Genomic DNA, 144,179 nt, shown 5'->3' with positions numbered 1-144,179 from the left:
TGAAATGTGAAAGAGTTGTCGTATTGTTTTTTGTACAATGGTAAAAAAATTTAGATGCAGTTGTCGTAAATTTGGCTTCTTCATAAGAAAAGGGGCTCAAAATCATTGTATATGGAAGCGGAGGAATAGGGAAATTATACCTACACTTTTTTTTCAAAGCTTTCTTGCATTGTCTAGTGTGGTGATGTTTGTGTAGATTACCCATATTTGATTTTAAGTGCTTAGTACTGCATGTTATGTGCATGTTGACAAACTTTACAATTTCCTTATTACTTTCTTTACCATATATTGTTGCGTTTTCAGCCCAAATTAGTAAGTGATCATGTTTGTTTCCCCTATTTTGAAATTCTATAACTGAGAAGTAATCTATTACATGTCCAAAAAATGAATTTTCAACAAATATTAGTTTTCTCGTGGCATTAATCCTATGTTGATAATATCGTGCACATGTAATAGGATCTTTCCTGATGAGTAATGATATCTCAATGTCATTGTATTCAAATGTTTCTTCTTTATGCATTCTTTGTTGCCCCAATTTATGAAAATATTGAAGAGTTGACATGAGAGCATCCCAGTTCTCTTCTACACTTGTAAAAGTGAGGAAAAATGTAGGTGGGCCAAGTTATCATATCATAGCAAATACATTTTTTTAATTGATTCATATAATCAGGAGATATTCGAATTCTTTTGGAATCTATGTATCCAATATGAGATTTTAATATTTTTTTCCAGATTTGGCTTATGCTTGACATCTCTTGCAAGTAACTTTCTTCCTTTTAATTGTCCTTTTCTTATGCATACCCACATTGTCTATAGTACTTGTTGTATAAGTATTTTTATTTTTTTGAACAACAAATTTGTTGTATGTAGTGCAAAATTTTGATGAAAATGAAGTAGTTCCCATTGTGCCAATTTCTGATAAGTGAAATTTTCCATAATGTCAATATTTTGTTTCTCTCCAAAGAAAAGTGTTGGAAAGTTCATCTCTTCTGCATATTTGTTGTTGAAAATTCTAATAGAGTAACAGTGCTCAACAGGAGCAATTTCTATGATTTTGTCCTCCATATTATAGATACACCTTGAGTCTGTGTATCTATGAATTAGAGAATCCTTTTCAGTCTCCAATTCTACATCATTTTCAAAATCTAAATCTAAAGAGTTGTTCTCTCCAAAATTGTCATCATTGTCCTTCATTTCTAATGTATGTATCTAATTTTCATGAATTTTAACATTATTCATTTTATAAAGAGTTGTGTTGTTGAGTTCAAGTAAAGCTTGCATTATAATGTTTGGACACACCATTCTTTTTTGGAAAGCATTTTTATATTGCAATCATCTTTTTGGAGACATGACAATTGTTGCAGTGCTTGATAGTGAAAGTGGTAAGGCATTTTGAATATTGTTTATGTTTACTAGAACACATATGATGGAACTAGTTAGGCCAAGCTGAGATTTCTTGTAACCCAATTCCCAAATTTTTCCAAAGGTGATTCTTAAAGACACTAAACGTTCCTCAAGTTGTGTGAGTATTTCTACTATGCTTATTGGTTTATTTTTACGTATATTTTGAGGAACAACATATTTTGATAGTTTTTTTTATTTCAGATAACCTTCACATATTTTACATATATTAACATCACATAATGAAAAGGAAGATTTTGTCAAATTGTAGTATGCAACTTTGTGTCTTTCTTTAATTTGTTTTATATCTTTCTTGAAATTGAGAAGTTGACAAATTGAGCAAGGATATTTGGGTGTATCCTCTATTGCAATTAAGTATTTCTCAATTGATGTGATAGTTTTTTTTCTTGACTTCTTGTTATGAATAATTGATTGAGTTTGTTGTGTTTGTACTTGTATGTTATTTAATTCCATATTTTCAAAATTTTGACTAGATTGATTTGTAATTGTTTTGTAGTCCCTATTTTTATGTTGCATCCTAATAATTTGCTTCATTATGTGCAATTTTACATTGTGTTGACTATCAGCAATATTGGTTGCTACATTTGTACATAAAGTATTGCTTGTTGGATCATTTCTCCCTTTTTTTTTGGTCAAATGTGTAGTGGTGTTGTCTCTAAGAATCCTCTTCAAAGTGTGCAAGGGCATGTTTGGTTTTTTTTGTGTACTCATCGCAATTGTAACCAATGGCTCAAAATGTCCACACAAAGGGTTTGCATCATGAAATAGGATATGGGATCAAATCATTTGTCTGGTTGAAGTCTAGATATTGGTTCCCTGAAGTTTTAGACCAAATGTGAACAAAAAATTTTATGCCACTTTGATAGCCAATGAATGCAAAATATATCTCCCCATAATCTTTTTTCTTCATCTTTGTTAGTTGGTTGTGCAGGTAGGCACATTCTTCGTAAGTAAGTTGCAGTGTCTTCTAGATCATGGAGCTCTTTCAAAGTTTTGGGATGCAATTCATGGTTGTAGGAAATGATCACTTCCTCTTCTCTATTTTGTAGGTTGTTGACAAAGAAATCTATTATTCCTTCACAAATGTCAATAGAGGTATACTGGAATTTGAATAAATATTCAAATGTATCAAACAAACAATCATCAACATTGTACTTGAATTCATGATCCCTATATAATCCATGTTCTTCAAGAGTTTTGTCAATGTTAGATGTCTGTGAACTAGATTTGTGTTTTCGATCATTGATTTCCATTGCTTGTAGAGATCTAGACTAGTAATTTTTAGATGTAGATTATATTATTGATTGCGATTTATGGAGTTGGTGGTTTGGTGGATTGCAATTTGTATTTCTTCCTTTGATAAAGTTTGACTTTGTAGATAGTTGTGTCTGAGGATTTAATTAGAAAATTAAAGTTATACCTTATGCAATAGTAAGATATGCAATCTAATTACTCAGCAACCTACATTGATAAGAAAATAATGTCTTGTTAATTGTTCATTTGTGTCAATGCAATCTATATTAAACAAGTTATAGTTTTTATACATCAAATTTGTCCTTCAAAAGAATTGAGATGGTCAACTTGTCAAATGAATATGCAAACCTATTATAGCTGTAGAATATTGTCTAATGTGTCAGATACTATTGCATTGACACAATTTCATTTATACCTGAACTATTATACAGTTCCAATTAGTTCAAGTTAGAAAGAGTTTACACACATGAAAGACAATATTCTAAGTAACTGATATAGAGGAAGACTTTAATTACTTTGAGAGTCATATGATTTACTATGCACCTTATTTGAATTCGATATAGATGATACTTTATCATACTATAAATCCTGTTGAATATGTGCAGTTGAACAATTTTCATAGATTATGTAGCAATTTTTTTTTGTAAATTATCATAGATAGCACATTTTTTCTTATTTAGATTATACATCTTTTGATCAAACTCTAGTACCTTCTATGGTAGATATGAAGCTATAAAGATAGCTTCCACTAAATCTACCATTTCATGTCATGCAATAAAATATATAAATGAAAATAAATGATTCATAGGTGATGCATAGATCTCAGTACATCATTCAATAGTGTGTTTTCAATATTAGTCACCACCTCCTCAATTTCAGAAAGCTTGTACTTTAAAATACCAATTTCAAAAATTATCTTCTCATGGAACGATAAGTGTTTATTATCAAAATTATTTGTAGATAGGGAATTTCCATACTTTGATGACCTTGTATTTTTTTCGGAAGTATTGGTATAATTTATTTTATAGTTGTTTGTTTGTTTCAGGTTGCACAAAGTAACATCATAATTGCTTGGATGAGATTGTTTATGTGGACTTTTTAGTTTCCATGGAAAGAGTTTTTTTCTATTCAACTTGTTGATGTTGTCATTTCCTACATTGCAATATGAAATGATATAATTAGATATTTTTCAAATTTAAAATTTTATTCTAACATTACATTTGTGTATAGTGGTGTAATTACTTGACTACAACATGCTTACTTATCCATTCACTACAATTAGAAAAGCTAATACAAATGGTAAATAGAGATACCATTGTCTCCATCTGCTTCTGTAGAGTGCAAGTTTTTAGATTTTAGTATTCCCAAAGTAGTTTTGTGAACATTTGAATCTTCAACATTGCACGTGTATGTTGAGGGCATCTTTGTTTGGAAGCTTGAATGAATACCTGAAGTATTGTATAAGTCATAGATAGGTTCTTTGGTATAATTTGCATATGGGTACTGGGTAACTATATTGTCTAGTAATCATGATGGTGATTGACTGTATGATGGAACAAAATTGGTTTCATATTGGTTTGGTAATATTGCACGGAGGATTCAGAATGTTTGTTGTACTAGGCTACAAATTGGTTCCCCATTGTAGACATCATTACACATTGTACGTATGGTACCAATATGTTATTGAATGGGATATCATCTAGGGATGAAGTTTCTGAAAGTATACCATTAGGGAATTTTGGCAAAAATTCCACAATGAGGGCTTATGTTGTTCTCCTCATCCACAAGTGTCTGATTGATGGAATTTGTCATGTGAAGTGATTTGGCACATTGACAAATGTTTCATTGTTTCCTCCCAAAATTTTAGTGTAATAGTCCATGCACTATGTTATTCCTTCCATGGAGAGTGTTGCTTTTTTGTATGCATGTGTAGCTTACTCTGGAGTTTCAAATGTTTCAAGCCATTGCCAATTTTTTGTTTCTAGGTTCCTTATCTCTGCAGCATAGTGGCCCCATGGTCACTTCCTAACACCCTTGTATTTTCTATGCTTGGAACATTTAGCTCATTTGGTCAAGGGCACCTTCATTTTCTTATAAGTGGACATATCTTCATTCTCCAAATCAATAATTATTCTCTATGCGAAACTAGTCATGGTTATAATTGTCCCTGTAAAGAGAGTTAACAATTTAGATACAAAATATGAAATGAGCAAGGTAAATATTTTTTATTTTGTCTACCAAAATTATATGTTGAAGAATTCAAAACATGGATTATGATATGGCTAATTTTTATTTAATAATAATTGCTATGGTATAAAAGTATGCTTAAAATTTTGTTACATATCAACAACAAAATAGAACATGGCTCATCATAAAGTAGCATTCAAATTAGTAGCAAGATGCACATTTGAAAATACTCTACAAGAGTATTTTTGCCTTGGTATTTCTCATAACAATGTCAAAGTGTAATAAATTTAAGAATTGAAATGTATAGGGCTCTTTCCTGTGTATCTATTTAACCTCTTCCAAACTACACATATTTCTCCACCATGTACAAAATCACAGAGAAGACTACTACATTAAATGTCAATAGGAGAATGAACAAGGATGTTTCCTTCTCAGTGAAGAACAATAGCAGGAGAATGGAAAACTCCGCCAACATAACTAATTCAGGTAAATACATCATGGTTCTCTCACAAATGACCAAAAAGATTTGTGGTGATGAAATTTTGTGTATGTGTAAGCATCAGCTTTATGTAGAATGATTACATCTTTAAAGTGTGTCCACCCTGTCACATGAATATTTAAATCAACATGATCATAAGATATCCTAATAAGTGACTAATTAAAAGGATTTCCAGATCACATTGAATTACCAATTGTTGCATTTGTCAACTTTGTTGCAAATTGAAATATGTCTACATGCAAGGTTGCCATAGTTATAATAAATATCTATGATATATGTTGTCGCAAATATGGCCAATTGAAGGACAATTCAAATATGCTTTACTTGTGTAACCGTTAAAAATGACCATTTCAAAGCATACACATCTTATATATAGTCCCAAAAAATGGAAGCTTCATGGACAGCATGATGTTTACAAATATTCACGTCTTGCAAACTTTTAATATTGCAATTGCTCTTTGCTCCAACATAATGGAACAATGAGCAACAAAACATAGTCTATTGGAGACCTTTACTAAGAGGTGATCATTATTTCCATTAGATAAGGAATAAGATAGTCTAGTTCACAAGATTAAATATTGGATCATATATTCATATATAAAAATTGTATAGAGAAATGGGAAACAAATTGTTATTTGAAACCATTGTAGATGAGGCCATAGATACAGTAGAGAAAACCATTTTAAAGTCGATTGCAACTTTTATAGTCTACAATGTTTTCCCTATTGTAAGGGTTATAGAGGTCAATTTTATTAATTGATATTTGAGAATTATTATTATTAGTACTATTACCATATTGAAATGGTCACCTTCTCTCAAATGTTTGAAGCAAAGGTCATGGTATTGAAGGATACAGTAGTATGGTTGTTAATTTTTTAGGGAAATTTATTTTCTTCTGATTGACTACTATGTTTATCATATCATGTAAATTTTTCATTTTCCTTTGTAATAATTTGCATGGTCCATAGCAGGTTTCTACTTACTACTTTAAGAAATTTGTAGGGAGTAGTAAACACAAGTAGTAACATTACATGAACTTAGATATTGAAGGCATAATAAGTGACCTAGAAGACCACTACTCATCTCTATCATATATGCATTAATGTAAGCATCATAGTCTTTGGCAGGTTTGAAGCAACGTTTCACATACGCATTTTCCAATTGCTTTACAATTTCTAAATTTTCTAAAAGAACCATGCAATTTGCGAGGAATTTACAAACAATTTCTAGCTAAACAATTTACCAAGATTTATTTTCAAAGATTTTTCACCCAAGTATAATGTGCAATGTTCTCTCAATATTTTGGCATTTAATTACAAATACATGCTCCAAAATCACACTTTCAACTGAGCCAAATATTGGAGGAATTTGAAAAAGTTGTGTAAATAAAATTATTGATTCATATAAGTTGAAAGAACTAATTGAGAATTTATGTATAGTAATATGCAAGAGTAGGTGTTATTCTTAATTGAGATTTTGGTAAGCATCATTGAATTCTAAGATATATCACTACTAATTGAGATTTTGGTACGCATCATTGAATTCTAAGATATATCACTACTTCGATGTTATTCCTTTTTGTGGAAATATTCTTGGTAGAAAAGTAATATGTATCTAATTTATGTGTATGGACATATACATAAATCACACAAATATTTAAAAATATAGAATACAGACTGAGATGATGCAGCAGGAGGTTGTGAATTGTTACTATTTACGTACATTTACTAATAGAATGCCTTGCACTCTAGAATGTGATGCGTACATATTATGAAACTATAGTGGCAAACGTATGCATTTGGAGGAATGTCAATGCATTGCAAACATTTGAGAATCCACAAGGTATAATTGCATTTGATTTGTATCACAATGTTATGAAATAGAAAGACTACTTTATTTTAAATTAACCATAAAGGAATAAGAATATTGTCTACAACATTATAATTACTAATTTACAAGGACTATAATAATACATAGTACTTGGATAATATTGCCTACATCAAAATCTAACTATAACAGTTGACCTTTTCAATGCATTCATAATTTCCATATGGTCGTCACAACTACATAATGCAATAGACAATGCATTATTCATAAACTATCACATTTTTATAGAATAAATTTATGTATTGAAAAAAGATAATAGTATGGTCTCATATCATTGGATTAAAATATGAGACATGATATATTCTACATTACTAGTTGTTGTGTACCATTTCTGACAACATACAGTAGACATGGACAATATGAACATGTCTACTAAGAGTTTGAACAACTATTTGTTCATGATTTTTGCTAGTCACCTAAAATGGAATCTATTCAACAATGTTGACATCATATTTCTTATGACAGTCTTCATAATGTATAACATTGATTCTTTTGAATTTCTTTATAACTTAATTATTTTCTAATGTCTAATGACATCGATCAGTTACCTCAAAAAGATTTTATATATTGTCCATGTGAGAATAATCATTTTCAAATAGATTTACCGTAAATAAACAACATAGTAGTATGACCTAAATTTGTATCTAAGGTGATATTATTTATAACATTGTAAAATAATCAAGCCATAATGTGCTTTGTCAATGTAATATTGTTTGTCATCGCTGACAAGTACAATAGTTTGGATACCTAAACTTTTATTTTTATCTAGAAAACTAGAGTTTTTGTTTCTAATTTCTTTAGCCACTATATTTGGTGGGGTCTAAACAATGAAAAATATAATCCTAAAATTAATTATATCTCTCATAAATGATATAAACATCCATGAACATAAATTTAGAAGACAAGATAAAAGACTAGAAACATAAATGTGGGAAAAATCCATAACAGTAAAATTGAAACACAAGTTTCCTTTTAAGATGTAGTACTCACTACTTTATCAGTACAATTGGAGAAAATATTTTGAATTTGCATTTGGTAAAATTGGTATGGATGTATACCTGATTGTTGCAATTGATGTTGTTATATCTATTGGAAAACTTGAAGTACTCCTCACGCACTGCAATAGGCCCTAAAATTCAAAACATAGAATATGATGATCCATGTAAGATTTCTACAGTTTCAATAAATGATTTATTTAATTTGTTTCTTAATATTGATTAAGTAATTGTTTAAAAAATTCAATACAAGATACGATGATAAATAGAAATCATTGAAGTATGACATTATAAGCACAAAAATGTAAATATCAAGGTAATTAGACATCATCTATTAAAAAATAGAACCATTAATTAATGTCTTCCTTTCTTATTTCCAAGTTTTAAAATGGTTTGTACATATTATTGTCAAATAATATGTCTTACAAGGAATAAGCCTATGTTTAAATTCAGATGTAACATTCTGTATTGCCATTTACTATAATTATGTATGAAGACATATTGAAGTAAACAATACTAAATTAAAACGTTAACATCATTAGAAAAATATGACAATACGTAGTTTTAATATCATTACATTTGTTTACAAGTTTTTATTCACTACATAACTCATTCGCTATGTAGATTTATTTGTGAAACATTTGTCGATAATAAGAAACTTTCCCATATCATTTAAAATCTCGAAACCCCTATGTAGTACATATTAATGCATGGAACTAAAGGCTACCTAATCAAATCAATCAACAAGAGGAGACATATGCATTTGTAGGAATACCATTGCGTTACAAACATTTACAATCCTCAATGCATCTTGCTCAGAAAATAGGGAATGATGAGAATGCAAGGCATGATCAACAACAAATTTGCACTTAGTTTTGATAGCAATTTTCAGGGAATTTTACACATAGGTCATAAAAGCATAGGAGCTTAATGTTTCAAGGGAGAACAAGCCACCCATAGGTGCATTACTCATCTCTATTACATATGCATTAATATATTCATTGTAGTTTTTAGTAGGTCTAAAGTAGTTCTTCACATATTCATTTGCTAGTTGATTTATAATTTCCTCATTTTCAAAAAGGTCCATGCAATTGGTAAGGAATTTTGAAACAATCTCTAAATAATGTATTGTTCCATATTTATTTTCCAAAAAATCTTCGCCAAGAATAATGCACAATGATTTGTCAACATTTGGGCATTCTATAACAAATACATTTTCCAAATGTGTTGATTCAATTGCACCAATTAGGGGACAGTCCCAATCACCACCTGGACTTAGAATATATATGCGATCACACATTGTCGGTACCCAAAATCTGCCATAGTTGACTTCAAAATTAGATAGGGAATTCTAGTATCCAATCTTTTTTAGATAGTTAAATATTTCAAAATGGGCATTGATGTTACCGTTCCCCAATCAAATATCAAATGACATCAACACATGTACAATTTCCAATCACTATTTCATGTTGTGGACAAGCTAGGTGTAGATGGAATGTTCAATTCGCACATTTGGGACTCGTCATCATACATGTTTTGCAAAAATTTAATTAGATGTTTTTAATATTTAAGATAAACAACAAAAACACTAATGTAGAATAATATAAGGCACCTAAAAAAGTTCAACTGATATGTGTGTGTGTGTGTGTGTGTGTGTGTGTGTGTGTGTGTGTGTATGTATGTATATATATATATATATATATGTATGTATGTATGTATGTATGTATGTATGTATGTATGTATGTATGTATGTATGTATGTATGTATGTATGTATGTATGTATATATATGTATGTATGTATATATGTATGTATATATATATGTATGTATGTATGTATGTATGTATGTATGCATATGTATGTATGTATATGTATGTATGTATGTATGTATGTATGCATATGTATGTATGTATATGTATGTATGTATGTATGTATGTATGTATGTATATGTATGTATGTATGTATGTATGTATGTATGTATGTATGTATATGTATATATGTATGTATCTATATGTATGTATATATACGTATGTATGTATAGATATATATACATACATACATATAGATATACATACATGTAGATATATACATACATATATATGTATGTATATATATCTATATGTATGTATATATGTATGTATGTATGTATGTATGTATGTATGTATGTATATGTATGTATATATATACATACATATATATACATACATACATACATACATATATATGTTACAAATAGTGCAGTACTATGATGTTTGATATTCTTATTGGTCTACGATTTCATGACATTTGAATATTTAAAAAAATCCACTAATCAAAAACTATTTTCCACTTACAGTTTCAATAATTCTTCCATAATTATACTATATTTAAATTAGTAGTAAAACTCACAATTTTTCACTAATAATTGAGCTAGATTGTTGTACTATTAGTTTTTTGTAGTATGACATTGAAAAAATAGACATTGTCGAAAATGGAATAATGATTTTGTACAATAACAAAGGTTTACAATAATTGGAAATGAAAACTAATTTTATTTCAGAGTTATAAATCAATAAGCAACAAGAACACTAATAATAGTAAACATGCATTAGTTATTAATAACAGTTGTTAGTGTTGGCATATGCAATTCTAGAAATTTTCACTCTATATGTCCTAGTGATGGATCAAAGTGCAATGCTAAACATTGATAGAAAGGTTTAGCCAATCAATCCACAAACATTCAAATCAAGCAATTTTTAGTTTTACATTTTTTTCATAGTAATCTAACAAACAACAACAATTAATATATTTTCAACTAGTTTCTGCTCAAAGCATTATTTTAGAGAAAGAAATTTCTATAGATGTTGATGAAATATTAAATTAAAATAGACACCAATAAAAAAGTAGAAATAACAATAACAATTAAAAGGTCTTATAAAAAAATAAAGATGTAAAAGTTGAAACATTTAAAAAAAGATTATATAAGACCTACACTTCAAATATGGTATTTGTACTATTGTAATATAAATCTCATATCACACACAATTGACATGGGCGCATAACCATTGCACCTCATTATTACTCCTAATTCTCTATTAACTTGAGAGAGTGATTCATAATTCTCTAATAACTTTACAAATGACTCTCTTTGTTGTCCTCATAAACAATGAGGAATCAAAAAATAAATTTGGCAAAATAAACTCTTCGTAGTTAGAAAAGGGAAACTAGGGAATACACGTGTCAAAAGAAATGCATTTTGTCCTATATGTCACATCAATTTCTACTTTGCTAAAGAAAGACTAATTAACTTGCATCCATTTTGTACTTATATATGATTTTATCCCACTCAAAATCATCATCTCGCATCCAAATGTGTGATGACTGTCATCATTAAATAATGTTGCTTATTTAGATGAAATATCCACTACCCCAGTAATAGATTTTTATACATTGTGATTTTTGAAGTTCTAAAATCAGCACAATATTCTACACATCAATAAAATATATTTATTAATGTTCCATGTGAAGACATTATACTATTTAGAAACATAATTATATTATTGTTTAAATAAAAATAATAATTAATCAACCTATATAATTATTAAATTTAATCTATTGAGTTCATTCACCTTGTCAAGAAAGAGATCTTTTATTGAAATGCAATGTTCTACTTTGCAGTTTGTATAACATTTAAAGTAAACCTACTCAGGTACAACAATTCATATAATATCCCAGGGCTTTACGACCATAAATTAATTAATTAATGACCTACATTGCAAAGTATTGTATTGTATGGAAGATGTACAAAATATTTGATGCAAAGCAACACTTCCAATTTTGCAAAATAAAAAATACTTCTTTTAGTTTTTAGAATGCTACCAAATTCAGCCTTGGTTTTTAAATAATTTTCTTGAATTTTAGTTGTCGTTGTTGTCCTGTAGGGGCTCAGATATTTGGACAGATGTGTAATGGTGATGAAAATTGGGATGAGGACCCAAGCTTACTATCCTCTACACATATAAAAAAACATGAAGTTAGCAGTTCAACTTTTTAATATTCTATAAGCTTTTTAATTTCTAAATGATGACATCAAGGGAATTTGTAAGCTAGCAACGAGAACCACTCACATATGGACTAAAAGGCTTTGTATTCATAATTTGCACTTTCAATTAACATGAGGATTGATGCATGCCATGATACCAATATCATGTGCAAATCCATAGCTTTCACGGTTTTTATTATACATGTTTGAAGAATAAAGGCCAAAAGAAATATATGTAAGAGCTCGGGCTTCTCTTTGAAGGCAAGGTAGGAACAAAAGGTTTAGAAGGAGAACTCTTTAAAAAGGGAGAATTTGGTATTGCAAGCAAAAATATCAATATGTATATTGAAGTAAATCTTTTAAAGTTCACATGCGTTTGTTAAGGTATTGTTTAGATTACCAAAAAATCACTTTGATCATGATGAGAATGTGAGAGCTCACCCTGACCTATGATAGCATAGATATTTTTACTTGCATTTTGATATTCGAGACTTTGATATTTTGACAGTTATTTGAGACTTAGATGGATAGTGGATTGTTTTATCTATTGATTTTGATATTTCAGTAGTGTGTTACATTTATGATATGAACTAAGAACCTAATATTGTGTATGAAATGATCGAACACATATGGATGCAGTTTTATGACATGATAGTGTTAGATTATAATGTGATGCAAAATGTTAATTGGATTATGATGATTTATGATATGCAAATAAATGTTAAATTGATTATGATGATTTATGATATGCAAATAAATGTTAAATTGATTATGATGATTTATGATATGTAGATAAATGTTAAATTTATTATGATGGTTTATGATATGTAGATTTGAGATTCTATCTTGAATTATTAAATTGAAATGATTAGGAAAGGGAATTTAATTTGAATTATGTTAATATGGATTTCATAAAATTTGAAATTATGCATTTATGATATACATTTTATATGACCTCCTTGGACTACTGATGCTCAAGTTTAATGTGCAGGACGTGGAACCATGGAAATTCTTGGGGGAACAAGTTCCAAACCTTTGTGAACATAGTTTAACCAAGGTGAATATTTGGAAGATTCAAAGGCCTCATTATGAAAGTATTTTTCTTCATAAATGTGAGTTTGCTTGCATGTAGAAATGTTTAATCATAAAGATGCATTAGGGACATGTCATGGTGATGTGGAATGTGCTTTTATATGTCACTTGACACTTGTGGACTTTGTGTGTAATTGATATGTCGTTTAGGGTTTTGATCATGGTGGCAATTTACCCTAAAACCAATTACCTTGTTAATGAGTAAGAAAACCCACTTGACAAGGGGTAGGATGGGTCACAATCAAAGGAAATTCAAATTTAGACTTGGCTAGGGTTTTGAGGGGTCATTAATTGGTCCCAAAGTGTCTTTTAGGTGAAAATAAGTTACCCATATGATAGTATATCATGTTAGGGACTTGATTTTTACCATGTGAGTGCCTAGAAAGCCTAGGGGGGCCCTTTACCCATGCATTCTTCCATCAATTCGAAACTAGAGTTGTCACATGTGTTTTCTCCCATGTTCCCACTAAGTCAAATATAGAAAATTTAGAGAAGACAAGTTTGTAAGAGGAAGTGGCTAGGTCTCTTTGCTAAAATAGTTAGTGAGAAGGCCTTATTAGAGAGTCTTGGTCAAATTAATGGGTTGTTCACCCACTCTCTAAATTTATAGATAGTTAGGTTTTGGAGAGAGATTAAGGGAGTTCTACAACAACTATCATTACCTTTAGCTTAGATTAAGTTTGGTGTTTAAAACCATGTTCATTTTCTTTCTTTTAATATTGCAAAGTAAGTCTGCAAGCATGGAGTAATTGTCAAGAAGGCATGCATTGTATTGTGAATCTTCTATTGTAGAATTTGGCATTGTTTTGTGAAGTGAATGCATATTGTGTTATTGTAAATTTCTTGGTTTCTTTCTTGAATTTTCTTGTTTGATTTGGATGTTGAATGTGATCATGGGTGTGAAGGCTTTACTCACCCTTAGGAGGGAAGAGAAGCCTTGGGTGAAAGGATTAGTTGGGCTCAACATTGTAGTTGAGAAAACTTACCTCATGATGAGGAGTTGTTCTTTCTTTCATGGACTATGGGCTCCATTGAAGCCATATACCTTTGTTGTTTTGGGAGGTACAAGGGGTTTTGTGTGTAAGAAGGAGGAGATTTTTTATGATGGCCTTGAGAGGCAAAATGCAATTGCAATATGATGTTTATGTTTGGATATGGCATCTCCTCTATGAAGAGTCCACCTTCACCCAATGTGATAGTGATTCCAATGGTGAATCAATGTGTGAACCTTGGGAGAGGGAGTGTTATGTGTTGTCTTGTATGTTTCTCATGTGTTATCAAATGTGGTGTGTGTGTATCCTGTTTGGATCTTGTTTCCCCTACTTGGTGGGTGGCTTCATAGAAGCCTAGGATGGGAGGTGAGCCTCCATGGTTCCTAGTTTGTGTGTGTATGTAGGTTTTTTGAAGATGGATTTCTTGAAGATATTAGGGTTTCATCCTTGACAAAGTTAAAAAATCAAGTGTATAAAGGGAGACCAATGTCCATGTCATCTCATATGTGTTGTGATATCAAGTCTCCATGTTGGTTTTTTTCTAATGTGATGTAAAATGAAATTTTCATATTATTGTATATTGTTGAAATGGTGTAAAGATAGATTAAGAAATTTTATATAGATACTTGTAAGGAAACATTCATTGTAAGTTTTACATTATGTGGTTTGATGTAATATGGAGAATCATGTAAATGAGACACTTCTTCTCATAAATAAATTGGTCGAAATGTTTCATAATGGTTATGTTCCCTGATATAGGTTGATTTAAATCAACACATAGATGATTGCATTATAAGTATATATGTTATGTATTCAATATAATGGAGAAAGTTGTCATATTTCATCTTATGTGTTACAAAATTCAAAACTATTGTTGTATGTACATATGAAGGATATGACTCATAAAGTTTAAATTTCAATAAGACAATAGACTTCCATGGAACCCACAAGAAGATGCATTAATTCGTATGTTAAGATCAACATTAAACTATTCACCTAAAACAATCTCATGTCACAAAACATTTTAGCAAGGAAAGTAATGGGTAGAAATCATAGTATAAGACTTCATAAAACAAATAGGCCTGTATGTGCATAAATTACTCTCTAAATTTTGTATGGTAGAGAAAATAAGTCTCCTCCCTATTATAGTCTAATATTTTAGTCTAAGGAATATTCATTGGAATCTCCTATATATATATATATATATATATATATATATATATATATATATATATATATATATATATACACACACACACACACACACACAAATATATCATAGGTCCATGATGGGATAGTAGAATAGGAAAAAGAAAAGAAAAAAATAAAACCTAACACTTGAACCAAGACAAATAAAGAACGTTATCTATATAATCTCAAACCAAACAAAAAAATTGATCAACCCATATACCTAGGTGTCACCTTAAAAAAAAGTCAATATGGGAAAAGGGGAGGAGGGGGGAGTGGGGGTGGGGGTGGGAACAGTGGTCCCCACTAGGCGGCCATGATCTTGTCCCCCCCTTGGACTTAGGAAAAACAATGAGTTCGGCCTCCTATGTTCTCACATATGTCAGCAAGCTTCCCTAGGTGCCTACCTCTTTGGGGAATGTGAATGGCATAAAACCTACACTCTACTTCCACCAACCCATGCCTAAGAATGAGTAGATGAAGCTTGGGAAGTGGTCCAAGGCTGGTTAGATGGCTTAATTTGAATCACTTTGGGATCCTTGCTACCCACTAACATGTGGTCTTGTAGGAGGATGTGACTCCTTGAAAATCCACCTTGAAAGGAGTGGAAAGGGGTATGTGGGCTTAGGATTCTAGAAAAATTCACTTGGGAAAGGAAATGCAAGGACTAACTCATGAATAATTTGGGATGGTGGGGTTATGTGTAGTTTAGGATTAGAGATAGATGTTAGGATATAGAAATTTGTTGATATTGAACTTATGAAATTTAAATTATGATTTGGGGTTAATCAAAATAATAATGCATGTTATCAAATGGAATAATTTGGATAGTTCGGGAAGAACTTTATTGAATAGTATTATTAGGATATCTAGGGAAAGTTCTTATTAAAGGAATTGTGGAATTGTTTTGAGGGTATAATATTCTATGTTAGTATTTGGCATAAATAATCAAGTCGGTAGTTGAGTGTATTTAAACATAACCTAGGTTATTATATTGTAGTGAATAGACATGGAATTGTAGGGTGCAATTAGTAAATCGAAAGAATAATCATAATAATAATAAATAAATAAATCAAATCAAATCAAATAAATTAATGAAAATTATAAAATAAAATAAAATGATAAAAATAATAATAGGAAAATGAAATAGGAATATTAATTTTGGATAAACGAGTTGCTAGAAGGTATCATTATATAGAATATAGAGGATGAATAATTAAGGATCGCTTTACAATACCTAGGTGGTAAATAGTAATTTAATCGAACACTAATAAATGATAAAATGAAAGCACTTAATTAAAATAGCATTAGCTATACCCTGATAGTATTAACAAAGGATATAATGATCAAGGTTACACGACGCAAAGTCGAAATGTCTAGGACCATTGAAAACTTAGTCATAATTGCAAGCGATAGAATTATTGTAGCCCCATGGATATACTACTAGTACTTCACATGTAAACACGAAATGTCCTATTACAAGGATTGGACATGGAATTAAAATGATAACCTAACCTACCTCTTAGATCTTAAATAAATGTTAGGAGATAATTTGGCACCGCCGTGGAAAAACTAAGGTACATGGTTTCAATAAAAACAAACTTCATTACATCAACTAACTTTGTCACCTCCAAACTCAATGATCGAATTTGTAAATTTCCTACACCTTCAAGGAGATATAAATTGTTATCTAGACAACTTATAGTTTAATAAAATGTTCATAACAAGTATAGATCTTTACACCTATAGTGCACCTCTCAAAAAAAATGTTGGTTGTGTTTTGTCTTGATAAATTTAGGGCATGACAGAGAATGACTCATCTAGAGCGTACTATAACTAATGATTAGGTATGTCTATCTAAAATATTTGCTAATTACATAATGGAATTAGAATTATAGGAAGTCAAAGATGAAAGAATGGGTAATGCAAGGTGTCTCCCAATGATAGAAGAAAATGTTAGTTTTGGTAGCTTGGACAATTGTTCGTCCATATGTAGTTAATTAGCAAATAATTGTTTTGCTAACTAATTTGTTAGAGTTAGGACAAATATTTGTTAATTAATTGACCACTTTTGGAAACAACTAGAAATCAACTTGGTTAGGGTTGTTAAGTTATTTTTAATCTCAATCATTGATTGAGAATCAATCTCGACAGTTGGTTTTCCAACAGGAGTAGTATAAAAGGGGGTCAGGGAGGCATTTGGAGAACATGAAGTTTGTAGAAGCATTTGCAATGTTAGAAAATGAGTTTGTAGTGATAAATAATAGTCTTGCAGTGTTAGTAAGGGCGCAGTGATAGTGTTGGAGATAACATCATAGGAATATCAGTAGGAGAAATTAGGAGGTTGTTTGAGTTCTACGAGTAAGAGGCAAGGAATTTTGTATCTCTTGATTTGTTGAAGTTAATATAATTTCCTCATCTGTAGAATTGGTTTTCTCTTAGGGCTTTTTCTAGGGATGATTTTTACAAAAACATTGGGTTCTCTGTGTTGTAAATTTATTTTCGTATTTTATAAGTGAAGTTGCAATTGTGTTATTTTTTGATATTAGCTAGGAATTTATTTTTGGCAGTTTACTAATCATTTATGATAGGAGATTAATAATTAGTGACTCCAATAGGAATTTTTCACATGGTATCAGAGCGATGTTGAGGTAGAAGAGTTTTCCCTAGGAAAGAAATTGAGGGTTTATAAAACCTAGATTGATCTCTTTAGATTTATTATTGCTTTAATCCCTTGAGATGGCTTTAGCTGGTTTGAGAGATCAGGATAGATTGGATGATGCTTCAAATTTTGGTGTCTGGGAGGCCTGAATTTCTTTATTGTTGGAAGAGAATGGTATCAAAGATTATGCTACCACTAGTATAGATGTATCTATAGATGCTACACAAATTACAACATACAAGAAGGAAGATGCCAAGTTGAGGAGGATAATCCTTGATGGTGTCAAGGATCATATTGTTCCACATATCTCAAAGCTAGATATAGTGAAGAAGATGTGGGATGTCATTTGAATCTATTACCAGAATGCTACCACCAATAAGAAGATGATTCTCAGAGAGAAGTTGAAGAATACCCGGATGAACAAGGGTATCAAAGATTATGCTACCACTAGTATAGATGTACCTATAGATGCTACACAAATTGCAACATACAAGAAGGAAGATGCTAAGGTGAGGAGGATAATCCTTGATACCATCAAGGATCATATTGTTCCACATATCTCAGAGCTAGATACAATGAAGAAGATGTGGGATGTCATTTGAATCTATTACCAGAATGCTACCACCAATAGGAAGATGATTCTTAGAGAGAAGTTGAAGAATACCCGGATGAACAAGGGTATCAAAGATTATGCTACCACTAGTATAGATGTACCTATAGATGCTACACAAATTGCAACATACAAGAAGGAAGATGCCAAGGCGAGGAGGATAATCCTTGATGGTGTCAAGGATCATATTGTTCCACATATCTCAGAGCTAGATACAATGAAGAAGATGTAGGATGTCATTTGAATCTATTACCAGAATGCTACTACCAATAGGAAGATGATTCTTAGAGAGAAGTTGAAGAATACCCGAATGAACAAGGGAGAATGAGTTACCTCACCAGGCTCAGACTTGTCAAGGATGGGTTAGTAGCTATTGGAGATAGCCCTAGTGATGACAAGCTAGTGAGAATATCCCTAAATAGGTATGCTAAATAATGGAGTGTCTTTGTTCAAGTTGTTAGTAGATGAGATACCTTATCAAGTTGGGATCGACTGTGGACTGATTTCAATCAAGAGAAATTTAGACTGTCTTTTCAATGGGGCCAACAAGAGTCAGAAAAGTGAGGTGGAATAGGAAAACATTGCCCTAGCAGGGAAAGGGAAAGCAAAGGAGGGGTTTAGCAAAGGATCAAATTCACAAAGTGAAAAGAAGAAGAAGGAGCTTTCCAAGGTCAAGTGCTTTGGATGTCATGAGTATGGTCACTATGTTAGTGATTTCCTAGAAAGGAAGAAGGCAAAGAAGAAGGTGACAGCTTCAGTAAGTGCAGAAGAACTCTCCAGTAGAATGGAAGATGAGTTTTCACTTGTAGCTTGTATAGGAAGCTCAACCTCATAAACTATCTAGTATATAGATAGCGGGGCATCATTTCATATGACCAAAGTTAGAGAGTACTTCTCTAGTTATAAGGAGGAGAACACCAATATGCAAATTTCTATGGGAAACTTGTCCAAACTCAACCCAATTGGAAAAAGGAGTGTTCAGTTTTAAAGGGAGAATGGAAAGATAAATTCTAGTTCATGATGTATTGCATGTGCTAGGCTTAGGTATGAATTTGATTTCTATATATGTTCTTCAAGATAGGAGTTATAATGTACTCTTTAGAGGGAAACATGTATTGATTAAGCACAAAGATTAGAAATCACCCATAACTGTTGGAATTAGGAGTGGTTGCCTTTATAAGTTGTAGTTTGATACTCCTAAGGCACTCATGAGTAGTAGTAATCCTAGAGATCTTAGAGATCTATGGCATAGGAGGATGGCCCATATTCTTCATGGAGCACTCAAATTTCTTTTTGAGATGGTACTAGATGATCAGAGTGAGTGGCCAACAAAAGCTCCAAGGCTTAGTCAAGGCAGCAAAGCACATGTACATTTACCAATACAAGTGTAGGCTTAGGTGGTGAAGTTTTACAGAGTATGGGGCAACAGGTGCAATAGGAAATGCATCTAGAAAACTTAGAGGTTGATATTTCATCCTCTAGAGTTTGTAGCAAGAATTGTGAGGTTTAAGAGACACAAAGGGATACCCAGGAGTTTGTGGGAGCTCATAAAAGGAGTACTAGAGAGTGGAGACAACCAATAAAGGTCAATGACTATGTGGCATTAGTTAGTCAATTGGTAGATAGTAAACCTTCCAGCTATCAAAAGGTTGTAGAGCATAAGGTATGGTAGGATGCTATGGTTAAGGAGTATAACTCACTTATGCAGAATGATGTGTGGGAGGTAGTTCCTAGACCAACACATAAAGTAGTAGTTGGATCATGCTAGATCTATGAGATAAAGTAGTGTAGATGGTAGCATCAAGAAATACAAGGCAAGGTTCATGGCCAAGGGGTTCTCTCAAAAGGAGGGAATAGACTATGAGGAGACATTTGCTTTAGTGGCCAAGTATACTTCTATACGAGTTGTGATCTCATTTGCAGCATAGATGGGATGATAGATCCATCAGATGAATGTCAAGACAGCATTCCTTAATGGTGAGTTAAAGAAGAATGTATACGTAGAGCAACTAGAAGGCTTTTTAGCACATAGCAAAGAGACCCACGTATGCAAATTGAAGAAAGCCTTGTATGGACTCGAGCAATCTCTCAGAGCATGGTATGAGTACATTGATACATACTTGTAGGAAATGGGCTTTGTGAAGAGTGAAGTGGATGCTAACCTCTACTACTTAATGATTAGGGGTGAAGTTCTCATTCTTGTTCTTTATGTGGACAACTTGTTTCTTATAGGTGCACTAGGGCTCATAGATGATTGCAAGAGGAACCTTGTAGAAGAGTTTAAGATGAAGGATTTAGGACTTATGCACTACTTTCTAGGCATGGAGGTGTGGCGACAGATGGAGAGATTTTCCTTGGTCAAGGGAAATATTGCATTGAAATTTTGAAGAGATTCAGAATGGAGGATTGCTAAGCCATGCCTACACCCATGATCATGAATTGGAGGAAGATAGATACATATAAGGAAAAGGATGTAGATCCCACTTTATAAAGCAGTTGATTGGTTCGCTTATTATAAATGTGAAATGTGGGCCTCAGATCCTCACCCACACTTCAACATGGTCATTATCTGAAAGATCATCCCAAAATGAATATGAGATTATTCATCCAAGTAATCCAACAGTTTGACCTATTGCCTTCTAACTAGAAGGATTTTATCTTTGCTCTTAGAACAAGAAGCAGGCAACTAGACCTCTAGAACAAAGGATTTTAAGCTATATGAGATATGCAAGATTAAAATAAATGTATGCAAGATTATTCTAAGAATAAGAAAGAACAATTAATCTAAAATAGATGCATTATTAATCTACATGAGATTGATATGCAAGAATATTAAGCTAAGAATGCAAGAGAAAATGAGTAAATATTCCAGCATAAATTCAATGCAAATTCAAATCAACCTCCATAATGAGGAATCGAAGGCTTCTTAAATAGAACCCCAAAATTGATCGATGGTCAAGATTGAATATGAGACTAGAAGATTCCTTATGAAAAGGAAGTTAATTGATTTCTTTTGAGTGGAAAAAGGAGTTAACTGATTTGGTTTTAAGTGGAATAAGAAGTTAACTGATTTAATTCCTTTTCTAATTTTTAGTTCACCTTGAGTTTCCATTTATGAATTGAAGAGAAGATTTGGAGAGAATATTTAATTTAATAAAATAGAATATGACCTCATAAATGGATAAAATTTAATTAATTGAATAATTAAATTCAATAATTAAAAAGAGGAGATTGTTGGAATTACAAGTAGGAAAGATAAACTACTAAGAGTGGGGAGGTGAATCATAAGTTTAAACTTAGACCCATAAAATTTTCACCATTCATACATCACATGCATTAACATGCTGAAATAACAAGTAAAGTAAATACATCTAAAACATGTAAGAAATTAAACACACACACTTGACACCAGATATGATTACCCAAAAACCCTCCAAATGAGAACATAAAACTAGGGTGGGGATGACACCCAAAAATCTTCACTACTGTATCAATAAAGTGTAGCCAATTAAGGCTATAATGGTTTGACCATGAAACATGATCTACCCTATGAAAGGCCTGCCCTGTTAAAGGCTTACAAATACTATTAAGTCCCACCTTGTTAGAAGATTTCAACACCTTGTTAGAAGTGTGCCTGGTTGAAAGACTTCTGATCACTCACTTGAAATGTCACCATGTTAAAGGATTTGATAAGGCCTGTTAGGACCGCTCCACTTAGGAGATTTAACTGAACACACTTTTCAAAATGTCTCAGCATAGATCTTGTTGTTGGTACTTGCTTTCCTGATAACAGATCACCTCTATCCAATCTCTAATGAATCCTTCTACGATCTGATGTAACAATGTTATATCCTCTATCCTCTATTCTTCACTTAATTGATTCTGTAATTCATTCTCACTGCTAAGTGACCTTGAATGCTCTACAAACTATTTTTTTCGCACCTTCAATCATTCACCCCTTCATAATGCTCTCAACTCTCTTATCTCTCATTGAAAAGTTTAGGGCTTCGTCCTCCTTAAGAAGACTTAGGTGGCTTAGGGTTAGGTATGAATATACAACTGAGATTCATTCATTTTGCCACTTAAACCTTCCCTTTTTCTAATTGGTTGCATGTAATTACATAGGGATTATGCATGTAGATTTGTCCTTATCTTTAAAGAATTTAAATCTAACCTTATGTCGGCTAAAAAATGGTTTACATAGTTGTTTGTTCCATAAAAAGCAAATATGTTGAATATGTGTTACTCGGTATATGTAGTTACTGATGCTCAGCATACACTGTAATTCTGCTTTTGGCTCGGCACCTAAACTGCTTGGCATCTACTATTCACTTGGCACTTGAATCACTCAGCATCTACTATTCACTCGGCATGCATTACTAGTTCAGCATGAACTAAGTAAATGACTTAAGTGTGTTGACACTTAATTGTCAAAACCAATTTGAGATCAACAGAGACATCTTATTAAATTAAATACATTTCATTCCTTTATACATTAGCTAAAGGCATGATTTAATTTAATTAAAGTATGAACACTAATAATTAAATTAAATTAAAGCAATAGGTTTATCATAGCTAATTTGAATTGATATTTAGGAATTAAATAAATAGAGCGATTAATGCAAATTAGGGTTTTCTACATTTGACACTTAGATCAAGTAGCGATTATCAAAGTTAGAATTGCCTAGTAAAATTGGACTTAGGAACGATTGAATAGACCAGAATTGGTTAATATGTCAATGTGCCAATTTTGGGGTATTACATTTTGCCCCTCTTTGAATGAATGTGCAAGTAATACATTCTATTCAAAGAAATATGAAGTATGAAGCATAGATCAAGAAATGAGATTTGTTCTAAAATTGATGACACGAAGACCAAATGATAAGCTTTTAAAGGTTATCTCCAAAATGAAGCTTAACCTTAGGGGATCTAGATAGAACACCTAGATACCAAAGTTGATAAGTTTTTAAAGGTTATCTCTAGAACAAAGCTTAACCTTAGGGAATCTAGATAGAACACCTAGATACTGAAGTTGATAAGTTTTTAAAGGTTATCTCTAGAATGAAGCTTAACCTTAGGGGATCTAGATAGAACACCTAGATACCAAAGATCGATAAGCTTTTAAAGATTATCTCCAGAACATAGCTTAATCTTAAGGAATCCAGATAGAACACCTAGATACCTAGATTAATAAGCTTTTAAAATTTATCTCTAGAACAGAGTTTAATATTAAGGAATTCAGATAGAACACCTAGATACCTAGATTAATAAACTTTTAAAGATTATCTCCAAAATAGAGCTTAATCTTAAGGAATCTAGATAGAATACCTAGATACCTAGATTTATAAAAGAGATAAAAAGACCTATCATGAGTCATAGAATCATCCCCAGAATGAGGGTTGATCCTTAGGAGTCATGGTTTAGACTATCCTGATGCCTGTCCATCGAACTCTGAAAAGAACTATTATAAGATTGATCGACTGATCTACAAGATAAGATAGATGACAAATGATGCCAAATAGAGGGGACAAGATGCCCTGAGTGATGAGATGCCCCGAGTGATGAGAACATAAGATTCATATTGAGTTGAAATTCAGATTCAATGATCTAACCATCCTGCCCCCTCAGGAGTGAAATTGAAAGATGACACACCAGAAATATGATGTAGAGTAGTATATTAAGAGATACAGAAGAAATATGAGATTTTGAAGAATAGAGAAGAGATCAGAATGATCAGAAGAAAATCTAGAGTCAATCTGAAGCTCCAAAGGACCAAGTTTGACCAAAGTTGACTTTTTCATAAAGTTTGGAAATTTTGAAGAAATTGTTAGTTGAAAAGATTGATGCACAAAGTATCAAAAAAAATGGATTGCACAAGCGTTCGATCATGTCAGTCCCAAAAATTTAAAATGTGTTTTTAAGCCACTTAAGTGTGTCAAATTTTGAATTTGATCCCGAAAATGGATTCAAAGGGATCAAATTAGCCAAGGGGTGATTTTCACGCAAATCAAAGCACTTTGATAAATTAGGTGAAAACTTATATAAGGGCCCACAAGGTCATTTTCAAATCATTTTCATTTTTATCTTTTGTGAAGAAGAGAGCTCTGAGGTGAAAATGGTGGTCCCATTGTCTACACATCGATTTGAGCACTCTCGACAACACAGCCAGCCGGTGGACCATGGTCATCCAGTGAGTAGTTAATAACCTTTCTTCACATTTTATTTTTTATGCATTTTGAGGTATTTTAGGTCATTTTAAGGTGTTTTTAAATTGTTGTCTTGTCAATTCTCATGTGAGGATGTCTCTCCTCACGTGAAGCCAATAGGAGTTCGCGCAAAGAAGTACCATCCTAGTACTTCATCGCATGGCTTTGTGGGTTTTCTCATGTGGTGGATACCCATTTGTCGCATGAAAAACCCTAATGTTGGTTCATTTTTTGCTTAATACTTAAGCGCTTTTCACACGAGAAAGTGTATCCTCATGCGAAGATGTGCAATCTCGCATGAAAACATGAGATCTCACACAAAATACTAGTATTAAATACAAGTTTTAGCATGTGAAATTTGATTTTTCATTGCAAATTAATGCTTTCTTTCATCATGTTTGTTTAGCAAAAACTGATCGTTTGTCTATTGTTTTCGTGTTTGTGCAAGTTACCTTTTAGGATGTCAGATTTTGATCCCATTACCCATCATCCGAAGCTTTGTTGCGGAGACTTGATGACATCAATATGGCTCACATTGATAGATTGGGTTTATCATATCTTTGCCAAATTCCACCAATGTTGGTGAATCATGGCCTATTGACAACATTTGTGGAGAGTTTCCATTCAGAGACAAACACCTTTCATCTTCCACAAGGGGAAATGACTATTACACCGGAGGACATCTATCAAATACTAAGGATCCCATTCCATGGGCCAAGAGTGGTCTATGACATAGTGCCACAGACAGGTATAGAGGCACTGAGAGCCATCTTTGAGGAGGATTTGATCATGGGCAGAGCCATCACGTGGGAGGAGCTGGTCCACACCTATGGACACACATACAAATTGGCAGTGGTGTTAGGGATATATATTAGTTGTTTCTTGATGCCTAATAGAGGCCAGCACAGACTAGAGTGTAGATGGGGCAGGATGTTGTAGATGATATTAGGGACCCTAGAGAGATATGGGTGGGGACAGTGCATGCTCACGCACATGTTTCATGAGATGCATGAGATTATATATCATGAGCAGAAGAGTATGGCCATCAGGGTTTATGTTCTCCATATATGGGTGTGGGAGCACCTACCAGTCACTAGGCTCATTTTTGTCGATGAGCAATAGCCTATTGAGCCATATATTTGCAAATATAGAGACTAGCTTACCCAAATAGCTCTGTGGAAGACTGAGCAATGGAGGGGTTGACTTGACGACCTAGTGCCAGTAATATGGTGGCCCTAGCAAGAGACTAAGGATTGGGATGATGAGTTGGGGCACATGTTCACTTTGCGACCACTAATAGGTCGATCCGTGCAAATAGTGGAGAGATTCCCACTAACTCGTGTATGGTGATAGTATGGGAGGCCACAAGATATATCACAGAAGTATTGCTCCTACATGCAGCTAGCTACAGATTTGGACCGTGGGTGGTCTCTGAGGTTGGATCCTAGGAGATTGATGATAGAAATGTGCAACTTGGTTGTGACACAATGGGACTACCTGCCAGTGATAGCAAATGAGGGGATGACTCCTACAGATCAGGCTTACTTTGCGAGTCATCCTTTCCCCAGGTTTATAGATCCTGTGGGGATGGCCACACCTAGACAGTCAATACAGGCACCCCAGGGACCACTACAATAGCCCTAGCAAGAGGGAGTGAGGCATAGGACCAGACAGGTTTAGATTCCTGCCAGATAGATGAGATTAGACCCAGATACTAGTGGGAGTGGGATAGGTAAGAGGTGACAGCGAGGGAAGATGGGATCCTTAGGATCCATAGGAGGTGAGACACAAAGACCTTAGGTAGAGGCAAAGTAGCTAACAGAGTAGGGAGATGAGGAGATGCAGGACCAACCTATTGCAAGAACCCAAGATGGTTTGAGGAGAGCTAGAGAGTAGATTCACACTGCGCAACGGTAGCTAGGAGAGTTATAGATATAGGTAGTGGTGAGAGACTCCCAGATTTTTGACCAGGAGCATGAGATTCAAGAGCTGTGAGAGTAGTTAGAGCGAGTGAGGCGGAGATCAAAGCAGCAACAAGATGAAATCTGGCTACAATCAGCTAGAGCAGCTTACTAATTTGTAGCTTACATGGTGGTTGTGCCAAATAAGGCCGAGCAGGTGCCTCAATTTTTATAATATTCATGAGAGTCTACGGGTGCATGGCCAACTACGAGACCTAAGATGTCTCCTCCTCCTCTTCCTCCTCTACCACCAGCGAGAGGTGGGGGGGAAGGAGAGACTTAGATTCATATGATATTTTGAGTTGAGTACCATTTGCATGTGTCATCTTTCTTTCTTTATAGCTTGATGTACATGAGATGTTTATGCTTTGATTATGAATTTAAATATGATGTGATGTATGAATGCAGATTTGATTTTGATGTATGAATGTAGTGTATCATGAGATTATGTATGAAATGAAAAATGTGAATGAACTAACATCTCATGCAATGTTCTATTTTTGTTGATAATGACACGTATCCCATGAAGATTGATAAGATGAACCAAAGGACCAAACACATGTGCAGCCATGAAGAATCATGATACATTGAAGAAACCAACAATTCCTCATCACAAAAGATGCAAGTAAATCAATGATCAAACCATGTGCTTATGAAAATGCAACCCTAGACTAGATGTAACCCTAAGTCTAGTTACCAAGCTTCGACAATTGTCATCATTGAGCATATAGCAAAACCCTAGACATCATAGAATCCCTGGTGACATTGCAATCATAGGAATATGAATAAGACATTTGTTCTAGTTTTGTTAGGGTTAAATGTAAGCATTTGAGGCACAAACAACCAGAATGACCAAAACATTTATCCCTTTTAATGTAGCAAGCTAACATAAGCATCAAAGCATAAACACTAGGATGACCAGAATGTTTCTTGCATGCAGACACACTGGACACAATAGAGATCCATCTTATTCTAAGTAATCAGTAAGTATTCTATACACAATGACCCTTGCATTCATACCCTGAGATAGAAGTGTGCTAGGTATACCCGCAGTGACTCATAGGTTCACTTAGCAGGACAAGTATCAATATTTACTATAGAATAAAGAGTTCACTCCAACAAGCAAGGAGAAGAACCAACCTCACTGATTTATGCAATTAAAAGGAGTCAAGGTACACACGACCATCCAATATGAGATGGAGGTTCTTATAGTAGACACCCCTTTTATGTTGATGTTTCAGATCATTGGAACTAAACCACAAATAGAAAGCAAAGAAAAGATCATGCCCCTAGTCCTTGCTTCTTTAGTTGAAAGAGACATCATCGAGTTGCTCGAAAAGACATGATAAAGCAAAAGAAAAACAAACAAAGAAAAGCTCAACATATCTCAAGCAAATTTATCATTTTAAGTTCATTTTATATGTTATAGGATTGATGTCAAGTGTCAATGTTCAGAACATATGTCAAAGAAATCTCTTCATTAGGGTAACAACAATAGATAGACACAATTAGAACAACTGGTGATTGAAGTGAAAGAGGAATCTTCAGTTAGAAGAACCTCAGTAGGAAACTGAGCGAGAGTAGACAAACATAGTTAGAACAACTGGTGACTATCGCACGAGAGATCTTCCATGAGAGGAATCTCAATAGTGACACAAGCAAGAATAAGAAGATAGTTAGAACAACTGGTGACTAATGTGAGAGAGATCTTCCATGAGAGGAATCTCAATAGTGACATGAGCCATAGTAGAAAGACACAGTTAGAACAACTAGTGATTATCTCAAAAAGAGATCTTACGTAAGAGGAATCTCAATAGTGACATGAGCAATAGTAGGTAGCCATAGTTAGAAAAACTAGTGACTGTCACAAAAAGAGATCTTTTGTAAGAGGAATCTCTAAGTGGCACTAGTGACAATAAGCAAATGTAGTTAGAACAACAAGTGACTATCGTAAAAGAGATTCCTATGACACTGTGGGGTGTTGCCCTCGAGTTGTGACAAGATTCAATCCATGGATACATGAGTGAAAGTAGTTGTACAGGAGCCAGAAGATGCATTACGAGATATAGCAATTGAAGTAAGAGGCACCTAGTTACCAAGTTTTCACCTTCTTGGTAGAGATTCTTTTTTTTTTGGCTACCATGATGCCTGTTTACCAGGTTTTCATCAATGGCACTTTTCCCATTTTCAATTTTTTTGTATTTTTGTATTTTTCTCTTCTTCTTCTTTTTTGATTTTTTCAAATGTTTTTGCTATTACCAAGGTACCTATTTCTAGGTTTTCACCAAGATAATGATTTTTTTTTAGGACTTTTTGCAATTTTTAGACTTTTTTCAGGACATTTAAGTATATATAGAGAGCTTTGGAAACCAGATCAGCTATAGAACCACTTTAGGTGGAGAGTATTGATGGGCTCCTTGAGCACCTCTCCCTCGACTATAGAAAGTTGGTAAGCACCAGATCCAAATACTACATTGACTATGTAAGGACCAAGCCAATTGGGTTTGAACTTCCCTTTTTGTACCCTTTATTGCTGATTCTTAGGGTTTTCTCGTAGAATGAGATCACCTAGTTGGAAGTCATGTGGCTTAAATTTCTTATTGTAACTTTTGGACAAACACTGCTAATAAGATTGAAGATGATCATGCGCCACTTGTCAATGTTCATCTAATAGTATTAGCTCTTGAAATCGAGATATTTTGTAGTCATCGTCATTAATGAGGCCCTTCATGGAGATTCTCAAAGTAGGAATCTCAATGTCAATGAGAAGTACAACATCTGCTCCACATACTAAAGTAAAGGGTGTGGTACTCGTTGGAGTTCTAATACTTGTTCTGTAAGCCCATAAAGTTGGATTAACCTGAAGGTACCAGTCCCTTCTAGATTTGGTAACTATGAGATGCAAGATCTTAAGGATTGCCTTATTGGATGTCTATGCTTGACCATTACCCTGGGGATAATAGATAGAAGACCAATGTTGCATGATTCTAGACTTTCTGCATAACTCCTTAAGGTCTTTATTTTTAAACTATCCTCCATTGTTAGTAATAATGGAGGAAGGTACACCATACCTACATATGATGTAATTTGTGATGAACAAAACTACAATTTTGTCATTTTCTATAGAGAGAGGAACTGCCTCTACCCACTTAGTGAAGTAGTCTATAACTATAATGATGAACTTATGTTTGTTTGAAGATGACGGGTGAATCTAACCCACAAGATCAAAGGCCCATTGTTGAAATGGATACAGTATGATAGATGGAATTAGCTCCCTAGTTGGAGCATGAATCAGATTTCCATGGAGATGACATTGTTTACAGGACTTAGCATATTTGATTGCCTCTTGCTATATATTCGACCAATAGTAATAAGCTCTAATAAGCTTACGAGCTAGTGTCAACCCATTAGAGTGAGATCTACAAATGCCCTCATGGACATCAATTAACACATATTTGGACTCATCAATTTCTAGACACCTAAGGAGTGTTCCATTGAGACCTCTCCTAAACAAGTTGTCATCAATAATAACATACCATGAAGCATTGCAGATAAGGTGACATTTTTCATTATGGGTTAGACCATCTAGAATTTTTTGGTCATGAAAATAGGAGTATATATGGTGGTAGTGGGATGAATCATGTCCTACAATAGAATAGGTCATCCAAGATTTAGGGGAGTAATAGGCAGGGTAGAGTAACGTTTTCACCAAAAACTCATGTTGTAGATCATTCTCTGGCATCTGTAAGATGGAAGCAAGAGTAGCCATGACATCAACCGCTTTGTTGTCTGCCCGAGGAATTTGTTGAAAAGTGATATGAGTAAAGTATTTCTTCATGTCATCTGCCATGCATTTATATAGGATCAATTTCTCATCCTTTTTTCGATATATGTCATTGACCTGGTTGATTATGAGATGTGAATCACCAAAGATGTTCAATTGATCTACTCTCCATTTCACTGCCATCTTCATGCCATTAATGAGAGCTTCATATTCTGCGATGTTGTTCATACAAGGAAACAAAATCTTGTATGCCTTAGGCAGTGAATACTTCTAAGATGTTATGAACAATAGTTTAGCATTGAATCCCTATTGTGTGAAGGAATCATCAAAGAACATCACCCAAGTTTGGTGTGTAAGCATTAGAATTGATTCATTAGGAAAGTCAATATGTAGCAAAAGAAGACTCTGCATTGGTGCCTCTACTAAGTGATCAGAAATTGCATGCCCTTTGATAGCCTTCCTTTCAACATACTAAATATCAAACTTGCTTAAGATCATGACCCACTTAGCCAACCTCTTTGTTAGAGCTACCTTGTTGAGTAAGTATTTTAGTGGATCAATTTTAGCAACTAGTCACATAGTATGAGCAAGCATTTAGTGTCTCGGCTTTTGGGAAGTGAAGATGACTGCCAAGCAAGCTTTCTCGATAATATTGTAGTTCATTTCATAGGATATCAGTGTGAAACTCAAATATTAAATAGATTTTTCCTTATTATCATTGTCTTCTTGAGGTAGAAAGATATCCAGAGATGTTTCTATTGCTGAGATGTATAGAATAAGAGGCTTCCCATGAATAGGGGGTATCAAAATCGGTGGATGACCAAGGTACTTCTTTATCTATGTTAAGCTCTATTCACAATCTTGGCTCCAGTTATATTTCACACCTTTATGCAGAGTCTTAGTAAAAGGTTGTGACCTATCTGCCAGTTGTGAGATGAATCTGTGAATGGATTAAAGTCTTCATTGTAAGCCGCTCATTTGACTAATATTACAAGGTGGAGGCATATCCATGATCACTTGAACTTTCTCTGGATCAACCTCGACTCCTTTTGCAGATACAATGTAACCAAGCAATTTCCCAAATGTTATCCCAAGTGCACATTTCTTGGGATTAATTCTCAGATTGAATTTCTCCATGCAATCCAAGATAGGTCCCAAATCTTGAAGGTGAGTGTTGCATTTTGCACTCTTAACCAGAGTATCATCCACATATTCTTCCATTGTTTTGTGCATCATGTCATGAAAAAATGTAGTAATTGCTCTTTCATATGTGGCACCAACATTTTTCAAGCCAAATGACATCACGTTCCAACAAAAAGTTCCCCATGCACAAGTGAAAGCAGTCTTTTCTTGATCTTCTAGTGTAATTTTGATTTGATTATAACTAGAAAATCTGTCCATGAGTGAGTACATTTCATATCTTATCATCATGTCCACTATCATATCAATGTTAGGTAGTAAAAAATCATCCTTTGGACATGCTAAGTTCAAATCTCAAAAATTTGTACATATTCTAATAGATTTGTCATGCTTGGTGACCAAAATGATGTTTGATATCCATTCAGTCTAATCAATAGCTCAAATGAAACTAGCTTTTAGAAGCTTTTCCAGTTTAACTTTGACAAGCAATGTAACATGAGGATGCATTTCTCTAAGTTTTTGTTTGACTGGTTTAACTCCTAGTGTAATAGACAAGTGATGCATTATGAGATCAGGATCTAGTCCTAGCATATCTAAATATGTCCATGCAAAGTTTATCTTTTTCTCTTGGAAGAAGGCAATGAATTCCTCTTTCTCTTCTAGAGACAACGATTGTGCAAGATGTATAATGTGAGGATGTTCTTTTGTTCCCAAGTTGATTGGTTGTGTTGGCTCTATCAATACTAATGATATTTCTTGAAAATGACTAAGAAGTGCATCAAATATCTCATTTGGAGGTGCCTAAGAGAGGTTTGTACCCTTGGATATGTATTTTATTTTCACTTTTTTAGATTTTGGCATTGCCACAATGTGGTTTTCACCATCAGACCTTTTATTTCTTTTCTTTTTTATTGTATGACTAAGATATTTGATGTCAGCTTCAATTATGTTTACACTTTGTTTGTTGGTGGAAGACATTACTGGTTTGACAATGTTTAACATGCAAGAGCATAGTCATTCTGGAATATAGGGACTTCACTAGATGCATTGGAATTCCAATCTATGAGCTCAAGATAGGTGAGTGAAAGAGATGTGGCAAGTTTGATTGTGTTCATGGTATAATCATTAAATTCTTGGACAAGTAATTTGAGACCTAGAGCGGCCTTGTCGATAAGTGTGTTCAAATTCCTTTGAGCACTAAGATCATCAATCAAAGACTCAAGGACACTAGTTGGATAGGACTCATCTGACTTAACCCTAGATGATTCACCTACTTCGAGGAGGTTTTCATAAACATGAACTTGATCTATATCTTTTTCTATAGTTGCTTTTGAGAGAGATTTGAATTCATACTCTCAAGAATCTGTGCTACATGGAGACAAACTATAAGATTACCCAATAGTGATAGGGACAAAGTCTCCTTCATCCTCTAGATTTTTGCAAAGGTACTCAATGCGTAGAGCATGACTAGACTTTTCTTTTTCTTTTTGAATATAGAGAGAATCAGCAATGTCACTAGAAGAATCACTATCACCATCCATGGTATTGACAGGTGGTACAAAATCATCTGGTTCCGTGAAGAATTTAGCAAGATCATTAGGAATTGGATAAGGATATGGATCCTTGTCATTAGCGTTATCTTCATGGTCGTTGAGCTCAGCTTGTGACTCATGTTTAGATGAACTCTCATGTTTGGGTATGGATTTGTTAACCCCTAGATGGAAGGGAATCTTCTTGAAGCCTGGACCGGATGTGTCTTGATTCCTTCTAGCTATCGCTTTGACGGGGTCAACCAAACCATTTTTGTTGCATCTGATAGGACCAGTCCCCTTGTAACCAAAATGTTTCATCAATCTAAGACCAAGACCATACTTCTCAGGAGTAATTTCACAAGCCTGTTCTGTGATGTCAACAGGGGCTTCCTCTTTGTATATCCATGTAGCAATAGCTCTTTTTTTAGATTCCTCTTCGAGAGGAACAGTAGCTTTGACAAAAGTACCATCATACCTAGTTTGACATGTCAATACAAAAGGTTTCTTTGCTTTAGATGGTCTCCCATAATGATGGGGAGACTCAAGATGAGATGTCAAAGACAAAACTAGTTCTATGTGATATTCACCCATTCTAGTTTCCTTTAGCTTGAGTGATTGTTCAATTTGCTTTAGCTTGTTATCATGATGATCTATAGATTCCCTATTAGCAGGCAAAAAAATTTCAACAAATTTTAGCATGCTACAAGTATAGCTAGTACTTATGGGTATGGTGACTTCAGAGCCATGAAATGGGAATTTTACATATTGATGGTAAGTGGAAGGCACAACTCACATCTCATGTATCAATGGTCTTCGTAGCAAAATATTATAAGCTAAGGGAATGCCGAAGACCTGACAAGTGACATCCCTTTCTACAAAACCAACACAAAGAGGCAACACCACAAGGCCTAAAGATTTTCCTTCAACTTCATCATATGCTTTGATAGTTATCTTGCGATGGGGATCAATGGACTCTTTAGAATAGTCCAATTGTATGAGTAGAGCAGCAGAGACAATGTTTAAATTGGCTCCATTATCGATGAGCACATGATGGACATGTTTCTAGTGTATCATGACCTCAATATGTAGAGATTGATTATGCACATGACTTAGTGAATTATCATCTTCCTTAGAGGTGGTCATACAGTAAGGTGAGGTCATATGACCTACCATAGATTGGAACCTCTCAAAATCAAGATCTTGAGGGACATTTGCCTCAGTGAGGGCTTTGTCGAAAATCTGCCTATGGGTAGGCGAGATTTTGAGCAATTTAAAGGTTGTGATTTGAGCATTTGTTCATTGTAACTGATCAAGGATGTTGTAGTTAGTAGCCGCAGAAGTTGTTGCAAGTTTTGTTCCTTTTCTAGATGGACTGATAAGAGGTTTGTCTTTGTGTTGTTCCAACTTAGGAGCAAAAGGCGCAAGGCCTTTGAGTACTAACTTAGTGCAAGAACGCATAACAGCTTTGGCACAAGATTGTGATAGTTCATTGTTATATGAGTTGGAAGTAGGGCCCCTTAAATGATGTCTTGGGTTTAGTTTTGTCTTATTTTCCCTTGACGGTGATAACGTCATAGTACTCAGCATCCATGGGTTCAACCATGTGGACTATCTCATCCTCATCATTAAAGTACATATAGTTGATCTTGTTATGAGATTTTTGTTTTGAGTTTTCTCCTTTTCATAAGATGGGAATGGCTCCTTGAAAGCCTTGTGATCTACATTCTTGTTATGTCCGTCCACAACAATGTCACCATTGTCAATTAGGTCTTGGATTTTATGATGGAAGTTGATGCAAATATTGGTTTTGTGACCTTTGTTTTGGTGATATTCACAAAATGTAGTTTCATTCCACCATGGTGGTCATGGTTATGGACTGTAAGTATGAGAGTTATCCAATAGGGAAATGAGCTTGTTTTGCAGCAAGATCTTGTAGACCACATCCAAAGGTTCACCAAGAGGTGTAAATTCTCATTTCAGGCATGTAACCCAAGATGAGCTCTTTGGTTTGTTTCCAAATTTTTTGTTGTTAGAAGGAGGTTTCTCGTCATTCTTAGATGCTTTGAGATTGTTTGTAAGATTGAAAGCTACATTAGCAGGTTTAGGAGTAACATTATCAACAACTCCGTCATGCATGACCTCTCAGTTTTTGTTCACATACTTGAACTTGTCCTTATTAGAGGCGGATCCTTGTTTAGTGTCCTTTTGGAAGGTTAAATCACCCTTTTTGACCATGAATTCCTCTATCCAGATAGTTTGTGTGACCATATCTTCGAAAGTGCGTGGACCTTGAAGTTGAACTTTATACCCAAAATCAGGTAAAAGATTATCCATAAAGATATCAAGTTTTTCTGTTTCAAGGATTTTACATGAGTATTTGGTCTAAAGTTGTCTCCATCTCTAAAGGAATGTGAGGAAAGGTTCTCCAACTCTCTATTTAAGGTTACACAAGTCTCGAATGTTGATCAAGTGTTGTATGTTGTGAGAGTATTGTTGGACAAACAAGTTTGCAATCTCATCAAATGTTTTGATACCTGTAGGCAAGCATGAAAAACACTTCATAGCTTGACCACCTAGACTTCTTGGAAATAGATGCATGAGATATGTTTGATTATGCATAAATTCCATAGACAAGGCATTGAATTCCTATAAATGATCTTGGGGATCCATAGTTCCAAAGTATTTATCATACTAAGGTAACTCAACTCCTCTTGGAAAAGGAGGCATGTCTATACTCTTGTCAAAAGGAAATGGACAAGGAGTGTCTAGAGTATATGTTTTTGTAGGTTTGCCTTTATCACACATCATTTGGGCTAATTGGTCTTGCATGATCTTTAGTTGTTTTTGAAATTTAGACATTTTAGTTTCCTCTTCAGGTGTAATGATAGTTTCAACGTTAAAGTGATGAGGTAGCTTGGCTCCCTCTTGAGAAAGTTTGAGAAAGTATTTCATTTTTTCTTCGTTAAGAAAGATCTCCATGACTATATGGAAGCTTTTGTCTTTATGACATTTTTCAATATGCTCAAGCAATATTTCTACCTCTTCTTCATTCTCATCAGTAAAAGGTTCCCAATGTCTTTCAGTCCTGTGTTGGTCTTGGTCTCTACTATGTTCTCCATGTTCTGGTTCTTGTTCAGCCATTTTAGGGGTGTGATAAGTTTCAGTGTATGTTGGTTGAAAAGGTTGTTTGAATAAGAATTCAGCTATTTTATTTGGAGATGTATGACATTTGCTAGTTTCAGGATCCTCTTGATACAAGGGGTTCCTAGTTTGTTGTAAGTTTATAGAAAATGATTTTTGAACTTGAGGAGATCTGACAAGTGAAGGAGATCATGAAAATTCATCACTAGATGAATTGGACACAGACCATATATAAACTGAAGAGTGACCTCTTTCATAATTATAACCTCTAGCTCTACCTTGTCTGAATTTGGAAGGATAAAGCACATTTTTGCTTCTTGTTGCCATAATCATAGACAAGGACAAAAATCAAAAGCCTAGAGAAGGACCACACTAGAACATGGTCTCAAATAGTAGGATAAGAGTGTTGTATACTAGAGTATGATTTGTTTGAGTAATGGTTAGAACAACCAAAGATTATGACTCATGAGACAAAGTATGACAAGCATGAGAGGACAAAGAAAAGTTAACTAAGAGACAAGACTAGTTCACATATAGGTCACAAATGTTTAGCTAAGCAAGATGTCATTGTTTGACACTGATTGTAGACTAAAAAGAGGTAAACTATAATAGACCAGACATAGAGCACAGATAACTCTGATAGAATAGGTTGATAGTTTTAATGCAAAATCATGCACGAAGATTCTTAGGGAACCACATGAAAAGACATAGAGAACCAGGTGAAGATTCAATTTAACAAATTTTGACTAGGTTCCTCGTGCAAGGACTTGTACAGAGCCACGCAAGGATGTTCTACACTGATAAGAAAATAGGATTCTGACACAGAAGGATAGATTTGCAAGATCTCACATAGAGATTTGTACAAGACTGCACAAGGACTTGGATAGGGCCGCACAAAGAAGTGTGAGCTCAAAAGGTTCTTACGCAAAATTTCTCAAAATTGGGCACAAAAATAGGGACTAGACTGACAACTGAGATAGATTTTTGAAGCGATTTTTAATGTTTTCAACAGTTCTAGATAGATTGTTGATTGTTTGATAGATTTTAGGCAGATAACATGATGGTTTTCATGTTTTTGAACAACATTTTGGTTTCAAAAAAGACAACTTGTTTTCAGATAACACAAGAAGCAAGTAGTAATCATAAATAATGTAATTGAGGGCAGAGCAACTTAGAAGGATGGGGGAGTCTTAACCTTTTGTTTGTTTGATAGGTTTGGACAAGTTTAAGACTCAATAACAAACACACTTTTATGGCTATAACCAAAAATGGTAGAGGAAGTAAAACCTTTGTCCCGCAACTTATGTGCATACGTTCACCTCACATAGTCGTGTCACCCCACTAGAGGGTGCCCATATTTTTGGTGCATTCTAAGGGTTCAATAACATATATGCTGAATGAACACCCTTGTGGTAGGGATCAAGTGTGTATACCACCTTCCAATGCCTAGGTACATGGCTATGGTGAGTTCTACAGGAGAGATTCTTCCCCCTCCTTGCACAAAGATTATGCCCCCTTTTGGAGGTGAACTAGGTAGCAACTAACTACAAAGTTTTTACTTGGCTTCCATTCATATTAACCCTCGATTGCTTCACAAGTGAAGTTGAGGCTAGTAGCCCACACCAGCATCTATAAGTGCACACACTTGACTAGAAAGACTAGGGTCGACGCTGGCTAGTGTAGTTTATAGAGCCTCTTCTTGATATGCGATATTAGAATGAAGAAGAGGAAATTCATATTGCTTTGGAGTCTTTCACTTTAGAAAGCTTCTTTATTATAGTGAGTTAGAATCTCTGGCAAAAGGAGTGTGCTGACTTGGGTTGTTCCTAGAGGTTGGATCACTCTGGCAGGCCCTCTAAAGGTTTACTCGGATTGGTGGTTCGGATGTAACGATTTAAGTTTCTAATTTCCCTTAAGGGGAAAGAGCATACTCCTCTACCTCGTCACCTTACCCAAACACACAAGACATGTTAATCATTGAGTTAGCTTATCAATCCCACCTTGTCCTATTCCAAGACTTTAATCCCCTAAAAGGAAATCATCATCTCTTCATTAAAGGATTCATTTGGGAGAACCACCAACTTTCTTTCCTCCCTCAGGTATCGTCTTTCAAAGGATTCTAGGTTTCTGATTTACTCTTGGGCATCACTTCCAAGTAGTAAAGAGCATACTCCATTATTCCCTTGTCTTTCACCCTACAAAGTTCACAAGCCCAATTTATACTATGTGTGGAAAGTAATAAAAGAAAACACAACATTTGAGTGGGTTTGAAATGAGTCATTGATGTGTGTATCTTTCACAAAGCATCCTGCAATCACACAATTAGTACTTGTTTCAAGTGTCTTGATAAGGTGTCTTCGACATGTGTCCTACAAACCACTATCAAGTTGTTTAAAAACCAGAAATAAGAAATAAAATTCCTTATAAAACACCATTAGTCAAATGCATAAAGATAAATCTAAATTTTGGAAACTATATTTGCATATGTTGTTGCAAGATTTCATGCGAGATCACATACAGGCGCGCATGAGAAAATGATGTGCACCACATGAGAAATTGTGCATTTATGCACTTTTTCTAGTGAGGAAGTGTAATGAAAGGGGCAAAATCCTTAATTCTTCAAGTGAAATGCGATTTCTCACACAAAAATCTGGAAAGTCATACAAATGACCACAACAAAATCATTAAAAAATGCAGAATATAGAGTAAATGAGGCCAGAAAATTTGATTTCTTGGCCCCACAGTTGGCGCCAAAAATGTGTATGTGAAATGCGGGCCTCAGATCCTCACACACACTTCAATATGGTCATTATCTAAAAGATCATCTCAAAATGAATATGAGATTATTCATTTGAGTAATCCAACAGTTAAACCTGTCGCCTTCTAACTAGAAAGATTTTACCTTTTCTCTCAGAACAAGAAGTGGGCAACTAGACCTTTAGAACAAATTATTTTAAGCTATATGAGATATGCAAGATTAATCTAAATGTATTCAAGATTATTTTAAGAAGAAGGAATAACAATTAATCTAAAATGGATGCATTATTAAGCTATATGAGATTGATATGCAAGAATATTAAGCTAAGAATGCAAGAGGAAATGAGTAAATATTCCAGCATAAATTCGATGCAAATTCAAATCAACCTCCATAATGAGTGTTAGTGAACATATTTTTCCCAAGACTTTTGACAATTTGAACAAGGGAGAAAATTATAAACTAACAAATTGAATTCCTAATTACTAACAAGGAATTCTCTACTTAAAAAATTTGCTTTATATTGTTCAAGCTGCAACTAACCTTCATTAAAAGATAATCATTTTTTCCTCTGTTGAGGGAAAATCTTCCTAATAAGTATTTTATTGAAAATACTTAAAAGCTCAAAATCATCTCATAAACACAAGATAAATGCTAATGTTAAAAAACCATTTGATCTTAATAATCAATATCATATACATGATTGAATGTTAAAACAAAGGATACATGATAAAATAATATAGATTCAACCTCCCACAACCTTCAAGATTTGAAAATAGATAATTCTAGAACACACAATTTTTTTTAACTTCACATCCACATATAACATACACTCTCAAGAATGTAAATTATCATAAAGTAGACAGTAGTATCTACCTCAAGAAGTTTTAGTATATAAAACTATAGAATTTTACTTCAATTGTTGCTAACCTAGGAAATATTCTATTTCAAAATTTAAAGTGCAGAGTATCAAAAAAAAAGTACTTTTGTTTCAGTCTACGAAGAGATTAACCCTATTAGATAGTATCTATTACATATATAGAGGGCATAGGGTTGGATGGTTATCCAAAATTACCCTGCCAAGAGTAAATTGTCTCTTAGTTAACACAACCGTGTTAACTAAAATGCATAAAAGAAATAAATAGGAAAATGAAAAATAGTTGCCCAATGAACATGTACCATGTCAGCAGGAACTGTCCGCAACAATCGCGATCCTTGTGGCCTTCCACGTTTTGTATGTAGTGGAAAATGCAAAAATAACTAACTAGTGAGGTAAGCCAATGTATGCAATCCTTTACTTCCAGATTTCATTTTCCCTCTTCAGTTTTGTTACCTTTTCTCCATGCATCTCCAAATGTTTCAAGTTTATTATCAGCATAGCTTCGGTATGGGCAATGTTTGAAAAATCCTGTCTACATGGCATCTTCTTTTCCTGGACCTCCTAGAACTTCTTTTGGATTTCTTATCAACTCAATAGGGGCTATGAAGTCGCTTTCCTTTCCTGTGCAATGTTTGCTAAACCACTTCAAATCACCCTAGATTATTTCATCCACAAGCCTGAGACCATCCAAGATTTCTTTAATTTCGGTTACTGCCTGGACCAGTGCCTCATTTCTCCATTCGATGCATTTCTCCATTTGATGCAATCTTTAATCACATGCAAAGCTTTATCATCTAGACTAGTCACAGGACATTTAGCTTGAAACTTCTACAATCCAAATCCTTGAATTTCCTCAATCCAAAGCACCACTTTTACCCAATTATTCATTTCCTTTCCAAAACCTTCATTATGGAACTCCACCATCTTAACAATGACAAAAATTTCTTTTGAAGCCTTATCCAGAAGTCTGATTTGTTTCTTAGTTTCCTTCAGGACAAATTTCAACCACTCCTTAAACGTCTTGGCAACAACTTTGCATTTCTACAAAGTATCAAGAAATTGTTGATTGACTAAAGAGGATACATCTACCATTGCCGACATCTCATTTAGAAGTTTGGGTTTTAGACACAAGATAGCATTGATGTACTACATCATGTTTTTCATTGCTTCTTTCATATCCTGCTTATCCTAGGCATCTTTCTAAACTCTATCCGCTATCTTTTTGTTTGAAGCTTCAAAAATCTTCATATCCATCACACGGCTCCCCTTTCCAAGATCAATCCTTGATACCTAATAATCCTGAGGAGTGAGGTCCTCATGTGAACTGCCTTGCAGTGGTTTACCTATTTCAGCCATCTAATGTCCTAAATCTTTATCAAACTTCAACCTGGACTCAATTCTAGCCTTTTTAGTTTTTGAAGACTTTCCTAGGCACTTACTAACCAGGTCATCGATAGGCATGGATAATGGTACCAAACTCCTTTTTTTTCTCAATAGAGGTTTCAAGCCACTTGGGAGTAGTGGGTTCTTTGCCTTTCATGGGGGAAACTTTAGTTAAGGTGAGGGCACCAAATTGAGTACCAGTGCTTTTAGGAGACTTATGAGGATCTTGAGCATTATCAGCCATGGGGAGAATAGGAGACTGCTTTGAACTTGTCTTCATTTCAGCAAGATCTAGATCAACTATAATTGTCCCCTTTTGTTTGATTGGTATTGCTTTCTTAGTATTGGAGCAAGTTACCCTTTGGAACTTTGACACCTCTTCAGGAAGTTGATGTTGAAGTTCCTGGGAGTTACTTCAACTTCAGGTTCCGAAGAACCTACAATGGGGTAAGCAATATCAAGGTTAGTGATGGCCTTCAGTTTTGGCCATGCCTTTTTGTGTTTGGCTCTTGAGTATTTCTCTGGGATTCTAGGGGTATTTGATTCAAAATTCTTTGGTTTCAACCATTTTTCAGTTCTCCTTAGCACTTCTGAGGTATGGGAAAATAGGTCATCTTCTTCCCTTCTAGTCTAGTCAAGCTCAGGGATGGGTATGCATTCAATCTAGTCAACCTAGAATGGGTCAATCACATCCTCAACTTCGTCTTCTGTTATCCCACGGGTGTTGAGGTTCACCTTAAACATATTAATCTGGTTGACTATCGACCTAGAGCAAAATCTTTTTCTAACTTTGAATTCATCAGGACAATTGGCCCAATAATCTTCCAAATGTGGAACATGGACTAATGAGGATGCATGCATGAATTATCTCTAGCAAATCCTGCATAGTCAAATTCTTCTCTTGGAGCATATGGTTTGAGGTGAAAATGTGACAATGTGATTTCTAGTAACATAGCTTGTTTGAAGTTTGAACACCTATAATGATCAATTTCAATGGGAAATAAGAAAGAGGTTGACTTCTTTGTAATTTTAGGAGACTCAAACACATAAACAAACTACCTACATATCTCAGATAAGACAATGATGTCTAAACAATAGCATCGCAACTTAAGAGGTTCACCAAAAAAACCCCCAACTTTGAGATACGTAAATTTAGGAAACTGAATATAGAAACAACGATAAATTTTAATAGCTTGCATTGATTCTTCTGACAATTTATGATTTTCGCGTCCTTGGAGCTCAAATACTAATCTCCCAAAGAAGACATCATTGACTCTCTTGAATTCCTTGCAAGATTCAATTGCCTAAAGGTCTTTGTAGTATTGGTAGATGGTCATCTCTTCAGTCGAGGGCATGTGTGGAAGTCCCTCCCATTCCTTGGATGCCGCTAAAATGTAGACTAAGAAGGAATATAGAAAGAATGAGCTGAAATTACTCACTGCTATGAGGCCCCTATGTAAATTTTCAGCTATTAAATCTGCCCAATCAATGAATTTTTCCCCTTCAACAATTTTTTGAATAAAAAGGTACATCCAACTCTCCCAATGGAAGGCATGGTCATTGTCCTTAACTCTACTCAAAAGTAACACAATATTTGCAATCTCCTTAATGAAATGTTCAATTGTCAAAGGCTTAGGCAATCTTGAACCTCCATCAGCCGGCTTCAAAAGCCAGTTTTGAGTTATAATGTTATTGTAATCCTTCTTCTTAACACAATATAGATGCTCAGATTCCTCAAAGGTCCAAGGATCACAAGGTTCTTTATGAGGTATTCTCAAAGCCAAACTGACACTTGTCCTATTTATTTTAACCAACGCCTCTCCTAACACTTTCTTTATAATCCTAGTGTTGGGATCATAGTGATTCGCAAATTCCACAACCAATTCTGGACATTCCATAGCTGATGGGAAAGTGGCGACTTCTAGTAACCCACTACTGGCTAATTTTTGACAAATGGGACCAGACTAAACATTCCTCACCTGCTCAATTATATCAGCTAGGTTTTTGTTTACCGAGGAAGTATCTCGAATTTTGGGCAGGGAACTCAAAAGGAAAGGTTTTTCAAGCTTAGGCATTTGGGGTGGAAAAGCGTCATGGTTTAATTTGACAGATATAGATTTATAGAGTTAAACCAAAACAATTCAAACAAAAACTAGGTATAAAATTGATAGAGTAGGAGATAATGCACTTAATGTTTTCGATAGAGTTCAAACTTCCACTTTCCCTACTTAATAGTCAGTGCCAAGAGCTCAAAATGGTTAAATGAGAAATTATATAGGATGGAGTGTAATTATAGGGAGTGATTTCTTGAAAATCCCATGATAGATATGAGTGCACAGAAATATTTATTACAATTGTGCCACTTGTACCTTGACAAGACTTGCAAGGTCATTTGAAATTAATATGCATCAAATCCATGTGTAGGTCAACCTTTCATGATGTCACAAAATCTTTGTGCCACCTTTTCCCATAAAATTAACCATAGTTTAACACGATTTCTCATAATTGTCATAATTATTTCCCTTCACATCTTCGAGATCACCATGAGGTGGGACCCATTTCTTCACCTCGCAAAAAATAAATTCATAATCTCTTAATGCACATCCTACCAGAAAACAAGAAAATGTTAGAAAACCTCAAAGTCAAGGTTCAAGTTGAAGTTTGAATCAACTCCCCCTTCAACTTCAACTTCAATAATATGAAACTGGGTCGACAGGAAGGAACTTTGCCAGGATGATGGGAGGCGAGTGAAGTGAAACTTGAACTTGAAGTAAGTCAAACTTCAACTTCAACTTCAAGTTAAAAAAGGACTCTTGGCCAGCAATATTGCACATTGCGAAAAAGGTTGGGTAACACTTAGCTTCGACTAGGGAATGAGACTGAAAGGATCATATACAAATTTAGAATCTTTGGTTCTGCATGTTGGGTGGATATTTTGCAACCAACAGTTTTGGGTAAAAATTAAGTCCTAAAATAGGATGACCAACCACAGTGTGTGAGACAGAGTCTCTCCTACCTTAAAAGGAAGGATCCCCCTTCTTACTGTTCCTTGGATCAACTCAAGGTAGGCAAGAATTTGAGAGATTTATGAATAGGTGTTACTATTATCCTTTCTTCTTAATTTTCAAGAAAGGATCGACTTATTCGTAAGGCGAATAATGGGCAAGGCGAATTCCTAATTACACTTCTATCATGAGCTAGAAACAGTGATATCGATAAATTTTAACTAACTCAAAGGCTAGCCAAAATCTACCAGTTTGGCTCTAAGTCATGTTGTACTTCTATATGGTAAAATCTTTACAATTAGGGCACAAAGACTCCTAAAAGTAAGAATAATCTAACTATTTTGCGAATTAAGATGAACATACAAGCTACATACAAACCTTATAGCTATGGATTTTCACAATTGTTCTTTGTCAAAGCTTGGGCTTCAATTGTTTCTTAACTCTTTTCTATCAATTCAAAAGATACAATATCAATAACAAAAGATAGTACAAATTAAAGATAACTTGAATGAATTATATACAAAGCTTACAATTCATACAAGCAATAATTTCACTTAATCAAAGTTAAGTCTCAAATGCTCCTTTGTATTCACTTTCTCTCAAAATAATGCTAACACAAACAAAGTTCTGCTGGCACAATTTCTCCAGAGCTCTCTTGCATAAAGATAATGATGATTTTACAATGAGTGGGGCACTCCTTTAAATAGGTAAAGAAGTTGAGAAAAAGGGGGAGGAAAAAGTGGGAGCAACTCAACCAATTTTTGACCAAGTCTAACTACAAAAACTAAAGGGTTACATGCAACTCACATTACATCTTTTGCATATATGTAATTCACATTACATGCAATTAGACTTTTTCATGTAATGCATTCTAAACAACTATGAAATAGAAACTATACAACAATCTTAAAGATTTCTTCTTAATGCCTTGAATTTCACAATGATGTCACGCACTATGGGAAGATCAACAATCTTCATAGTCTTTGATATGGCTTCAATTCTCATTGCATTTTCATATGCTGATTGCACAACTTTGGAATTTGTTTTTGTATTATCTAACAAGTGTTTTGTCAAGGATTTGTACAAAACAAACTTGTTCATTGTGTGTGAACCAAAATCTTCAAAATCTACATCAACATTGATCCTAATTGTATATTCTGAATTCACTCTCTCTCCTGCCAAAAGATTACCAAGATTATCAGTAACAGGACATCCCAATTGCTCCAAATCACAAGTAAGGCTTGTTTCAATTGCTTGACAATCTTCAAGAGCCACTTGCAATTTTGTGATCAACTTTCTTAAAGTCTCTTCCTTGTAACCAATGAGTCTTTGAAATCTGAAGAACATTTCACATGATGGAAGAACGTCACATGAGACCATAGCATTTAGATCAATTTTTATCATTTCATCCCAATCCTCAAGGATTTCCTTTAGGTTATTTGCTTCTTGAGTCAAAGAAGAAATTAAGCTTAGTTCCATTTTGTTCATTTCTTTGACACACTTTAGAACTACAAGTGTTTCTGTGATATCTTGAACTCCTTCAATAATGATTTCCTGTATCCAAGACTTAGCAGATTCAATCAACCTTCTCTCTTTAGATATTTGTAATGTAACAATAATATTTTGAGAAGATTTCTTTTGGATGACCTCATTCAAACGAGCTATTTCCTGTTTCAATTGATTCTTCTTTTCCCAAAGCTCATGATTGCTTTTTGATACATTTGTCAATGCATCTTGAGCGTCTTGTAAACAACTCAAACAAGATTGCTTTCCAACTTCAACCTTAGTAAACTTGTAGTCAAAATGGGTAAGCTCTTCAATAGGTTTATCTACTAAGGGCTCAACAACCTCAACATATTTGGTTTTGTCAAAATCAACCAAAATTATGGAAATAATCTTATCTTTCAAAGATTAAGATTTATTCTTCTTCACAAGAAGATTGTCAGGAGGAACAACCACCTTCCTTCTCTTTGTTGGTATTCTACTCAACCATGTAGGTAGGCTGAAACTTTCATCTGTAGAAGCAGGCACAATGGAGACCATTGGTATTGATCTAGATTGTATATTTGTAGTGACTGAACAAGATTTAGTTTGTACTATTGTAGGCATAGGAATATGTTGTGAAGATTTTGTCATGAAAAGTTCAAATCCTGTCAAAGATGTATCAAGTTGGGAAACTTGACCATTGGTAAGAGTCAAAAAATATTCAAACACATTTGCTAAGTGTTCATATTGATCATGTGCAGGAACACGAGGAGCAATAAATGAAATTAGAAGAGCCATGGTGTTAACTTTTGAGACTAGAATGGAGTGAGTGAAAATAGTAGAGAATGAATCTACATCATCATCAACCTCATACAAAAGGGCTCTTCATGTGGAGAAGACATGCAAGCTCATGCAGGCTTTGGAGGAGATGTGATCCTAATTTCTCCTTCTTCATCTGAATCTTCTTTCTTGGATTCTATTTATAATTCTTCTTTTGATTCTATCATTGATTCTTGAATTGGTTCACGAACTTGAGATGTTTTAGTTCCTTTTCCACCCTTTAATTTGAATTTGAGAGTATTCTTGACATTTGAAGAAGAAGCACCATCTTTCCCTATAATTTCCAGTTGTGACTTCCTGCCAGGAGGACCAAAGCTTCCACAATCCAGACCCATTTTAGGATTTACTCTTTTTAGGCCTTTACTTTTCAACCACTTGTTAGTGTTTTCTAAGATGGATTTAAACTTTCCCATAATAGATGTACCTTCTTTTTATTACCATTGAGTAGGAAAAGGGCACATTCTATCAAAACTAGCTTGATGGAAATCTAGATCAAGGATGTCGCCATCATCTTCAACTTGGAAATCTGGAGGAATTTACAACATATTAAGATCAATTATTTGTTGCAAGGTTAACTTGCAATAATCCATCTTCATAATATCAAGCTCTATCCTCATGTCAATCCAAATATCTTCAATGCGATGAACATGAGTATAGGCCCTCTTTATTTGAGAGTTCATCTCTCGATAATCAAAATCAAATCTAGCCTTGAACCTCTTCAATGTAATCAATTGTAACTTTGCTTCTATATTCTTCGCTTTAGGCACATAAACAATTGAATAATTACCAATAGATAAAGGCCTAGCTAAGGTGATGCCAAATCTGGGCCTATGTGACGCATGCTGATCACTCTGCACGTCCATGAGTTGTCTAGCTAACTCCATTAGAATGAAATGATATGTAGCATACCTAGGTAAGGTATATGGATTTCCTTTGAAATATCCAACTCTTAAGTATGTGAAAGTGGGAAATTGAAGGAAAATGCAGTCGTACTGGTTTACCTTTTCCCATGTTGCATCAAATACTCTTTTAATACACAACTGTTTGTTGAATAGACACCTGTAATGTCCAAAGAAGGCATCTTGGATTCTTCTATAATGGTATTTACTGCTAGCCAAAGTGATTTGGTCATAGTATTCCAAAATAGGTACTTGAAGACGATTACCTTTGGTGGAAAGACCCAAAAAAGATCCCATAGCAGCAACAATGTAAACTAGATATGAATTCATGTAAAAAGGTACTGAGGTTCCTACATTGCATATCTCTTCATAGATCACAATACTAATAAACTCTCCACAAAAGATGTGTTCTTTGTTCTCTATAATTTGAAACATAAATTTGTACATCCATGGCTCAAAATCAGAAGAATCTTTAAGACAACAGATTCTGCTAAGAAAGATGATGAGATCCTTGTATTCTTGTTTAAAATTTGACCAATGAAGAGTCTTTGGCCACATAGAAAAATTGCTTCTTTTGTTTTCTAACCAGTAAAGGTTGACATGCTTCTAATAGTTGCTTTTTTGTTCATTCCAACAAGTTAATGATGATTCTTTGGTCAAATCAGCACATTCTAATTTTTGAGGAACTTTGAAGATTTATTCAATCACTTCAAGATCAAGGCTAATGATAACCTTGCCGTCAGTGTCTTTAATATTCCTTGTCTTTGGAGTGAAGCGCTGAGCACATCCGTAGACAAAATCAGGTTCTATGGCCGCCATGGGAAATGTAGAAACCAAATGGATGTTGCTTCTTTTAATATGTTTCATCTCATGTGTATCTGGAACTTCAATCCTTTGTAGAAAATTAGCTACATCTACATGACCAATCTTGGTGTCTAGCACATTATCAAGAATAGACGTAACTAAAGAAGGAACTGCATGTGCCAATTCTTTGTCATATTGGTATTTCATCTTGCCCTTGAATTTGGATGGTGAGGACATTTCTTATGCTTGTACTACAACAAAAAAATCCCAAAACACAAATACATCATCAAAAGGAATCTCCATGCAAGTGAATACCGGAGCAGTAGTGAAGATTCGAAAAGGAGTGACTTTCGAAGAGAAAGCATATGCATATGCAACATAATGAAAAGTGAAATAGAATGAACAAAATGTGGAATGAAATGAAATGAAAGTGTGGATATGGAAAATGAAATGAAATGGAATGGAAAATGTGCGAAGGTGAAATGCATGGGAATGTGTGCAAAGTGAAAGTTGTTGATTTCAAAAGTGACTTAAAGTTTTCAAGGCTTTATTGAATGAAACATGCGTATATGTAAATGCAATAAGTAATGGAAAGTGGAAAGTGAAATGAGATGTAAATGTGAATGAAAGGTACACTTTATGTGTACATGTAGATGCGAATCAAGGGTAACATGTAAAATATGTTATGAGGTGGAAACATGTACGTATTCATGTAAGTGCGAATGCATATATGAAGATGGAAATGAAGCAATGGAGGTGAGATAATGAATTATATAGTCACTTTTGGAGGAAGGAAGAAGTCAAAGTACACAAAAAATGAAAATGACATCTTTTTGTTTTTTCAAAATATGACTTTTGATCAAAATCAGACCTTTTGGATGCTATTACACGTAAGGCATTTCGTGTAATCGTGTTGTGCAAATGGAAGTGAGAAATGAGATGGATGAAAATGGAAATGGAATGTGAAAAATAATAATGCTTTCGCATGTAATGAAGGAAAAACAAGTTTTTGGGAAAAAACTTGCAACTTCTCCAAATGGAGAAAAATCGACAAACAAGCACACAAAACCAAAACAAAAGAAAAAACATACCTTTAAAAACAACTCAAAACATGCCAAGATGCAAAGCACTCCAAAGATGAAATTTGAACTTGGAACTTGGGGAAGAACCAAAAACATCAAAATGAAGGAGAAATTCATATTTAAAGGAAAAATGCACATTCTAAGGCAAAGGTTTTAACAAATGACATACATTCAACGATTTCATGCATAAAATCAACAAGGATAAGCATGAATTAAAATGCAAGAAAGAAGAGGTCCACTTACATGAAAAATATGTGCCAAAAATGAAGGAAAAGATGCTCTTTGTTTGAAATCTTCTTCAAAAATGGTGAGAACTTTTCAAATCTTGTAAATTCAAATGATGAAGGGCAACAAACAAGGAGATTAGTTTGCAAGATGCCAAAAAGTGCCCTAAATCTTCTCCAACTTCCAACGTTTTGAAGATTTCATGCCTTGAGATGTTGAATGGTTCACAAAGAGCCCACAAGGAATCAAGTCTTGCTGAGTGCAAGGCCCAAAGACATCATAAGGGAGGAGGTCGGGATTGTGCCCCGAGTGAATTTGGTAGGGTGGATTCTCCTTAGTCCTTGGCTCTAAGCTAGAGAGGTTTTAGGCATGAGTGGGCCTATATCGGGTTCCTAAAATGTCTAGGTGGCCTTCACTGGTTGGTAGCTCGCAGGCTTCATGCTTCGCCGGGCTGCCTCCCCGATCTGAACCCTCCATCAAAAAAAAATTTATAACATAAAGTGCACTATAGTCACTTTAAGTTATAAATTTAAATGAAAAGTAACTTCAAAACATAACAAAAAGTGAGTAAATGTTATATTTTTGAAAAAGTGAATGTCAAAATGAAAATATAACATCATTTTTTAAATTCGTGTTGTTGCACCTAAAATGTCCACTTTTGAAGCACTAAAATGACCATATCTCTTGACTGACAACTCTGATCAACCTTTAGGTTAGACCAAATCGAAGGGGAAAACAAAAGGCATGACATGAGAAAATTCAAAGGACCAAAAACAAGCAAATGCAAGCTCAAAAGAAAAGAACAGACTGTGAAGGCTTCAAAAATCAAGCAAAGGCTCGACAAAAAGCAAAAAAAAAACTACTTGACAAAGGCCTTCAGTAAAACAATTTGAAATTTGAATTGAAATGGATCAATCAATCAACATTAAGCAATTGAATATCAAATTCAAGCTTAGAGAAACATGAAACTAGCTTGGAAAAGTGTCATGTTGTTACCTACATTTTGTGGTGAGAAAATGCAGGACAACACCACAAACCAACTTCAAACAAACCTAAACTAAAAACACACAAAAAAAAAAAAGACAAAACGAAGCAACCAGAAGGGAAACAAAGTAGGGGGAAAACAATATTTATAATGAGGACAAAAAGTAGACCTAAACCTTAAAATGCTTAAGATCATGTCCATTATATGATAGGGGTAAATCATCACCATTAAGGTACTTAAGTTTGAATGCATTTGAACCTAACTCACCTGAAATAACAAATGGTCCTTTCCAGAGACTTTCAAAATTAGTATGAGCTCCTTTTGGCTCTCTTCTCTTATCCCACAGTAACACTTGATCTCCTTCCATGAGCTTTCGAGGCCTTGCTCTTCGATAAAAATCTTCTTTACCCTCACCTGATGATTGGTGATGTGATTCACTATTTCCCTCCTTTCCTCTTCAATCTTTTGGAGGTATAGTATTCATTTTTCAATAGAGGTAGAGATTGCCTTTTGTAGGTTTAGAGCAACAAGTTCTAGAGGTAAAGACAACTAGGCTTCAACTCCATATGCTAACTCAAACGGGGTCATACCAATGGTTCTTTTAGGAGAGGTCCTATCTACCCACACTACTTCATACAATCATTTATGCTAGTCTCTTCCCTTCTCATCCACCAATTTTTTCATGATATTAATCAAATTTTTATTAGTTGACTTGGCCTACCCATTGCCTTGGGGAAAGTAATCAGAAGCATGTAATAGTCTAACTCCATGATCATAACAAAACATCTAAACTTCACAGGATGAAATTTTTTGAGCATTATCGGTTACTATCTTGTTTGGCACCCCAAAACATGTCAGAATGTTTTTTTGTCAAGAATTTGTAGACCACTTCAGATGTTGTGGATTTTACAGGAATCGCTTCAACCCATTTGGTGAAGTAGTTAGTGGCAGTGAGAATATGGGTATGACCAATGCTGGAGTTGGGATTGATTGGGCCAATTAAATCCAATCCCCATTGTTGGAAGGGCTCTTCTATGACAACTAGTTTCAAAGGTAGGGTAGCTAGTTGTGGCTTACCCGTAAATAATTTACATTTTTCACAATTACCTACCCATTTATAAGAAAATTTGAACATACCTAGCCAATAATACCCACTCCTTAGTATCTTAAAGGCAGTCATTGTGGATGAAAAATGTCCTCTGCAAGATTCATTGTGAAAGGTTTTGAGTAGTTTCTCTTGTTGATCAGTATCAACACACCTAAGGAACATACCATCTAGTCCTCTTTTATATAAGATATCATCTATGATGACAAACTTTGCCACTCTGAGTTGAAGGCTCTCCTATCTTTTCCTTTCAGATGGTCAAGGCATTCCCCATATGTTAGAAAATATGCTATATCTAAAAACCATTCATCTCTCAAACCTACTAGTAAACAGTTAGGGTAAGCTTCTTCTTCTTTGTTTTCTAACATAAGCTTGCAAAGGCCTTGACCATGAACTAGTTTGGGTGGTTTGATATCTAGATCGAACTCCTATGCTTTTGATACCCAAGTAGCCCTGTTGTTTACTGCTACATCCTACTATGTAGGGATGCTTTTAACTACTATAGATGGTACATATACTATAGAATGTGAGTGCAAAATGTAGTATAAAAAATGTTTCATAGCCTTCACAACAACAAATGCTTGTGTCTTAGCTAGGGAATAATGTAGTTCATGTTTCTTTAAAGGGATACTCATAAAAGAAATAGGTACTTCTTCTCCTTTTTCATATCTTTGGAGCAGGATGCCTGACATAGTATGAACTTATACATGACAATACATTACAAAGTCCTTAAAATCTGGATGAAAAAGAGTGGGTGCTTTTGCAATAGCTTTCTTTACCTCTTCAAATGCCTTAATTGTTGGATCATCCCATTTGAAATTATGCTTCTCACTTAAAAGTTTTGCCATGTGTTGTATGGTTTCAGAAAAGTCAGGTACAAATTTTCTAAGAAAGTTGATCTAGCTGAAGAAAGACCTTACACCATTATGATTAATAGGGAGGTAGATCTGTTGGATGGCTTTTACTCTTTCTGGGCTAATCTTGATCCCCTCCTTGGAAACTATATGTCCCAACAATTTTCCTTCTATTACAGCAAAGATTGATTTCTTGGGATTCAATGAGATACCATGTTCTCTACATTTTTCAAGTACTTTCCTCAAATCTTTTAGATGCTTCTTTTGTCTCTGGGAAAATATAGTCATATCATCAAGATAAACCTTAATGCACTTGTCTAAAAGATATTTGAAAGTTGAGCTCATGGCATGTTGGAAAGTTGCACCTATATTTATCAAACCAAAAGGCATTCTTTTATAAGCAAAGGTGCCCTAGGGAGTTGTGAATATGGTCTTATGTTGATCTTCGTCAGCAACCTCTATTTGATTATAACCTAAGAAACCATCAAGGAGTGATATCATCTTTGAACCAACTATTGTTTGAAGAATCTAATCCATTATGGGTAGAGCAAAGTTATCTTTTAGACTCACTTGATTTAGGTTCCTAAAGTCTACACAGATTCTTATTTCTCCATTCCATTTTCTCATGGGTACTATGTCTGCCACCCATGTGGAGTGATGTATAGGAAATATTATACAAGCATTAAGCATCTTGTCAATCTCCTTGAATATTGCATCTGAAATTTTTGGGTTATAGGTCCTCAACTTCTATCTAAAAGGAGAAGCATTTGTCTTTAGGGTAATATGATGTTTGAATTGCCTTCTTTTGAATGTCTTAAAATCCTCATATGACTAGGCAAAAACATCAATGTACTCTCTCAACAATTTGATGAATCTTATTTTTTCATCTGTTTCACAATAGCTTCCTATGTTTACCATCTTAAGGTTATGATTATCTCCTAGGTTGACCTTCTCATACTCGCCACTTTCAACCTCTTTGGGAATTGAACTTTGAGCTAGGAAAGCATCTCGTCTATAAAAGAGTTTCTCAAGTTCAATTAGACCTTTAGGTATCACATTTCCTTTCAATTGCATAATACCCTCTATCTGTCCATCTACTGAATTAGGACAAAATTTCCTACATTCTGACTCAAAGCCTTCAAAATAGTTAGTGGCAATTTTTTCCATACTTTGCAAGAAAGCATTAATGTGTGCATCATCTTTGAATACTTGCCAAGAATTATTGTTGTCTGGGATACTCGGTCTATGAATGATCTCCATGGAATACTTATCAATTGCAAAATCAAGATGAGGGATCAATAGAGAAGTTGATACTACTAAGGAATTTGCTCTAGTATTTAGCTATCTAGGAATTGATTATATTAAAAAAGCTTCAAAATCTTCAATTTCATCCCATACACAATTTCTATAATGCTTCAATCTATCTTTTTTCACTGAAAATATATTCCTAACCTACTTTACTATCAACTCTGCATCACCTTTGGTCTTCATCAACTTGATAATCTTCTTTTTTGCCTCTTCTAGTCTTAGAAGTAAAGCTTTGTATTTTTTTGTATTATTCGTATTTTCAAAAGCTAACTTGAAAGAAGAGGGAAAAGTTTGACATGTAGGAGATACCAACACAACACGAGCCCCAGACCCACTTGAGCAACATCTTCCATCAAATTTCAACATCCAGGTTAAATCCACAGCCTCTAATTGAATACTTGCTTCTTCATTTTCAGGCATAATCAAGTAATTAGCAAAATTAGATTCTTGATAAAGGATTTGAGACTTTCGGTCATCAGATGGGAAAACTGTGTATTTAGACTTGGCCTCAGGAAGTAGGGTCACTTTTTCCTTCCCTGTAGGTATAATGGCTTGGGACTAATCCATTTTGACTCCTCCTCCTGAATCTCGGTAGAAAGTTCGCCTAAGGAGCATGCCATAACTAGTAGGGATGTCGGCTACAAGGATAGTAATCTTTATTCTATTTTCTGGGAAGGTTGCTAAAGAAACTTGGGCATCTTTGATTGACCTACTAAAGGTACTTGCTTGGAATCCATTGAATAACACTTGCCAAGAGTCTTAGTTAGGAGTAGATCAAGGGCTTTTGTTACTGCAGCTGGCATTATGTTATCAGAAGCACCAGAGTCTATTATACAATTGCTTAATTTAAAACCATGGAGGTAAAGGGATACATAAAATGGATCCAGTTTTTCTCGACATGACAACTCTGGGCTGACTTTATCAGGTTGAACCAAGTCCTTGTAATGACTAGGCCTTTGAGTTTTGGTTTCTTCATTAGAACAGGTTTTATTAATTTGCTTAGTAGATACATCAAGTGGAGGTTGGTGAACATATTCAATTAGCTTATTGAGTTCATTGGGATTCAGTCTCAAATACTTAGCAAGAGATATTTGAATTCTAGATGTTTTACAAAATTCAACTATATCAAATGTAGATTCAGGATCAAACCTTTTCATAATTTGAAAAATATGAGGCTGTGACTATGATGACTTAGTCTCGCCTTCTCCTCTTGTTTTAGGATCCTTTGCTTGAGTTGGGCTCGTAGCATTTTTGGACTGAAAATTAACTTTCCCCATCCTCTGTCCTCTCCTAAGTACCAAACATGAAGCTTCTTCTAAAGTTAAAAGAATGTCACTACCTCTATCAGAGTCAAATTCATACTCAAGGTAGCAATTTATGGAGTCGCCAGGTTCTTTAGAAGGTGCTTCCTCTATTACTATGTTTGTTGCTATTGCCTTTTCAGCTTCAAGTTGCTGATGTCTTACATTCTCAGGACATGTGGTCCCTTCATGGTCATTAGTGAGGTGAAAGACACACATGCTATTTTAGTTGGGAGGAGGCTCAATTTCTAATCTTTGTTGGCTAGGGGGTAAATTGAACTGTTTCTCTTGAGAAGCAGCATTATGATTAGGATACTTTCTTGGGATATGTTGATGGGAAATGAGGCTTTGGGAAGCTGCTTTTTTATTGCTATAAGGTCATTGGCTAACTTCTGGACAAGTGCATCATTTGAAGAAGATGATGTAGAAGCTTGAGAGTTCAGGATTTGAACTTCCTTCTTTCATTTTCCTGATATAATGAGATCATCCTCTAATTCTATAACAAGGGTTTGGGATGTTGCAAGTGTTAGAGGATTTTCTCTTTTCAATGGGAAGGCAATATCTGGAGGCATTACATTTAAAAAGAAACCTTTCTAATTTTCACCATTTGGTACACTAGTCGTAGGTATCTGATGTAATTCTCTATTGAATTGGGCCATAAACTCTCGCATGGGTACATGTATCTCCTTTTTCATCTGACTTAATTACATGAGCAAAGAATTTGCATCTTCAACTGCTTTAAATCTAGCCTCAAAAGCATTTTTCATAGTATCCCAAGAAGTAATGGATGCATTGCGTAAATGATGAATTCAATCTGCTATTGAATCTGTCAAAGTTTGAATAAACAACCTTACAACAACATCTTCTGTTGCTACGACCAAAACTCCACATGCTATGTTAAAATCATTCAAATGTTCTTCGAGTGACTTCTTCCCATCTCCACTAAATCTAAGGAGGACTTCTTATGCTCCTTTAGGTAATCTTCCTAAATTTCTTGCAAGTTGCAAAGATCTTATTGCAACACCCCAGGGTTGATTTTGAGTCATTACTGGTAATCTCTAGCTAATAGGGATGAATGTTATAGCAGAAGGAATCAAAGTTTTAGGGATGATTAGGGATTGCAAAGAAGTGACAAGACTCTTGCCTTTAGGAGGTGAAGATGGTCTACTGGTAGTTTTAGCTTTGTTTCTTTTTAAAGAAAGATCAAGCTTGAAGTCGATTTTAGCTAAGGCTTTAAAGTCTTCATCTACCAAGCCTGAAAATCTATCAGTCTGTGTATACTTTTTTGTAGCCAAGGTGAGATTTCAACTTGACCTAATCAATTGTTTGCATGAGCAACTCTTTCCACCACAACTTCTTCTTGTATTACTGGAAAACCCCTAATCCTTTCAGCTATTTCTTCTTCTCTTTCTAGTACCAATTGCACTTGGAGGTACTGTTGGTTACTGACTTGGTTAACCCAGGCACAAGCGTTAAGGTCAGAGGCAATATCTTCTTATGTAACTCAAAACCCTAGGTTAGGTTGTAGAGCAAGCAACTAATTGTGATTAGGAAGCACCATTTCACAAAACAATGAGAACTTGTAGGAACTTCAAAAGAAAAACTCTATCTTCCAAGTTTCCCAACGGAGTCGCCAAAAAAACTATTAGTGAACATTTTTTCCCCAGGCTTTTGACAATTTGAATAAGGGAGAAAATTGTAAACTAACAAATTGAATTCCTAATTACTGACAAGGAATTCTCTGCTTAAGAAATTTGCTTTATATTGCTCAAGGTGTAGCTAACCTTCATGAAAAGATAATTATTTTTTCTTCTATTAAGGGAAAATCTTCCCAATAAGTATTTTACCTAAAATACTTAAAAGCTCAAAATCATCTCATAAACACAAGATAAATGTTAATGTTGAAAAACCATTTGATCTTAACAATCAATATCATACACATGATTGAATGTTAAAACAAAGGATAGATGATAAAATAATACAAATTCAACCTCCCACAACCTTCAAGATTTGAAAACGGATAATTCTAGAACATGCAACAAATTTCAACTTCACCTCCACGTATAACATACACTCTCAAGAATGCAAATGATCATAAAGCAGACAGTAGTATCTACCTCAAGAAGTTTCAATATATAAAACTATAGAATTTTACTTCAATTGCTGCTAACCCAGGAAATATTCTATTTCAAAATTTTAAGTGCAGAGTATCAAAACAAAATTAATTTTGTTTTAGTCTACGAAGAGATTAACCTTATTAGATATTATCTATTACATATATATATATGGCATAGGGCTAGATAGTTATCCAAAATCATCTCGCTAGGAGTAAATTGTCTCTTAGTTAACACAACCATGCTAATTGAAATGCATACAAGAAATAAACAGGAAAATGAAAAATAATTGTCCAATGAACATGTGTCATGTCAAGAGGAACTGTTTGCACCAACCATGATCCTTGTGGCCTTCCATGTTTCGTATGTAATGAAAAATGCAGAGATAACTATCTGGTGAGGTAAGTTGATGTATGCAATCCTTTGCTTCCATATTTTCTTTTCACTCTTCAATTTTGTTACCTTTTCTCCATGCATCTCCAAATGTTTCAATTTTATTATTAACATAGCTTCGATATGGGCAACGTTTGAAAAATCATTTCTATATGGCATCTTCTTTTCTTGGACCTCCTAGAACTTCTTTTGGATTTCATTTATCAATTCTTCTATAGGGGCTACAAAGTCACTTTCCTTTCCTATGCAATGTTTGTTGAACCACTTCAAATCACCTTGGATTATTTCATCCACAAGCCTAAGACTATCCAAGATTTCTTTGATTTCAGATACTACTTGGACCAATGCCTCATTTCTCCATTCGGTGCAATCTTTAACCACATGCAAAGTTTTATCATCTAGGCTAACCACATGACATTTAGCTTGAAACTTTTGCAATCCAAATCCTTGAATTTCCTCAATCTAAAGCACCACTTTTACCCAATTATTCCTTTCCTTTTCAGAACCTTCATTATGGGACTCCACCTTCTTAACAATGACAACAATTTCTTTTAAAGCCTTGTCCAAAAGTCTGATCTATTTCTTGGTTTCCTTCAGGACAAATTGCAAGCACTCCTTAGATCTCCTAGCAATAGCTTTGCATTTCTGCAAATTATCAAGAAACTGCTAGTTAGCTAAAGAGGATACATCTACCATTACTAACATCTCATTCAGAGGTTTGAGTTCTAGATGTGGGATAGCATTGATGTACTATGCCATGCTCTTCATTGCTTCTTTCATATCCTGAGCATCTTTCCAAACTCCGTCCACTATCTTTTTGTTTGAAGCTTAAAAAATCTTCATATCCACCGCACGACTCCCCTTTCCAAGATCAATCCTTGATACTTGATAATCTTGAGTGAGGTCCTCATGCGAATTGCCTTCTAGTGGTTTAGCTATTTCAGGTGTCCAATGTCCTAAATCTTTATCAAACTTCAACCTGGACTCAGTTCTAGCCTTTTTAGTTTTTGAAGACTTTCCCAGGCACTTACTAACCAGATCATTGATAGGCATGGATAATGGTCCTTTTTTTCTCAATAGAGGTTTCTAGCCACTTGGGAGTAGTGGGTTCTTTGCCTGTCATGGGGGAAATTTTAGTTAAGGTGAGGGCACCGCATTGAGTACCATTGCTTTGAGGAGACTTTTGAGGATTTGGAGCATTATCAGCCATGGGGACAATAGGAGACTACTATGAACTTGTCTTCATTTCAGCAGGATTTAGATCAACTGTAATTGTCCCCTTTTCTTTGATTGGTATTGCTTTCTTAGTACTGGAGTGAGTTACCCTTCTAAACTTCAATACCTCTTCAGGAAGTTGTGTTGAAGTTGAAGCGACTATGGAGTTACTTCAACTTTAACTTCAGCTTCAGCTTTCGAAAAACCTGCAATAGGGTCATGATGGCCTTTAGTTTTGGCTGTGCCTTTTTATGTTTAGCTCTTGAGTATTTCTCTGGGATTCTAGGGGTAGTTGATTGAACATTCTTTTACTTCAACCATTTTTTAGTTCTCCTCAGCACTTCTAAGGTACGGGAAAATAGGTCATCTTCTTCCCTTCTAGTTTAGTTAAGCTCAGGGATGGGTATGCATTCAATCTAATCAACATAGAATGGGTCAATCATGTCCTCAAATTCATCTTCTATTATCCCATGGGTGCTGAGGTTCACCTTAAACATATTAATCTGGTTGACTGTCAACCTAGACCACAATCTTTTTTTGACTTCGAATTCATCAAGACAATTAGCCCAATAATATTGCAAATGTGGAACATGGACTAATGAGGATGCATGCCTGAAATTATCTCTAGCAAAGCCTGCATGGTCAAATTCTTCTTTAGGAGCATATGGTTTGAGGCAAGAACATGACAATGTAGTTTCTGCTAACATAGCTTGTTTGAAGTTTGAACACCTATAATGACCAATTTCAATGGGAAATAAGAAAGAGGCTGACTTCTTTGTAGTTTCAAGAGACTCAAACACAGAAACAAACTACCTACATATTTTAGATAAGACAATTCTATCTAAATAATAGTGTGACAACTTAAGAGGTTCACCAAAAAAACCCCTAACTCTGAGATACATAAATTTAGGAAACTAAATATAGAAAGAACCATAAATTTTAATAGCTTGCATCAATTCTTCTGACAATCTATGATTTTTGCATCCTTGGAGCTCAAATACTAATCTCCCAAAGAAGACATCATTAACTCTCTTGAATTCCTTGCAAGATTTAGTTGCCTGAAGGTCTTTGTAGTATTGGTAGATGGTCATCTCTTTAGTCCAGGGCATGTATGGAAGTCCCTCCCATTCCTTGGATGCCACTAAAATGTAGACTAAGAAGGAATATAGAAAGAATGAGCTAAAACTACTCACTACTATGAGGCCCCTATGTAAATTTTCAGCTATTAAATTTGCCCAATTAATGAATTTTTCCCCTTCAACAATTTTTTGAATAAAATGGTACATCCAGCTCTCCCAATGGAAGGCGTGGTCATTGCCCTTGACTCTGTTCAAAAGTAACACATTATCTGCAATCTCCCTAATGAAATGTTCAATTTTCAAAGGCTTAGGCAATCTTGAACCTCCATCAGTCAGCTTCAAAAGCCAGGTTTGAGCTACAATGTTATCGTAATCCTTCTTCCTAACACAATATAGATGCTTAGATTCCTCAAAGGTCCAAGGCTCATAAGGTTCTGTATGAGGGATTCTTAGAGTCAAATTGACACTTGTCCTATTTATTTTAACCAACACCTCTCCTAAAACTTTCTGTATACACTTGGTGTTGGGATCATAGTGATTTGCACATTCCACAACCAGTTTTGGACATTCTATAGCTGATGGGAAAGTGGCGGCTTCTAGTAACCCACTACTAGCTAATTTATGATATATAGGACTAGACTGAACATTCATCGCCCACTCAATTATGTCAGCTAGATTTTTGTTTACTAGGAAAGTATCCTGAATTTTGGGTAGGGAACTCAAAATGAAAGGTTTTTCAAGCTTAGGCATTTTGGGGCAGAAAAGCATCATGTATTAATTTGAAAGATATAGATTTATAGAGTTAAACCAAAACACTTCAAACAAAAACTAGGCACAGAATTGACAGAGTAGGAGATAATGCACTTATAGTTTTAAGTAGAGTTCAAACTTCTACTTTCCTTGCTTACCAATCGGAGCCGAGAGCTCAAAATGGTTAAATGAGAAATTATATAGGACAAAGTGTAATTATAGGGAGTGATTTCTTGAAAATCCCAGGACAGATATGGGCGGGTAGAAATATTTATTACAACCATGCCACCTGTACCTTGACAAGACTTGCAAGGTCATTTATGGTTAATATCCATCAAATCCACACGTAGCTCAACCTTTCATGATGTCACAAAATCTTCATGCCACCTTTTCCCATAAAAGTAACCATACTTTAGCATGATTTCTCATAATTGCCATAATTATTGCCCTTCACATCTTTGAGATCACCATGAGGTGAGACCCATTTCTTTGCCTTGCAAAAAATAAATTCATAATCTCTTAATGCACATCCTGTGAGAAAAAAAGCAAATGTTAGAAAACCTCGAACTTGAGGTTGAAGTTAAAGTTTGAATCAACTCCCCCTTCAACTTCAACTTCAAGAATATGAAACTTGGCCGATGGGAAGGAACTTTGTCGGGATGATGGGAGTTGAGTGAAGCCGAACTTGAACTTGAAGTGAGTCAAACTTCAACTTCAACTTCAAGTTACAAAAGGATTCTTGGACAAAAATATTGCACATTGCGAAAAAGGTTGGGTAACAATGAGGAATCAAAGGATTCTTAAATAGAACCCTAGAATCGATTGATAGTCAAGATTAATTAGAATGTACAGTCAAGATTGAAGATGAGACTTAGTCATAATGGAAGATCTTTTATGAAAAGAAAGTTAACTGATTGCTTTTGAGTGAAAAAAGGAGTTAATTGATTTGATTTTAAGTGGAATAAGAAGTTAACTGATTTAATTCCTTTTTTGATTTTAAGTTCACCCATCGTTTCCAATTCTTAACCAAAGAGAAGATTTGGAGAGAATATTTAATTTAATAAATTAGAATATGACCTCATAAATGGATAAACTTTAATTAATTGAATAATTAAAAAGAGGAGATATCTTATTAAATAAAATACATTTGATTCCTTTGTACATTAGCTAAAGGGGTGATTTTAATTTAGTTAAAGTATGAACACTTATAATTAAATTAAATTAAATCAATAGGTTTACTATAGCTAGTTTGAATCAATATTTAGGAATTAAATAAATAGTGCGATTAATGTAGATTAGGGTTTTTTGCATTCGACACTTAGGTCAAGTAGCGATTATCAAAATTAGAATTGCTTAGTAAAATAGGACTTAGGAATGATTGAATAGACAAGCATTGGTTAATATGGCAATGTGCCAATTTTGGGGTATTACACTTATGTACTTGGTCAACAATAGGCCATATATTGCTTTTGCAGTGAACTCACTTAGTCAGTCCATGGTTGAACTAAAGATAATACATTGGACAACGACCAAGCATGTGTTGTGTTACTTGCGTGGTATGATTATGGGAGCAGATATGTTCAAGGTGAAGGTATCAGGTTGATGGGCTATATTGATGCAGATTGGGTAGGAAGTACAATGGACAAAAAGAGCACTTCAGGGTGTTGTTTCGGTTTAGGATCAAGAGTTGTATCTTGGTTCAGTAGGAAGTAGAAGTCTGTGGCCCTGAGTTCAATAGAAGTAGAATACATATCAGCTAGCATGGCGACATGTGAAGCTATATGGCTTCAAGAGTTGTAGTAGCCTTGTTTGGTCAGAAGGTTGAGACTACTATGATACATTGTGATAATCAAAGTTGCATCAAGTTGTCTGAGAATTCAATATTTCATGATAGGTCTAAACATATAGACATTAGATACTGCTTCATTAGAGATTATGTACAACAGGGGGGTTGTTCAACAACTGTACATACCTATAGAGGAGCAGGCAACAAACATTCTAACTAAGGCATTGGAGAAGGCGAAATTCATCTTCTTCGGAGATAAGTTAGGTGTCATGTAGAACAACTTGCTCACTAGGAGGGAGTGTTAGTTTTGGTAGCTTGGACAATTGTTCGTCCATATGTAATTAATTAGCAAATAATTGTTTTGCTAACTAATTTGTTAGAGTTAGGAAAAATATTGGTTAATTAATCGACCACTTTTGGAAACGACTAGAAATCGAATTGGTTAGGGTTGTTAAGTTGTTTTTAATCTTGACTGTTGATTGAGAATCAATCTTGACCATTGGTTTTCCAATAGGAATCGTATAAAAGGGGGTCAGGGGGGCATTTGGAGAACACAAAGTTTTTAGAAGCATTTGCAGTGATAACAAATAGTCTTGTAGTGTTAACAAGGGTTTAGTGATAGCGTTGGGGATAACATCAAAGGAATACAAATAGGAGAAATTAGGAGGTTGTCTGAGTTCTGCCAGTGAGAGGCAAGGTATTTTGTATCTCTTGATTTGTTGAAGTTAATATAATTTCCTCATCTGTAGAACTAGTTTTCCCTTAGGGCTTTTTCCAGGGATGATTTATCCAAAAACATTATGTTCTTTGTGTTGTGAATTCTTTTCGTATTTTATAAGTGAAGTTGCAGTTGTGTTATTTTTCAATATTAACTAGGAATTTATTTTCGACAATTTAATAATCATTTACGATAGGAGATTAATAATCAGTGATTGCAATAGGATTTTTTCACAAAAAATACTGAGATACTGGGAGTAAGGCAAAGAGCCTCTTGATGGTAGTGGACAATGCTAAACTGTTGAGGTAAATTACTAAGTCGTCTTCAACTCAAAGTCCACAGAGTACCTTGGAAACCCTACAATTGAACCATTTTGAAAGGAAAGGTAAAAGAATGATATTAAACAATCATATTAATTTATTAATTTATTGTTCCTAATGAATAAGGCGTCTGACTTCTAATAAGGGGATTGTGGGTTCGAGTCTCACCAAACACATAAAATATTTTATCTTCCATTATTAACTTCCCAATGATGAATTCAACTCATGTTCATTTGACGATATGTTGAAATTTGGGCCAATAATTACAACTTGCTCTTTAATCCTTCAATTGTTTCTCTGTACTGTTGTTTTTATTAGATTAGAAAACTTTTGTGTTCTTATTCTAATTGTCCACATATATAGACAATCAAATACATTATGTGAGTCACATGCTACCAACAACTGATTCAAAATCATAATTATGCTAATGATTTGTGACATTAGATAGACTATAAGAACAAATAAATTATTTTCTAGTAGTACCGAAGCTAAACACTGAGCAATCTGTGCAACTCATAAGAGAATGACAAATGTTAAAAAGTTTTCCTCTTATATATGTTGAGGAGAGTGGAAGAGTTCAACTCAAACATTCTAGGCAAATATGGATTTGTTGAGAAATGTCAACCATGGAATTTATGACATCAACTACTTTTATAAGTTGAAACCCAAATTTTACCAACAACTAGTTTTGCAAATTGATTCCCAAATGTACTTGGAAGTGAATACTAGCTCTTTTGTTTAGGGCTTCAATACATCCCTAATTATGTAGCTTTCTCCTAGATCTTACAACATTGACAATAAAAAACTAGAAATTCCAATTTCATATAGAAAGTGCTTCCAATCCAAATTTGGAGTGGAAACAAATCTCTGTAAAATTAATTGAGCATGAAAGTTCGGCATTTAAACTACGAAGCTTTTTTCAAGAGTAAATTAAATTCAGTATAGATGATCTCTACTTTTCTTTAATCTAAAATTCTCTATTTAGAGTAATTTACTAAAAAATAAATAAATAGTGTAAATTGGTCTTGTAACGTTTGTTTCTGGACATGAAACTAAACAGATAAAGATAAATATAATGTAATTACAACAAAGAACATGAAAAACATAAGGGTTGTCCAAAACAAGAACACATTGATCTATTACCTAACTAGTGTAAACCAATTCTTCGATTCCTCCCTCCAACAATTCACTATATAAGGGAAAAAATACACAAACATTTAGTAAACTAAACATACCAGATAGCTAGGAAGCCGATAAAAATGTTGATAAAAAATAATACAATGCCTGAAGATTGTAAAATCCTAGAGGAAATGTGCTAAATCCAAATATGGCTCCACTAAAATGCCACAACAAATACTGGATTTTTACCATTGCTATCAAAAGGAAGAATGAATAAATAGAATCTGTAGATGACAGAAATTCAATAGACGACTTGAATGCTATCAGCTTGATAGTGAAAAACATTGTCCAAGATAATAAGTAAAAGACACACAAATGAATGGAAACCACATTTCCCCCAAAACCTGTTCATGTCTGACAAGAAAACAGTTAAACTTGCAAGTGTAGTCCACATTACGAAAGATCTTACAAAGATTTACTTTTGAAAATTTCATTCAACTTCTGAATCTGACAAGACAATTGAGAAAAAATCAAACAAAGCATTAAGTTCTAGCAAATCGTAACCAATTATTGTATAACAAACTACTGTACAAATGGGAAAAAATTGTACCATAATATAGTCTTTGAAATAAAAACAAAAATAGAAACCCACAACTATCAATATGCATGCAAAACTGTGCTCCATAAATTATAAAGTGGACTGACAGATGGGAACTCTATTGTGTGAAGTACCAAATAGGATGTCAATATGCACCCTACATTGTGCAGGATAATTATAAAATCAACTCAAACATGAGATCCCTACTGTATGATTTACGAACCAATTAAAATCGTTGAAAAATGAAATATCAAAAATACTATACAAATATTTAAAGACAAAACAATACATAATACATTGTCATCTAAAAAATAAAGCTATCCCATTGGTTAAAGCAAAATGAGAAAAAGCATCCTCGTGCGTACTATAGTACTTGTCATGGTGTCATTCGAGAGAAACTAATATCTACATAAACATCACATCTCATTAAAAAAAGCAAAACCTTAAAACAAATACTTTTCCAAACTAATTTATATATACAAATTTCTTATAAGAACACATTGCACCTCCGACCAATGTCCTAGGCTTATCTTATGAAGTGGTTTCCTTATATAGGTAGATCTATATTTTGTATGAATTAGCACAACTTCCTTATGGGTTGACCCAAAAGTTCCCTCCGGCCAATGTCCTACGCTTATCTTATGAAGTGGTTTCCTTACATAGGTAGATCTATATTTTGTATGAGTTAGCACAACCTCCTTATGGGTTGACCCAAAAGTTCCTAATTCAATATTTATGAAAAAGAAAACGAAAAAAAAGTCTCCCTAAATGCACGCAACGGGCACGGGCACGGGCACGGGAACGGGAACGGGAACGATGAACAAGTCTTACACAAATACGCCACACATCGCTGCAAAGATCCGTATACTCATAATTATTGCACGCAATAAGACTAAGTGCTTCTGCACAAGTCCCACATCTTCACATCCAGCCCAAAATTGGACGCAGGAAGGGAGAAGCCCCTCACGCTCTGAGCTCATATACTTCACAAGCTACTGACGATCGCCGGATTTTATTTATCAGGTCAATGTTAGGAGGTCTTGACAGCAAGAGATATCTATTGGTGGTCTAATCATGTACTATTATTCTCTAGCATAGATGTCTCGGTCAATGTACAATCCTGTTTTTTTCTGCTAATAGTGGCACCCACAGCCGGAAGTCCTGCTGAAAATGATAAGAAGCATCTCGGCAAATGGGAAATTCATGTGTAGGAGCAGCTTTGAATAGCAGAAGCCGTTTTCTCAACAACATTGCCGAATCAGTTCCAACTCAGTATTGGAAAACAGGAGACGCAGGTCCCCAAGTGCAAGAAAGTCCCGCGAGCAATCCGAAAGAGGTGCCCACGACTGTCAGCATTCCAGATCGGGCAGACCCAGTTGCTAAAGAATCTCCGAAAATGAAACGGTTTGGTGATGGTGCACCCTCTCTCACATCCTCTGTTTTAATGCACAAGACTGAGAACCTCAGAGATCTTTACAGCTTGGGCAGAAAACTTGGTCAAGGTCAATTTGGTATCACTTATTTGTGTATCGAAAAAGGGACTAATAAAGAGTATGCTTGCAAATCCATTGCAAAGAGGAAGCTTTTGTCCATTGAGGATGTGGAGGATGTGAGGAGGGAGATTCAGATAATGCACCATTTGTCTGGGCATCCCAATGTGGTGACCATTAAGGGCGCCTATGAAGATGTGGCATCTATTCATCTGGTCATGGAGTTGTGTGCTGGTGGGGAGCTGTTTGACAGGATCATTGCCAGGGGGCATTACAGTGAGAGGAAGGCTGCCGAGCTTAGCAGGACCATCGTCGGTGTGGTGGAAGCGTGTCATTCTTTGAACGTTATGCATAGAGATTTGAAGCCTGAAAATTTCTTGCTTGCTAGTACAGATGAGGACGCCGCCCTCAAGGCTACTGATTTTGGCCTGTCCGTCTTCTTCAAGCCAGGTTGGTCGGATGGGTGTTTTCCTTTTCATTTTCTTCTTCGTTGTTTGCATTTTCTACCTGCAATTTTTTAGTAATAGTCCATGCTTCCATATTACCGTTTTGTTTTCTTCGAGCGGACTTATGAGTTGTGTGTCCCCGTTATTGTTAGGGCATAACATTGCCGCATGTCCATAGGGAATATGGCAAGACTTACCGTGTTTAGATGATTTTTTACCGTTTTAATGGTAGTACAGCATTTCATTTTATACCAGAAATCGGTCTGAGCTATTCCTTTTTCTTATCAATCGAAGTGCAGTTTTTCACTATAGCTGAGAGTCTCGGTGACTTGTCATACTAACGTTTTAGAATTGAGGGCATGCCTGCGGAGATCAGTGACATATTTAAAATAAGTCTGATTCCTGTGGTGATCAGGTTTTTGATCGAGTTAAGTTGCTGTTCTATCATCGGACCATGGCCTGACAGACTTATCTTTAATATTGTAGCAATCTATCTGTTAGAGATGCTGGAATCGTCAAAGTTATCTTCTTCATGCATGTGACCTTGACACGAATAAAAATACACGGAAAGTTCAGGAGCAACGAATCTTCTGATAAGATTCATTCAACAGATAGATGGAATATTTTTAGTTTATTTTTGATAATTTAGTGAGGGATCTATAATGGCCCTTGCTCAAGAACAAAAAGATAGTTACAAAATATGATCATGACCGTAATAAAAGGCTACAAGATTAAACAACCAGGCCAAAATCCATCACTACCAGGTCAAAACTGGCAAAATAATGTCCCCAAAGCAGGTCACAGCTGAGACGCCAGCAGCTTATTCATAAACATCCTAGTTCCTTATGACTTTGTCTGAGTCCATGCTTCAAGCGTCCAAGTCAATAACTGCCACTTTTTCTCGGTCACTCTTTATCATCTTTGGGAGAAACTCCCACACAGGCAGAGGCAAGGGCTCTGAGTTTCACCACGTGAAATGCCTCCTAAAGTTTTTTCCCCTCTGCAGGGGACCTTCCTCCACCCTAGATAGCAGAGTGAAAGGACTTGAAACCTCTACACACACACGATAATGGGTTTATAAGATTATCTACCAACGTGCATAAATCCAGACAAAATTCAATCATAATTTCCTTTTTCACCAAACACACATCCCTCATTTAATTTGTAGATTTCATACCTTGTGGCTTGATCAGTGGCTTGTCCAAATCCTCAACAGTCAGCTCCATAGCTGCAAACTGGGAAGGAAGACTTGTCGAAAAATAGCTATAGATTCATTCTTTTCATTTAAAAATAAGATTTAATGACTTACATTGGGGAGATCAAGTTTACTTTGGCAAACTTGCTCATTTAACAATAAATAAATTGACATCACAAGCGGTTTAAGCTGTCAAAAGTCAAAACGATAATGGCAGTATTTTTCCATTGTGTGATCTTATATGATGTAGCTGCCATTTATGATGGTTTCTCTCCTCTAACCCTGTCTCTTGGCTGAGCTGTCTGTAGAATTTTCCTGGTAATTGTTGGGTAGTTAGTTGTTTAAGCTGTGTGAGTCTGAAGGGTGCGTCGGTAAAGCATAACATTCTTTGCACGATCTTCAAGCACCCGGAATATGATTTTTTTGTATTTCTGAATTTGTCACTGTAATATTTTTAGTTGAGAATAAAGAGAAGTTAATATAGGTGCTTGTATGATTCTCTGTTCTTTTATTGTCTAGTTTTATCTTGTGTTTGCTCTTTATCTGCATGAACAGAGCAGTTTCCCTCACAGCCTCATAAGTGTCAGCATGAGAATTGAGCTTGGAGTTTGGAAAATAATACTAACATGACGAAACCTCTAACAAAGTTATAGAAGTTTGTGAAGGCAGTGATACTACTCATATACATTATAGATTGTGTTGAATCGTCCATTTAAGGGATTGCTTCCCATCCTTTAATTAAATAGATGCATCAATGTTTGTTATAGCAACCATTAAAAAATATACCTATTCACTATTGAAATTAGTATTATTAGCCAAAAAGATGGCATGTGATTATCTTACCGTATAAATGACATGGAGATGCGCATCATCTAATTGGTAGAGACCATAAAAATCTTCTTTTGTTCTACCCAACCGACATTTTCTAATTTTTTTTAGATATATAGACACCTCAACATTTTTGGGAGTTTTTCCTGTATAAATGATTATTGCAGCTTATCTGGCTTTGATACCATGTTAGAAATTAGAATCTTAGGTTGCTGATCATTACAAATAAAATACAAAATAAATGAAATGACAATTACAAGATGTGCAGATTCAACAAATTACACAATATGTACTTGGGAAAATTCTTTTGAGTAGAAAATCCCATAAAGCATCATTTCAATAATTAATACACTTTGATAATTGTCTATATAAATAGATTCTGGTGATAACACTTAATATTTCCTCTTGTGCATTGTGATAGAATTTACTATTAATCACCGAATTTCCTCACCTTCTCAATAAAAGAGAACCTAATGTTAATTTCAGATCCCCTATATCTGCCCATTTTGTTGCTTTGTAGATGTTTGTGAGTGGTAGGTTGTAATTGCTGTTCTAGTGGTTCCTTTTTTGGGGCTTGTATGCCTTAAATGTTAAAGGCATAGAACAAATTAAAGTGGAAAAAAAATAGTTATGAAAGGGGTGATAGCTATCAAAATAAGGGAAAGAGGTTTCTTCAGAACCTACCACGAGTGAAGAGCCAAAAGAACCCAAGAAGTTCAACTCCAAAGAAAGGGGAGGCTTTGAAGATAGAGGATAAGGATGATTGCCTTCTACAATGGAAGTCCTTGTAGTATCTTATTTGTGATGATGCCCATAAGGCCATAGATTACCCTCAAACCCCAAAAGGATGATGGTAGCCCAAGAAGAAAAAAAAAACCCATGGTTAGAAGTGTTAGTAAGTATGGTCCACACCTTACAACTGAGAGGTTGGGGGGTGAATCAGTTGTGTGTGATAACTAAAAACTTTTTGAACTGTTCACGAAGCACGAATATAACAATGCATAACAATAAGAAAGCCAACACCATAACACAAGGATTTTTGTTCTCGAGGAAAATCATGTTATGGGAAAAACCCCAGTGGGCATGATATCCACAAGATCATGCACTAATATTAAAACATCCCTTTTAGAGGATTTGATCCTGTTAGGGGTTGATACAATGCATTTAGTACATCTGTGCCTATTAAATGACTAAACCCTTGTTAAAAGGTTCCCAACCCTGTTAGAAGTTGATGAGAATAAAAGACTCACCATTAGAGCACACTGCTCAAAGGGTGAAGGTTAAAGCCACTTTCAAGACACTCACTGTTTGATAGAGTAAAGGTTAAAGCCACCTTTGTTGAACTGGCTGATTGATAACTCGATTGCCTTTAGATTTCCAAAGAAGTACACTAGGAATGATAACAGATTCCTCTCATACCTCGACTCAAAGCATCTGACAATCCTTCAGCTCTGCTTCGATATACAACATCAAGGCTCACATACATAATCTCATTCCCATGCATTACAAATGAGGAAATAACTTTCCTTTATACAAGTTACAACCAAGTAATTAGGTCGGCTTGTTAGGACTCCTCCAATGCACACTTAAATGATCAAACCCATGCTAAGGTGTACACGCCTTCTTAAGCAAATATGATTAAATGTTCTTAGTGATGCAATGAAAGCTGTCTTGAGTTAAGTTCTTTGAAAAGAGTTATTCTAATAAGATTCTAATTAGTAAATAACCTGACCGAGAATCAAATTCCCTTACTGAACAATGTTCTCCATGATAGAAAATTTTGAGATGTCAGTAAAAAATAAAAAAATGTTGATTTCAGTCTATTTAAAACAAGCAAACAGATACCCCAGGTCAGTATGATTTGGATTATAATCCAGCTCATGTAATTTGAAGTTTAAGAGAAAGATAAGAGGAATAGTTTAGAGCTGCAATATGATTAAATGTTCTTGGTGATGCAATGAAAGCTGTCTTGAGTTAAGTTCTTTGAAAAGAGTTATTCTAATAAGATTCTGACATTGCAGTAAGGGATCTAAAAACAGCTCTCATTCATGTTCATCACCGGTTGATGATTAATAAAAGTTTACATTTGGTTTGTCTATGTATAAGCACTGTTTTTGATTTTCAAATTTTGTCACTAACTGGAATGGTGTGCTTTGCAGGTGAAAAATTTAGTGATGTAGTTGGTAGTCCTTACTATGTAGCTCCTGAGGTACTTTGTAAGAATTATGGTCTTGAAGCTGATGTTTGGAGTGCTGGAGTAATTCTGTATATTCTACTTAGTGGAGTTCCACCATTTTGGGCAGGTAATTTTTGTTGACCGTTTATGAAAAGCTTTTAAAATGAACTGTGTAGAAATTTGTACCTCTTATTATATATCATACTTCAACTTGTGGTACAATAAACTTGATAACTAGTCTTAATGATATATCGGACATTAATATTTGCTGCAACAAACTCCATCCCTATCCTCTCTAGATATAAAATTCTCCACACAGTTTTATCCAAGCCTTTCAAACACAACTGTATTGGACTGTGAAAGCTTATTGTTTCTGAAAGTTTAATGAAAGTATATTGAACATCTGTTGTTGTGAGTTAATACAGAGATAACAAGTTTTGAGAAAAATTATTGTTTTCTGATATAAGTTCTCATCACACTTTCAGAATCAGAGCAAGGCATTTTTGAGCAGGTTTTAGAGGGTGAAATTGATTTCAAATCAGAACCATGGCCTCACATTTCAGAGAGTGCAAAGGACTTAATTAGAAAGATGCTTGATAGAAATCCCAAGAAACGACCATCAGCTCATGAAGTACTCTGTGAGTATTTTCTTCCCTAACAACTGCATTGTCTAGAAGGAACTATTGTGAATTGAAGAAGAGATTCATGATGTGAGGAAGATTTCTTGTTTTTAATTTTTGTTTTGCGCAGAGATCAAATTGTAGTAATACTGATGTCAGTGACCTCTGAGGGAAAAATTGGAAGCAGAAATGTACTAATTGTCCCTTCTTCTACTAATGTTGGAATTTTTTTTATGAGACAGGCCACCCCTGGATTCGAGATGAAGGGGTTGCTCCTGACAAACCTCTTGATTCTGCAGTTCTATCAAGGTTGAAGCAATTTTCAGCAATGAATAAGATTAAGAAGATGGCTCTTCGTGTAAGTTCATGCTATGATTGCTTTAAGGATTTTGAACTATTTTCTTTACAGGGGCATCCATTTTTCTCTCTTTGCTTGTACCTCACAAATAATCATTTATTAAAAAAATATTAACTGCGAACTGCTTGGATTGAGCAATTATCCCACATTCATCCCATCAGAGGGCAGGTGGGCAGTTTAGAAAGTTTACACACACCACAAGCTTTGTTAATTGTGAAAGAGGCGCACGGATGAGAAACCTGAAATATTATAGTTTTTTACACTAGCTATCCTCTCTAATCTATTGCTCTAGCTTAATCTCTTTATAATAAATGATATTTTAGAGTATGGCTAGACTGAATTGCATGTAAGGTTCTAAAATCAATTGTCCTTGAGGAAAGCAAGTTGATCGTGCAGTCATCGGCTTGATGTATGTGTAGCATCCATACTTCACTTTGGAAATGTTTCTTTTCTAATAAAATGTTGCACTTAATGAATAAGTTTACTTAGGACCATGTAAAGCTTGGACGGAGCCTAAGGGGTTAAGTTTTATAATCAAATGATGATATTTGTGTTTTCCACAGTGGTCCAACATAATTTTGTTACAAATCCACAATGTCTGCTTGATTATGGAAACTTTTTATTAGTTGTTTAAAGCTTCTTTTAAATGTAAACTTTTCTAGCATTTGGAAATGATGCCCAGGAATCAGGATAACACCCACAAATTTGCGGGCCATCAATTTTAACCCTTAAGCTATCAAATCACATGCCTGCAAACCAATTACTACCACATCCAGTATGTTGGATGCACTTGAAATAAAATAATTATTAATTACAGTTTTATAGTATCACATTTTAGATTTATCAAATTAATTATTATTCTGTTCAACAATGTAACCATAAGTTGTGATGAACCCATAAAGGTGAGGCCACCTAGCCTAGACAGCAGTGCTGGCTGCCAACTGTGAAATTTAGTCTCCCAGAGAAATAAGGAAAAGATGAGATTTTGGTCAGTTGTGCAGTCTTATCTTACATAGGAAGAAAATAATCAAATTTCAGCCTTAAATCTTTTAGGAAGAACTACCGACTTCTTGAAGAAACCCAATTTTGTCTTGTAGTGACAGTTGTTTCCTAGATTGAAACTCCAGTTCACTACCAACCAAATAATCTTGTCTTCTTGCAGAAAATGAGTTTTTTGTTTTGTCTTGTCTTGTTTTATACCTTCTACCGTCTCCTAGAAAGGGCCAAATCAGATTGTTTACTTGCCTTGCACGACAAGTTAATAAGCTACCTCAAGTAGGTATTTATAGAGGACTCTACCATGTTTTTTGATTATGAAGAACATTGGTTTTTGGCCTTTGAGCACGTTGGATCTTGGCACGAAACTCCCAAGTGATATGTTTAATGTGTAAGATTAAATTACTGCCATTAAAAGATTCTATCAGTGCTGAATACGTATTTATTCCTGAATTTGCAGCTGCTTATATCAAACTGGTTTGTTGATGCTCTAAATCCGCGTAAGTACTATTAAATATCTGAATGATATATAAGCAATTTGGAGATTCTCGCAGTGACATTGTCCTCTCCTAAATCTATATTGTGCAATCAGTTTGTCTCTTTTAATTTTATAGTTGAAGAAAAACAGAGATTCATATCATAGAGACCTTGAGTTCTTTACCTTGGTATCAGAGCCTCACCCTTGCCAGATATGGGTTTGTTTTATGAGCGACAGGGAGCAGCAATACCATCAGAGAGAAAAAGAAGGGTTCCGCCATGGGTAACGGTGACGAAGAAGCAAAGGCCTTCTTTAAACATTCTAAAGCTCTGCTACTTGGTTTTTTGAAGACTCTAAAGGAAGTTGCCCAATTGTTGAGAGGGTTTAAACAAATTTAGGATGGTGGAAATTCAGCCAATGAGAAGGGTGAAAGGAAGTGTTGCTAACAAAGAGAAGTCTGACATTTAGGGTGAAGAAAGTAGTTTCAATGAATCAAGGCCGTCCATGGAAGTGAGAAGATTTCAGCCAGAACATTTAGGGAAAGTTTTTTTGACAAACGAAGAGGTCGAGGCAGGACAACCAGACAAGACCGAGGAAAGGACTGCCTCTTAGCAGAACATAATATGTTGAATGAGACAGTTAAGAATAACTTGTCTTACACTGAGTATTGTGGTCTGAAATCCAAAGGTAGACAAAGGAGGGAGTATATTGAAAGAAAAGACATTCAACATCACTTGGGTTAGATAACTCTACCTAGTTTTGACAGAACAAGTTGCACCACAACAAGATCATGGTTACAAAAGTTGGATACTTATTTCACATTAAACCCAATGATGGAATAGCTCACGAGTGGTGGTACCATGGACTTGTAACTTAAGGACATGATTCGATCTCCACCATAGAAGAGTTCAGTCAGGCTGGTTGAAAGATTCGACAAAACTGACCTCAAAGTTCATTTTCATAACTTAGCCCTCTTAAAGCAAAAATGTAGAGTAGATGATTATGTATTAGAATTTGAGTAACTCACAGTAATAGTGCCTGATGTGCTAGAAATGATGCTGGTAGTACTCTTTGCAGAATGATTAGCTGAACCACTAAAAGGGTTGCTAAAAGCCTTAAACCTGACAAAATTTCCAGAGGCCATTGAAATAGCCTTCAAACTAGAGGATTCAGTGGTCAAGGGTACTTTTAGCAATAAGAAATTAGCCCTACCCATACAATTCAAGAAAACTTTTTAGAGAAGTCTAATGCCTCCCAGAATGTCTCCAACAAGGTCCAACCAAACGGAAGCTAGTAGAAATGAGATGAGATGACAAAAGCTATGTTTTACATGCAATGAACCATGCTAACCAGGGCATCAATGCTCAGCTAAAAGGCAAATACATTTTGTTGCAGTAATTTCCAATGATGAAATAGAAAGTGGAGGGGCTGATGTTGTAGATGAATCAGACATATTATAGTGCATTTGTGTAAAAGACATTTTTAAGGGGCAACAAGTTATCATCCTCATTAACAGTGGAGCTACCTACAATTATGTAAATAAGGAAGTAGTAAGGACATTTAATTTGAAAACAATTCCAATTTAAGGCTTTGAAGTGAAGGTAGCTAGTGGAACTACTCTTTCCTATACTCAGAAGGTTCCCCAAATGGAGTTGTCTATGGGGAGAATATAAATTGAAGGATGAATTTTATGTAATTGGCATGGATATGGAAGTAGTTCTGGGCTGTCAATTTGCATGCAACTGATAAATATGAGATTAGCCATCGGAAGTTTGAGATGACTTTCCTACAAAATGAGAGAAAGATAGTTATGCAAGGAATCTCCAACAAAACTATTATGGAATATCGGCCAAAAGAATGGAACACCGAAAAGAATGGAGTGGGGTTTAACCATAAGAAATAATTAGGCCGGGCATTAGAATGGCTTATTATCAATGCAAAAGACACCAAAAAAGAAAGTGCTAACATCATGCAGATTCAAATTATTTTGGAAAAAAAAAAAAAAAATCTTTAAAGATATACCCCCCCGATTACCACCTGACATGGGTTTCTAGTATATCATTGAACTTTGAGGAGTGGGCAAAACCAGTGATGATCACTCCATATTCGCCATCCAAAGGATTACAAGAAAGAAATTGAAAAGGCAATCAAAGAATTACTCAACATGGGGCAAATGAGACCTAGTTCCAGCCCTTTTGCATCTTTTGTAGTGCTGGTCAAGAAGAAAGCTGGGACTATGAGAATGTGCATTGACTACATTCCTCTCAATAAGAAGACTATAAAGAATCACTACCCAATGCCTCACATTGATGAATCACTTGATGAATTACGTGGAGCTAACTTCTCCAAAATTGTTTAGCATTCAGGATACCACCAGAGCAAAGTTTGGGATGAAGATGTACACAAGACAATGTTCTTGTGTCATTATGGGCACTATGAGTTCTTGCTAATGCCCTTTGGCTTAACAAATGTCCTGACAACTTTTCAATCTTGTATGAATCAGTTATTTATTCAGCAGTCAAGGAAATTTGATCTTGTCTTTTTTGATGACATATTGGTTTATAGAAAATCTTGGGAGGGTTATAAAAAACACTTGGATAAAGTATTGGAAATTTTAGAGCAGCAGTCCTTTAAAGCATCCAAGTGTGAGTTTGGGTTACAAGAAATTATATATTTAGGCTTCAAGATCGGCAAACATGGAGTAAGTGTTGATGATGAGAAGAACAAAGCTATTCAAGAATGGCCTAGACCAAACAATATGACACAATTGAGAGGATTTGTTGGACTGTGCGGTTACTACCGGAGATTCGTTAGTGGATTTTGACAAATTGGCACCACCCTTAACAAATCTGACCAAGAAAGGAGCATTTATATAGATAAAATCAGCTCAACAAGTTTTCGATAAGCTTAAGGAGGTAATGAGTTTGTGCCCCGTCTTAGCAATTCCAGATTTTTATTCCCTTTTGTTTTAGAATGGATGCATCTGGAGAGAGAATAGGGGTTGTTCTGATGCAAAATAAACACCCTATAGCTTTTGACAATGGAAAGCTTAAGGAGGCTGAACGTAAATTATCTATCAATGATAAGGAAATGCTAGCGATAATGCATGCCTTGACCAAATTCAAACTATATTTAGTTTGCAACAACTTTGTTATAAGAACTGATCATATTAGCTTAAAGTATTTCCTTAATCGGCGAGAATTGAATGACAAACATCAAAAGTGGATCAGCAAAATCCAAGCTCATGATTTTGATATTGAGTATGTGAAAGGAAACATACAATATTGTGGCAGTATATCTCATGCTTGAATCTAAAATGAAGGAAAAAATCTTGAAGGCATGCCTTGACCCACCATTGGCCGACCACCCATGTTCCTACATAACATATAAACAGGTATAGGAGCATTTCTCATGGAAAGGATTAAAGAAGGATGCGATGCAACTTATAAGAGAATGTAAGAAATGTTAATAGAACAAAGTCGAGCATGTCTTTCCAACAAGCTTATTGCAACCTCTACCTATCCCCAGTCAAAAAATGGGTAAGTATATCTATGGATTTTATTACCGGTTTACTAAAGGCTCAAGGCAACAATTGTTTGTATGTGGTGGTGGATAGACTCACCAAGTATGCACATTTCTATGCTATATCAATAGACTTTAAGGCACCACAAGTAGCTGGTCTTTTCTTCAGGGAGGTATTTAGGCTACAAGGATTACCAAAAACAATTGTGAGTGGTAGAGACAATAGGTTTCTCAGCTTGTCTTGGTAAGAGTTATTTCACATAACAAAGACAAAGTTAACCCCCAATACCAATTATCATCTGCATTTGAATGAGCAATTACAATTAGTGAACACGTGGATTCAAGGTTATCTACCATATAATGTAACAGGTCAACAAACATATTGGGTTAGAGGGCTACATCTTGGGAAATATTGCTACAATACAGCTCATCAAATGCCAATTGAGATGTCCCCTTTAAAGCATTGTACAACTATGATGCAACTTCCTTTACAGATCTGATTCTGAGCGATATTAGAGTACCTGGTGCTATGGATTTGATTCAACAAAGCAAGGATAATCTGGAAGCCCTCAAAGAGAACTTGCAGCAAGCCCAAAGTCAAAAGATGTATGCAGATAGACATCAAACAAAAAGAGCATTTGAAGAGGTACTTCAGTGTTTCTTAGGTTACAACTCTTTAAGCAATCATCTATCAAGGGAAGTGAAAAAGAGAAGCTTAAAACACACTTCTATGGTCCTCATCGGTTGATTAAAAAACTGGGATAGGTTGAGTTAGAATTACCCTCCGACAACAAGATCCACAATACTTTCCATGTTTCATGCTAAATTGTTTTTTCTCAAACAACAAATCAAATCGTTCAAGGAACTCCCTTCGCTGGATTATGAAGGGAAATGGACCCTGAACCTGAATCTGTTCTAGATGTAAGGAAAAGAGATCACACAACAAAGCTATTCCAAAATACTTAATCAAATGGGGACTACCACCAGAAGATGGAATTTGGGAAGGTATTAAAATCTTTGTATACCCTAACTTGAAATTGCTTGAGGTCAAGCAATTAGGGACAAAAGGATTGTGATGAACCCATAAAGGTGAGGCCACCTAGGCTAGACATCAGTGCTGGTTGCCAATTGTGAAATTTCGTCTCCTTGCAGTAAAATCAGGGAAAGCTCAGATTGTGGTCAGTCGTGCAGTCTTATCTTGTGTAGGAAGAAAATAATAAAATTTAGCCTTGAAACTTCTAGTAAGAACTGCCGACTTCTTGAAGAACCTTAGTTTTCTCTAGTAGTGTGTCCTAGAAGGAAACTCCAGTTCGCTTCCAACTGTGGAATTTTGTCTTCTTGCAGAACATCAAATTTATTTTTGTCTTGTGATTTTTAATACCTCTTACCTCCTTCTAGAAAGGGGCCAAATCAGATTGTTTAGCCTTGCATGAAAAGTTAATAAACTACCCCAAATAGGTATTTAAAGGGGACTGTACCATGTTTTCTGATGATGCTGAATATTGATTTTTTTTGCCTTTGAGCATGGAAATTCCCAAGCTATCTGTTTAAACTGTAAGATTAAATTACTGCTAATAAAAGATTCTGTCAGTTGTGTATAGGTTCCTAAATTTGCAGCTGATCAAACTGGTTTGTTGATGCACTTAATCTGTGTAAGCACTATTAAATATCTGAATGGTCTATAAGCAATTTGGAGATTCTTGTAGTGAAATTTTCTTCTCCTATATCTGTATTGTGCAATCAATTTGTCTTTTTTAATTTTATACTTTAAGAAAAGTGGAGATTTATATCATACTTGAGTTCTTTACATAAGTTATGTCACAAGGTTCACGTTCAAGTACGAAGAGGATAAAATTCAGATTAAGTTAAGTAAAATAAAAAGAATATTGTGATTAAATATGCCTAGGATAATTTTTTTTGTCATAAAATTAAATATGAAAATATTTCAAATATACATTAGTTATGAAACACATCAATAATCAAAACCAGATGTCTAAATTGATTTTTAAATAGTAAAAAACACCAAATATTAATATTTTAGTGAAATAATATTTAAGAATGTTTTTCTTTTTGATTGGTAAGTGGCTGAAGCCTAATGCATTATATTAATAAATAAATTAAATTACAAATTTCTCCATTCAAATGAGCATTGGCAGGAAACAATGGAGAAGAAAACCTCCAATCTTGCCCAGGACCTAAGTCCTTTTCGACTTACAAATCTAAAACGGGTATACCCCAGTATCTGTTTAATACAAGTGTAATTCCTATGTACTCCATATCAAACTATCTTTTCACTATTACATGGATAGATAATTAATTGCCTCCCATTGTTGTTGGATTTTCGAAGGAGGCCTTCCTTTCATTTTAAAACAATTTCTGGTTCTGAAAGTTCTAGGTTTATTGGGATTCCGTTTTGGTGCTGTTATTGACTTTTGATAAGTATTCCTTTCTTGATTCTCCGCAACTTAAGATCACTTTCAAGCTTTAAATAAACGTTAGTCCTCATATATCATATTTATTCTACCTTCTATGCATCCAGCCACTGTCTAAATTTATCATAAAATTCCATCTATCTATCTTCAAATACTTCATCAATTATTCTATATTCTAAAGAGTATCATTAATGTCTTTGATTTTTAGATTGGTCTAAGAGCTATCAATAACTGATGCATATATTTAATAAGGTTTGATTTAAAGTTTTTCAGATTGTGGTTAGTTTCCATAATATGAAGTGCTTTATAATCTATTCCAATGACAAAACTTTATAGATTTGTCTTACATCATCTTTCCATTATGCCGTCCGGTGATAATACTGAATTTGGCAAATAATTAGATCTAATTTGCAAGGGATAAACTTTCATTAGGTTACTAACCTATTTTAGAACATCTAAATTTACTTAAAATTGTATTGTAACAGATACTCCCGTTCAAAGCATAAGACTTGAATACTCATTTGTCCAAAACTTTTGCTTAATTGAGGTCTTTAAATTGTTTTACATTTTAGTTCTGATCCGATATTATTCACTGAATTCTTTAGATTGTTTTACATTCTAATTCCGACCTGAAATAATTCAAGAATTTGGCAAATTTTGTAAAGAGAGCATTTCATTTCGCTCTACTTCTTCCTCCAGATTTTGGATCAGCAATTCAAGCAGACTAGCATCTAGAGGAGAGTTCCTTTCCCAGGCTTCAATTTCTTCTTCAGCTAAATACGTACCCATCCAATTGTTACAATTGGGTGGTCGAATATGGAAGAAGATAAGTAGAAAAGCGAGATTTCTTTTGACGATTGGAAAACAGTTTACCAGCCTGTTGGAATCAAGGGATGACAATAAAGGATATAGTGGATCAAGTTGTCGCTGATCGATAGGAATATTATAATGATAGGGCCTGCATATATATATATATATATAAAATTTCTGATACAGGCTGCTACTTTGTCTATGTTTTCAATGTACTCTGGCTTAAATATTTGCATAAGGACACAATGTTGGATCTATCTGATTCATAGCAGGCATGACATGGCCAAAAACATTGTAGGAATGTCGCTTAGTATTTGATACCAATCAATATTATTTACAAATTTCTTTCCTTTAATCCTGTAGACTGCTCTCTACTCTCTTAATCAGGAAATGGGAATTCTGCAACATTGTCGAGAGATGCCACTCTAAAATTGGTTCATCAAATGCAATTTGTGCTGGAGGTCCTTTTAGTTTTATAATGGAATTCATTTTGCGGACCTATGTCCGATGTTCGTTTGCATCTTGCTTATAAAGATCAACAATTGTCATAATTCCTAGAATTCGAAAGAATAGGTGTTATATCCCAATTTTTGACCTAGCTTGAAATATAGCCATTGAGGTTCGCATGAAGTTAGTTGGCAGTTTTATTTTGATATAATCTAGTGAAATGGTAAGATAGTTGGTCGTTATGATTTCAAGTGAAGATGACATTTTAGTTGATCGTTAATCGCAAATTCATGGAATTAAGATGAAAGGTTAACTGTTATGATTATTTATGATTAAATAATTTATAATTTAATATGTAGAAATTCCTCGCAAGGAGTATGTTGAAGGGGTGGAAGCATTGTCAGAAAAGAAGTAGGCAGGGCATCACCATCACTAGGCAGATGGATAAAGGACTAGTGATTTGAAATAGAATACATTTGCGGGACTTGCATGAGTTATTTAATAATTAAATTAAATTAATTGAGTTTCAATATAAAACGTATCTTGAAGGATTTTAATTTATCTTTCGCCATATTATTTTTAATAAATATTTAATTACGTGCATATAATATAAAATGATTCGACACCATTATAATTTAATAATTTAATAAAATGATGTTTATATGAACCTATAAGATTATAATAATGTTCATAATTTAATAACGTTTGGATTATAACTCTATTCTTTCCATTTTATCATTCCTCGCTTTTAGCCAATTAGCACTTGGTTTGGAAATCAATTTATTATTTGGCATTTGGAACTATTTTATAATCTTTTCCCTTTTTAATCATTTCCTCTTCTCTTCTATGTTTTTAATTGATTTATTACTTGGGGATTTAAGTTGAATTTATGATTGGAATTTGTAAGGTTTCTTGAAACTGATGGAAGCCACAGAGTCGGGCTCTTTATTATTTATTATACCTCCATAGTCGTATCATGTATTGGATCTTTTCCTTCAGTCCTTCAACCCATTACTGCCGGTAACCAAGGTCTTCCGAATTGTTTTTAGAAGAGTCACATAAGGTCCTCGGGGCAGGTCCATTTTCTCTACATTTAACAGCAAGTTCAGGAAGGGTATGAATCCGAAAACGACATAACTCTCTTTCGAGATTTAACAAACGTTCGGACCAACTGTACACAGTGCGGCAATCCATTATAGGATCTCTTGCAGTCGAGGAAGGCTTGGTATATCTAGCTGCGAGAAGGGAGGAGTCCGTAGTGGACAACTATCATGGAATGCTTTTATCTGATCCTTATAGATGGTAAGTCTCTGTATTGAGTTTTTGTTGGGGAAACAGTTTAATTCTATTGGAAAATTATGAACTGCAAGATATAGATATTCCATTTGAATGCAAAAGGGTGATGGTAGAAATAGATATACATACCATTAACTTAATGCCATATTGTAATCATATGTCACCTTGTATTTAAATTGCTGAGTCTGCTAATGAATATAGAATACCACACCCATAGTGCTGTGTTACAATTCATGTTTCTTCATTCCTTTTCAGTCGTACTTTCCATGTCAATAACTCTCAGAATTCCTTAACACTGTTATATGTGTATGATTCAGATTCAAGAAGATTAATAACAGAAATAAAAACAAGACTATTGCATTGTGATGATGTTTTTATTTTCCTGATTTGGAAACACGATCATAGCCGGCTAAGCATTGTTAGATTGAGATTAATTTATAATATCTTGCTGTTGGTTCCCTGCATTATATAGAGTTCATTGAAGATCTTCACCAATTATCCTCGTAGTTAAACATCATTTATGAATTCAATTAGTAGTGATCATAAACCTGATTGTATAAATGAATCAACATCAATACACAAGCTATCACAAGTTTCTGAGAAAATTCAAAATATTTTAACATCGAGGAATTCACTGGGGATAATGTCATAATAGGTAGAAAGGTGTATGGTGGATATGACTCGTGAGCACCTGAGAATCATCAACATGGTAGCTTGAAATGGTGAGGAGGTGTAGAGGGTCTGCAAGAATGAGGAAGAGAATTCAGTTATGATTAATTTAGAATTCAGTTATGATTAATTTAATTAAATAAACATTCTAATTTGAAATCTATAAAGAACATAATTATGTAATCACAGATTGTGAAACGCAGGATGTATGTAATCTGATAGAGTTGTCTGCTTTGAGAATTTCATATACTTGGGATTCACCTGGCTTGTAGCCAAGAAGATGGGTGATGAGGTGAGAGAAAGGAATCATCAATATTATGAATCAGTACCAAATTGACAGAACAATGTTTATATGAATTAATTAATAACTCATGCATATTTCTGTTATTGTGATCTCCTGATGCCAAGTCGTATGGTGAGTTAATTACCAAGAAGCCCAGTAGATGGCAAGAGGACCCCTACCTATTCCGGGTAGGGAGGGCCTATCTTGTTAGAGATTCTGTGGGGATAAAGTTGTGGTCCAAGGTTGGGTGGTTAAGCCCCTGACAATGTTTCCCCTCTCTCAAGATGTCGGACATGAGTCGGACAGAGATAAGCTATGCATTCAATTGTTTATTAGAAATAGGCATTATCATTTTTGTTTATGAGGAGGTAAGATTGAATTGAGTTAATTTCATTGTTATCATTATTTTACACCTAGATAGATTTGTTAATTATTTTCATTTATATGAATATCGAATAAAGTATTTATCTAATCTTGAGAAATTGTTACAATTAAGCAATTCGGATGGAATGGAATTTGAAGCCCTAATTGACGAAGAGATGATTGGAACCCTAAATGATATAGTGGTATCTGAAGCCCTAATTGAATTCATGGTATTGGAAGCCCTAATTAAATCCATGGTATCGAAAGCCTTAATTGAATCCATGGTATTGGAAGCCCTAGTTGAATCTATGGTATTGGAAGCCCTAAGTGAGATAGCGGAAATAGAAGCCCTAAATGAATCGAAGGTAAACAATGCCCTAATTGACAGTGGTATGTGATGCCCTAATTTTACATAATGGTATTTAATGATAATCGTCATTTGATATTGGTTTAACAATATTGGATAGAAGTCGTTTTTGTGGTATAGTTATAGAGGTATTTGTGAACTAACTCGGGTGGTTGCAGAAGTCCCTAGTTGATTTCAATCTCAGTTTTCCAAGGTATGTAGTTTTCAGTTTCTGTAATAATTTCATTTGATGTTACTTCAAGTTTTTAAGTTAAAAAAATTTGTCTAACTGTTTTTAACGGTAAATCTTATTCACATGAACATGTAAATCTTATTCACATGAACATGAATGATATAACTGTCTTCTTATGAAATGAAGTAGAAATTGTATATCTTTGAGTATGTTGGATGTTAATTTAGACTCAGGAAAACCGGATGTTACAATAGGGGAATCTAAATGATCAAAGCATGTGTCAACCCATACTGTTCGCCCATTGCTATGTTTACCTTTCACCCATTCCTATGTTTAAAAAAAGTGGAGATTTATATCATACTTGAGTTCTTTACATAAGTTATGCCACAAGGTTCATGTTCAAGTATGAAGAGGATAAAATTCAGATTAAGTTTATTAAAATCAAAAAAGTATTGTGATTAAATATGCCGAGGATAAATTTTTTTGTCATTAAATTAAATATGAAAATATTTCAAAAATATTTTAATCATTAAATACATCAATAATCAAAACCAGATGTCTAAATTGATTTTTAAATATTCAAAAACACCAAATATTAATATTTTAGTGAAATAATATTTAAGAATGTTTTTTTTCATTGGTAAATGGTTGAAACCTAATGCATTATATTAATGAATAAATTAAATTACAAATTTCTCCTTTTGAATGAGCACTGATAAGAAAGAATGGAGAAGAAAACCTCCAATCTTGCCCGGGACCTAAGTCCTTTTCGTCTTACAAATCTAAAAGGGGTATACCCCAGTATCTGTTTAATACAAGTGTAATTCCTTTGTACTCCATATCAAACTATTGTTTCACTATTACATTAACTGCCTCCCAATGCTGTTTGATTTTCGAAGGAGGCCTTCCTTTCATTTTAAAACAATTTCTGGTTCTGAAAGTTCTAGGTTTATCGGGATTCTGTTTTGGTGCTGTTATTGCCTTTTGATAAGTATTCCTTTCTTGATTCCCGGCAACTTAAGATCACTTTCAAGCATAAAATAAACATTAGTCCTCATATATCATATTTATTCTACCTTCTATGCATCCAGCCACTGTCTAAATTTATCATAAAATTTCATCTATCTATCTTCAAATACTTTATCAATTATTCTATATTCTAAAGAGTATTGTTAATGTCTTTGATTTTTACATTGGTCTAAGAGCTATCAATGACCGATGTATATATTTAATAAGGTTTGATTTAAAGTTTTTCAGATTGTGGTTAGTTTCCATAATATGAAGTGCTTTATAATCTATTCCAATGACAAAACTTCATAGATTCATCTTACTTTGTCTTTCCATTATGCTGCTCGGTGATATACTGAATTTGGCAAATAATTAGATCTAATTTTCAACGGATAAACTTTCATTAGGTTAATAACCTATTTTAGAACATCTAAATTTTCTTATAATTGTATTGTAACAGATACTCCCTTTCAAAGGATAAGACTTAATACTTAAATACTCATTTGTCCAACACATTTGCTTAATTAAGTTCTTTAAATTGTTTTACATTTTTGTTCTGACCTGATATTATTCATTGAATTCTTTAAATTGTTTTGCATTCTAATTCTGACCTGATATAATTCAAGAATTGGGCGAATTTGTAAAGAGTGCATTTCATTTTCCTCTACTTCTTCCTCCTGATTTTGGATCGGCAACTCAAGAAGACTAGCATCTAGAGGGGAGTTCCTTTCTGAGGCTTCAATTTCTTCTTCAGCTAAATACATACCCATCCAATTGTTACAATTGGGTGGTCGAATATGGAAGAAGATAAGCAGAGAAATAAGATTTCTTTTGACGATTGGAAATCAGTTTACCAGCCTGTTGGAATCAAGGGACGACAATAAAGGATACAGTGGAATAAGTTGTCGCTGATCGATAGAATATCATAATGCCAAGGCCTATATATATATATATATATATATAATTTTTTTTTAATAAAAGCTACTACTTTGTCTATGTTTCCAATGTACACCGGCTTAAATAACCATTTGCATAATGTTGGATCTATCTGATTCTAGTAGGCACGATATGGCCAAAAACATTGTAGGAATGTTGCTTAGTACTCGGTACCAATCAATATTATTTACAAATTCCTTTCCTAAAATCTTGTAGACTTCTCTCTTAATCAGGAAATGGGAATTCTGCAACACTGTCGAGAGAGGCCACTCTAAAATTGGTTGTTGTGTTATGCTATCTTCCTTGATTTGTTGTTGTCCATGGTTTGAAAATGTAGATGATTCCTTGTTTATATCCAACTTTGATACGTTGATCCTTCATTCAAACCTGGTATGTCTATCACTACGCTTAAATGCGGTTCCCCTTTCTTTCCTGGATAACTAGATTTCCTTCAGGATTTTCCTTGTTGTCTTGAGGTAATTCTTCTAGGTTTGCTTCTTCTGTTCTAATATCCTTTAGATAATCTTCTTCTTCTTTATACTCTCCATCTCTTCCATATTTAAATTCTTGAATCTGATTGATAATAATTTGATGTTCTATGCGAGCCATTTCTCCTAACACCATTTGGTCGTAGATGTCATTCTGGGTAAGCAGCAATTCATGCGATAATCTGTTATAACTCGTCATGCTGGAATTTATGTCTTGTAAGAAACCATTCTCTTTTTTTGGGAGAGAGCACAATGATAAAAACTAGAGATTTTATGATACATATCCTCATATACCTTATTCACATTTTCTTTTTCTCTCCAGTTCTCTAATGCCCCCTGTTCTTCCTTTCTGTAATAACTCGGATTCTTTTTTATTGAACTAGTTCTGTTCTCTGTTTCTAAATCTCCAATTTCTCCTTCTTCCACTAGTTCTTCATTAACTCTGTCTCAATGTATTTTCGTTTATAGGTTTTTTCCCCTTCTCTAACTCTTTTCTTTCACAAGATTTAACCTCTTATCCAATATGTAGATAACGCCATTTTCAGGTTCGAAGTTTTATTAATCTGCTCAATTTTTCTATTATTATCTAGACTAATGATACTGGAGATTTCCACTTCATATCGAGAAAATGTTAAGTTGTATATATAGATCTGTTTGTAATTTTTTTATAGTTTTGGACTCTTTCTGTCCTATCTTAGAGTTCATTAAAAATCTGATATTATTATGTATTTACAGTTGTTTCTATACCTATGAGATTGCCTAAATATATACCTATTTTATTAAGGATCTGTATATGATTCAATTCAGGAGGAACGTTTTTGCATTCAAACCAAGATGGAACTACCTGTTTATCTAAAGCTTGCTCATCACAATTAGGGATCCGTTCAACAAAATTTAATGAATGACCCTTATAATGCAAATATGAAATTGAAATAAATTCATTCCTAATGTGTTTATTTTGACAATGTATATACAGCAAACAATTAGAATAAGTAGAAATACTTACCTGTTCTCTTCATTGCTCCTTCAACCATCTTACCAGTTTCGGTATCTTTCTATTGGCACCATTCCAATATGTGTATAATCCCAGCTCATGACATTCCATCCATCTTATTTCCCTATACTTATCGCTAATGATTTGGACGTTTGTGGAGGAATTCTGGGCTATCTTCATTAATCCTACTTTAGCATTAATTGTACAAGTCGTTGGATTAAGATCCAGATATTTGTCTTTAGATTGAATTTCCACCAGATTTCTATGGGGAGGAATGTAAGCCTTAGGACTGCTAGCTAGGTTTAGGAGATTGTTCAGTTTCTTAATAGGGTTTAGAGACGCAATGATAGGATTTGGGCCAATTGGGACATTTTTTACTGCAGAAATGTTTCGAGGTTTACTAATCCTAGGATTTTCACTTTCTCTAGCAAGGAGAAAGAAATGTTAGGAACTAGATGAAGATTAGGATTGTAGGCATACTTAGTTTTGGTAAAATACTCCAATTGATTCCTTACCCGACCATCTTTCCTATCTTATGGATTAGAGTTACTGCACACTTGTTCAGCTTCTTTCTCTAGTCGAGGGTTTATGGATCTTTTCTTTCGATTTTGCACCAATTGCCATCCCTTTCCAAGTTCTTCTTTTGCTGATTTTTGTTGAAGCGATTTCTCCCATGCTTTGGCTACTTCTTCGTCCTTGATACTATTAAGTCTTACTAATGCTAGGGAACTATTAATACTGGAGCTTTGGGTTTGATTCCTTGCCAACATAATTTTGTTTTTGCCTTCCTGAGCGCTTGGTTATGCTGATCACCTTTTTCATTTCTTTCTTCTACCATTTGTTTGTCTTTTCCTACTCGAGGGTTTACTGCATATTCAGATCTTATTCTAGGTTGAATTGGAGCATGCCCTAATTGGGGTTTATCATCATTTGTTTAAGACTTTCTTTGCCTGGTTATTTTTGCACGAACCGTTTTCTTGGCACTTTCTGATCTGCTTGGATGCCATAAATATCTTTTTTCCACATCTTTATCCTGTCCATCTAGCTCCGTAGGTGAAGGAGCCTGCAAAATGTCAAACTGATTTGCGGTCGGGATAGAGGTATAAATCTCATATTTTGATTTTGCGAATAGTGCTTCTTTCGTAGTCGAATGTGAACTTTGCAGCAGAGCTGTTTTTAATATTTAAGAATGTTATTACTATTATTAAATTTTATAAGACAGCTGTTAAAGTTATAATTCAGTCGGATAAATTATATTAAATTTTATATATATATATATATACTTTATGACAAATATTATAAATTTGCAATAATTCAAATTATATATATGCATACAACACACACACTTATACATATATACACACATATTTATAAATATAAACTTAATTGTACATCCGTGAAATCACTAATATATAAATAATTGCAAAGTTATAATATAATATATTTAAGCGACTTTAATCGGGTAACTGTTCTTTTAGATGACTGTTTGTCTTAACTAATGGGGTGACTAAAAGTCACGACACACTGGAGGCGTGACTCCAGCGTGGAAGTCACGGCTCCAATGAGTCGTGACTCCACACACATTCAAAACTACAGTCCCTCCACCCTATATATATCGGAAGTATTCGCTGCAGAAGATACACATTGAACACATCAGTAAAAACAGTCTTCGTGCTATCAACTGCAGTCAGCATACATTGGTAACTAGATTATGGTATTCTATTTTCAAGACATCCTGTGATCAGTTATAAACAGTCATCGGTAGTCTGAGATGCATTGTCAGACTTAATCTCTTTTGCAAGAATCAATAATTTGTAATATGTCTAAAATCAGACTTAATAATTATTAAAATTGAAAGGTCTGAACTAGAGTTACTTAAACTCAAATTTGATATTGATAAATAATCAACCTATATATAATCTGATCATCATAATTTTAACAACAACAAATGAATTAAAAATAACCTAAATCTACAAAACAAAACCTAGACAAAGTTAGAGCAAAACCATAAGAGAACAAACAACTGAAGAAGGAAACAATGTAATAAGGAAGAATGTGTGGCTCACCTCTGTCTATTGTGTATTGCAGTCACCTACACTCTTACAGCTATCACTACTTGCATGAAGTGCAATGCTTTGCCTGCTTAGAGGTGTTCCATTGGTGGACCGGCAAAGCAATTCTAGATATATTTTGCTATCTACAAGCAATGAGTTTGATCCCTCTAGTTGTATATTTATCACTTCTTTGATGACTCCGGCAGAAAAATATATTTTAATAAAAAGGTACTCGGCCTTTTTCCATAGAATTTTTCATGTGAGCTTCAATAGCTCATAAGTTTTTGAACCGTTTCCTGAATTTCAAACTTTAAGGATTAAATTTGGTAAACCTTGTGACATAGGTCATAGATGTAAAATTGATCTCTCACAAAAGTTGAAATGGAAATCCACAACATTAGTTTTCCCTAAGTTAGACATTCAATAAATTAGGGTGAATACTAAAATTCAAAGATAAGCATATACATTAGATGCATAATTTGGGATGAATGCACACGTGAAGTTGGATAGTTATTTGAGCAAACTAAAGTACTGCGATGAATTATAAAGCAATCATTGTGACACATTGTTGCTGGGTGTTTTATCACACTTCTCAACCTAGAATAAAACACCAAGTATTCATTGGCATGAAAACACACCATAGAGAGTACCAAGCATGAAGAGGAAGGGAGCAACAATGATCAATACCAGATTCAATCTTGACAGTGGCGTAGAGAAGAGTGATGACTTCATACGGTCTGGCTATCGGTATCCTCTCTTGAACAAGGGAACCTCAAAATGCTTAAATATATGGAACTTTGTGATCAAATAAGGCAACCCTAAGGTGATGTGATATGCTAGTTCTCACAAAGGGTCTTGTGCTATTATTCCCAGAATTAATCAGCTCTTTTTCCTCAATTTTTCTGGAACTTGACCTGAACTGTCTCAAACAACAAATAAAAGACAGAAAGGAAAGGGTTTTGAGAATCTAATCTAATTCTAAGGATGATGATAATGGATAGTGCTTGGATAGACAATTTCCTTATGGAATTATGTTCTACTTAATCAGGGATAGCTTAGAATGCAATAGAAATAGTGAAATCCTAAGGTAGTGAAAGATTTTCATATTATAAACAATTAAGTACAGATTTCTATTGCCTCGAATGGATGACTTAATATTTCACGAAGATTGACTTGAAGAGTAGATATCACCAACGTAAAATTAAGGAGATGAATGGAAGACCACATTCAATACCAAGGATGGATCGTAAGAGTGGCTGGCAGCGCCATTTGGGTTGACAAGTGCTCCCATCATCTTCATGAGATTGATAAATAAGACAATGAACCCTTTCCTTGGCAATTTGTCATGTTTATTTCTCGATATTTGGTGATTCAAAAGAGGGACAATTGCAGCACATCAAGGCAGTTAGAGAGGTTAAAAAAAGAAAGGTTGTAGAGAGAATTAGTGTGTCAAGGTTTTGTAGTGTGTGAAGAGGTGTTGTATATGGATCTAAAGAATGTTATTTCAATAATTGATCAGCCTTTGTTGGTAGTTTTCTTTGTGTCGTTGTTGATGTTGATGACTAAGATAAATAGATTAGTTATGTTTGTTGTTGGTGTTGCCATCAATGACAATGGGGGAGATTGTTAGCAATATGTGTTCAGTGTTGTCATTGATGTCAACTTGATGAAGTGATGTGTTGCTGGATGTATAGAAGCTGATAAAGGTTTGATATCGGGTGTTCAAATGTTGTTTTGACATTTAGTAGTGATATCAAATTAGCATGAGGTATTCTTGGAAGGTAACAGTATGGAAAGCTGAAATATGCAGGAAAGAGTATTTGTTGAAGGCCTTATGGGAGAGTACTTTACGTTCCATTGCATAAGTTGATGGCTTGCAGTTCAAAAGTTGATACGTATGGTCTGTGAATGTTGCACTATCATGTTTTCAGTTCCTTAACAATTCACAGGTTTGAGTCGTGGTTTGTTATTTTCTAACAATAGGGCTGGCTGTCAGGATTGTTTTAGAGAATGCTCTGCATTGTTGTTCTGAAGTGTGTAGTTTGATGGACATGTTCACAACATTTGTGCAGTGTGCCAATTCAGATTTTTTGTCTTGGTCTGCACTGTAAGTGAATGTATGTTGTTTTGTGTTCGGCATCATTGTCTGTGTTGGCCTTTGAATGACTTAGTGGTTACATTAATTGAATTATGACCTTTTAATCTGGATATACTTCGGAGGAAGAGTCAAGAGATTGGTGTGGATTTCTTTGTGCTGCAGTTGGATCCACATTATGTGGATTGGAGAATGTTTTTGGGCTGTTTGGTTAATATGTTTTATGCTTGGCTGCACATTATACTCGATGCCATTAACAACAGATGCTAAATGCACATTGTGTGCACTTTGGTTAATTCAACTGCAGGAGGCATATTATGATGTATTTGGTGTAATGAAAATTAACTAGTGTACAAAACTGCAAAGAAGCTCAGACAAACAGAACAATTTTTTTTTTTTGGAAAAGTACCAGTAAAAACCATGGGTAAATATCTCAGTTTTATTTCTCAGGAATTTTCACAGTTACAACAATGCTAAAAAATGTATGAACAATCATGATTTCAAGTTGCATATAACAATGAGTTGTAGAGTTCAAAAATTTATAAGTGTGACTTGTGCAACTACATGGTGACTTGTGCAAGTACATGTAGAACACTTGTCAAAATTACAAATTTTTGATAAGTCACCAAAACCACTTACAATTTATAGTGAGTCAATTCTTACAAACTTTCTAATTATAGTAAGTCTAGAAAACTTTTGCACCTCTGATAGAAGGCTTTGGCGTGGTCGCTTTATGGTAGGTGCCTTAATGGCGCACTACATCAATATCTATGATGATTCAACCTCATTTGATGACTCATCCATAACTTGTGGTTATCTATGATAACATCACATTCTAACATTTGAGTCTCCTATATCTGTTGGTGTAACTGAATTGAGTGCAAGTATTCATGGGGGATAACTTTATGTAATTATTGTTTATGCCTATCATGGCTGACCTAGTCCAGTTATTCTCTGATCAAGTTGATATATGCGAGGGGTTGGTTGAGTAGAGTATGGATTGAGTGTGGATTGAATGTGAAGTCCATGTTATGCAAGTAGAAGAGTAAATATGCAAATTCACAACATCTTTTGGAGTTGACAAGGTTTGTGGCAGCAAGTGTTTGGCATGATCAGGAGATCCTAGATCTTTTCAATCATCAATTCTTTGTGCTTGTGAGAAGTGAGTTCTTTTGGAAACTTTTATAGTCTTGTATTTTGCCCTGGGATTGCACGTTTTACTCTTGCAAGTTTTTTGTATTTTTCCCTAAGGTGGTTGTGCACATTAGCATGCAAGTCAAAATTAGGTCAGGAGCAAGGAGCTTCCATGACTGAGCATTGTATTCAAGTCTGTTCATATAGTGAGTGTGATTTGCTCTATGGTTTTTCCCATATTAGGTTTTCCACATAAAAATCTAGTGTTCACGTGTCTGTGTGTCCATTGCAATGTCTTTAATTGACGATTAGTTGGGTAAAAATAATTGATAAGTGTTTGTGACAAAAAAGGTTTAAGTTTTCTTCAAAACTGGTTCCCCCTTCTCTTAGTTTTGTCTTCTCTAGAATTGGTATTTGAGTCGAGTTTCTCTTGAAGAAGCTTTTTCATTTGAGGAAGATCTAGGACGGTGAATGACAGTGGTCACAAAGTATCAAAATTCGATTAGTTAAATTATACCTATTAGAAGACAAGGACAAAATCATATTTGGACTCTATACCTTTTGGAGTTTGAGATCTTGTGAAGGAAGGGTACACATGCCTTCGGCTAGTACTCCTCTAAATGAGACCAAGGCACATGAAAAAAAATGCAAAAGCCAAAAAATGATTATTAGTGAATTAAGTGATTCAAAGTTGTTGAAGGTCGTGATTTGTACTTTTACAAAATAATTTTGGGAAAAACCGAGCATTCTATATGAAGGAGATAAGAAGACCAAAGTCACCAAACAAGTCAAGTTGCAGAAACTGAAGAACATATTTGAAATTCTAAGGATATTTGGAGATGAAAATATTGAAAGTTACTTGCACTAAGTAAATGAACTTGAAAGTGAAATCAGAGGACATTAATGGTACCATGGAAGATAATAAAGTTTTGAGGAAAGTAATGAGAACCATGGAAGATAATCAAGTTTTGAGGAAAGTAATGAGAAACATGACTTAAGTTTACAAACTGAAGTTATATGCTATTGAAGAAAGTCATGACATGGATATATACACTTCAAATCATCCATATTGATCAATCTTTGCCTTTGAGATTGCAGAATTTGAGGATAGTCTACATGCAGAGAAAGATCCTACATTTAAGGCTATAAAGAAGATTGAAGATGTACTAGAGATAAGTAATGATTTGGATGATGGAGAAGAAAACTCTGTGAGAAAACTAAAGAAAGGATTCCAAAATTATAATGGTAAGTTGCCCTTTGTTTACTGTACAGGGCAACAACGCCAAATGTTCACCGTACAAGGTAAATAAATACTTATCACATTAATAGATTAGAATGTAACACAGAACAAATACTTTATTCATATAAGAAGATATGCAACTACAAGTACAATGATGATGATCTATAACTCCATTCAAATGACGTACATATACTTTCCGAAGGGGTGACTCAACTGTCATGCAACCTTTTTGGATACTAACTCAACCTGTTGGCTATAATATAGTTTTTGACGAAAACACCCTTCAAATGCTATAATTACGGAAGGATATGTCATTATGCAACTAGATGTACAGTGGAAACCATTGACATTGATCCAGATTGTACTTTCGTAGTGACTGAGCAAGATTCAGTTTGTACAACTGAAGGCATAGGAACATGTTGAGAAGACTCTGTCATAAAAAGCTCAAATCTTGTCAAAGATGTATCAATTCGAGAAACTTGACCACTGGTAAGAGTTGGAAAATCTTCAAAAGCATTTGCTAAATGATCATATTGTTCATGTGTAGGGACGCGAGGAGCAACAGAGGAAATAGGAAGAGCCATGGTATTAACCTTCGAAACTGGAATGGAAGATGTGAAAACAGTGGAGAATGAACCCACATCATCATCAACCTCATGCAGAAAAGGCTCTTCATGTATAGAAGATGTACTAGCTTGTGCAGGCTTTAGAGGAGATATGATCAGGATTTCCCCTTATCTGAATTTCCTTTACCAGATTATGTTTCCAATTCTTCTTTTGTTTCTTCCACTGATTCTTGAATTGGTTCAGAAATTTGAGATGATTCAGTTCCTTTTCCGCCCTTCAATTTGAATTTGAGGGAACCCTTAGCATCAGAAGATGAGGCACCATCTTTCCCTGTGATTTCCAGTTATGATTTCCTGCCAAGAGGGCAAAAACTTCCACAATCCAAGCCCATCTTAGGATTTACTCTTTTAAGGCCTTTACTTTTCAACCATTTGTTGGTGTTGACTAAGAGGGATTGAAATCTATCCATGATAGAGATACCTTCCTTTTGTTGCCATTAGATAGGAAAAGGGTACTTCTTATCAAAGCTGGCTTGATGAAATTCTAGATCAAAGATGTTGCCATCATCTTCAACTTGGAAATCTGAAGGAATTTCCAACATATTAAGATCAATTATCTGCTGCAAAGTTAATCTGTAGTAGTCCATCTTCATGATGTCAAGTTTTGTCCTCATATCTATCTAGATGTCTTCAATGCGATGAACATGAGTGTAGGCTCTTTTCATCTAAGAATTCATCTCTCGGTAGTCAAAATCAAATCTGGCCTTGAACTTCTTCAAGGTAACCAATTGCAAGTCTGCTTCCATGTTCTTTGCTTTAGGCACAAAAATGATTGAATAATTGCCAATAGCCAAAGGTTTAGTTGAGGTATTGCCAAAACCACTTTTCATCTAAGAATTCATCTCTCGGTAGTCAAAATCAAATCTGGCCTTGAACTTCTTCAAGGTAATCAACTGCAAGTCTGCTTCCATGTTCTTTGCTTGAGGCACAAAAATGATTGAATAATTGCCAATAGCCAAAGGTTTAGTTGAGGTATTGCCAAAACCAGTCCTATGCAAAATATGCTGATCACTTTGCACGTCCATGAGTTGTCTAGCTAGCTACATCAGGATGATTCGATCTGTAGCATACCTAGGTAAGGTATACGACTCACCTTTGAAATATCCAACTCTCAAGTATGTGAAAGTGGGAAATTGAATAAAAATACAGCCGTATTGCTTCACCTTCTCCCATGTTGCATCAGGTACTCTTTTGATAGACAACTGTTTATTTAACAAATATCGGAAATACCCAAAGAAGACATCTTGGACTCTTCTGTAATGGAATTTACTATTTGCCAAAGTGATTTGGTCATTGTAATCCCAAATAGGAACTTGAAGATGGTCTCTGTCGGTAGAAAGACCAGAGAAAGATCCGATGGCAGCAGCAATGTAAACAAGATAAGAATTCATGTAGAAGGGCACTGATGTTCCCACATTGCATATCTGGTGGTAGAGTGCAGTACTGATGAGTTCTCCCCAAAAGATGTTTCTTTAATTTCCATAATTTGAAACATGAACTTATACATCCATGGCTTGAAATCAGTAGAATCTTTAAGGCCACAAATCTTGCTGAGAAGGATGATAAGATCCTTATATTCTTGTTTAAAATTTGACCAATGAATAGTCTTTGGCCATCTGGAGAAATTGTTTCTTTTATTGTCCAACCAATAAAGGTTGACATAGTTCTGATAATTACCCTTTTGCTCATTCCAACATGCCAATGATGATTCTTTAGTCAAATCAGCACATTCTGCTTTATGTGGAACCTTGAAAATTTTCTTAATGACCTTAGGATCAAGACTAATGATAACCTTGCCATCAACATCTTTGATAGTCTTCATCTTAGGAGTGAAATGCCGTGCATATCCAAAAACGAAGTCATGTTCTATAGCTGCCATGGGAAACATGGACACCAGATGAATATTGGTTCTCTTAATACACTTCATTTCATGACTAGCTGGAGCTTCAACTGTTTGTAGAAAATCAGCTACATCCACATGACCAATCTTTGTGTCCAACACGTTATCCAAAATAGATATGACTGAAGAAGAAACTGCATTAGCCAATTCTTTATCATATTGATATTTCATTTTGCCTTTGGATTTGGATGGCGAGGACATGTGTTGTGCTTGCATTGCAACACACAAATCCCAAAACACAAATACATCATCAGAGGGAATCTCCATACAAATGGATTCTGGATCAGCAGTGAAGATTCGAAAATGGATTGGAGACTTCAAAAATCCGACAAAGTGACTTTTAAAGAGAAAGCATATGCATATGTAGTGGAATGCGGAATGAAATGAGCGAAAAGTGGAATGAAATGGTATAAAAGTGAGAATATGGAAGATGGAGTGAAATGGAATGAAATGAGAATGCATGAAGATGGAACACATGAGAATGTGTACAAATGAAAATTGCTGATTTCAAAAGTGTCTTAGTGTTTTCAAGACTTTATTGTATGAAAAATGATTACATGTAAGTGCAACATGTAACGGGATAGGGTAGGTGAGATGAGATGTGAATGTGGGGAAGTATGCACTTCACATGTGAGTGCAAATGAAGAATGAGATGGAATGCACAAAAAGATGCGGAAAAATGTATTTGCTTATGGAGGCGCAAATGCATATAGAAGAATGGAAATGGAAAATGGAAGTGAGATAATGAGTTTTATAGTCACTTTTGGTAAAAGGGGAAGTCAAGGTACATGGGAGATGAAAATGACATCTTTTTGACTTTACAAAATGTGACTTTTAATCAAAATCGGACCTTTTGGGTGTAATTACACGTAATGCTTTTTGTGTAGTCATGTTGTGCGAGTGGATGCAGAATGTGAGATGGGTGAAAATGGAAGCGGAAAATGGGATTACATGCACGTGCGGATGGTGAATGAGATGGAAAACATGTAATCACATTTGTCGGATGAGATGTGAAGTGTTGTGATATGGAAAATGCAAGTAGAATGTGATGATGCTTTCACACGAAGTGAAGCAACAACAAGTTCTTTCTTCTTGGGAAAGAACTTGTAACTTCTCCAAAGTGGAGAAAACCGGCAAGCATGCACAAAGCACAAAATACAAAAGAAAAAATGTACCTTTGGAAAGTGACTCAAACATGCCAACATGCAAAGCACTTCAACATACAAATTCGAAATTGGAACTTGGGGAAGAACCAAAAACATGAAAATGAACAATTTCTTCATTTTTAAAGGAAAAATGCACTTTCCATGGCAAAGATTTTAACAAATGACAACCATCAAGTAATTTCATGCATAAAATCAGCAAGATAAGCATGAATTTAAAGCAAGAAAGAATGAGTCCACTTACATGTGCCAAAAATGAAGGAAAAAGATGCTCCAAGGTTTGAAAAATTCTTAAAAAACACTTGAATCTTTCAAACTTTTGCATATTCGAATGGGAGAAGGCAGCAAACAAGGCGTTTTAGGTGGAAGATACCAAAATGTGCCCTAGAAACACTCCAAGATCCAATGTTTTTGGATTCTCATGCTTGTGGGATTTTTTTTGGTTAAAACATTTTTCTCCATGATGAAAGATCAAAATGATTTGATCATTAAACACCAAAATATGAACCACAATGCAATGTAACCTCCAAAATATGCCAAGTCAATTTGCTTGGGAGCTAAAAAATGCATTAAAAATGGATTTATTTGTTGATTTCTCCAAAAACATGCCCTATCATGAAGCTTTCAAAAACGTTTTTGAGCTTAATAAATTCGTTTTGGAAGCAAGATAAATCATTACCAACCAAAAACGCTTCCAATGGAAGAAATCTCATTCAAATCCATTGAGAAAACCTCAAATTATGATCAAATTGGGTTTTTGGAGGGCAAGAGAAAAACGGAACGCATGACATGAGCAAATCCAAAGGACTAAAAACAAACAAGCACAAACTCAAAAGCAAAGAATAGACGATGAAGACTTCAAACATCAAGCAAAGGCTCGACAAAAAGCAAAACGAAAAAAACTTGATGAAGGCCTTTAGTAAAACAATTTGATATATGAATTGAAATTGATTGATCGATCAACATTAAACAATTGAATATCAAATTTTAACTTAGAGAAACACGAAACTAGCTTGTAAAGTTTCGTGCTATTACCAACATTTTGTGGTGACAAAATGTAGGACAACACGTCAAATCACATCGTATTTATGCGTATTTGAACCAGTCTATGGTGTTTTAACATTTATAGAGATAGAATAGATACAAATAAGTAAACAATCACAATATTCCACAATATTGTCTTCTAAAATATGACTACGAGTCGTGCACTTTCAGAATTTGATTCATATCATTGCAGGAGATATCTAATGTTGCGCTTGAAATACATAGTCTTCTTAATGATTGGAAAATGAGATATAAATTCTTGGAACCTTGTTAACATGCAACCTATATTCCTCTTTGAATCTCAAGGCTCAGTTGAGTAAGCTGAGACAATGAAGTTGATTGGCTCTAATATGATCCATCACTTAATCATATACTCTTTGACAAACTTCTCAATGTTCTTAAGCGTCTTAACATGAATCAATGACAAGGCTTCATCAAATCTCCAACATTATTGCTTAAATGGATACCCTAAATTTTGCAAAAAATTAGAGTTCCATTAGGTTCGTTGGGAGATAAAAAACAATTATAATAAATCAAAAAGTGCATTTTCAAAACATTAAAAAGTCAAACATTTTTGGTCGGTTTCCCAAATGCGCTACAAATTTGTTGTCATTATGCCCGGGTTCGTCCGTCAACTTTCAAAGTCGAGCAAAATTTGTCGATATTCGTCTAGGGTTTGAAAACACAAATCCACCCAGAATTGTTCAGCTAAATTACGAAATGGAACATAACCTGGATCGAATTTGAATTTGTGGTGAATCGAATGTCTATTATGCATACTGAGGGGCGAATATGGTAACTTAGACAAGAATGATAGTAACAAGTCCAAAAGACACAATGTTGTAGAGAACAATTGAAGATTTATGGATGTGAAGATATCCCTACATGCTAGAGAAGAACCTAAACCGTGGATAATTGATTTTGGGTGTTCAAATCATATGGCAAAAGATAGAGGAAAGTTTCTTGAGTTTGAAAAGTATGATGGTGGATCGACTAAGTTTGGTGGTGAAGAAACTGAAGTTATTTGTGGTAAGGGAATCATATTGTTTGATGGTAAGCATAAAATTTATGATGTTTGTCATGTTTAAGGGTTGAAACATAATCTGTTAAGTGTGAGCTAGATTTGCAATAAAGGTTACAAGCTTATTTTTTATGGGATTAGATGTAAGATTAGAAAGTGTTCTAGAAAGCTACTTGCAAAAGGCATAAGGATTGATGACAATGTGTACTACATAAAAGAAAATAGAAGAAGCAATTGTTTGTTGTTGAAGGACAGTGAATGTTGGTTGTGGCACAAGAGAAGGTGACACATCAATTTTGCCAACATGGCGAAGGTCTATTCCTCTAAAATCGCCAAAAGAACATGAACTCTTCTACCTCAAAATCTTTGGAGCCAATTCATATAATTTGTGCAAACATACAAGAACAAAAGGACTAAATGGTGAAAGGTATTTTATGTTGCTCATTGATGATTTTTCTAGAATGACATGGGTTGCCTAAGAGAAAAAGTCTGAAGCTTTGGATATAGTAGGATTGTATCTAAGGTTTGATAGAGGCAGTGAATTTACATCAAGTGAGTTTGCTTGGTTTTGTTGAAAACATGGAATTAGAAGACAACATTCTGCCCCTAGAACTCCACAATTAAATGGAGTTGTTAAAAAAAAGAATATGACTACTGTTGAGATGACCGAGACGAGTTTGCTTGGTTTTGTGAAAAACATAGAATTAGAAGACAATAGTCTGTGAAATGTCCTTGGTTGAAATTGATTAGAAATGTTACGCTTGAACTACAGAAATTTTGTCAAACAATTGTCTAGTAACCAAATTCTCAAAGTAATATTACCTCTGCCAACCACTGTACTGTTTTCTCACATAAATAATATGGAATAACAAGTTTAATTATTGAAGTCAAGTTCAGAATGATATTATGAAGGAAAACTCTATATTGAAGAAATAGTCTATGACTAGACTAATAAACCGACACCATTAATACACATGTGAATGATAAATTTCGGAATGCAGACATTAAAAATTTCATAGTGTTTGAGCTATGAATGGATAGCAAATATACAGACTCGTTAACAGTGTGGGGGTCGTTGAGGATGACTGGAGATGTTGAAATGCCCTTGCTGCGCTCACTTTCAAATGTTTGCAATGGTTACTATATTATTGACTGTGATACGCTCACTCGGATGATAGTGATATCCCATTCCCCCTATCACATTCACAGTATCTTAAATGCTCATGTGTAGGTGCCTATATACTGACGACATTATCTTCCTGGGCTATGCCATTGCACCCACACTCTGTCAATATAATGTATGCGCGCCGTTGGAGATAATTACCACTAAACTATTACTGTCTAAAGTCGACCGTCCTTCTGGTTGATGATATTTAGTGTAGGATGCTATTCTGGAACAAACCAATTCCCTTGTCCAATTCTCTTAACCATTATACATTAATTCCAGAGGTTTGTTTCTACACAATGCAGTCACAACCGACTGGAATGGGAGGTATTCACGTGGGAAATTATTTCATTGTCTAGGAAAGACTGTTATTTCTTTGTAATCCTCCAAACATTAAACTCCCATACTGATCTGTACGTGTTACTTTTTAATGACCTTTACATACCAAAATACTCCTTGTCGCTACTTTCCCAATAATGAGAGATATTAATCAACTTGGAAACATAAATCTGAAGTGAAAATGGTGAAGGCTAGGTTTGTGTCTAGTCTCACTATTTTTCCTTAAGAGGTTTCGTCCTTAGGAAATATCTAGTCACATTTAAGCAATCATTAGGATTTCATAGAAATATCATATATTCGTTGTGTGAATCCCAATGCAAAAAGCTTCCTTTTATCACCTCAGGTAAATCTAGCTCATAGGCAACCTGACAAACCCTCCTAGCAATGCAATATGGACCAAAAAATCTGGGCTGTAGTTTTTGAGATCCACTCTTCTTCAAGGAACTCTGCCTGTATGGTTGGAGACGAAGATAAACCACGTCACCCAACTCAAAACTCTGCTCAGTCCAACGGCGATTAGCGTACATTTTTTGCTGATTTTGGGCCTGTAGAATGTTCTCTCGAAGAGATCTAAGGATATCTTGCTGACCCTGTATCCAATCCCTTGCTAGAGGTGCCCTGCTGTCCTGCAAAGCTAGGTCTATGAATGACAAGGGTTTGCTGCCATAGAGAGCATGAAATGGAGACATCTGAATGGACATGTAGTAGGAGGAGTTGTAACAATACTCTCCTAAATACAACCACTTAACCTAGGCTCTCTGTTGTCCTGCTATATAGCTCTGGGGATAACCTTCCACCCATTTGTTAACTATCTTAGTCTTTTCATCCGTTTGGACGTGATAACTCGTGTTCGGTGTCAATTCCGTACCGGTCAATCTGAACAATTCCCGTTAGAAAGTGGTAAGGAACTTGCTATCCCTATCGCTCACAATGGTGTGAGGAAGACCGTGCAAACAAAAAACCTCCTGAAAGAATAATTCAACTACTTGTGAGGCTGACGAATCTGCAGCTATGGCAAAGAAGTGAGCGAACTTCGTTAATCTATCCACCACCACAAAAATAGAATCTTTGCCCTGCACCCTAGGAAGCCCTGTAATAAAATCCATGGAAACACTACTCCCATTTCTGTGCCGGAATGGGAAGAGACTGTAATAACCTGACTGAAAACTCATGCTCTGACTTGTTCTACTGACAGGTCTAACACTCCCTGATATGTTGGAGGACATCGTCCTTGAGGCCCTTCCATGAAAATCTTTCCCTGACTTGTCTTTAGGTTTTGAAGAACCTAGGGTGACTGGTTGATGGGGCATCATGTAGAGTTTCCATAATTTTTCCTTTGATTTTAGACCCTGGTACGAGGTAAATCCGATCCTTGTAGAAAATCACTCATCTATTACCTTATACCTGCTGTCCTGAAGCTGTTCATCCATAATCTGGCATGCTTTAGTATTCTTAGAATACTCAACCAACAACAGAGACTTCCAATCTGCTGAAATCTCAGATATAGCACAACATTGCACTACTGAGGGTCTCCTAGAAAGTGCATCAACAACTACATTATTCTTACCTTTGACGTACTCAATGTCAAAATCATATGCCTGAATCTTGTTGACCCACTTTTGTTGTCTCTCATTAAGATCCTTCTGTTCTAGGAAGTAGCGCAAACTTTTGTGATCTGTCCTAACTGTGAATTTGCCCCCCAATAGGTACTGTCTGAACTTGGCTAGAGCATGCATAATAGCTAACATCTCCTTATCATAAGTGGAGTACAATCTTTCGCCATCCTTGAGCTTCTTGCTTTCATAAGCAATGAAATGCCTATTCTGCATGAGCACCATGTCGATACCACTCCCTGAAGCATCACATTCCAGAACAAACGATCGAGAGAAATTTGGTAGTGCCAAGATTGGGCATTTGCTCATCACCTGTTTGAGCCTATCAAAGGTCTCCTTTGCCTCAACTATCCATCTGAAAGCCCCTTTTCGTGTGAGGTCGGTGAGGGGAGCTGCTATTTGAGAGAAACCCCTAGTGAACCTCCTGTAGTTAGAGAAAAGACCCATGAAGCCTCTCAAGTCTGATACATTCCTTGGTGGTGGCCAATCTAGGATTGCCTGAATCTTTTCTTAATGCACCTTCACCCCATCTACACCAATCACGTGACCAAGGTAGAGGATCTCAGTCAACCCAAACTCACATTTGGACTCTTTTGCAAACAAAGAGTGCTCCTCCATGATACTGAGTACCTCATCTAGATGCTGCAAGTGCTCTTCCCAAGTTCTATTGAAAATCAATATATCATCAAAAAATATTAATACGCTCTTTTGTAGTAGCTTACGAAAAATGTGCTTCATACATGATTGAAATATAGTGGGCACATTAGTGAGTCCAAATGGCATAACCGAGAACTCGTAGTGACCATAATGACATCGGATGGCTGTCTTATGCACATCCTCCTCGCGAACCCATATTTGATGGTACCCCGATCTGAGATCTATCTTTGAAAAGTAAACCACCCTATGTAACTCATCTAGTAGCTCATCAATGCGAGGGATTGGGTACCTATTTTTTATGGTCCTCTTGTTGATAGCACGGTAATCGATACACATGCGTAGAGTGCTATCCTTCTTCTTCACCAATACAACTGAAGAAGCAAAGGGGCTGGAGCTAGGCTTGATGTGGCCCATGTCTAGAAGCTCCTTAATCGTTTTTTCTATCTCCTTATAATGCCTGGGATGACGATAAGGTGTCGTGATGACGAGTTTGGCATCGTCCAACTCAATGATATGCTCGAACCCTCTATCCGGGGGGATACTTGGAAGTATCTCCTAAAAAACCCTCTGCACTGGCTCAATGTGAAGCTGCTGTCCTGAGTCTAAGGTAGCTTTAGAGGAAATGAAACAGTGTGCTAACCACTCCATGTCATCATGCCTCATAATGGCCTCCATCCTGTGGGCTGAAATCAACCTGGGCTCCCCTTTTGGCATAGCCTCGAGGATAACCTGTCGGCCATCCTGTAAGAACTCCAACTGCATCTTCTTGTGATAACCATATATCTGCTTATGGTCTGTAACCACTGTCTCCCCAACATGGCATCTAGTCCATCTAAATCCACCACATAAAAATCTGCCTCAAGAAGGAAATCATCAAAATGAATCGAAAGTCCTGACACCTTCCTTGTGCATCTCAATCTCTCATCTCCTGCCACCGTAACCTCAAACTCAAGTGTGCCGTCAATCTGTGACTTCCTCTTGGTAACCCATCGTGAGCTTATGAAGTTATGCAAGGCACCCATATCCAAGAGGCATATAATACTCTATCCTCTAACAATTCCTTTCAAATGAAAGGGGTGTCCTGTGGGATCGCTAGAAAGTGATGCTATGATAGGAGGCTGCCCTTGGGTACCTTCCTTCTTTCTCCCTCTAGGTGGTCAATCCTCATTCTCCTCATCACTGCCATCAACATCGTTGCCCTCCTGCTATGCATCCTCCTCCTTTGAAAGTACCTCTACATAATGTATCTTGCCTTTGCCAAGGCATCTATGATCGAGTGTTCATAACTCTCTACAAGTGAAACATAGCTTCTTCCTCCTGAGTTCATTTTGTGTCACTGTAACCTGGGTGCGCGCACTCGGGTCAAAAGCCTTGCACACCCGGTGTGCGTACGCACCCGGTGCGGGTGCGTCACACACCCAAGCACCCCCGCCCGCGGCTTTTTCACCGCCGCACCCTCGCCGCACCGGTCGAGCACCGGGTGCTTCCCGGGTGCGAGGGTGCGCGGGTGCGCCACGGGTGCTCGCGGGGTGCTTCTCGGGTGCGCGCGGGGTGCGTCGAGAAGAGGCACAATTTTAAAAAAAAAAACAATACTTTTTGCTTTTTTTTTTTGTTTTTGTTTTTGAAGTGTGCTAACCCTAATTTGGTGTGGGTCCCATGTAGTCTATTTGAAAGCTTAATAAGACCAGTAGATCTCTTATTCATTTCATCATTTCATTTCACCATTTTGGAGCAGCAAGGAGCTAAGTGAGAAAGAGTGTTTGGAGGAGCTTGTGAGAGATTAGTGGGTGGTTTTGCAAGGGATTGCAAAATCAAGAAGAGCAAGAGGAGCAAGAAAGTTTGATTTGGCAAGTGTCTCCTCAAGTTCGAGCCTTCAAGGTAGGGTTTTTTTTATTTTACTTTGTTTTTTTGGTTTTAAAAATCAATTTATAATTTTTAAATTTAGTATTTAGTATTTAGTTTTACTAAGTTACTTTCAAGTTTCAAGTTTCATTCTTGAATCTTGTTGATAGTTGAATCTTCTTAGTTGTATGATTTTTTATTTTATTATTTATATTAATTTTTAGTTTTTTTCATTGTTCTTAAAATAAAAATATGGCAATATGGCATATGCTGAAACGTATTTAGTAAAATACATTTCAGCATATGCCATATTGCCATATTTTTATTTTAAGAACAATGAAAAAATTTAAAAACTAAAAATTAATATAAATAATAAAATAAAAAATCATAGAACTAAGAAGATTCAACTATCAACAAGATTCAAGAGTAAAAAATAAAACTTGAAACTTGAGAGTAACTTACTAACTTAGTAAAACGTTTCAGCATATGCCATATTGCCATATTTTTATTTAATATTTTCTCTTAGTATTTTACTATTTAGTTTCATTTTTAAATACTTTAAATTTTTAAATAGTAAATGCTAAAATTAAATAGTAAAGTTTTAAGTTTTAAATTATTTTTACTTGGGCTGAAATGTATCATGATCATTTTTATAATTTTACTTTCATTTTGTGAAATGCAGTTCTATAAATGGCTTCTAGATCCAGCCAAAGTGCAGAAGACATGGAAATTAATGAGCCAAATGCATTTGATTATGAGCCTGAACTTGAGCCTGAAGGAAGTGATCATGGGGCTGATGTAGGTGGTCAATCTGAGCCTGCGGAAGAGCCTCCTTATATTGCACCAGGGGTGCCTTCTACTGATTGCCCTTTAGAGATTTTGAGCTAGGGGTCCTAATGACTTAAAGTCCCCTCTTAAACAGTTTGCTACAAAAATTACACGCCCTACACCTTCAGGGGGTGGCACACGCAAATGGAAGTGCAATATATGTGGAGCAGAATGGTTTGGCAGCATTACAAGAGTTAATTCACACCTTTTTTGGAGTGGCTATGGTGTGAACCCATGCATGTTCTTATCAAATCCTGAGAATGTCAGATACAGAATTGAAGTAAATAAACTATGGGGTATTCCTGATGATAGTTTTGTTCCAGTGCCTAGATCTTTGTCTGCTAGGCAACAGGTACAGCATATACAGCAGTTACAGGGGCAGCGAGATACATCTACTCGTATCTTGCATCAGAGAGCAGGGACTATGTCACCTACACCATCATTCTCCTCACCTACACACAATTCAGCTAGGGACAGCAATAGGGGGAAACGAAAAGCAACTTCAAGTGGTACTAATAGTAACCCCATTGCTCATTTATTTAACATGCATGCAAGGGACAGGTTAGATGATGCTGTTGGTGATTTCTTCTTTGCCAATGGCATCTCTACACATGTGGCTCGATCTCCCTATTTTGTGAGGATGATTACCATGGTAGTGAATGAGGGAGAGCCATCATATGTGCCACCAGGTGACCACAAGCTGAGGACTACAGTGTTGGATAGAGCCTATGACAAGGTTGGGATCTTGATGGAGCAAATGAAAGCATGTTGGATGGACTCAGGTTGCAGCATTATCATGGATGGGTGGACGAACATTAGTCATCGTCCACTCATCAACATTATGGTTACATGCACGGAGGGCCCATATTTTTTGAAGGCAGTTGATTGTTCAGGGCATCGTAAAGATGCTGATTTTCAGTTTCATGTGCTTAGGGAAGCCATTGAGGAGGTTGGACCACAAAATGTGGTCCAAGTTGTGACAGATGCAACACGTGTGCAAAGCTGCAGGGAGGCTTGTTGAGGCAGCTTATAGGCATATTTGGTGGACTCCATGTTGTGTGCATGCCATGAACAATGCACTCAAAGACATGAGGAAAATAGAGTGGATTAGAAAGGTGGTTAATGATGGGAGAGAGGTGCAGATGTTTATCTGCAATCACCATACATCACATGCACTTTTCAGGAGCTTCGCAAAGAAGCAATTCCTGAAACCAGTTGAGACCAGGTATGCATCATATTATATTCTCTTGGAGAGAATGATTGAGTTGCAAGAGCCATTGCAACTCATGGTTATGACACAAGAATGGAATCGATGGCCTGAGTCCAGAACAGAGCAGGGGAAGAGGGTAAAGGAGACAGTGAAGAGTGATCAGTTTTGGAGTGATGCAAAATACATAGTCTCCATCATTACTCCAGTGTTTCTGGTGATCAGATATGGAGATGCAGATTCACCTAGCCTTGGAGAGGTTTATGAGTGCATTGATTCCATGCTTGGGCAGATGAGGGCTGTTGTGCGTGAGAGAGACCCCACTCTAGCATTCTATACGGAGCACATTGAGCCTATCATTCACCGCAGGTGGGAGAAGTTGAACACTCCTTTGCACATGGCTGCCTATGCATTGAACCCGAAGTGGTACATACCTAAGCCTGGTAGAGTCACACCACTTCAGGATGATGAGGTGAAGAATGGGTTCTTTCGATGCATTGCCAAAATGTATGATACTGAGATTGCTAGTGAGATCCGTACCGAGTGGTCCGAATTTGCTAGTCTTTCAGGTAATCCTTAAATCTTGATTCAGTGCTCTAAACTCTTTATAATTATAAGTTCTTTTAATAATTAATTGTTACTTATAAGTTATAACTTTATTTAAGTTATTTATAATTTTAATATTATGTTGTAAACTTTAAAACTTGTAACTTGTAGGATACTCAGATATTGCAAAGGTGGATCTCAAAACCATGGCACAAAAGAATCCCATTTTGTGGTGGAAATGTCATGGGTCACAAAAGTTAAAGATCACCTCACTAGCCATTCGACTGCTTTCTCAGGTTTGTAATACTAATAACTAATTCCAGCCCTTTACAATCTTAACTTGAAGAGTTTTACCTTGCTGATTTTAATTTATGATTCATTGATTCAATAATTATTAATCATCGATTTACCATTTATCATTTGTTACAAATTGTATGAACATTTGTTTGTAACTTGTAAATTGTAACTTTCAACTTTGTTATCTCAGGTGTCTAGCTCCTCAGCTGCAGAGAGGAATTGGTCCACCTATAGCTTCATTCACTCTGTTAAGAGGAATAGACTTACCTCTAAGAGAGCGGAGACGCTGGTTGCTGTACATGGTCACTTGCGGCTCAAAGATCGCAAGACACGCGAGTACAAGGAGAGCCCTGCAGCATGATGGGATGTGGAGCCGGAGGATCCAACTCAGATTGATGAGGATGCCGATGCAGAAGCCAATGTAGGGCTAGTTGGTGTTCCTTTAGAGGATCGGGATCTTACCCAGGAGGAGTCTAGTAGTTCCAGTGATGAGGACTTTGGCATAGGGGATGATTAGAGAGCACTTGAGAATCATCCATTCTCATTATTGGCATTTTGTCATTTTGTTGATTATACTCACTTTGATATGGCTATGATACATTATTATTATTTCACTGTTTCATGCTATTCAACTCATTGTCATCATGAGCATCTTTATGATATATGATATTCGTAAAATCATATTTGAACAATGAATTTTGAATCTTGCATCTTGAACTAAGTTAATTTGTCAAATGGTCATTAGTAATAGTAATGGTTATGAAATTTCAAGTTTCAAGTTTGAACTTATGGTTTGTGAATCACATTTTAATTTTCTCTATTCATTGTGGTCAACTATATTTGATATGTTAATGTTACATTGTTATATAATATATTGAAGTATCATTTCATAATTAGCATTTTCAATCATATATATTAATAATATTATATATATACTATGCAACCCCCTCCCCCCACTCTCTCTCCTCCCCCCCTCCCTTGAACCCCCCCTCCGCTCCCCCGCCGTCGCACCCCCGCCGCACCTTTGCCGTCCCCAAATTGAGGCTATTTTTTTTCCGCACCCAAAACTCGTCCCGACATCCCCTCGCACTGCCGCACCCCCGCGCTGGGGTAACACTGTTTTGTGTCTCAAAGTTCATCCTGGGAGGTGTAGCCTTATGCTGATTTTTATTCTTTTGAAAAGAAGTGGTCCCCTTATGCGTCTTCTTAGGAGGCTGTAATAAAGAGGGTGACTCTAGATCATCTGTGATCCTATTAGCATCATCCAAAGTGTTTGGTTTAAGTACCTTAACCAAACCTCTATATCTATCCTGTAAACCCTCAGTGAACAACATTACCTTACGCTGTTCTGTCATGTCAGGAACTAGCACCAAGATCTGCTGAAACTCGTCAATGAAATCATCTAGAGATCCACCCTGTTGTAGTTGTGCCAAATCCTTGTGATAGACCTCTATATCCTTCCTGTCAAAGCGATTAATCAGCTTAGAGCTGAAAGTCTCATATGATGTAATGAGACCATGATCCTGGGTAACCAACCTGTGATGCCACCAATCATATGCCGCTCCCTCTAAGTGCATCGTAGCAAATCTGATGGCTTCTATCTCTGTCATAGGTTTAAGTGTTAGGTATGTGTCTAGCTTGTGAATCCAAGCTCTCGTAGATGTCTTACTGCTACCATCAAAAGTAGGGAGAGATAGTTTATTCATAGAATGCTTTAAGTCTTTGTTTGGTGCTCTAGGCCTCCTATCTTTTTGCTGTTTATCTGACTCCCTTTTCTAATTTAGATATTGGACAAAGGACATATTTTGTTTAATAGGATCAGGAAATAAATCCCATTCATCATACATTGCCATAACATTGTTCGGTAGTAAATATGGTGCTGCCTCTTCCTTTGTATAAAAAACTGGCATTAAAGGCCTGTCAGTGTTTTGTGTGGGAGCCGTAATAGCTCGGGGTGATCTTGCTACACTACTACCACCATTGTGATGGCTCAGAACTCTCTTGTTACCAAGGGCTAATTGCTGTATATTAACTGCAAGTTGTTGAAGAGCATCAACTATTCTATTTTGCCCATCCCTAATAGCCCGCAATGTTTGCCTTACTTCCCTGTCCAGTTCAATTTCATTACGTGCCATTTGAATGTTGTTTACTTGTTTTGCCTGTTCAAATTGAACAACCTATTTAGTTTGTTCAACTTGTTCACCTGTTCCAAAAATCAATTCCTCATCAACTGAATAACTATCCTCAATATCAACTTGTTCAGAAGAACCTTCTTGTTTTGGTTGGAGGTGACTAAAATTATAAAGTTTTTTCGTCATACCCCACTGTCATTTTATTTCCTATTTAACCCACAAGGTGGCAGTACTTGTAGCTCTGATACCACTGAAATGTCCTTGGTCGGAATTGATTAGAAATGTTACACTTGAACCACATAACTTTTGTCAAACAATTGTCCAGTAACCAAATTCTTAAAGTAATATTACCTCTACCAGCTACTGTGCTGTTTTCTCACATAAATAATATGAAATAACAAGTTTAACTTATAAAGTCAAGTTCAAAATGATATTATGAAGGAAAACTCTGTATTGAAGAGATAGTCTATGACCAGACTAATAAACCGACACCATTAATACACATGTGAATGATAAATTTCAGAATGCATACATTAAAGATTTCATAGTGTTTGAGCTATGAATGGATAGCAAATATACAGACCCGTTAAATGTGTGGGGGCCGTTGAGGATGACTGGAGATGTCGGAATGCCCTTCCTGCGCTCACGTTCAGATGTCTGCAATGGTTACTATATTACTGACTGTGATATGCTCACTTGGATGATAGTGATATCCCGTTCTCCCTATCACATTCACAATATCTTAAATGCATGAGTGTATGTGCCTGTACACTGATGATGTTATCTTCCTGGGCTATGCTATTGCACCTGCACTCTGCCAGTATAATGTATGCGCGCCATTGGAGATAATTACCACTGAACTGTTACTGTCTAAAGCCGGTTGCCCTTCTGGTTGATGATATTCAGTGTAGGATGCTATTATGAAACAAACCGATCCCCTTGTCTAGTTCTCTTAACCATTATACATTAAATCCAAAGGTTTGTTGCTAAACAATGCAGTCACAGCCGACTGGAATGGGAGGTATTCATGTGGGAAATTATTTCACTGTCTAGTAAAGATTGTTATTTCTTTTTAATCCTCCAAACATTAAACACCCATATTGACCTGTATGTGTTACTTCTTAATGACCTTCAGATACCAGAATACTCCTTGTCTCTACTTTCCCAATTCTAAAAGATATTAATCAACCTGAAAACATAAATTTGAAGTGAAAATGGTGAAGGCTATGTTTGCGTCTAGTCTCACTATTTGCGTCTAGTCTCACTATTTTTCCTTAAGAGGTTTCATTCTTAGGAAATATCCAGTCACATTTAAGAAACCATTAGGATTTCATAGAAATATCATATATTCGTTGTGTGAATCCCAATTGAAAAAGCTTCCTTTTATCACCTCGAAGTGTGGGGAGATACAAGCAACTTAGCAATGTGGGATAAAAGACTATTTCGTCTTTTAGTCACTTAAGTCAATTTGTCCTAAAGTGACTTTAAATATTAAAGTACTTTACATGTCAATCCAATAAAATGAAGTGACTAAAACCTTAGGATCTCCCATTTAACTCTCGTCAATTGAAATCTAACTTTTGTGACTGGCTGACATCCTAAAACATATGCTGTTAGCCTATCCAGATGGAAAGATAGACCAACTAGGCGCTATTAACACTAGCGTGGAGAAGGGGACATTACAGTCTGCCCCTAGAACTCCACAATAAAATGGAGTTGTTAAAAGAAAGAATATGACTATTGTTGAGATGGCCGAGACTCTGTTGAAAGATGCAAACCTACCTAATATATATTGGAAAGATGTTGTGCATGCTGCTTTTTATCTTCTTAACAGAGCACAAGTGAGAGTGAATCACACAAAGAAACCTTAAGAGCTTTGGTTTGGGAAGGTTCCTATTATAAAGTATTATAGAATCTATGGAGGCAAGTTCTATATCAAAAGAGGCAAGTGAAATTTGGGGCAGTTTGGCACACGATTAGGTGAAGGAATATTTATGGGGTATTCCACCAAGAGCTAGGCCTATTGGTGCTATAACATGAGGTTGAATAAAAGATTTCTATGGAAGACAAAGGAGTAGATGTAGTGGAAAAGAACTTGAACCAACATTGAAGACAAATAATATGTGTAGAGACATCATTAAGAGAATCAGATCATTGGAGATAAAGACAAAAGTGTCTAGACAAGGAGAAGACTTGCCAAGTGGTCAAGAAAGTGGGATCAAAGACATTTACATAAGCAAACAAAGATGATGGATGGATGAAACCAATGAATGAATTGCATTGGAAAGAGAAGAATTAGACATGGCAATTGGTACCTAGATTGATTGGCAAGAATGTGATTGGAACAAGGTGATTGTTCCAAAAAAAAGATGAAGATGGTGAAGTACAAGGAATAAGGCAAGAGTTCGAGGAGGGAGACATTTGCTCCTATAGCTAGGATGGAAGCAATAAGAATGTTTCATGCATTTGTTGCATATAATAATTTCATGTTGTATTAGATAAATGTCAAGTCTGCATCTCTATTGAGCAAGTAGATGGTTTTCAATTGTTAGATGATCCAGACATGGTTTGCAAAATCAAAAAGGTGCTTTATGGACTCAAGCAATCACCTTGAGCTTTCTATGCAAGGTAGGATAAATATTTATCACAATAAAATTTTAAGAAAGTTACCACATATAGTAATCTATATTTCAAAGTTGAAGGCGATAAATTGCTAATAGTAGTTGTATATGGTGATGATATGAACAAGTTTGTCGAGGAGATGCAAAAAGAATTTGAGATGTTTATAATTGGTGAATTATCATTCTTTCTTGGTCTTCAAGTTACTCAGATGAAAGATAGTATTTTCATTTCTCAAAGCAAGCATGTTAAGAAAATGTTGAAGTATGGAATGGAAAATTCTAAACCTCTTAGAACCCCTATGGCTATTGGTTGTTATTTAAGCAAGTATGATGAATCTCTAGAAGTTGATTAAATTTTTTACAGATGTAGGATAGATGGACTTGTATTTAATTGCTTGAAGACCAGCTATCATGTATACAATTTGTTTGATTGGAAGATATCAAGGTAATCCTTTGCAATTTCATGATAAGGCCATGAAGAGGATATTCAAATATTTGACTAGAACTCAAGATTTTTGATTGTGATATGAGTGTTAATGGTTCACTTTGAAAGCTTTTACATATCTGATAGGGTTGGATGTGTTGATGATAAAAGAACGATAAGTGGTGGTGCATTTTCTTGGAAGACTAATCAATCTCTAACTAAGAAGCAGGATTCTATGTCTTCATCTATGATAGAGGCAAAATATATTGCAAGATAATCATCTTGCACTCAAGCAATGTGGACGAAGCAAACTCTTAGAGATTGTCAAGGTGATATTTGATGAGGCAATTTTTGATTATGTGTGATAACACAAGTGCTATTAACATTTCAGAGAACCTAGTGATGCATTCAAGGACTAAACACATTTCTATCTGATATCACTTCTTGAGGGATAAAGTTACAAAGAAAGTCAGATTGAATTGTGTCCACAAAGGATCAAATTGTAGATATTTTCACCAAGGAATTAGCAACATATATTTATGATTGTCTTTGACAAAAGTTAAGGGTTATTTCTTGTCCTTCAAGTTAGATGCATAAGAGTTGTGCATCTTTCCTAGGGGAGACTAATGTTTATATTTTGTCTCGTGGATTGATGTGGTTCTTGCTTTCAAGCGGTTATTGGGGGTGGCGATTTCTTGGTTGAAGGAAATGTGTTGCAAAGATGAGATATACGTGAAAGGGGGCGTTTTCACAGTTATAAAAAATGTTCTCGAAAGGGGGAGAGCTATTTGGAGGAGTGATTTGGAATGGTTTGGAGTTGTTAGTGTTGCACATTGTGTCCGTAATGTCTAGGGGGTAGGGATACATTCAAGAGAGATATGGTACAAAAGATATAATTGAAAAAGACATAATGCAAAAGAGAGTTGAACAAGTGTTGCAATTACTAACTTAGAGAGAGATTGTTGTTTGTTTTCTTTCTATTGCATTGATGCCAAACTTATTGATATTGATGACTAAGAGAAAGAGGCCAGTTATGTTTGTTTTTGGTGTTGCCATCAATGTCAAAAGGGGCGATTATTCGTAGTATGTGTTAAGTGTTGTCATTGATGTCGACTTTTTATCTGCATTGGTGTCAACGTGATGAAGTGATGTGTTGTCAAATGTATGGAAGTCCATAAAGGTTTGGTATTGGGTGTTTAGATGTCTAGTGGCGATATAAAGTCAGTAAGAGGTATTTCTAGAAGGTAACAGTATGGAAGGCTGAAATATGTAGAAAATAGTATTTGAAGTCCTTATGAGAGAACGTTTTGCTGGGACCCACACATCAGATATTGCACTATGGATGCTACCTATAGTAGATGGATTGAGTAAAGAGAAGGTGTATAACTAGGCTTAGCTCCTCTCATAGAGATTATATGAATTTATGGAATTGAAGACAAGCATTCTATATGCCACATCATGCAATAACCCTCTTGTTAGAAACATTCCAAACATAGGTGGCCATTGAACATAGAGGGACATTAGTTCTAGCAAATAGGGTGGATCCCTACAAGCTAGCTATGATCTATTGGATTCACATGGACACTTTTGGAATAGGAACAGGAGGAGGAGAGCCAAGTAGAAAGAAATCGAGACAGGTAGCTCACGATACATCTATGGAAACCTCAAGTCATGAGGTGGAAGAGGACAGTTCAAAGTATGAGGAGAATAGTATGGACACGTCTTCAGACTCGTAGGATGAGGAAATTTGTTTAAGTCATCTCAAGAGCACATTGGGAGGGGTCACCTTTCTACCAACTGTGGAAGGGCCACTGCCAAGAGGGGTTTTAGAAGGTGCCGAGATCCACCACAGGCACGAAGGGAAAGCCATTCGTACAGAGGATGTCCCTATTCACGGCAGCATTGAAGGGAAAGGTAGGCAGATGGTTCTTCAATGGGGGGCAACAAGACTTTCGTTGCTAGGAGAGGAAAACTTGGTTCCTAGAGATCAACATACTCGAACTAAGTGATAGATCTTAGAGCTCAAACAAAGTGTGGGCATAAGCTAAGATTGCACCCCCCCCAAGGTACAGAAGTAGCACATCCTATCGCCTTGGTGGTACAACCTGCAGGAAAAATGGATGTGCAAAATGAGAAACAGGTGGAAGAAACTAGAATAGCACTAGTTGAGGACATACCAGTTGAGGGCACAAAGGACATACCAGTTCAAGACAATATTAGAGGAGGCAGATAAACTACTTAAAGAAGAGTGGTTGGTACCTCCACCTTCACCCACCCCCTAGAGGTAGAAGAGGGCAAAACAAAAATATAGAGTGAGAGTGGGGGACCTTCGTAGATGTTTTTGCTAGAAGACAAAGCAAAAAAATTCTCCAAGAATTAGCAGTTATCGAACATACTACTATGCAGATTATAAAACAAGCTAAGAGTTAGAACCTTAATGCCATAACTAGAGCAGCTGAATCCTTAATAGCATTCATGAAGAAGGATTGCCATATAGATTGGGGGTTACTTCAACAAGCTGGGTACAAGTGGGAGGAAATAGTTGCAGAGTGGACTACCCGATACACCATACCTCTAGCCAAGGAATAGCCACCTCTCCTACACGCACTTGCAGAAATAGAAGTAGCATCAGATGACATATTTGGAACTTTAGTAGGAAAAGGAATTGGCAGGACGATTGGCAAGGGAATGGGAGGCAGAAAAAGCCGCTCTAGAAGAGAAGTAGAAGGTAGAAAAAGCTGTCTTGGAAGAAAAATGGAAGATAGAGACAGTTGCCTTGGAAGAGAAATTCACAACAGTAGAGACAAAAAAGATGGATGCATTGTGTGTTCTACATGAAGTTTGTGTCAAATAGAGGGCGATTGAACGAGATCTTCTACGCCTCTGTGGAGCCCCAAGTCCAGGGATGTCTTTACAATCTTCTTCTTGAAATCTGATTTTCATTTTGTTCTGTTGGGTAACTTCCTTTTTTCGGGGGTGATGAATGTAGTACGCATTACAATAATGTTGTAGTTAGAATTGGTTAAGCTTTGTTGGGTTGGGTAATTAGGAAGTGAGGGGATGCGTCTGTTGGTTTTCCCAACCAACTGACCATTATATAAGAACTTTGGAATATAGATGATGTATTCATGCTTTTGGTAATCAATAAAGAAATAACGTTTCCTTGCCATATTGGTATTCTGGTACTAGTAATGAATATTACGTTATTGAATTTATGTTATATTGTTGTGTACATTTTGTGTTGTGAACCATTCTACAGAGACATAATGCAAAAGAGAGTTGAACAAGTGTTGCAATTAATGACCTAGAGGGAAATTGTTGGCCGTTTTCTTTCTATTTTCATTGATGCCAAACTTATTGATATTGGTGACTAAGAGAAAGATGTCAGTTATGTTTGTTTTTGGTGTTGCCATCAATGTCAAAAGGGGTGATTGTTAGCAATATGAGTTCAATGTTGTCATTGATGTCGACATTTTATCTGCATTGGTGTTAGTGTGATGTGTTGTCTAATGTATGGAAGTTGATAAAGGTTTGGTATTGGGTGTTTAGATGTCTAGTGATGATATAAAGTCAATAAGAGGTATTTCTACAAGTTAACAGTATGGAAGGCTGAAATATGCAGAAAATAGTATTTGAAGTCCTTATGAGAGAATGCTTTGCATTCTTCTGCATAAGAAGTTGATTGCTTGCAATTTTGGATTCAATATGTATGGTTTGTGATTGTACCATCGTGGTTTCAAGTCCGCAACAATTTAGAGGTTTGAGTTGTGGTTTGCTGTTTGTTGACATTAGTATTGGTTGTTAGGACTGGTTAGGATTGGTTCAAATAATGCTCCAGATTGGTGATTTTGGGTGTGAGGTTTGGTGGACATGTTCAAAACATCTGTGCAGTGTTATGGTTAAGATATGTTGTTTTGCTCTGGAAACAAAGATATATTGTTTTGTGTTTTTCTCTAGCCAACATAGTGGATTAGGTTGATTGAATAACGACTTTTTGATCTGAATATGCTTTAGAAGAAAAGTTAAGATTGTGATCTTGATTTTTCTGTGTCGTGGTTGGATCCATGTTATGCTATCTGCATGGGAAATTTTTTGAGCCGACTAGCTAACACGTTTAATTTTTTGCTACTCATTATGTTTGATGCCATTAATGGATGATGTTGTGTTGTGTGCCCTTTGGTTAAATCAAATGGTATATTTGGGTCCCCTTTATCTCATGGGATGGACTACGTTGAGTGCAAGTAATCACAGTGGCCAATATTGTGTTAAAATTGTTAATCTCTACCATCGTTGATATAGTTGAGGTTTTTAGTGATCAAGTTGATATAATATGTGAGAATATGGTAGAGTTGAGTATGGATCGCGTGTGGATTGAAGTGAAGTCAATGTTATGCAAAGTGGAAGAGTAGATGTGCAAATTGATAGTACCTTTAGAATTGACAAAGCTTGTGTAACAAGTGTTTGACATGATCGAGAGATCCTACATATTTCAATTCATCAATTTGCTGTGCTTGCTAGAAGACAATGATCTCTTTTGGCAGCGTTTACAACCTTGTATGTTGCCTTGGATTTGTGTGTCTGTCTTGCGAGCCCTTTGTATCTTGTGATTAAGCTATGAGCCTTATCTATAAGCCCAAATTAGGAGCAAGTTCTTCCTCAACTTTTGCATTGTAGTCAAGTGTATCCATATGGTGAGTGTGATTCTCATTGTGGTTTTTCTCACCTTGGGTTTTCCATGTAAAATTCTGTTCATAAATATGTTTGTTCATTGCAATATCTTTCATTTAGGGTTAGTTGGATACAGATAATTGAGAAGTGTTTGTAACAAAAAGGTTTGAGTTTTGTTCAAGATTGACCTAAATGCCCCCTTAGTCATGTGGAGTGTTCAACTTTCTTCTTATAGCATATTGAAGCCAAAAGATTCATGACTTGATGAGATTGGAGAAGATCATAAGAAATATCAATGGAATATGTGGACATATCACAGAGACAAGGGTGGCTGGTAGAAAAGAGTTTAAATGGACAATTACAACAAAAAGAGGCTTTCAGTTGTTAAAGAAAAAGATGACAAGATCGCCAATGTTTTGCATTGTCAAACTTTGGCAAAGAATTTCAAGTAGATTGTGATGCTAGTGGTAGTGTAATTGGAGTAGTATCAAGTCAAGAAGGAAGACCCATTTCCTTTTAAGGAGAATGAAATGGAGCAAAGAGAAAAGTACTCAATTTATAATCAACATGATGATTCAAGAGCTATGTTCCACGACATTTCGGGGACAAGGATAGGCGGATGCGTTTCCAAGTGGTTTCCTAAAGAGACAAAAATAGGGGATGACACTATACAATTTTTCGTGTGTGTGTGTGTGTGTGAATTAGTTAAAGTATATTAAGATATTATAGATAGGAGAGGGAAAGAGAGAGACAAAGATATGTCAATAATCGATAACATAAAGACAATGTGCAAATAAATCACCAACTAACAAGCTACAACAATAGTATGACAAAATAAATGATAGTAACAACAACATAAATTAGTATAACAACATTAAAACAATTCTCACAAATATTAGAACCATGATCTATCAATCTAAATATCCCAATCAAAATGTGTCAAACATGTATGGAAGTCTCAAACAACAAAATATAATAGGCCACAAGCATAGCATATGAAAATAAGCCTCATTTTAGCTATCAATATCCAAAGGCTCAGAGTCATTTGAGTCACCATCTCCCTCTAGCAGAAGTGGATCATCTAACGGTAGCTTGACCAATCTTGATTGCACTTCTTTTAAATTTGATCGTCCATGGACATGATTTTGGACCTTGTGCTCTCCTCCCCTTGCCACTTTGGCAAAAAGAATAAAATGAATAAAAGTATTTGATTGAAAATCATCCAAATGTGTAGGGACACTTTATCGTTTTTGGGATGGATTAGGGACATTTCAGGCATCTACTAGGCGTTTTGGGGACGGCTAGCCATATTTGTAGATCTATAGGGAGTGTTACACACAACTGAAGGATCTCTTCTTAGATGGCATTGGAATATTTGTTGCTGCATACATGAGAACAAATGGAAACAAAAGAGAGGATTTTGGTCATGCTTTGATTTTCTTCCATGCAAATATGTTGTTAGAATTGACCAAGTTGGGGGGAACCTTGGAACACTATCCTAATCAGTTAAAAATTAAAATATTCAGTGAGCAAGTTGCCAAGTTGGAGAACTTGCTAGTCAAATGCCTTACATGAGTTACTTTTTAATAAATTGTTTTTGAGTTATTGGCAAGTACTTGCCAAATTTTGCCAAGTGGCCACAATTTTTTGTTGAGCACTCCAAAAACTCTCCAGCGAGCATTGTTTTCCCCTTTTGGGTTTCAAATTCCTTGTCTTTTTCCATTTCTTTTGTTGTTGTGGATTTGAATGATTTTCAAGAATCTTGTTAGCTATGCAGTGATTGATTTCTCGTGCTTTTTAAATGCACGTTATCGAAGTTTATTTCATGAAATTCGATATTTTAAAATAAGTTAAAAAAAATTTAATGGTGTCTTGAGTTTGAATCAGAATTATGCAAAGTGTTGGCCAAGTCTGAGTTTTTGAACTCTAATACAACAACTACAAAATATCTTACATCAGTAATATTGGCTATTATCGTAATTTTATCCCATGTTAATGGGGCTGGGATGGCTGATCCTTTTGATAATCCCTAGAAGAAAGTGAGATGGTGTACCCTTGAGGAAGAGTGGGTGAAGATTAACTTTGATGGGCTGTTGAAGGGTAACCTCAGGCCAAGTGGAGCTGGATGTATTGCTGGAGATCACAAAGGTAACATTCTAGCTGAATAGTTTGTTTATCTGGGTGAGGCTAAAAACAACTTTGTAGAATTCAGAGTTATGCCAATAGGATTGCAAATGGCTAAGTCTACATCTAGATGGGGACTCATAACCATCAATGTGATGAGAGGGAAGGTGATACCCAATTAAAAGTCAGATCCGTGGCTTAACCCAATTTAGAGTTTGACCCAAACATTCCTAAACTTCAGACTAACACATGTATCCTGATGACAATGGCAAGGCAGACCATTTGGTCAAAGCTCCAATAACTCTCATTTTGTTTGAAATTTTTTTGGGCTTTGCAACTAGACAGTTGAATAATGGTTTGATAGGAAAATTTACATAAAAGTAGAATATGAAGGATGTCATGGCCATGATAGCTATGACAAAGGTCCATGTGTTTCCAGTTGGTATTCAACTTTTACTTTGGAAGTTTTGAGATTGATGTGAAGATGTCAATACAATTTATAGTTGAGAACTTAGTTGGCAACAAAATTCATTTATGATCACACAATGATTATGTGTCATGTCAAAGTGATATCTCAGCAGCAATAATTGTTAGTGTCGTCCTTTATGGCTTTTGTTTGACAACTTAAGTTGTCAAAGGACATCTGCCATAGCCATTTGAATGCTCTTGCACCAAAGGCAATTAATAACTTGCAATGACATGAGTTGAGGAGATCTTGGCAGATTGGGATGAATTCATAATTTTTGACAATGCTATTTGAAGGTTTTGAAATGCCATTCCCCACAATTCGGCCCTAACTTTCCTTAATTTCTTCTAGCTTTCGGCTTCGCCTATAGCTTTCGTGGATTCCCTTATTTGGCTAATATCAGACAAAAGGCAAAGTTGAAGAGGCTTAGGGTTGTGACCAATAACTTGAATGAGTTAGTCATACATGCTATGAGGAAAATTTTTGGTAGTGTTTTTGTTCACTAATCACTGCTATTGGGTTGACACCGATATTATTGTTGTGTTCTTGATGGTCGTTTTGATGGTGTGTTAGTCCAAGGCTGGGGTTAAGCTATTACGAAGAGTTTGTATTGGGCGAATTGAACCCATTGGCCAACATGGATGAAGAATTAAGAATTGCATATTTATGGGACTGTTTTGTGATCAAGCACCAAAGTAGAGTTGTGTCAAAAATGCTTGTGCTCAATGTTTGGGATTGGGAGGCCTTTGAGAGTAGGAAGCCCATTATTAGAAGGAATGTCATCTTCTTGAAGAAGCTGCTAGGTTTGGTGCTAAATGAGGGTGGAGATTGGATTAAAGACTACAAATGCCTTAAGGCCAAGAAAGCGAGGATGAAGATGTCTTTGGAGTGGATATTAGGGAGGAGATGTTGAATGCGATTGGTATTGAGTATCTTGGGTGAAGCAATGAGACTGGTGACCTCAATGGGGATTGGTAGTGTTGAGCACTTGGTCGAGTCCTTGCTTGTATATAAGGGGAAGATTCCTACAACTAAAATTTCTCTTATGTTTTTTTGATGTCTATTAGTTGGACTCATTTCTCATTCGGACTATTTGCATCTTGTTTAGATTTCTCTTTGAGAACACCATTTTGCTCTCTGACGTTGCATAGTGATGCTCATTTTGGGCTAATGGAGTGTTTAATGAGCATTGGATATAAACCTTTTTTTGGCTTGATACAGTGGGAGCTGCCCCACTTACAGCCATTTGTTTACCAAAAACAAATTTCAATCGAATTATAAAATTGTTTTGTTAAATAATAATGAACACCATACCAATGTAACCCCAGTACTGGGGTACGTTGGGACGAGTTTCTGGGACGAACAAGGGACGACGACAAGGGGAGGATGGGCAGGGAAGGGTGCTATATATAGTATGCATATAGAACTTGAAATTCTTGTTATGAAATGATGTTTCATTAGAACATACGAAATTAAAATACTGGAACATAGCAAAATTGCAACATGAACTAGAACCATTGAACATTCAACATAGTAACATATTACATACCCAATAGTAACATTCAAAAATCAAAATTAAAATAGAAATTCAAGTACCCATCCCAGCAGCAGCACGGTTGTAGAATGGCGTAGGTGGGGGTACTTGGGTATGCAAGTACCTGATGCGGGAACGTCTCAGGGACAGGTACTTCAAGGTTTGGGGGGAGGGTGTGAGTCCTTGTGTTACACTGCACCAGACACAATGATCTCAATGTTGCCAATCAAAGATTATTTATCAGTGCAACCTTCTAATTGTAGGTAAGAATGGATTACAAATGCGATTTTGTTAATGTTACTAACCTGAAGAATGGTATTATTACCTCTCTTTTAATTCTTAAAAATCTATAAATGCGATTTTTTTAATGTTGCTAACTTGAAGAATGATTTTTTAACCTCCCTTTTAATTCATAAAAAAAACTAAATGAAAACAAATTCTATTTATTGGTGTTCCATGGGGACACATTCCCCTACAAAAAACTCATGTCCCTTGTTAGGGGATTGTTTTTGAGACTTGAGAACTTGGGGAGAATGAGCCCTCACAAAATCACCACCTTTGCCACCTCCACTGGGGATGCCCCTAGGTTGCTTGCTATATGACACATGCAATTACATGCTAAATGCAACCTTTAATTTCAGAAAATTAGCTTTCCTTTAATTGGGCAGTTGCAAAGATGTTATATTGCAGAGTTTGCCTTGAAGATTTCAATTCACTGCAATTTGTATATCATGATCACCCCTTCCACCACTGTTCTCACCATCTCCCTGCTGTCCCCTTGTTGTCTCCAAACTTAGGCCTTTGGCCCCCTTTTTTCGGAAACCTGTCCCTGCGTCCCCTCATCAGGGAGCTCCCTGGAACTATACTATATATGAACTTGAGCAATTAACTTTCTTTGCATACAAGACAAAATGTATGAACATGAAATATTTCTAGACTAATCAAATTACATGGGTATTATAATTTAACACAACTAAAATAAGAACATGTTAAATTTTGTAATGCACCAGCTTCCTTTCTGTTTCATTTATAATTAGAAATTTGTTCATATAGCAATTGACTTTATTATAATGATATTTCTGCAAACCCATTTAAAACAATTATATGGTAACCAAGCAAGTAATATGTTGATGATCTCTATATAGTTTGATGGATGGATATGATCTTGATCTGCATGATCCTTTTGATTTATTTCTCCATTTGTAGAGTTTTTGCAAATTGTAAGACCTTTAGTGTTGAATTACATGATTTGCCTTCCATCCTCTTCCTTGATATTATCATTAAAACTCTGTGTCTTGAGATTCGAGTGAATCTTGTAAAGGGTTAGCTTCTGATATATTGGTTGAATGTTGCAGGTTATAGCAGAAAGTCTTTCAGAAGATGAAATTGCTGGTCTTAAAGAGATGTTCAAGATGATTGACACAGATAATAGTGGCACAATTACCTTTGAAGAACTGAGGGATGGGTTAAAAAGCGTGGGTTCTGAGCTTATGGAGTCAGAGATACGAGCTCTCATGGATGCAGTAAGTGCTAATAGGCTTCTTTGCCTTTTAGGCATGAAACACTAGATGATTCTTTTTTTGATGACTTTTGTTCTTACCTTTGTTTTGTTTGTAGAAATTTTGACTATTAGTACTTTTTAGCACTATCTATTATTCTGAAATGCATATCACTTGTCCTTAATGCTTGTGGACGTGTATCAACTCACTTGATTATATTAAACTTGTCAGGCTGACATAGACAACAGCGGTACCATAGATTATGGTGAGTTCATTGCAGCCACATTGCACCTAAACAAGATGGAACGTGAGGAAAATCTCTTTTCTGCCTTTTCTTATTTTGATAAAGATGGAAGTGGTTATATCACGATTGATGAGCTTCAACAAGCTTGCCAGGACTTTGGTCTAGGTGATGTGCAGCTCGATGAAATGATCCGGGAAGTTGATCAAGATAATGTAAGATTGACTTCAAAGCCCTCGCAAAATTTGATGGTCTCATTGAATCTTTTGAACTATTTCAATTTGCCTTTTGTTTCTTCATTCTAATTGGGAATCACTACAGAAGATGATTGTGTTGTATCCTGGAAATTTGAATTGTGAACATTTATCTTTACGTATTATTTACAGTCTGCCCCAAACCAAGTAACCTTAGAATGCCTGAAGAAACTATGAAAGTTCAAAGTGCATCTTAATGAATAGTTGAGCAAGGATATAAAAACAAGGCAGGTGTAAAACTGTCGAAGTTTACTAAATAGAAATGTTCTATGGTATTCCTCTTGCTTCATGTCCGTCTTGAAGTTTGAACCACAGGATTGGGTCATCGACAAACTTTTTAAATGCTTAATATGATTTTATGAACAATAACTGGAAAAGATTTCTTGCTGTGGTTAAAACATGGTCTACTTGAGTCAAATCTGGGAAACGATTAGACTCGAACCTTGGAATATCTAAACTAGATTTTTAATGAGGGAAAAGAAGCCAACAAGTTTCAGAGTTACTGCTAAGTAAGCCATGGTTTGATCATAAGGTAGAGTGAGTGTCATGATAATGACCTAGCTTGATTCAGCCATGTTTAAATGGGTCACAAACAGGTGAGGCTGGGTTCAAAGCCCGAGAGAAACTTTTAGTGGAATAGATGCCCCTCTCAAGTTAGTTCTAAGCTGAGAGATGCACTAAACTTGATGTTGTGTTCTACTATATTTAGTTGATGGTGGAATTAGTGCTACAATTTATGCAGAAAAAGTAGCTCCAAAGTTTCTAAATATCTAAAATTTATACCCTTCATATTTTGAAGGGCAACAGTTTCTAAATAAAATACTTGAATAAGGAGGCACAAATGAACAAACATATAGAGCTCTAAAACCTGCTTTGAAGACACTTAAAGGTTAGGAAATCGCATGCTAAATGGGAGCCCCTTCTTTTGGATAATTGCATGCATATGCCAATATTGTATGCTTTTGTCATCAGAATTTAGAGAAGTCCAAATCCAAAATTTTGGCAGTCTGTTGTTCTGACTCGGACTCTTACTACATGGACATTCAGCTACATTCATAATTGGTTTCTTGAAGAAAATCGAACATTTAGGATGCTGTTGGGATCACCTATTACTGAGCTTGTTTTTGTTTTGAATTTTGTTTGGATCCTGTCAAATAAGGTACACGATGTATGATTGTTTCTGACAATTGAAATGTTTTTGAACTAGTCTGGATGACTCCCAGTCGCTTGTGTTTTCTTCATGCTGAATGCAATTTTCATAGTTTGGCTAGACAATGTAAATAATTATTTCTCTTCTCATCTACTGAGAATCATATCATAAGATGCATATTTATGTTGATGAGACACAATCATGGATCATCATTTGGGGAGAGATACCTAAATGTTTTATCAGATGAATATATGGTTGCTGATTGTGGTTTGTCTGAATTTTATAGATATTTTCATAATTTGTTGAGTTTTGATGCTGTACAGGATGGTCGCATTGATTACAGTGAGTTTGCAGCAATGATGCGTAAAGGAAATGGTGGAATAGGCAGGAAAACCATGAGGAACAGTTTAGGATTGAGGGATGCCTTGAGAATTGTTTAAGAACTAGCGAGAAATATTTCTAAATACAATTTCAGAGGATTTTTTGTTCCAATCTTTCCTTCTTGCAGTTTATTAATTTGTTATCCATATTCCCACCAAAGTGCATATTAAGGAAGGTTGAAAGAAGCAATCAGGTCTGCAAAAGCAATTCCTTTTTTACAACCTCAAGCAGTGGTTCAATTCCACTGCATAATTGGCAGTGTCATTTTCATCTATCAATCACGGTTTCTGCTATGTAAAGTGAGTTAGAAATTGGCTTTCTAGTTTTAGCCTTTGTTGGTACAAACAAGGCTGGTGTTCTTTCTTAATGTTCATCTTTTTCATTCCCATCAAAGATGATGAGTTGGGTTTTCTATCTTGATACTTAACGTCTTTTAGTTAAACATGAGTGAAGATATATATTGATTTCTCAAAAGTACAACAGAATAGAGCTGATAAAGCATATGGGACTATTAGTGTATGATTCTTTCAAGGATCTGAACTAATCCATGTATACTGTAAGAAGGTAAAAGGAAAGAAGCATATATGGATAACAATTACGAAGTCAAAATGCTGACATCATCGTTGTTGTTAGGGAGCCATACGTGTAAGATTCAAAATATTTGGTTTTATATAGACCAATGATAAATATATTAATGCTTTTGCATCTTCGCTATTTTGAATATAATGTATCAATCTAGATTGATCATTGCAGGAGGATGTTTTGCAAAGCTCTTCTGAACAAAATAATCTACACTATCTAGAAGAGCCTATCATGCACTACATTCTACTGGATTCATCCTGTTATTCTATATATTTTTCATCCTCACCAGGAGAATTGCAATGGTAATACGGAGTCACATACACTATATTGAGAGTAACCCTGGATTTTCTCACTTCTAGTAAACAACTAGTGTTTTGTTTTTTATGAGAACATGCAACTGAAGCTCTTCCAGTTTTTACAAACGTTGCAAGCTGGGAAACTGACACACATTGAAAATAGGGAAGTACAACAAATATTTTTATGCATATAAACAGAAGGTGAAAATAGAGCGTGCTTTGAATTTTAATTGTGAAGATTAAATTTAGAAATCAATTATTTTTATTGACAGAAATTAGAGAATAGTTTGTGCCTACTCAAATCCTCACATAGCTATATGCTTTTTTGAGTTAATATGTTGTATGCTTTTGTGTTAATAAGTCATATTTAGATATTTGGTAAGCAACACAAAGGTGGAAGACTGACTTTTTAGCTTCGTTTGAAGCCTCTATGAATATTGTCAAACCAGCAGTTGCTGCCCTAATGATCAATGAAATTGGAGTTTGTGAGTTATATAGATTATAAGTGATGTCCAAACATTAAATTGTTGAAGTTCATGCCTAATGGATATACAATTGATATCTAGAGGTGGAAAGTGAATCACTTGTGCTTTTCTCCTCTCAATTTTAAATTTGCTTTGACCATTGTCCCTAGTTCTCGCATGGTGTATTTGTGTGCAGAAGTTGACATTTAAGTCGAATATGAGCTGAACTTCAATTTTGTTCTCTCAAAGATTTTGATCCTGATCTTCATTCATCCGTTCTTTTCCTTGGTTCAACCTCAGTATTGTACCTGCAACCTCCCAAAGTTTCAAATTCAAAATATAGGCAGCTGACTTGACTTCAAACAGCCTTTTGCTTGCTTACAATGCTAGGGTTTTGTATACAAATGACAAGCCGTAGGTTATTTAAATAATTATATTGCACCTAGTAAGTGATTCTGTTGGCTTCTAAACAGAGTCTATTTAGGGATGTGTAATGTCCTGGTGGATATTATCCCCAAATTTTCAACACAAAAATTTAATCAAATATTTGCATGCATTAGATTTCCAATTATCCAGCTATAATATAAAATGTCCTGGTGGATATTATCCCCAAATTTTCAACACAAAAATTTAATCAAATATTTACATGCATTAGATTTCCAATTATCCAGCTATAATATAAATTAACCAGCTGAAATATAAATTCTGGAAATAATATCATATTTCACCCTTCAGTAGAATAATCACAAGATCTATTCCCTAAACATAGAAAACTAAAGTCATATTGGATAATAAGAAATAAATATTTCAAGCACAAGTGAGATATGTGATCTCTAACAATGAGTTTTTGCCCATTGCCTCCAAGCTTGAGAGTTTTTGTCTTCTAATTGGCTATAAGTTGAAGCTTCCAAATTCTGCAAGAGAAACAGAAATCAAAACTATAGGCCATCAAATTTCACTATTAATGATACTGATGTGGTCACCGTGCTTTTGTATTGGAAAGATCATAATCTCATATTTATATCCCTCAAGTAAAGATGTCTCCACAAATTCCCATGCACCTCAATAGCTATTGTAGGCCCTGCCAAATCTGAAAATGCAACGGAAGTGCAAGCAGGACAACCACTAACTACTGAAGTATGGATGAATGTAAAATCACCAACCAATAAATAATAGCTGCCATATCATAAGAATTCAGTGACAAGTCTATAGATGAGTTGTGGTTGCCTTCATTAATCATCAAAGTCAACTCAGGAGTTTCTGATTCACTACAAGTGTGATCAATCAAACTGACATTAGCAATGAAATGATCAACAATCCAATATAATTTCAAAACTAGTATCACTTGGTTTATCCTCATCCTTATGTGGAAAAATTGTTTCCTCACGACATTGTGCAGGCATGCAACTGTTGTTATAAAGATCAAAATTCTTGTGGTGCCCTTGTGTCTTAACTTCACCCCCGACAAACACAGCTTCTAACTTTGGTGGATGCTTGATCATTTCTGTCTCAAGGTTGAAACTAGTATGAAATCTGACCATGGAATCTGTTATATCAACTCTTTCATTGTTGCATAATGGAGTATCATAGATACATTGTTCATCAAAATTCTTGGGTTTGTCTTGTTGTTGGTCCTTTTGATTTTCTTTAACACAATGTTTCTCATTTGAATAGAGAAAGTTGAAAAATAAGGGTACGATTCCTTCAACCATCTTCATTGTCAGTGTCTTCCATAGAAATTTGATTTCAGCCTTCTATAATGAGTAATGTGTCATATTCATTTGAAGACAAAGTTCATACACCTCTTTATCATATGCATACTTGATTGCAATATCCCTATATTTGAGCAATTTCAAATAATTTGATTTTATCATTTTCAATGATTCCACTCGCTATTCCCTTGTTCATTTCTTCATTTTGAACTTCCCAAATAGTTTCTTCAATGTTTTAATGGGTATTATCAAAAATGCACGAGGCTGCAACAACCATATCATCCAACTTTTAGCTTATCTTCCATATTATATGCTCCAAATTCTTCATTTAGAAATGAATTTTTTGATTGATCTTTAAAAAGAATGCTCATGTATGCAAGTTTGGACAACCCTTTGGTTGGAACATATTTCGTTATCTGCTGTACTACTTCCAAATTTATTTAAAGAGTTTTGTGATACCCCTACTTGTAAATAAGATCTTTATTATTTAATGAATATGATAAATGAATCTCATTATTTCAATGTATTGTATATTAATATTTAAAGAAAAAACAATAATTGAATTTTGATTTTTAATATATATAAATAAGCTAGTAAATGTATTCCATTATTTAATAGATAAACTAATACAATGAATATTAATACGTGAATTATGTTACTATTAAACAAACGATCCAAAATATGTCTATCTCCTATACAAGGCATTCAACCTTTTCCAGTGTGGCAAGAGAGGTAATAGCCAACATCCACGTTGGCACATAAGATGAGATAATATTAATGTCCAACAAGAGACCACAACCAGGGTCTATGGGACTGGGAGCTTACAACCACGAGGATAGCATCAAACAAAACATCAAACAATGCCGACAAAAGAGCAAGCACAAACCTAAAATAGAAGATGAAGAAGAGAGCAAGAGTCACCCTGAACATGATTAAAGTTTAGGGATTCTTCCTCGAAGGGAAGAAGGAAAACAATGAATGAGATGGATAGGGCTGTATATGAGCAATGTTAGTATGCTAATAGAAACTAAATTTAAATAAAGCTTCTACAAACTAAACAAAATTCATAAACTTCAAGATAGACTAAGATGAGCTCTCAATTGAAAATATGAGCCATTAATGGGCTCTCTCAATGAGAAGCTCTCTTGTTGAGTAGCTTTGTCTAAAAAGATAGGATGTATGCTCAATATGCTTCCAAAGGCTTCAATGGATGATTGTGGATTTTTGGTGTGGATAGATGGCTTTAGTATGGATTTGGCTCTCAAAATAGCATTATAACTTTACTTCATGGATTGTGTTATTTTGCAAAAGGGAAGGATCCAATTTATAGGCAAGAGGCTTGAGGGATTGAGGGCTAAGATGCAAGGATGGAAAAAAGCTCATGGAGGGCTCAGATTGCATGAGAAGAGAGCACATGGATTGTGCTTCCTTATAGCCAATCAAGGAGTGACACATGTCACATGGTGAGAGGATGGAGGAAAGGGGAAGGATGAGTCAACAAAGGAGGCTCAAGGGATAAAATCTTCATAAAGACCCTCATAATGACTTGTAAGAGCAATAAAAGGGCTTGTAAGAGTCATTTATGACCTAGTGGACTTCATAAAGTTTTATGGTTGAGATATTTTGAGGGTGATGAGAGCAAATTCGACTTGGACTTGATTAGGAAGGTTTTAAGCTTGCTTAGGCTTGTTCAAATGATTAGAGGATGGATTAGGATGGTTTAGGATTAGCTTAGGGATAGGCAAGTGGATGGCATTTAATGAGGGTGGGTGAAGGAGGAGATATTTGTTAGCTTTGGCTTGGGTTAGTAAGTCTTAACCCATGTTTAGGGAATGTGACAAGGTTAGGAAGGGATTAGGATTAGGTTTAAAGACATCTTCTAGAAGAGTCTAGACTTTGGATGAGGATAAAGACTTTCTAGAATAGTCTAGAATTTCCTAGGATGAGGATAAAGACTTTCTAGAAGAGTTTAGAACTTCTTAGGATGAGGATAAATTAGATTTTTAGGAAATAAATAAAGTTTTATTTATTTCAAGGGTTTGGGTTGAGGAGATATTTATTAAAACTTTTTTAATAAACATGAGGATTAATATTTAACTTTAATTAAATATTTTGAGTTGGGATTAGGGGTAAGAAATGATGGGATTAGCCTTTAATCAAAATTAAAGAAGGATTAGAAGATTTTGGAAGAGGTTATTGGTCATAAGGAAATTGGCCAACTTTTGGGAAAAAAATAAATTTTTTATTTATTTTAGGATTTTTGGTCAATTTATTAATTAAATAATTAATAAATAAGGAAATAATGTTTAAATAAGATTTAAACATTTTTGGGAGGGATTCCTTAATTAAATATTTTAAATTAAGATAAAGGGATTTAATGGCATAAAAATTAATTAATTAATTAAATAAATAATTAATTAATTAATAAATGATGATGTCATCAGGACTTTTTCAGAAAATAAAAATACTTTATTTTCTAAAGGTTTTTAGGTGTCTACATTTTGCCCCTCTTTGATGTGATGCCGCAAGTGGCATGGCATCAAAGATAAGAAAATAAGATGCCCAAGGCTAGAGCAGAAGAGGAGAGAATGGATTGTGAGATGCCCCCTCAAGAAGGCAGCGGGGAGAGAAAGCGAGGCTTGATGGCTTCTTGAAAAGTACAAGAATCTCAGATGAGCAAGGAAACTCAGATTGACAAAGAGAAGGGGCTGAATTAGCTCAAACTCTCACTATGGGAGAATGATAAAGGAGAATCAGATGCACAAGAGGAAGCAAGCTTAAGACTTAGGGATTGCAGAGGATGAAGGAGCGAAGCGCTATAAAAAAGAATCCAGGATAGGGAGATGGATGAGGGGATTATAAGGATGATGCAACAGGATTTCAAAGAGTTAGATTGGCGGAAGATGGGTTTCGGAGATCCCTAGGACTAGGATTGTGGATCTCAAAAGATGAGGCTTGGTGGGTTGATTTGGATTGGTGGATCCCTAAGACTAGGATTGTGGATCCCTAAAGCTAAGAGTGGTGATTGATTCAAAGAGATACTGATGCATCAGCTGGGGTAGGAGAGACGGATGCTGGATATGGATGGGGGATAATGGAGATGAAGGAAAACCATTGAAGCTTTTTGAGCGGGGGGGATACTTCAAAGAGAAGTACCACCATGTAGTTGAGCACTAGATTTTCTATAGGACTATTGGTTAATTGCCAAGGTTACCAAGAACATCAAGGCCTTTTCACCAACCGTCCAAAGGACTGACAAACTAACTCAAAAAAAACACGCAAGGATTGCCCCAGTATCACACATGAATCCAAGAGGAAGCAATGTGGAAACGACACTAGGTAACCCACAAGCAGAAAAGAAAACAAGCAAAAGACATGATCAAGACCTTACGCTCTAATTGCCCCATTCGCAGCATACCATGATATGGAAGATCGTGGCAACCTTGAGGAGGGAACAAGGAGATTGCTTGGAAAAGATACTTCAAGACCCAAAAGGGAAGATCCCAAATCAAAAGAAAGTGAAAATCCAAAAGAGAGCCATTTGCCAACGAGATGGGTAGGACAAGGCACTAATGGACCAAGATCAGACATGAGGAAAGCTATATCCTGCAAGGACCTATTGGAGAGCACCGAAGCTGGTGGATTTGGATGAGTGATGCATCTGGCAAGTTGAACTAAGAAAGATAACACTTTGGTGACAGGAAATCTAGCTAAAGGATGCGTTGGAATAGCTAACCAAGATGTGTGATGTGTGCAAGATGCTGATCAAGGAGAAACTGACATGAAAGCTAGATAGATACAATGGTACTAAGCTAAAGAGGATGTACAAGCTGACAAACCAAGATATTTACAAGCGAGCTAATCAAGATATGGTACAAGCTAGGCAAAAGCTCAAGATGATAGGATAGCGGGATGGTTCGATGTTGTGCAAGATGCGAAAGCTAAGGGTGGGGTGATAGCGAAAGATATGGATTTGACAGGATACATCCAATGATGATGAGAGATTTTGTGACCAAGGATAGCTAGAGGAGCAGGATGAGATGGCTGGATAGGATGGTAGATAGCTAGGATTATGATGGATATAAAGAGATGACATTGGGTTTGCATGAGGATAGCCTAGAGCTAGATACCAATGACAAGGGAGGATGGACAAGACAAGATCTCCAAGGAATATAGTGCCCCCAATCAGAAGATAACATGCAAAAGGAGGTCTTATGATGGATGTGATAGGATTGAAGCTAGGATGGAAAAAGTTGAAGGGGCTAGGGAGATGGATGATAGCTGATATGACCGGCTGAAGCTGCATAAGATTAGTGGATGGTGTGAGATGGAAGATGGAGGATGGAGGATAGGTGGATAGATTGGAAGATGGAGTTGGATGTCAAGAGATGACCAAAAGCATGAGGGTGATAGGCTAAGCTGGGGATGGCGGGATTATGCATGACGCTTGTTTGCCAAGTTTTCATCATGGTACTTGTCCAAGGCGCTTGAATTGCCAAGTTTTCACCAGTGGACACTTTATTTTTCTTTTCTTTTTTTGATTTTTTGACTTTGGACTTAGCTGGAATGATTTGGCTTTCTTAAGCTATTTTGGATTTTTTGAGATTTTTCACTAGCTGTTGGAATGTTCAATTTTGTTGCTAGCTGTTGGTACACCGGATGTGTGATTTATGCAATAGATTGGATTAGATGGGATTGATGGTAGGAGATGGAGGGATGAAAATGATGGAAAGGAGCATGAGATGGGGATGCTTGCAAGAGCAACATTGGCACATGTTGGGATGGGTGTGAAAAGAGCATATGGGGGATAGATGGTAGATGCGGGCGTAATGGAGGATTTGTGGAAGCGTGCTTGGGGATATAGGCGCCCAAGATGGAGTTAGGAGATGGGGGACATGAGTCACTAGATGGGGGATTAGCAATGGTGGATGCCATTATGCATTGGGTTTCAACTTTTTTCTTGGGGATCCACATGGTTTTGGATTTTCTTTTCATAGGCTTTTGCATTGTTTTGCATTCTTTGATTGGATTTTGCCTTTTTGGAGTATGTCTTTTAGAATAGACATATGATTGCCTAGGATGTGGATTTTTAGCTTTATGCATTTTGAAGTTGGCATTCACATTGTTGTGGTAAGCTTGGGGAAGATGGTTAGGAGAAGCTTTGTGAGATGGAGAGGATATGAAAGAGCATGTAGGGGGATGATGATGGATGATGTGCCCTGATATGTGCCTTTGTTGATCTTGCATAGGAATGGATGGAATAGGATTTTTATGATGGCTAATAGGAGGATGGAGGATGGTAGATTTTGGGACATAGGGACCCAAAATGGATTTAGCGGATGAAGGGGGGATATGGTAGGTTGTTTTGGGTTGCAAAGATGGTGGAGGGGGGATGACATAAGATTTCTTGAAGGAGTGATGGGAGGTTGACATGGTGGGCTTGGAGATAGGCTTGGTTTGGGGGTGTCGTGTACCAACACCTTTAGATGGTGAGCCTTTGGATACATATCCAAGACCATGAAATCCTAGATTTTTTTGTGCAATAATAGGCTCTCTGATTCCTTGCTCTTGTGGTCCTAAACCTTGACCTTGATAATGCCATCGATTGAGCATTTGAACAAGCTGAGGAAACTTTTTGCTTGCAAAAAATGGTAGAAGTGATTTATTAGGTGTATTGCAATGGGGAGATACTATTCTTAATTCTTCTGCTGAGAGAGAGCCACCGTGAATGAATGTAAGTGAACCAAGAGGGTAGATTATAGATGGTGGAATAGCTTGGATAGGTGGTAAGATGGAAGCATGGAGCGGGGGAGATGGAAGGATAGGATCTTGATGTAGCTGGTGGGATGACAAGATATCTTGTAGTGGAGGAGATATGGCTTGAGGTTTTGGAGATGGAGGAGATGGTGACTGCACTATGGATGGAAGACATGGTACGATGATATCTTCATTTATGCTTTGGGGGATGTCAACATGCTTTTGGGCAGGATCTTGATAGGATTGGTTTGGAGTGGATGGTGTGATAGGAGGTGAAGGGATGGATTCTTCAAAGGCAGCGGATGGATAGATGGGAGATTCAGTAGTGGAGATGGGTGAGTAGAAGATGGATGCATAAGGGTCATTACGAGAGATTTGGGAAATGCTTGGAGGTGATGTGGATAGGATTTGGAGGGATTTGACAGGTGGTGGGATTTTGATGCTTGCGGGAAGTGGAAGGATTTTAAGCAATTTGATGGATGGTATGGGGATGATAGCTATGGGAGATGGAGGTGATATTATAGATGGGGAAGCTTCATTACTGACTACTTCACATGGTTGGATTAGATGACATGGCTTATTGACTGTTGGAGGCAACTTTTCTTGTATTTCCTCTAGGAGATTCCTTGGAGACTCGTGTGTCATAGGTGGAGGTGGATTGGCAGGAATAGCTAGTGTGATGGGGGTGGAAGATTGGAAGCTTGGTTGATGGGGTGATGGAGGGGAAGCTGGAATATCAAATGGCATGACTAGATAGTTTGGAATAACTCTTGGATTATGGGGGATGCTTGGGGGAATGTTTCTAAGGCTTTCAATATACCCGTCATAGTCAACAAGATTTTCATCATCATTGGAATAGGAGGTGGCGGGAGCAAGGACAATGCGACCAAACACATCATGATAGGATTGGTACTTCATGCTTTGATGATGAGTTTGATGGGGATGCGGTCTTGTGTATGGATGAACACGGAAGCTCATGGTTGGATTTGGATTAAGCACAGATTTTGGATTGGCTGATGAAAGATTTCCTAGGGAGAGTCAAAGCTGTATGACAGACCTAAGGAGGATTGGCTGGAGATTTTTGGCTTTCTTGTGGGTGGAAGACTTCAAGGGTATGCTATCAAAAAGTGAGAGTTTTGCTTTCCTATGTGTTGGATTGGTGGAGATTTTGTCAACCTAAGGATAGACTAGTGATCCTATGGCATGACACGAGATTGACCACTTGTGGATCCCAACCTTTAGCTCAAGGTGATGAGGGATACAAGTGACAAAGCTGGATTACCCTAGACAATGCTCTGTCAAAGGGATAACCTTGGTGAGATTGGTTGATTGGTAGGATTGATTGGATAGCAAAATCTAGCAAAGTGACAACAACTCTTTAAAGGCTTGGGTGATTTTGGATTGGGTTGCTAGCTGGCTGGGGGGATGATTTGGATGGACTTTGGATTTGGGATTGTTTTAAAGCAAGGAACTAGATAGATTCAGTTGCAGCGGGGGAGCTTGGATGATTTTCTGATAAGGCAGTGACTACGCTAAGTAAGCCTTGAGTTGGGAGATTTCTGCTTTTTTGGGATTTCAACCAAAATTGGCGAACATTCATTCAAAAGCTATGAACAAACAAGTAGAAAAAAGTTTTGAGCAAGCACGTCAAACACACCAACATCTTAGGAAGCTTTCTACAAGGATGAAATTTGCTTTAGCTAGGGAGTCCTCGATATACACAAGGTAGGTGAGGCCCAAATCCGTAGATGAAACCAAAAAGATGTCACACAGCTGAGAGGAGCGGTAACCCACTTCTCCTCTTTCACTTCTCAAGGGTATAAAGTTCCTTGAGGCTTAGCCCGAGTGACAAAATTTTGATCCCAAGAGAGGTGTCTTTGGATTCACCTCCCGATCTTTATACTCCACCGGAACGCTGGAGTTGAGGTCGTCCCAAGGGGTGATGAAATCCCCAAGCAGGCCTCCTAAAAAGCTAAGACAAGATTTTGGATCCTAATCTTATGCACCCAAGATGGCCTCGAAAGACGACAAGGGGAGAGAAGACTTGGATGATGTTGGGCTAAAAAACACACTTGTTCTTTTACCAATTGACGCTTAAGTTTTCTGATCTAGACTTTGCAAGCACTCATGTTTAAGATACAATGTTTATTCCACCTTTGAAGCATCGACAAAAATAAAATTGATCAAAGAATGCAAACAAGAAGAAGAGTTAGGGTCAACAAGAAAGTAAACCCGCGCGCCCGGAGGCCCTCTACGTCAAGTATCGATTGATTTCTCTTTAAGGCATTCAAGATTGAGTGTGAGTTTATTTTAAGACCAAAACAAATGTGTGTAAGATTCGATTTCAAGCGCGCGCCCGGAGGCCCTCCACGTCAAGATTTGTCCAATTTTTATGCCCAAATGAAGTGTGAGCGAGATTAATGTGCATTCAAGGAAAATTTGATTTTAATCCATGGCATTCAAGAGTGTGTTTAGCAACATGCATTCAAAGACAAGTGATTAAACATTCAAGTTTTTTCCTTTGAGCATTCAAGATTGAGATTTTGTGTGTTGTTTGAAGAACTTTGAAGTGCTTTGTTTTAACCTTAGATCATTCAAGATTGTTTTTGGACTCAAAAGTGAAAATGACTCTTTGGACTTTGGTTTTCATTCACGATTTTGTGTTCTAGTTTGCATATTTTAAGCCCAAAAATGATATTCCTAGATTGTTTTGATGCATGAAAAACCTAAGAAACATTCAAGATTTTGCAATAAGACATTTGTTTGGAACAAATAACAAAGCTTTTAGGAAAATTTTTGGCAACCATTTAGGACTCTTAGTTTTCATGAGATTTTTTTTTAAAAGAACTTTAGTGTGCACTTAGTGTTGATTTTGAATCTTTTGAAATGGAAACTTGAAGTTCTTTTTAAATTCCCAAAAATGAAGTGTTCCTAACTTTGCATGAATGCATCTAAAACCTTGATGTTGCAAGGATGCAAATGATTAGATTGGTTTAGTTTCACTTGTTAAAAGATTTTTTCTTTTTTGCAAATTTTTAATTTTTCAATGGATTTAAGTATGATTTGGGGGTTCATTTTAAGCACTAAAAAGAAGTGTGTATGATTTTTCTTTCTTAAAAAAAAAATGGCCAAGATCTCCCACAAGAAGAAGAAGAAGAAGTAGATGGAATAAGAAGAATATAGACAAGAAGAAGAAGAAGAATTTCAAGTTCTTTGTCCACCTATAAGCTTGAAAAATCTGCAAACACTATGAGATAGATTATGAGTTCCTTTGTCTTCTTCATGCTCATGTGGACCTACAAAACCAATTTATACAATCCTACCAATCACAAAAACAAGAAAAATTAGCCAAAATCAGAAAATGACATACAAAACTTGACTAAAAAAGCTAATGAAGATGACCCATGCAGGGTCCCACCGGGCGTGCCAAAATGTATATGAGCAATGTTAGTATGCTAATAGAAACCAAATTTAAATAAAGCTTCTACAAACTAAACAAAATTCATAAACTTCAAGATAGACTAAGATGAACTCTCAATTGAAAATATGAGCCATTAATGGGCTCTCTCAATGAGAAGCTCTCTTGTTGAGTAGCTTTGTCTAAAAAGATAGGATGTATGCTCAATATGCTTCCAAAGGCTTCAATGGATGATTGTGGATTTTTGGTGTGGATAGATGGCTTTAGTATGGATTTGGCTCTCAAAATAGCATTATAACTTTACTTCATGGATTGTGTTATTTTGCAAAGGGGAAGGATCCAATTTATAGGCAAGAGGCTTGAGGGATTGAGGGCTAAGATGCAAGGATGGAAAAAAGCTCATGGAGGGCTCAGATTGCATGAGAAGAGAGCACATGGATTGTGCTTCCTTATAGCCAATCAAGGAGTGACACATGTCACATGGTGAGAGGATGGAGGAAAGGGGAAGGATGAGTCAACAAAGGAGGCTCAAGGGATAAAATCTTCATAAAGACCCTCATAATGACTTGTAAGAGCAATAAAAGGGCTTGTAAGAGTCATTTATGACCTAGTGGACTTCATAAAGTTTTATGGTTGAGATATTTTGAGGGTGATGAGAGAAAATTCGACTTGGACTTGATTAGGAAGGTTTTAAGCTTGCTTAGGCTTGTTCAAATGATTAGAGGATGGATTAGGATGGTTTAGGATTAGCTTAGGGATAGGCAAGTGGATGGCATTTAATGAGGGTGGGTGAAGGAGGAGATATTTGTTAGCTTTGGCTTGGGTTAGTAAGTCTTAACCCATGTTTAGGGAATGTGACAAGGTTAGGAAGGGATTAGGATTAGGTTTAAAGACATCTTCTAGAAGAGTCTAGACTTTGGATGAGGATAAAGACTTTCTAGAATAGTCTAGAATTTCCTAGGATGAGGATAAAGACTTTCTAGAAGAGTCTAGAACTTCTTAGGATGAGGATAAATTAGATTTTTAGGAAATAAATAAAGTTTTATTTATTTCAAGGGTTTGGGTTGAGGAGATATTTATTAAAACTTTTTTAATAAACATGAGGATTAATATTTAACTTTAATTAAATATTTTGAGTTGGGATTAGGGGTAAGAAATGATGGGATTAGCCTTTAATCAAAATTAAAGAAGGATTAGAAGATTTTGGAAGAGGTTATTGGTCATAAGGAAATTGGCCAACTTTTGGGAAAAAAATAAATTTTTTATTTATTTTAGGATTTTTGGTCAATTTATTAATTAAATAATTAATAAATAAGGAAATAATGTTTAAATAAGATTTAAACATTTTTGGGAGGGATTCCTTAATTAAATATTTTTAATTAAGATAAAGGGATTTAATGGCATAAAAATTAATTAATTAATTAAATAAATAATTAATTAATTAATAAATGATGATGTCATCAGGACTTTTTCAGAAAATAAAAATACTTTATTTTCTAAAGGTTTTTAGGTGTCTACAAGGGCGACCAAAGGCATTATTATGTCGTCGAGTGTTGCGGGAGGAGTGATGTTGGGTGCTATAGGAGTGCTGCGGGACACAGACTAAAATATAAAATAGTTGCAACCCACCAAACACTATCAATCAGGATTGAACAATGTTTCACATAATGACTCGACTCCTACCATTGTGACATAGGGTGTAATATATATATATATATATGGAACACAATGTTGATATGGAGTCATCAGAAAAAAACAATATCTACTGTATTGCACTATAGGGCATCAAGAAGAAATATAATAATCCCACTCCACAAAATCAGAGCAAACAAAGGAAGAGATTGGTGATATAGTGGCATAGACTGCTGAAATAACCGATCCCTAGTATACAATATACAAGCCACAAGAATATTAATAAACAAAGTCAATCGAATTGCGCTTGATATACCAAACCAATGCATAATTAAATAAGCACATATGATACTCTGTTAATAAACTAGACTTGTATATCTTTGAGATAAGTGCCTACCATATTATCTATTATCACTTCATTCCAATAATACCATGCTTAGGCTCTTACAATTTTGAACTAGAGGAAATGAATAGGACATAATACACGAGAGACATGCATAAATCTAGTCAATAGGTTATTTTTATTTCGAGATGAGTAAGGATCAACACCCTAAAATGCCTTGAGGACATATTCAAGAGAGGCCTAAGGGCTTGGGGCCCCAAAAACCATTGAATTTGGTTTCAAAGTGAGCCATTGTATCTCAACATTCCTTCGCATAATCATAATTGAAACAACATGAATTTCCTAACTCACAAATAGGCTATTCTTGATTTAATTACGTTATGCTAAATAGAACACGAATACACACACACAAAAGACTCGCAAGAGGTCATTACAATTGGTATACAAGATATGATCTTACCATCCTATAGGGAAAAGGTGAAGTGATGAATGTGTCTATTCAAAGGAAAGAAATATATAAATGAGTTCGATAATATTCAAAGATTTGGAAGAGCATTTCAAAAGAACTGTGGTCAATTCATTTAAGTTATTTATCAAAATAAAGCATTGAATTGATGATCTAATGTGATAATAATACATCTAAACAAATCATCCCATGAGGATCAATCATACAATTCACCTTTCAATTATCATTTGGGCGACTCATTGAAAATCACAAATCGCCACAATCTAAACATTATGAAATCTATCCATCGATCTACAATTTGTCATTATGTATGAGTCAATCATCTAATGTCATGTCCCCAATTTTTAGGTGACAATTCGATTTAATTAATTTAATTAATGGTTGTCCAAGGACGACTAATTAATTATTTTAATTAAATAAATAGTTATTAAAAGATAACTTTATATTTAATAAAGTGACTTGGAAAATATTTAATAAAGTCACTTGAGGGATAAGATCAAAAATGTTCTAGAAGTCTCTGGAGAAGGTGGAGAGAAAAGAATAAATAGGCACCCCGGGGCTCCATTCGAAGAAGGCAGTTGATTATCTCTCTTTGATTTTCAGATTGTGATTCAATCACAGGTGCATTGTGGAACCTAGGGTTTTCGCAATTGTCACAATTGGCCATTGAGAACGATAACTCTCAATTGGTACGCAATTTTGAGGGTGTGAAATATCATCTAAATTATTGCAGATCGGAGGTGACGCTGCAGTCATTTCAATTGGGCATAAATTTGGGCCTAAGGCCAGATTACTACACGGAGACAGCTTCAGGATAGAATTACCCTTGCTCTTTTGATAACCAGGATTGAGGTCAGGAATCCCTCATTTTTCTAGCAACAGCATTACAGCAGGTGGAGGGACGCAAAGACATTTCCCATCATCATCATCAAAGGTTGTGGCACCTAGAAGACAAGTCGAAGACGAGATCGATTCAAATTGATATCGAAGCTGTTTAAAATATATTAAAAACACACAAGATAGCAGGACTGGCCGACGGGTGAAATATGCCTTCGCATAGTGAATTTGAGCAGACCCGGTGATGAGTCAGCGGCATTAGTCTTTACCGGCCGGTGAATGATATTGTTCCCTTTCCGTCCACTTTATCCTTGCCATTTTAGACGGACGCAGGTCGGAGGCCTTGTCGTCATTGCCAGCGGGAGGACGCAGGTCATAACGGAATAAGCACTGATCGAAGATTTCATATTTCACAAAATCGTGGGCTCAATCAATCTATACTAGAAAGGGCGAATAGTAAATAATCAGGACCAAGGTCGAATATCCCTCAATCCACACGACAGTTTAATCATCAGTTTGTATTGGAAGTGAAGGCGCTTCATCTTGGGAGTTTAACGGAAGAGCCGGCTGAATCAACATTACAGTCCAAAAAAAATCAAAGAATTGTTACAAGCGGTTGGCGCCGTTCAAGCAAATTGGAGAGCTGCCAGCAGTGCCTCCTCAGGTTCCGATGCTGGAATATGTTCTGATGAAGAAGGCTCATATTAATCTCTAGTACATCATAAAGCTATCGGGTTACAGGGTAGATGCACATCCTTCAGTTTACACTTCGGAACTCACTCAACAGCAGCTGAAAAATCCAGAGGCTAATTCAGACTGTAGCCATTGGTGCTTACCTGGTCTCCCTGACACCTGGAATGAACTCTTGTATGCATCCCTTGTACACCCTGCTTAAATCGGCCAAGACTTTTTGACTTTTTCTGAGACATTGTGGGTTTTTCATGGGGGTCAATGAGTTGTTACGCACTTGGTATTATTGCATGGGTTTTGATAGCAGCAATACATTCTGAATTTTGTCATTAACTATTGCATAAGGATTGATCTTGTTCATGTCGAGTACTATGATGAGTAATCACTCTCCAGTATAATTACTCAGTGTTTCAGTTCAGTAAGGATAGAGCTCGATTGCTAATTGTTTGACGAAATGTCAAACCTCTGAAGTTTTAGTATTTTTTGGTGCTGGAGAAAGCAATAACCTGTCGGGGATATTTCAGTGGTATCAGAGCGGTTTTCTTGCCATCCTGTGGGGTGAAAACCGACTTACATGAGTGATCAGCACTCTACTTCAACCAAGATGGACAGGTACAACACAAAGTCTCCAAGGACACAATCTCGGACAAGTAATAGACGCAGTATTCAGAGTCGGAAGTGTGGAAAGGAGAACTATTCAGACATTCAAGATGAGCTCAGAAAAATCAAACATAACATGTCTGAACTGTTGGTTAAGCACCACCATATGATTGACAAGCTGTCCGTCCCAGCTAAGGTGAATAAATCAACTGGATTTCATTTTGGCACATCTTCTCACAAAGCGTTGACTGATACAATGAGAGATGTTACTAGGAACCTTAATGAGGAGTTCGAGAAACAAGTGTGCAACCGGTCAGAGGTTTCAGTTCGATCACAGGAAGAAGTGGTGAAGGATATTACGCTGATGGATAGTTACTGTCAACTTGATACTTCGATTGAGACAGTTGTATACAGGGTTCCCAAGGGTGATGTCTCAGATACTCAAGGTGGTTTGGTTCCGACAATCAAGGATTACAGTGAAGTGAGTTCAAATGATGATAAGGATGTTGATGATGAGCTACCAGGTAGAGATGAGCAAACACTGAGTATCCATGATTTTGCTGAGAGAGAGTACCAGGCTCAGTTAGATGCTCCGTCACATGAGGATGAGAATGGCAGTACTTCACATGATTTGTCCAGCCAGCTGAAGGTAAGAAAAGATAGTATTGTGGCTTCTTTATCTCATCATGACAGGATGCAGGAGATGTTAGAAGAGCACATCTAGATGATTCAGTTACAAGGAAGACATAAGGGAGTTCAGGCGAATTCTTCTTGCTGTGACTTACATGCAATTGGTGAAGGAATGGGGACGACGAAGCTGAGCTATTTACATTTTCTATCAGATTGTGACCATCTTCTAAGCCTTGCCAAAGACTATTCAGATGCCTTGAGGAGGAAGGAGGAGGAAGTTGTCAAGCTTTCTTGCGAGCTTGAGGACACTCGAGCAACTTTGGCATTACAGGACTGGGAGAGACATGGAAATAAGCATGGCATGGAGCTGGGCTTAGTTTCATCTTACATGCCTGACATTCAGCTTCCTGTAGTAGGAGAATCATATATGGTAGCTGATAATGTTACGAGTTCATCTTGCATTCACATCCAGGATACAAGGACAATGGTAGATAGGTATGTGAAGTTAATTGGTATTGAGGTAAGGAGTTTGCTTGAGT

The 144,179-nt window shown here is 35.6% G+C and overlaps 2 protein-coding genes across 2 annotated transcripts; both read left to right on the top strand.

The window, feature by feature from the left end:
* Positions 1-66,437: 66,437 nt before the first annotated feature.
* On the top strand, positions 66,438-126,918 carry LOC149530482 (calcium-dependent protein kinase SK5-like). The gene is made up of 7 exons (XM_089809898.1): positions 66,438-67,514; positions 71,693-71,836; positions 72,195-72,347; positions 72,572-72,687; positions 124,044-124,211; positions 124,419-124,643; positions 126,156-126,918. Exons 1-7 carry the CDS (start codon positions 66,767-66,769, stop codon positions 126,270-126,272), a joined length of 1,671 nt encoding a protein of 556 aa, XP_089666024.1. The 5' UTR covers positions 66,438-66,766; the 3' UTR covers positions 126,273-126,918.
* LOC149530483 (uncharacterized) lies at positions 106,999-109,328 on the top strand. The gene is made up of 3 exons (XM_089809755.1): positions 106,999-108,445; positions 108,594-108,718; positions 108,910-109,328. The coding sequence occupies exons 1-3, from the start codon at positions 107,653-107,655 to the stop codon at positions 109,078-109,080; spliced, it is 1,089 nt and encodes a 362-aa protein (XP_089665881.1). The 5' UTR covers positions 106,999-107,652; the 3' UTR covers positions 109,081-109,328.
* Positions 126,919-144,179: the final 17,261 nt, after the last annotated feature.

Source organism: Cupressus sempervirens, chromosome 11 (genome assembly GCF_028749045.1).
Source record: "Cupressus sempervirens isolate cs-2001-9-10 chromosome 11, ASM2874904v1, whole genome shotgun sequence".
In the NCBI taxonomy this organism is placed as follows: Eukaryota; Viridiplantae; Streptophyta; class Pinopsida; order Cupressales; family Cupressaceae; genus Cupressus; species Cupressus sempervirens.
This window is presented reverse-complemented; position numbering and strand designations above follow the sequence as displayed.

What these genes read in the sequence shown, in the direction of transcription:
- LOC149530482 (XM_089809898.1), top strand. Translation starts at nt 66,767, where the DNA reads ATGGGAAATTCATGTGTAGGAGCAGCTTTGAATAGCAGAAGCCGTTTT. An exon ending in ATCAGCTCATGAAGTACTCT is followed by an intron (nt 72,348 to 72,571) that starts GTGAGTATTTTC and finishes TTTATGAGACAG; the next exon opens with GCCACCCCTGGATTCGAGAT. An exon ending in TTAAGAAGATGGCTCTTCGT is followed by an intron (nt 72,688 to 124,043) that starts GTAAGTTCATGC and finishes TGAATGTTGCAG; the next exon opens with GTTATAGCAGAAAGTCTTTC.
- LOC149530483 (XM_089809755.1), top strand. Translation starts at nt 107,653, where the DNA reads ATGCAACACGTGTGCAAAGCTGCAGGGAGGCTTGTTGAGGCAGCTTAT. An exon ending in CGAATTTGCTAGTCTTTCAG is followed by an intron (nt 108,446 to 108,593) that starts GTAATCCTTAAA and finishes TGTAACTTGTAG; the next exon opens with GATACTCAGATATTGCAAAG. An exon ending in CCATTCGACTGCTTTCTCAG is followed by an intron (nt 108,719 to 108,909) that starts GTTTGTAATACT and finishes TTGTTATCTCAG; the next exon opens with GTGTCTAGCTCCTCAGCTGC.